The sequence below is a fragment of the Sturnus vulgaris genome, chromosome 1 (assembly GCF_052056855.1).
Source record: "Sturnus vulgaris isolate bStuVul1 chromosome 1, bStuVul1.hap1, whole genome shotgun sequence".
Classification (NCBI taxonomy): Eukaryota; Metazoa; Chordata; class Aves; order Passeriformes; family Sturnidae; genus Sturnus; species Sturnus vulgaris.
The window spans coordinates 27,944,032-28,065,927 of NC_142243.1; the positions used below are offsets into that span (position 1 = coordinate 27,944,032).

Below are 121,896 nucleotides of genomic sequence, written 5' to 3' on the forward strand. Positions count from 1 at the left end.
TCAGTATAATTTCAAGACTATTTTATGCCAGAATTTGTGAGGACTAACAAAGTTGGTCAAGGCCAAGAACATCTAAGAAGACAACAATTCATATTTCTGTAATGGCTTTGACCACTAATTTTTTTCGAGTTATTCTTATATGGACTCTTACCATAGGGAAAAAAAAAATAAAAAAACCAACAACAACCAAAAAAAGAGGAAAACCAAACAACCTCTGCTGCAATTATGGATTTAAAGGTTGTTGTATTCAGCCTTTGAATCCTGAAGCAGTCAAAAAATACTGTCAGTTAGTGATGGATGCCATTCTTTCATTCTAAAGGAATTTTAAAGAAAATTCAGAATACAGCTCTGCTGAAACCATGTTGCATGCCAGTAGTGATAGTGAACCTTCTCGTATAAGGTTCTATATCCTGTCTACTACCAGATGCAGCACAAGACTTTTCTGCTGACATGTTTTTCAGATTAAATGAATAATTATAGAGAGGGATTGTATGGAAAGTCAGGAGCTAGTTTAAATCCTACAGCTGCCATATATTTCTCCATGACCTGAATGCTGAAAATCTTCCATTCTCTCAGACAGAGATGCTGATATTTCTTTTTCTCTCTTTCTTTGAATATCATGTTTCCTTAGAGTATAAAACACTCACAGAAAACATTCCTTCTCCCCTATCATATACATCATTGTATCCTTGGTAGGATATATTATACACAGTTGTAAGATAAATAATCATATTCCAGTTCTTAAGTCAACATTGATAAACTGGAAAACTGTAGTTAACTCCCAAGAAAATCAATTTGAATGGATTATGAGAAAGGTTAAAATGACAACACAGTGACTTAGGCTAGTCCTTTTAGGTGGAAATGTGTTGTCTTTAATGTCTGTCACTACATCTCTTATCAGGTGCTGAAAAGATCTGTAAAATTAAAATATACATCTAGCACCATCTTCATTTATATTTAAAGTGTCAGCTCTAGAACTCTTTCTGGAACGAAGGGGATAAGGAGAGTAAAGAGAGAAAGGAAAGGAGGAGGACTTACTGAAAGTTAAAATATTTCATGCTAATGTCTGAGTACTTTCTGGAATTCATCCGGTTCCGAACAACTGCTCTCTGTTCAGTCCTGCCATTCTACTTCACTGTGGTCAGACTCTGAATCAATTCTTATACTCTTTTTGTCCATTGTCTGTTTTTCTTCCTTTCTCTGTGTAATTAAACATATGAAAGGCTCTTAGCTCCCTAGAATAGACTTAAAAGATAATTGACCTGATACACAAAATGGTAAGGATATTTTATGTATAACACAACTATCTTCACTTTGCCTGAACATTCAGCAGGATCTGGAGATGCTGCCAGCCTGCTTCTTCAAAGGACCAGGCCCATAAAATGCTCAGTAGTTTGTATTTATGCAGCAGAAGCTATATACTGAGCTAGCTAATCTACTGTATTACCCATGGAGGCATCCCAGCATCAGCTACGTTTGCTACCACTATTCCTGTTTAAAGGTGTCAGCCTAAATTCAAGCAGCTGTCAGCTACCTAGTGGGCTTGGCTCTTTTCTAGTAGTTAATTGTGCAGACACCATTGATTGGGAGTGTAGGCCAGTTGCATGGGTTCTGATTCGCAGGAAAACAAAGAGGGAGAAAGAGAGGAAAATAAACTCTTTCATTATATATAAGCCAGACATAACAAATATAACCTCAAAGTTATTTGTAAAATTAGCTAAGCATACATGTTTAATGTGCAGATAATTTTCCACATCTTGATCTTGCTATGGTCAAGATAAGCTGCAGAAACAGAAGTGAGATGTAAGCAGTTTCTTTTCAATCCTGTTTCTGAGTTCAGTTATTTTATTTTATAATGTTCTGAGGAGATAAAAATCTTTCCGAGAAAACTGAATTCATAAAGTTTGCTGGCCAGAGGGGAATATTAGTATTACCTTTGTAAAACACAAGCCACTTTATCCTGTTAACTCCATATGAATGGTGTGTTAATGTCTGATCACGGCCACCATTCCATAAACATCTAATAATTTTCAAAGTCAGAAAATGGAAAGAATAGAACGCAGACTGAAAAGAAATCTAGACTTGTTTTGGAAACTTTCTAAACAAATTTAAGTTCACAGCAAGATACAAAATACTTTCATAATTTTTACTGCTAATGTAGATGTGTGACACATATTCTCCTTTTCAATATCAGAGGTAAAGACTTTTAAATGGAAATAAGGGATCCCTCAGCGTCTTTACAGTAGTTGTAACCGTATAGCTTAACACACTAGCCATTTGGGGCTTTGCTTTCATTTCCTGGCATAGGTTTGAATGAAGGTTTAAGGTAGTGAAGTTTTAAGGATGTTGTTCTGTTAATATGCAAACTTTTCTGCATTTATTCTAAAAGCTGTACTATAGAAACAAGCTCTTTTTTTTTTTCTTGCACTGCCTACTGTAAATATGTACAGACATGTATGTGTCTATGTGCAAACTAAATCCTAATTTTAAAAGCTCAGTCAATAAGAATCACAACATTTCTTGCTTTCATAATGAAAAATATATCATACATATTTGACAAAAATTCACTGCAAAGCAGTGCATACCCCTTCAAAATCACTGACTCTGTGGGATGTCACTCTCCTCTCAGCAGTGACTGACTGAGTAGTCAAATACACCTGACATGCTTTGGGGACTTAAATCCAATAACACTGAAATGGATAAGGCAATGATCTGGATGGTGACTTGAAGAATGGTGGGTTTGTTAAATAGATCAAGCTCAGCAACAAGAGTCATCTAACTCTTCCTTCCCTCACTTTTACAAGTGCTGACTTCCTTAATTTTTTTCTGCAGTGACCCTTAGCATGTCCAGTTGTGATATCTCCATCAGGGCCTTAACCTGTAAAATTTTCCACTGCCGTCACCCACATATTTTCCACAGAAGGGTAGTTCTGATACAGATTTATCAATATCAGTATCTAGACATCAGTATCAGAGCATGGTGCCTGCTTCTAGAAAGATTCAGAGGACTTTTAGTAAACTGAAATTTTCTATCCTTAAAAGCTGACTAAGCCAAAAGAAAAAGGTGAGACAAGTTTAAAGGATCTGAGAATCTTATTCCTCCCCCATCCCTCTTCTTTTTAATTTCCCCTGGAGAGGAATATGACATTTGTTTTGGTACACACAGAATCTTTTTGAAAATCTGACTGATTGCATATTGAGCTTTGTGTGCAACCACTTTGATTTGAAAGAAACTGCATTTTCCAAAATAAAGCAAGGAGCGCTGAGAAGGGAGAGACACAGCTGTATGAAGCTCCATGTCCCAGCAGTGGGTGTGTCAGGTCCCCCCCACTCCTCCAGATGCTTGTTGCTTAGCTTCTGTGTTTTCAGCACAACTTCGGGGGAGTTTCTATCTTATGGTTTCTGACTCTGCCTAGCAACATTTTAAAGATTTTTTTTCTGTCTGGAATTTTGTCTGTGAATCATTTCAAAGACCGTATTTCTGGTGATACACGCTATCAGGCAGAATTAGCAAAATTTTTCCTGATGCAGGCAAACAATATTTGAGCTAGTTTGTGGCACCAGGAAGAACACCCACAAAGAAAGTGCCACCTTTTGCATTGTCTAAACTCTCCTTTTCAATCTACAGACAATTGGCACCTAGGCCTCTTGAGAATGGCATCCCACCTTTGTGGTGGGCACGGTGCCACCCGAGCAGATGGTCATGAGTGTTGGCATGCTGAGAATCAGTATGTGCATCACGTTTGAGTACAATAGGTCAGTTCCCATCCAAGTATGTGGGAATGAGAGTGTCTGTGCTGAGCTTCTGTGCCAATGGTTAAAGGAATATACCATCCTTCAGCTAGCTGAAGGAGAAGATTCATTTTTTCAAAATTAAGTCATGTTCTCTATAGCTATTTGGGATCAGCATTTCTGCTGCAGTTCTCTGATTGCTGGATCACTGAGACAAGGCAGAATGCATGTATGCATACATGCACCCAGATATCCCAGCCAGGGAGACACCTTCTTGTTTCAACAAAGATGTATTTTTGCCCTATTTGATACCCGTGCTGAATGGCTCATCTAGGTACAAAAGCCAGACCCATAGAAGCCAGCATATAATTTGAGCTCAATAGATGCCTAAGTGCACTAGAGTATTTGGCATGAAATTTGAAATGGAGCCCTTGAAGGGCCTTTCCCATTCTGGAACCAATGGAGTCTAATTTTGATTTAGTAATGAAAAAAAGCACCTTGCTGACATAACAAAATGGAATTGTTCATTTGTTCACTTGTTCATCACATTTAGAAAGTTACTGATAACAGTAGACATGTTTTCTTCACTCTCTTCTACCAAAATTGCAAAAATTCCGAACAAGTAGTATGGAGGCTCAGGGCATTTAGATTGAATTGTCTTATCACAACCTCTTTTAGTGTAAAATGTGGTAGGAAATAAGACTGCCATTGTCTGTCAATGGCTTCTCTAGCACAGGGCATATACTAAGAGCAAGCCAGGAGTATCTGCTTCTTTAGAGAGATGATGACCACTCAGACTTATTGATGTTCTTTGGCCTTATGCATTTGGACCTACATCACAAGATGTACTGCAATTTATCAAATTTCTTCCTTATGTCACTAAATTGTCTGTTTGTTCTTCCAAATGTCACTCTTATTGGAAATGTAGACAGTTTAGTCTACACTGAGTAGATATGCCTGTTGTCATCAATTTTAAGTAGACATATTGAAGAGATTTTTTTTTCTGGAGAGTGAGCAAAACCACCTATTTTTTTATCTAATGTGTAATCATTGTATGATATTTTAAAATCTGCTTTATGATGCCATCAGGAAGAATAATTATTGAACATTTTCACTATGCTACTAGTTCTTGAGAAAAAGAGAGACTGACTATAATGAATAAGTGAGCAATTGACATGGAAGAGCTAGAGTTAAATTTCAGACTTTACTTCACTTGAAATTATTTGAATTATTAAAAATAATCATTAACATTGTCAGCTGAAATCAAACAAAGGACTCAAGTCCACTTCCAATATCTGAACTCCTCGAATCTGTCCCCTGGAGGAAGTTCTGTTAATGAAAATTATCAAAATATTTTAGATTGGGAAGAAGTATATTTTAGATTAAAGCCAACGATAATCAGGTTTTACAACAGTACACCAATTACATCTTACATAGGTAAATCAGTCCTGCCCTTGGATCATCAAAATACTACCAAACTTTCATGGCACCATTCTCAAAGCTACCCTTGAGGGTTCAGTAGCTTACCTTAGTTGTTGTCGTCTTAATTTAGAAAATTTCCCCTATATTCCTCAAGTTACCAAGAATAGCTAGATAGGACACAGAATCACAGAATCACACAGGTTTGGAAGAGATCTGAAAGGCCATCTAGTCTAACCTTCAACCCAGCACCACTATAATCACCCTTAAACAATATCTAAAGTGTCCCATCCACACACTTGATGTCTTCCAGACGTAGTGACTCTAGCATCTCCCTGGGCAACTTATTCCAATGTCTAACCGCTCTTTCAGAGAATATTTTTTCTAAAATCTAATCTGTTCTTCCCCTGGTGCAAAATTTCCTCTCATTCGTTCACTTGAGACATGACAGAAGAGACCAACCCCCACCTGGCTACAGCCTCCTTTCACAGAGCTGTAGAGAGCAATGAGGTCACCCTGAGCCTCATTTTCTGCAGAATAAATAACCCCAGCTCCCTCAGCTCCTCCTCACACAAGAGGTTTTCTAGACCCTTCACCAGCCCCACTGCCTTTCTCTGCACACACTGCAGCACCTCACTGTCCTTTCTGAAGTGAGGCACCCAAAACTGGTCACAGAACTTGAGATGCAGCCTCACAAGTGCCGAATACAGAGGCACAACCACTTCCCTGATCCTCCTAGCTACACTGTTCCTGACACAGGACAAGATGCCACCGGACTTCTTGGCCACCTGGACACCCTGCTGGCTCGTATCTAACTGGCTCCCTACAACTGCTACCCATCCTACTGTGTCTGCTTAGAGTAATAGGAGCAGAGTTCCCATGTGGCCTCCCATACACCTCATAAGAAGGAAAAGAAGAATGCATTGGAACTTATCACCATTAACACCTATACTTATTCATGTCTATGGTCTAACAACTTGATTAATAAAAGCTGCATAGGGATTCACAGGAAAGGAGAAGACGTTTCTGAGTACATAATGCCTGCAGTCAATGACAGGGAACTAATTATATTAAAAAACCCAAGAAACAATCACATAAAGAAATAATTAACATTCCAACTACAACTACAGTTTATAACAATATTACATATAAAAATGTACATATAATTTATAATAATATATAGTGATATAATTTGATACAGTAAAATAGTAATATATTGTATACCACCACAAAATAATTAGAATGCTAACCCATGCTAGATGGTCTTGTAAAACTAACAAAATCACTAATTAAAAAAACTAACAAATTATTCAAATCATATTACAACACTGAAACATCAAATCATTCCTTGAGAAACTGAGAAGCCTTTTTGTGTGTTAATTATGCAATAGGCAGATTAACAAAATGAAAACTAAAAAGCTTTTACTATATCATTTACTTAAGTCTTTGTATTTCAGACTTTACACCAGTGAAGAGCTCAATCAGGAACTTATAGTTTTAGTAAGTTAGTAAGTTTTAGTCATGCAATAATTGTTTCATAATTTAAAAATAAAGAGTAAAAGTAGAGTTAGAGATACCACTACATTGTATCATATCAATTATTTGTTCCCAGTCTTTCAAAAAAATGACCAAGTCTTAATTTTTAAATAAATAAAATTATAATTTCAATTATATTTTTAAAAGTATCTGCACTGGTTTAATACGCAGCTTGAGTTGTTTTCTTCTCTTTTCTTTAATATATTGCCATGCCCTTGCAAATAATTGTCTTGTTACTTACAATAAGCCAATGGAGAAAGAGATGATTAGTTCTAGCATGTCTTCTTGGGACAGTAAGTGACACGCATCTCTGTTCCCTCCTATGTCTTGAGAAAGAAAAGGAGAAATTCAGAAAAAATTTAGAAAGAAAAGAAAAAAATTCATATGGCTGGACCTTCCTGTTACAAATTAGGACAGAGCCTGGAGAAATGGGAGAAATTATGACAGTCTCTCTATAGAGTCCTCAACAAGATTGTGGAGGAAAACATCTTGCTGAAGTAAAAAGAGTAACAATAATACATTAAATACCCTTTTGTAAAGCACTTTGAAAGCTACTAGAAAGGCAGACCTTACACCTAGAAGGCCATTGTGCAACAAAACTTATTTTACAGAATAACAAGGAACCTGAAGCTTTTGAGTTAGGAAGAAAAATTCTCAAATATGACCATGGTTCTTTCTCCCTAACTAGAAAGACAGATTCATCCTTGCATCAGTTTTCTGCTCATGGTTTTATTTTACTATTTTGCAAACAACCCCTGGATTGAATGAATCAGGCCTTTTCTGCTTTCATTGATGACTGAAAGAAAGCTAATAAAACCATTTTTAAGCTGAAAGTGTAAAACTTAAAATTTTAGTAATGATAAAGGGATTTTCTTTATTTCACAGACAAAACCGTTATTATTACTTCATGTATCAAACTAGGTAATACCATATCTGTTGTACATGTGCTGAAGAAACATGTAAATCAACTTCCTATGTTAAGCAGCACAGCAGTCATATGCTTAGTTTTCTGTGAGAATTATCTACCCTCCATTCTTCCACAGAAGTGGACACCCTTTCTGCTAGACAGTTCTCCAAAGACTTAGAACAGCTAGGACAGTGACAGAATAGTAGAATGCATTATCAGAAAACACAGCCAACTTCATTAATAAATTATTAAGTTAATTAGTATATTTGTGTCCCTGGCTAATTTCCTTTTTTATTTTTTTTTCTCATTAAAGGTAATATCACACAACCTTCAGTTAAATACATGACATTGTCATACTAGGTTGTGTAGTATGTGACCCTAGGGCTATCACATTATGCATGAACAGGCACCCATGAATGAAAGTGTCTGGGAGAAAGAAAAAAAGAGATTTAGATGTATTCCCACCGACCACTGCCAGTAACAAGATAACTGACATGATGCTTGCGCTGGTTTTTGGCTGCAGTAGAGTTAATTTTCTACATTACAGGTTTTATAATCAAGTATATCAAAGAGTCAGCATTTTTTTGTTTGTCATGCTTTTTTTACATTTTTCTGTTTCTGAAAATTCTAATTCTCTTTCAAAGTGTTTCTTGTAAGAGTAGCATCAAAAAAGGGATTGTGAAATTTGAATTTTTAAATCAGAAACGTTATTACAAAAAAATAGTCATTCATGATACATCTTATATACCCTGTATGACTTAGTTAAATCTGTGTAGGATTCCACAGTTAAGCACATTGTGCTGCAAACACATCTGACTGATGTAGAGATATCTTTATGTAGCTTAAAGAAATCTGGCTCAAACAGCAGGTAAACTAGAAAAATAAGTTCATCTAAACCTATCATAGGCTATGCCTCTCCCAGAAACACGACAAAATGTTATTCCAGTGCTCAGCTTTCTAGACTCACATGCATGCTCTACCACTGAAAGGGGGTAGATTTAGATTGGATTTCAGGAAGAAATTCTTTCCTGTGGGGGTAATGAGGCACCAGAATAAGTAGTCCAGAGAAGTTGTTGCCACCCCATCCCTGGAAATGTTCAGGGCCAGGCTAAACTGTGGCTCTAAGCAACCTGGTCCACTTGGGAAGGTGTCCCTACTCATGGAAATGGAGTTGGAACTAGATGATCTTTAAGGTTCCTTCTAACCTGAACTGTTCTATGATTTCATGATGCCCATCTCCCTGTGTCATTTTTGAAGAAATGCAGATGTGTTTGCAAGGTGCCTGGTTTACAAGGCATTATGCAAGCTCAGTAGGAAATCCAGACCTAGGCTCAAGGCTATGGCTCAAAGTTTAATTTCTGAAGCTTTCAAGAAAAATGACCAACTGAGTTACAGCAGCCCTCAGAATTGCCCATATGGCTAATAAAAAATTCCTGAAAAGTCTGTTTCTTTGTCATAGCACAACCTAACTTTTTGCTAACAGTCATGCCTATATGTCAGTGAAATTGTGTTTCAAATCCTTCGACAGCCTTTGAGAGGTTCAGGTGTAAAACTTCATCTCCAGAAGGAAGACTCCATGCACAGAAGATCCTTTAGCAGCTGTGCTACCTTGCTGGGGGCAGACAGCCTTTCAGTAGCTCTGTCTGGCTCTGCAAGGCAGAGGTGGTCCTTGGTAGTCTCTGATGGTGCCTATCTGAGCAGAAATCAAGGGTCTTTTCTCACAGTGTGGTCTCGTTTTTCTCTTTGTTTGTTGTTCACCTAGACCATTGAATGTAACAAGGCATAAATAGTCCAGTGAACACAGATCAAAATCCAGGTCTCACATACACTGTGCCTGGCATCCTTAATCAATAAGATAAAGATTTGCTGTCCCACTTATCTGTTTTCATTCTGGCCATCAGAGTTAGGCAGTGATGGAAAGTAGACTCTCTGACTCCCTCTTTTGAATTTAGGTATCTATGTTTTATCAGACAAAGTAGCCTTGTCTGTACAAATGTCATTAACTTTCCCCATTCATTGAGAACTAGGATTTCTGTATGTGCCAGTGATGCATACTAGCATCCCTGAAAACTGTCTGGCTTCTGGGGTCTTCTAGGAAAGCTGCTTGGTTCTCAGTGCAGACAAAAGCAAATCTAACTTCCAAGGCCAAGATCATTTATAGGGAAAGAGTGAGGAATGAAAATCCACTGGGAACTTGTAGTAAATCCTCCTACTTCTGTGAAAGTATGGTGGAATTTATTCAAGTGACCAAGTGTGTTTTGTTTTAAATGTATATACTTTATCTAAAGGAAAACATTCATTATCCAGCACTTTTACACTATGCTTTCTGTCTTTCTCATAAATACATTAACACTATTTTAAAGACTGGAATACAAAGACGTGAGGGTATTACACTGCACAATCTGCAGTATTGTGGGCCTGGTTTAGATCTCATCTGATCAGTATGTATTAGGAGTAACACTTTAGAGGTTCAAGAAGTCAAACCGACCTAAAACTGGTGCAAGGCCTCTGGTTGGAGATTTCTTACATATGAATTACAGTTGTGGTCCTCTGCCTGGTTTACAAAAGTGCTGTGCATTAAAGGAGAGGTCAAAAATGTATGCAGTTAGTGACTGCTGTATAAAGAGTTCAGTCATCAAGGTGAGAGCAACCTGACATTGTCTAATAACAAAGTTAAAATTTCCCTATATCTTAATGTCCTCTTCCTGAGCCCTTTGAAGAGAGTCATAATTTATCAGATCCAAGGTAATTAATAAATGAAAGCGAAGATGGAGAGTATGACCCAGGGCATGAGCCTCTTGCAACTATTCCCACTATTGTTCATGCCAGGCACCTCTAACCCCTCAGCTGGAGTCCCAAGAGCTGAGCTAGATACCTGACCTCTCAGAGACATTTACATGAAAAATTAGGAATCATCAAAACATATCCTTAACAAAATCATATAGTGAAGGGAAGCTTCCTAAGGAGCTGGGAATCTCCTATGTCTAGCTAATAGGAAATGTCAATCATGTCCCTTCTCTCTCCTCTGGAATTTTGATTTTCTGATCTGAGCTGTAAGCAGACAGATAATCCATTTCCACTTGGGACCCTCAGTCCCAAATGCCTCCTGAAGGAAGCTTTACCAATTGCTCTTTGTGCAGAACTCATTGTTTTATTTCAAAAATAAATCCAAAGGAGGAGCCACATGTAATAGCTCGGTGGTTAGAGGCACTCCCCGAGGAGAGTGACGGGGGACCCTGCTCTCTTCAGCCTGAGGGGCCATCAAATTAGCAGCTCCAGGAGCTGCTCCAGCCCCCCAGCCCGAGGGGTGTCTCCTTCCTCCTGCTCCCCTGAGCAGCATGAGGCTGGTGGAAAAACCATCACAGCTTCTGGGGCCAGCACTGAACAGCCAGGTCTGGCCGCAGCTAGGAAGTGGTGACTGGCCATGATTTGTACTGCAAATTTGTTTTGCCTCCCTCACAAGAAGAATTTATGCTCTGACACCATTGTCCAACTGTCCTACTCTCAAGGAAAAATCCCTGTAAATATATTTCCTATAGCAACCGTCAAACCTGATTCACACAATAGTATTGTGGAGAAAAATGCAAAAATGGTAGCAATCTCTCAAGATTCCTCATATCATTCTGTTTATGCACTGTATATTAACTCCTGCAAACAGTGATCTAACTACATTTCATCATATTCTCTAAATTCATTTGTTATGCATTATGTCACATCAAAGGTCACAGTAATTTTTTTTCCTACTCAAAAACAGTAGATTCTAATATCAAATATTTTTTTTCAAAGAAAAAGCAGATAATTAGTGGATAGGATAAGCAGAAGTTTTATCTCTAGAGAATTCACTCCTCACAGATCTCTAATTAAAGCAGAAGAAATTGCATGATGTGCATATGCTGTTAAGCGTTAGCAGAAGCAAACCTTGAAGAAGGCTGGTACAAAGTGATATAGGATATTTTACTTGCTTGTTTCTTAACACTTCACGCAGACAAGATCTCTACTTTTGCTTCAGCTACTAATCAGCTTGTCTGGTCACAGTATTTTTTTTGTTGTTGTTGTTGGCATTATTGGCAATTATTTGCATTGCTCTGGTACTTAGGAAACTTATTTACAAGTTGAAATTATGCTACTCCTGCCAAAAAAGCAGGCTCTTCTTCAGCAAGATTACAATTTAAGGGTACATCTATACTGTACAGGAGACTACTGCTCATGATAAAGCCATTCTATTTAAAGATATTTCAGATTTTTTCTTTCTATTCTGCAGCTAGCTCCATAAATATTATGGAGATGTAGCTGAAGTATGATAAGAGGCAACAGATACAGACATGGGGAAATACAAGGGGGAAAATGAGACTATATTTGTCACTAAGATTGATAGGGGTCAAAGCACATTCAGATCATAATTGCTGTCAGCTGTTCACTAAAATTTATGGTCCCAAAGAAGAGGGTTTTAAGGAGGGAATGAAAAGAGGATGATAAAGTAGCTGTGTATACAGTAACAGGAAGCTTTTCACCAGGATGAAGGGCACAGAGAGAGGAAGTTCAGAGGTGACTGAAGATAAAACCAATGAATAGTGAAGACTCAGGTGTGAATAGGAGGGATATCAAGGGTGGAGACAGGGTCTGGAGAAACCTAATGGTGAAGGCAAACAGTTCAGAACTTTCATGACAAATGTGGGAAAAGATGCAGAAAAAGGAAAAATTTGATCCTTTAAAGGATTGAAGAAAGAAGGTAAAGAAATTATTGTAACAGCATTTTACATGAGACCAGACTGCTGTAAAAGTTGGACTAAGACATCCTACAGTACTACATTGTTTGTAGTTATTAAATATCCACAAGATTTAGTTATATTAAGCCAGTGTCTGAAGCTACATCTAGAGACAGAAGAGTGAGATTGGCAACCCAAGAAGATAATTCATCTTCTACTCTAAGAGAGCTCATGTGAATCTCCTTTTGACTAATAGACACAATCAAAATCTTTCTAAACACATTTTCAAATAATTTGTTGAGTTACTTTTTTTTATACCATTTTTTTATGCACTGTCTCAGTTACATCCAGGCTTCCTGTCTCTTCCTGTTCTCTAAAGGTTATGAAGTTAATTTATCAAAGTGGTTTTAAACATGAAGTGGTAATGAATATTTACACACACTATGTCTGTCTTTGATGAGATAAAATGTGAGGATTTATTAAACAATTTTCCAATTAAAGATAGTCTACAAAGAACAAAAGATACATCATTGGGCAGAGTAAAGCAGCCCAAGTGGAGATGTTAAAAGCTTATGAATTTAATGAGTATTGACCTGTAATAATACAATACTTCTTAAAAATTCAGCAGTCTTTTCTCAGACACTATTAACTTTTGTTATACATTGCTACTTCTAGGATTCTTGGTAAATTTGTACCCCATGATGCAAATTCCTTAGGAGGCTTCTCTCCTAACATCTGTTGTAACCTGTGAATAGTTTTTCACATAAAAATGTACTTTCTTGCAAATCTGTAAGGTATAGTATGCCACAAGAGATGAGTAGAAAAATGGTATTACTTTACCTGTCTTTGAGATGGTGTTTTCTTTTGGTGGTTGTGGTCATTATGTACAGAGATGTCAAGAGCTGAACAAACAGTTTAACTTCCAAACAACTTGTTTTACTGGCCACACAAAATCTAGGGAAAAGTGCTGTTAAGTCCTACATTATGTCTGGTTTATATAGAGAAAAATTCTCATATACACAGAAATATATAGAACTCTTCGTTTCTCTCACTTGTAAGAAAACCTAAATAATGACACTATTCCTGAAAACCAGTGGGCAAATTCACAGAACCACTGTCAAGTTGAAGAGCTATTTCAATATTTTTCCTTTTGTTATTCCATGGGTCCTAAATATAAAGGGTCTGTCATTTCTCTACACTACTACATTATATTCAGTTCAGCTGCTGGTAGGAATAGAAGAAAAGAGAGTCTCTCTTTGAACTACAAATTACACAAACGTTCAAGAAAATATTTATGTTCCACAATTATCAGATTTACTTTGATCTAAAATATTTTTGTAACATTTATATAATGATGAAAAAAAATTGTCCTTTTCTTACAAATCCAGCAGTATTCTTATTACTAAGAGGGCTGCAAGTGCTAGCTCACATTCCTAAACTTTTGAAATAAACCCAACAAGTACAGTGAAAATTATTTATTTTTTAAACATCACTAACATCTTTATACAAGGGCCAAGAGACATCTGTATGTTTTAATGCTGGGGAGGGAGGGGAAAGACCCCACAGTTACTATTCAAATAAAATAAGCACTAAATATAATCAGACTAGATTCAGCTTCAGGTTCAGCTTACCTATAAGCACTTAAAATATCAAGGCATGTTACCTCATACAGGAGACTTCTTGCTGGTGGGTAATCGACCACCCACGTGTGAAGGAATAAGAATAGACATAGCTGAGGGGTTACTAGGCATTGACAACATATTGCACATTGCTGCTCAAACTCAACCCCCAGTGAAGCAGTATTATGGATTTTATACTTCAGTAACAACCTCGAGACATGCTGTGTCTTCTCAGAAGATGATATGGCATGTCAAAAAGGAAGATCAGCTGTGTTAAAATGGAGCAAGAATTTTCCTCAGCAAAATGAACACCATCCAATTAGAATTTTTCTAAAATCAGCCGTAGGGGTTTTTTTCCTCTTTGCTTTCACCTGCCTCATTTCAGTCAAAAAAGGCAAAATCTCAGTGTCAGCTTCGCACATACTGTCTGCAGCTGATGCAAATGAAACTAGTTATTAGCTTTGGATAAAGGAAATATATCTTGACAAATAAGGTTTTTTGTCAACTGCGTATAAAACCTTTGATATATATTCTCAGCTGAGCTTGAATCTAGATGCACTATTCTCCTTAAGCATATGTGGTAGAGCACAAAACGAGGTTAACATTTTAAGGGGTAATTTATAGTAAAATGAACAGTTGATATGATTTTATCTTCCAAAATATGAGGATTATATTGGAATTTTTACTTATTGTGGCCAAAAGGAGTAAAATTGTTTCCACTGTCCTTGTCAGCGAGAAGCCAGTTTCAGCCTATGTTTGTATTAAATTAGTTGTTAGTGCATAGATCCTAAAATTAATTGCTGCCTTTAGAAATTTCTTATTGGGCAGGATTGATTCTTGCTGTAGGTTGAATCAAACAAAATATACATTTACCCATGATTCAGTAACAGTTTGACATTTCAGACAGAACATGTCCAGTCTGGTGAAATCTCAGCTGGGGCTTAGAGCCTGGTCCATGATGATAGAGAATTTCGTGTCATGCAGCCCTCTGAAATCTGTTCCATGACAGCTATTCATTTCTTAGAGATAATTTCAGGTTACATCTATCATTGCAAGTTTTTTACAGTAAATCTAAGAGGCAGTTGGACCTCCAAATATTTCACTTCCCCTTTCTTTAATAAATTTAATTTGTTAATATATTTAAGAATTAATAAATGTAAGCATTATTTATATTATTAATTAAAGACAATTAATTAATGAAGTCATAAACAGGTATAATAGTAAAAGTGTGATTAATGCAGAACATAGCTACTGGAAAGTACTTTGTAATTGTTCATAAATATTAAACAAATGGGAATCATAACACATTTTAGAAAAAATATTGGCAGGTAAATTCAAGAGGGGATTGCCTGCAACTTTATTCACTCTTGGCATTTTGGAAATTGTCTCTACTAATTATGTCACAATCTTTCAGGTTCTCCATGGAGATCTTAGTTGGCAGCAGAAAGATAAATATGTACCAGACAATATTATTCTAAATTAAAACTGCTGTCATTGTAATTGAAGGAAATGTGAACATAGGCAAATTCAGCTCCCTGAAATTCAGAGCCATCACCTATTCAAGTCAATAGGTCAGCATTAATTTTAATTTAAGCTTCTATTGCAGTACATAATTAAATTTTAAAAATCAACAGATAAAAAGATTATATGGTTAAAGTTTTAAATCCAAAGAGATATATGCATCAGTCCAATCTCACACCATCCCTGCTGCCCCTCCCTACTCTATGTTTTTTCCAGAGACTGTACTCACTGCTGCTTTCAGTGCCATTACCCTGGCAACTGGATGGTCTTTGCACATCGTCCCACCCCAGACACATCTGCACCAGAATTCAGATCAGTCCCTAGCAATGGCTGACATGATACAACCCCAGCAGTTCCTGAACAGAAGCTGACATCCCACAGCACCTTGAGGGAACTTAAGAATAAACTCATTTCTACATTCAGGACTACCCTTTGCACTTACAGATTCACACACTCCTTCTGCTCTCACTTTGAGAGAAAAATGTAATAATCAGGTCAGTTAACCTTAAATTGATTGTTTGTGAGACTAGCTCTTGGAAAACATTACCTCTTCTAGTCATCACTATGTTGTTCAGGAAATCCAGCTCGTATCTAAAAAGAGTTCAAGGAGGCTAAATCCAGAAGTTGGTCGCAGTTGAATGGGATGAATGTTGGTTGGTGAACTTACATGCACAAAAGCGTGACTGAGGAGTTTGAGGGGTGGTGTTGATGTCCATTTCTTAACCCACAAGGATTCTTTGCCACAAGAACAGGAATAAGGCTCCAATCATCTCAATACAGCAATATTTGCCTCGGATTTCTAGTTCTGACACAGACCTTCAGTGGGAGCGTGGACAAATTTATGGACCAAACTCTGCCTTAGCAGCCTGTTTTTAGACCAGAGGCTAATTTTCCTTGCTTCTGAAGGAGTAAAACTTTCAAACTTATGCTATAGCTGTAAGACAGCCAAATTAGATAGACATCTCACATTTACTTTTCAGAGCAAAATAAATTAGCCAGAATGAAACTTGCAGATAGAATAATAGAATCATTTAGGTTGGGAAAGATCTCTGAGGTCATCGAATCTACTGACCCAACACTGCCACATCCACCACTAAACCACATCCTCAAGTGCCACATCTACACATCTTTTAAATACCTCCAGGGCTGGTGACTCAGCCACTTCCCTGGGAAGCCTGTTCCAATGTTGGAAAACAATTTAAGTGTTGCAGCTGGACTGATCCTAATTCCTTCTCTAGAGGTAACTCAGTATTGTCTACATAGTGCTTTATATTCACAAACATTGCTGCACAGGCTGTAGAACCAGCAGACCTACTATCCTGCTAACAGCTTATCTCTGGTTGGCTGATTGCTTGTTTCCAGCATATACAACACACATGTGTTTATATTGGTTCAGAGATGACCAATCCCCAGGCAGCAACAGTGCAGACAAATCCATGGAGTTCAATGGAAATATTGCTGTTTAGGTCAGCAAACACAGGGTCAGACTCTCTTACGTTCAAATGAACAATTAACAAGCAAAGAATAAACTGACACATGTTCCTGAAGGCTTCAAGAAGAATGAGGAAGCATCTCTTATAGCTCCACTATTAAAGGTTAAAAGCTTAGGACATCTGATTATAGGACTTGTAAGCCTTATTGATCTAGGACATACTTGCACTTTAAGCTATGAGAAATATTTTAATTGATCACCCCGATTAGCCAATGAAGTGTAGGGCTGAGCCAGCTGGGCACTAGGCACTGCCTAGGATGAAAATCAGAAGTTATCTCTAATTTAATTGGGTTTGGAGTCTTTTTCGCCCTGCATTTTACTTGCATACATTGTGTTTATCCCTATCTGCAAAAAGTCTTAGCTCCTCTGCAGACTAGCAGCTTGATCTCAACATTAGCCATTCCAAACTCAGACAAAGCAAAATCAATTTTGCTACCAACATTTGCCAAGATACAGAATATGTTTGTGTCAGCTTTTTGAGTTACCTTTTTTGCCCACATAGCCCTGTTTGCAACAGTGAGGGACTCAGCATTTTTTGTAAGGTAGGAGAGTTTTCTCACTTTGTGTTAGTACAATATCTTTGATGCAGATGTCTTCAAATGTTTCACAACCATGCAGTAACCTTGCTGCATATCATGGGGGGTTGTATATTTGTCTGTCTGGATAGCTACATTTACACACCTTATATATAATTCATATAGCACATACACACATGTGCACATATGTAAAATAATACAATTATTAGAACATATTTTGTATTATATGATTATACAACACTATATATGGTTGCCAGCTAGACATATGTAATTCCTCAAGGAAGTCATTGGAGTAAGACAATGGAGTGGTTGTAAAATAAATGAACATTTCTGAGTCAAAGATCCTGCATATACAAAATCATTGTATATACAATCATCATTGCCTCTACTCGTGAATGGATGAACTACAGCACACCTCAAATTCTCAAGATCATTCAACAAATCATGAGCACAATTGGGAGCAGGCAACCCTACCCATGAGATACAATTTCTTTTCAATGCTGTGTACTGAGAGATGGAAGACATTGGAGTACTGATGTACCAGTGGTACACAAAATAGAGTTTCTTTCTTCCCTGACTTCCTCATTTTTGGCAGAAGTAATTTTATTTTTGAACATTTATATTCTTCTTGTAATATAGTGCTTCAAAACAAGAGTGTCAAAAAGTTAAAGTGCAGGAAGATCAATGAAGCTTTTTAAATGGTTTCTAAAAATGTGATAAGTCTTTCTTCTACTTTCTTCTATAATAAGCACAACGTTTAGCAAAGTAGTTAAAGCAATTTTGGACTCCTGTAAATCTGACTTAGGCTGTTCTAGCATTAATATGGAGAGGAACATTGAAGAATTAGAGGCATTTTTGTTAGCAACTCTGTAGCTGATTTACTCTCAACCAAATAGCGTGTTCTATGGCACTCGAGGTATTTCTCTTTTGTCTGATTAAAACGTATTTAGGAAAATATATAATTAAAATAGTTGTAGCCCACGATTCATAATCAATATTTAGTAAGGTAGCTCAGAGATTTCTAAGGCTAAGTCAGGGATACATAACATTTTCTCAACAGAATGTCAGTGCCCACTAAAAGAAAAAAGTATTATCATAGGTTGGTGACTAGGCAATTGCCAATCCTCTGCATTATCTGCTCCTCACAATGTTAGTACCAAAGTTTTTCCAGCAACCATTTGGTCACTGCATGCACAGATATTCTTAAATGCAGTTAAATTAACACTAGTTGCAGTCCATGTCACATGGTCTCCATAACATCAAATCACTTAAGCAGTATGAATTGGTTAACATATTTTATAATTGAGGCACATTAATGACTATTAAGCATATTTTAACAAAATTAAAGAAAACCAACCCAACATGTTAGATTTAATAGGTAACTTGGAAAACTAAATGCCTTTTTCTGCTTGAAAATAGAGTCATCTGTTTTTTTGTTACTGTGTGAATATGAATATTCTGATGAAACCAGTGTAGCTGTTGCTTTCTGTTGCTCTCTGTTACTCAGTGTTTTCAGAGCTTGGGAACAGATGGTGCACCACCTGACTCTGCACACTCTAATGTAAGATTCATTGTGCTTCACAGGAAATCAAAGATCAAGCAACATTGCAGAAGGTGAAGCAGCACCTCAGCAACCAGCAACACAGTTTGATATAGTCAAGTGGTGGAGCAAGAAAGGAGAAAGAGAAAAGGAGAGAGATAGAGACATAATAGAAGAAAGAAAGACAGATTCTTGAGGTTTATTTTGCTTTCTTCTTGCGCCTTTCATTTTCTGCTCTTTTTTTCTTTATTTCCTTCTTTTTTTTTTCAATCTCAAGTCTATTCTTTGGAAAAGGATCATGTGATTGCAAATGAGAAACTTTAATACTTAGGCTTAGGCTATCTAATACTTATACTTAGGCTGTCAAAAGTTCAGACCTGCCAAGCAAGGTATGAATGCTTAGAAGCAAACGAGTTATTTGATTTGGTTGGTTGTTTCCATTTCACTGCAACAAATGCCTGTTTGCAACATTAAGAGCTTTAGAAATATTTTAAAGTTCATTCCAAATTTCAGAGGGTCTTATGGCTGTAAAGAATTATAAGTATTGGTTACCTGCCTCTCTTCACTTGCTACCCATTCTTCCCTCCCTTTGCCCTGGACTTAATCCTGAGGCATTCCTTTAAAGAAACCCAGAGTTCACAGACAAATTGTTACATGCCTAGGCTCTGTGACTCCAGCAAGGGGGGTTAAGCTCTGGATTGAAGGACGTTCCTTCAAAACACTTTCCATCCTTCAATCTTTCAGATGAAAGCTGGGAGCTCTTGCCTTGGACACTGCGTTGATGTCAAATGATACAATTTCAAGTTGAGTGTTACCCTGATGTACCTTGCACACATATTCAGAAACAAAAAACACTGCCTAGATCAGATGGCATTTCCAGGTACCCAGGACAGCACCAAGCAGAACACACAGCCTCTTACACTGCACTCATAAGAGGCAGGTAACTATCTGAAAAGATCTCATTACTCAAATACAGGAATTTGCACAACTCTGTATCTTTACAATATATATCCCATCCCAGCATCTAGGCCTGGCCTAAATCTAAGTCAATAAGAAAACTGCATTATGATCAATTTGAAGCGCACCTGTAGGGCTGTCTATTTGAAATATGCAAATAGTGAAGCAAAATATATAGCTGAACCCTTTATCACAGTGAAGAAAGTAAGGAAAATCAAGGATCACCTAAAAAAAAGGCGAGAGGAGCAAAGAAAACATTCACTCACTCCTCAAACCTATTTGTGTTTCCAGCTTGCATCTGGGTATCTAATCTTCAATGAACCAAAAGTGAGGTGGCCCTTGAGGATCGGATCAAGAAGACTAGCAGGTCAGAAAAATTATCAAAGCCATTGAGAAATACAAAAACTATGTTATTATTACAGAGCTCTGATGCTATAAATATCAGATCTAGGCATAAATATACAACAGCAGACTAGAGCATGACTGACTGCACTGCCTCTTTGGCTTATGCTGAGTCCTAAGAAAGCCAGGCTTGTAGCTGTCACTTAGAAAGTTTAGAGTCTATCTTGTTAGTTTTCACTTATAATCCTTCCTATAAGTTCTGAATCTTGTAAAGTCCTTGCTCTTCATCCTTGGCATAACCAAGGAAGGAGGTAAATATTAATTCTGTTTATGGAGGCTCAAGATAGATCTACCTAACACTTATGATGCCTGGATACTGGTAAGAAGAAGTGCAAAACCAAAAAAAAAAAAAAAAGGCAGATTGTCCCACAGGTAGAAAATGTATGTGAAACTCAGTCATTGCAGTACCAGATGAACAGAAGTTACACCAGTCTTAAAGACAGTGAAACATCACAGAAGACAAGGAGCTGAAGGCAGCACGTCATTCACTGCATCAGTGTTTCACGGTGCTGCGTAGACAGATGATAGGAGCAAATCTCACACTCCTCCTATAGCATTCACTTTTGAAACCACCTGATTGCCTCTACACATATGCTCTCCAGTGACATGTGCCAGCTTTACTGCATACTCTTCTTTCACATTTCTAACAGATCCTATATTCATAGGAATGATGCATAAAGTGATGTTTTTGCTCCAGCTAGAGCAGTGCAACAGGGAACTGAGCACAGCTGATGTGCTGCCAGTGTCAGTTCACTGCAGTGAGGCTGCATCTGAGAGGATTACAGTGATGTAGCTAGAGAGATCAGTTTAGTTATCCTACCTATTTTCTTTATATGAACAAGGTGGTACCTAGTCCCCTTGGTCAGGCACACAGTGAACAACAGCTTTGATGTTTAAGCCTCTGGATTTCTAAAGTATCTAATACAGGAGGGTGCAAACATAGTTGTGCTATCTGTAGCATAATAAGAAATTTCATTGGTTTCATTGGTTTAAAATGGCCCCTTTACCCCTAAGCATAATAATAAGAATAGAAGTTACATATTCTAGTTATCAGAGTTTTTTTGCTGAAATCTCGATATACAAGACAGCTTAAAATAAATCCTTATTTGCAGATGGATTATTCTTTGACATATAGAAACTGAAACAATATTTTTTTACAAACACAGCAGGCTTGAAACTCTGCATGTAGAATCAATGTGATATTACCTGCATACATTACCTTACTGTAAGCTTTATTTATTTTCTTCCTTTTTTTTTTTTTTTTTTTTTTTTTTTTTTTTTTTTTTTTTTTTTTTTACTTCAGGCAATTATAGTGTAAGCTTTGCAAGTAATGCTTCACAAATCACTGCCCATGTAGGGCTCTACATTGAAAAGTGATGTGGTTGGAATAATGATATTTCTTATTTCTACAAAGAAATAACAGGCAGGAAAAAATTTGGAATATCAATTGCATTAGGGAAGAGATGCCTAAATTTCTCCTAGTAAAATCCAAAGCAGCTGAAATACAAAATTCAGCAATCTCTTCAATCTAATCAATTTTTATATTCTTACAATATTTGCTCACATTAGTAACATAATTTGTTACTTCAGACGTCACTGCAGTAACTTAGTTTGACTCTTGCAGCTGAGCATGACAGAGAATGAGAAAAGATGCTTTAGCTTCAATTTATCCATTATATTTGAAGAAAGATACTTAACCTCTTACAACAAAAACATAAGGCTATTAACCAAAGAAGATAGTAAGTTTGAATAGAAAAGATCTAGCTATCAATATGATTACCATTGTTATTTATACTGTGTTCTACCCTACTCTGCAATTGCAATTTTTAAAATTCAGTACATATACCTTAATATTTTTCTTACTTAGATGACAGAGGCATTTGTGGACTGAGAGAGGAATCAGCTTTTCACCAATGAGGGGAATAAACTGTACTTCATATTTTTCCATAGTTTTTTTCAGTTCTCCACTTTATGTCATTTATGACTTCTAAGTCATACTCGAACACAAACTACAACAATCCTGTCTATTCCTCATCTCTCCCCTGGCCATACAGTTTCAATCCCTCCTTCTCACCTGTGCTGACATTTCTATGATATGACACTGAGCTAGTTCATGGAGCTGAGTCAGCAGAAGATTGGTTTTTTATAAAGCTGGGAAGAGAGGCAGAGCTGTGACTTTGACTGTACACCACTGTAAAATGAGACTCTGTGGGATGGAGCAAATACCTGCTCATACCAAAGCTCGAGTCCACTTGTGAGTTTTCAGTGATGCATTGTCCACATTGGTGTACAGCCTGGCCCTTCAGTAACAGATACAAAGGGGAATGGGTGGAGCACTTCTAGAAACTCCAAAGTGTTCATTTTTGGAGATATTCAAAAGTTGTCTGGATACAGTCCTGGGCAACTGGCTCCAGGAGGTCCCACTTGAGTGTGGGTTTTGACCCAAATTACCTCCACAGGTCTGTTCCAATCTCAGACATTCTGATTATGTAAAAATTATCCAGACTCTGATACTGTTTTTATGCAAATATAGTGCTCATAGCATCTTGTTTCATTCCAGCTATATATCTGAGGTCTATATGCATTCTGTTGGGATGTCTTATGAATCAGTACACACTCCTTAACCAGCGTCATTGAAGACCTAGGTAGAAGGCATCTTAAAGATTGTGTCATGAATCTTGAATCAACTTCGTAAAAAAACAGAATTTAGACAATTACTGTGTAAGCCAGAACTGTTCATAACCAAGCTCAGCTTTCAGAGGAAATTGATTTACTTTCTCCCCTTTTACCAGGAATGTATTTATTACCACTGCCAAGAAATTTGCACATATCAGCTTTGATATGAATACAGAGAGGACTGGGCTTTTCAGGAAGAAGCTGGGAAATTGTCACAAGCAAGGGTACATATTAAGCCCAGACTGGTCCTTCTACATCACCTTTCCTTGTACACATAGTACCTCTGAAGAATAGGGTTAATAGATTCCAACTTTTTAAAAATCCAAACTGTACATTGACAATAAGGTTAAAGCCATCAATATAACTAAAGTGGCTCTTTCTTGCCACAGATATATAGCAAATATTTACTCTAACCTTGGTGCTGGAGAACTGACTTTCTTTGGTTATACAGCTCTTTCTTAAGGTACCTCTGCACCATCAAAATAATGAAAAATTTACAAAGAGAGGACTCCAGAAGTTTTATTAAGAAATAGCATCTGATTCTCTTAATATAAATACATTACTTGCTCTCTTGAACAACACAGCTAAAAGTAAACATGAGTGAATCAAAAACCAGATCTGTGCTTCTCAGAGTCCTAAAAAATTATAATTTTTGGAATAGAGAAATTAAAATTGTTCTCAAAATGACTTCTCTGGGAACAAAAAAAAGGCAAACAAACAAAAAGTAAAAAGCATTATTGGACTCATGTCTACCTTCTTATTAAGTAATTTTCAGGACAATAGCTTGTTCAACCATAACAATGCCTTCTTTTTCTGTCATTATTACTTTTTTATTCCCAATGTTATTAAAAATACTGGAAACTCCTGAATTTTCATATTCCTTCACCTATAAGGACTTCCACTTGCACTCTTCCCTTCTAATATTTTATCCTCTCCATCTAGTCAGCTGTTGACTGCTTTCTTTGTTCCCTTTCCTTGGCCTACCCACCTGTCCTGCATGACTTCCAGAGATTTCCTATCTTCTTTCATACGTAACTCATCACCCACACCCTATTTGTCTTTCTCAGTCAAATATTATCTCGCTCCAAATATTTGTCTTTCACTCTGTCAAGACCAAATAGGCTTTCTGTTATCCTGGCCAAACTCAGACAGCAACAGTAACCACACACCATTACTCTCATTCAAAGGCTGGGCTGAGCCCTCTGGGTCTCCACCCCTGCTACATGTCACCATCCAGGCTGCCTCTTTTGTCCACACCATATCTGCTCCTGCCAGGTTTCATCAGCTCATTGTAGCCATCACTTCTTCCTTCCTAAAACATCAACCAAACAGAGGAACACAGCTTCAGGATGGTTTTTTCAGTCCCCCAAAGGACGGGGTGAGCAATGCTCTCTACCTCCTTGGAGAAAGCTGGGATCCTGAGCACTCCTGGTAACGCTGCCTTTGTGTTGATCTTCGTACTAAAATGCAAATGAGTGGAACCACGTTGCTAGATACTAGCATATCCATCATTCAAGGATCACATAGTCTCTATTGCTTGAACCAGGACTAGGACCAGCAGAATTTTAGAAGACTTTTCTGTGCATCCTATTTATTTATTCACGCATTTTGCAAACGTTACATTTTCTCTTGTACATTTTCTCTCCCAGGAAGATTTCTTCCTGGTAATTGAATGCAAAGGCTGACAGCCAGCAACAAGCAGACCAATGTTTCAGGAGTCTCTGGAATATACCTAATGTAGCTACATATGAATGTACACAGATGGGCCTCAAAACCAGAAGATGGGAAATGCAAAGGAGTTGCTAGTTTCCCTGACCCAGTATTTCCCTACAGCCAGCTTGAAAGTCCTGTCTTTGTGAAGGTGAGGAGCGTGAGGCTCTGAATTTATCCAAATAGAATTCATAGCAATCAGAATACCAAAAAAAGGTAAAGAAATTAATACCTCACCTCTTGGAGAAACAGGAACTTTTCAGGCTATAATCCAGATGTTAGATTCTTGTTCCAGCTTCTTCTCTTTCTACCACATTAACAGCTTTTGCAATTTTATATTACTCAAGAACAAAATTGTTCCAAAAGGCACTTCTGCTTCGTGATCTCCAAGGCACAGCAGTACTACAAGCCTGTATTCAGATTTCAGACAGACTGCTGAAATATAGAGAATGGATATTATAACACAAGCTTATAGGTCATGGCAACTTCTTGCTGATGTTACTGTTATTTCAAAAGTAATTTTCATGCTGTCCTTGAAAGTTAAAAACAGATCATATTAACAAAGACATTTTCCTGGAATCTTTAGGGCTGTGAAAATCGTGATTTGGGCCTTGACTTTTCTTATGTTGTCACTTTGTTCTCAGAGCAGAGACCTTGCCAACTTTGCTTCTTGGAGAATATTGAAGTAGAACAGCTGAACATCAGAAACAGCTCATGATGAGGTTGTCATTTGAGTTCAACAGCAGGGGCCCCACACTTGGTAACCATTACCACTGCCTAATCTACTGCCTGTTTTCTTAGTCAGTAGAGATTAGAGCAATGGTACTTCAGACATCTATTGGGAATAGAGCTAAAACGGAATCATGAAACTTATGTGTAAAAATAAGAATGTATAATATAAACAAGGTTACTTTGCTGAATGTTGGCCTAATAAAAATGCTGCTTGTTGCTATGCTGGAGTCCTACCTTTGGGAATTGACTGCAGACTCTAACAACGAAACATAGAGACTATGAGCTTTTGAGGCTTCTATAAATTTAGAAACTCATTGAGAACACTTGTCCACACAGGGGGAAGTTTTCTAAGTTACGTGCTTGGGATTAGGCTGTGTGATTGCCAACAATGTTAATGGGAGTTATTCTTGCCTCCGAAAATATCAGCCTAACTCTGTAATAAAGTAATTTCCTCCACTATTGGTCTAAGAGCTTTGTGCCAAATTTCTGACCTCAGTTACTTATTTGAAATCCAAGGTTGTTTTTTGGATTGTGTTGTAATGAATCAGTGCCTGCAGGCAAGAAAAGCAATTGCTCAATAAAATTCAGAGACTACAAGTACATCTAGGATTGATATAATCGGCTTCTAATACATATTTTTTTACCACTATACTCCACGAATAAACCACCAGTAGGGGACATTAAATGCATTATAAATAGAAAGCCTGTGAAATAACTTCACAGAATAAGAAAAGAAGTATCAGCTGAGAGAACTGCCAGAAGAATGAATCCAGTGATTAACCAAGGTTAGTTTCTGGCCTTCTCCTTGGGGCAGACAGTGCAATGTACAGGAGACTAAAATGACAAATGCTAGCTTTGCATTCCAGAAAGTCCAGTATCTCTTGAGACATTGTGGCTTACCACTGCATTGCAGTGCACTGAGCACTGGCCACCACAGCAATCCAAATGGGCTGTGGGAGGCTGTTTCTCTGGTTTAGAAAATGTTCACTGAGATGCAATAGCTCTGACAGACTAGGAAGAAAAGTTTTTGAGACCTAGGTAGAAGTAGGGACATGCTTCATGGGCAATAGCCCTACGTCAATATTTATCATTATTTCAGATTGGGGTGACAACTTGAAATAGAACTACTCACACAGTATAGTGCAAAAAAAATTCACAGTACTAAAGGTGAAGCAATTTGCTTCTGGTCATTTCAGCATCAAACTATTTAATTATACCAATTAGAAGTGAAGTTGGAAGATATTTTTCCTTCTATGAAACTATGAATCTAGTTTGAATATGTCAGGCCATGTAAAGTTGAATTACTTGAACAATTGTTTACAGAAAGCTAAGCCAGAAACTACTGTTTAATATTAAATTTATCTAAAAAGAAATGAATTTAAGTTAATGAATTAAATTCTTGTTACGAGATTATAAATTATCATACCATAATGATAGAAGTAGTTTTGTTTCTTTTCTGCCCTTTTTTTGTGTGCAAAATATGCATTTTTGAACAGAATAAGCATGGTAATTGAAAATAGTATGACTAGATCTACTTTAAATGCTATAAGCCCTTTGAGTTTACAAAGTGATAGGCATCTTGTCTATAGTGTAGAAAAGCGGAGAAAAGTATATTTAACTTTAAACACAAGAACAATGCAGCATCTATACTGCACCTGCATAATTTGCAATTTACTGTGGTCTCTAGCTGACTCTTTCCCATTAGTGGAAACTCAGTGGGCTACCACACACCTTGGTCTGATTATTTACACCAAAAGGACCTGTTGAAGTCAGACACTTCATTATTCCCAGTATATCAGTATTTATTTACAAAGAAAAAAGGGGACTATGCCTGTATCCCATGCCAACATGTAGTCAGAAGTATGCTGACTAAGGCAAATAGTTGAGAAGGAGAGTGGTTTACACCTTGTCAAGCATTCACACCACCCCACAACACATCTAGAATGTAAAGAAATTTTACAACCTTCTTCAGCTTGGCTTTGGGCTAACTACACTAGCATAGGTGTCCTTTTTTATCAGAAGCAATAAAGCAGATTGTTGCTGCTGCAGTTTGGCAGATGCTGAGAAAGGTCACCTGGTGTTCTTGCAAAGGTCAGGAAAAAAAATAAACTTGAAAAACACATTGTCTTAGTCACCACAACCAAAAAGCCCAAGTAAGTGCAACACAGCTATGAAAGGGAGGAGATGGATTTTAGCCAATGCAGCACTTACAATACTGCCACTAGGTCCATTGCAGTAGTGGATTATCACTATTTTTAAAGTGCTGCTACACTTGTGTTAATCTTTTGCAGCAGAGACGTATTCAAAAAAAGTTCATTTTTCCCAGAAAAGTGATTTTCAATCTTTCAGTGTATGCTTTACATTTCTCTAGTTCTGAACCTAGAAGATCAGATGAAGAAAAGCAGTGTGACTCAGACAAGGAGGCATCTATTCTGTGCCAAATATAAGAATATGTTAAAGGTGTTGTGTGGATTATAGACCAAATAGGAGAGATCCCTCTGGTGTTTACACTCACCGAGAATGGCAACAAGGTCCCATGTTTATTATCCTGTTCAGCAAAATGGCAATTAGAGAAAATTAGGGAATTGGCAAGAATTAGTTTAGTAGCAAGTTAGCAATACTAAATTTGTCTGCTGGGAAATTTGTCTTCTGTCAGCTTCCCAGCTAAAAACTGTGAAAATGCAAGTTGACTAGATTGAGTGAAGAACCACCAGCATTTCCAAAGGACAACGTTGCCTTATATCTGCTGATGAAAGCCTAGATCTTTGGTCTTCAGTCTTTTTACAGTATGTTATTTATGGTGTTCTCTCATGTCAGTCCTTTTATCTCATCAGATTTCACATGAATTATTCACTGAAGCTCTGGCTATATGATTTGATTGCTCTTCTAGAATGTATGTTAAATTTAGTTATGCTGCACTTTTCTTAGTGAAGCCTTATTACTGAAACTCACAGTTTAGCAGGATACAATCCCCTCTTCCCACCTTCCAACTGTGGGTTTTGTTGTGGGTTATTTCTTTTTTTTTTTCTTTTCTTTTTTAACAGAATCTCAACAACATAGTGCTAGACAGAGCCTCCATTTATACTCTGAGGCTTTATTTTCATCTAGGTTTTCACTTCTCAGAAAGGTCTTGAATGTCTTGAACTATGTTCTATTCAAGTGTATTTCTTGTAGGATGCCAGCTGCTTTCCTGGCACTAGGCATGAATATCACTGCTAAATTATGCTCTCTAACACTGTCTTTGACATCTTGAATGCAATGTTTTTAACCCTGACCCTCCTTCTGAATTGAAAGACATGTTGAGGATTATTACTGTTCTGGCCCATTCTTTCTCACTTCCACTTGTATTGTGTTAGATAACTGAACTAATTGCTGTGACTCAAAAATGCCACAACTTTGCATGTAGGGGCTTGCTATTTTCCTCCCAGACAACTGACAGCATGAATAATGTTGTGTCAGCAAGGTTTTAAAATAAGAATGATTTTAAAATATTCTAACTGTGAAACAAGAAGATTGTTTGGAAGATATCTTTTCTATTGTATGCCTAATGAAAATTTTATACTGACACATAAACCCTATGTATCTCTTACTGCTGAACTTACCAGGACTGAAAAATCTGAAAGTCATGGTCTGAAATGAAAGTGGTCAACAAATTCTTTTTTGTCTAGATACTGATTTAGTCAGGCGTCCTCACCTCTGCTTAACTCTGTTGTGCATACCCAAACTCTCTGTACAGGCATAGCCCTGAACTTCCCTTTCTGACCTGAGAAATGTTGGGAGCATGGCTTTTTACTTTCAACACTTTCAATGGGAGTGAAGGGGACAAGTCACAGACTATGACACAGAAAGGAAGTGAACTGTTCATATTAGTTGCATACATGTTTCAATATTTTATGAAGCTTGACCATGAAGGTCTAGACTACAAAGAAACCTATAATGCTCATATCAGGACTACCACCTGCATCTAACTTTCTTTGAAATTATTTAGTACAACTTTTGTTTATAATTCCAGTTTGAAATCAAGAACATCTACAACCCCAAGCATCAATGCCCTTCAATATCTAATTTCACAGTTTTCTTAACACATATCTCATGTTATTTATTATAGTCAGTGTCATCCCAACACCTTTGTCTGTTCTTGCTACATTTTAAATGGTTTAGCTGGCAAGCCATCAATCATAAATCATGAGACATATTTTAACTGCAACTAAGATCAGTTTAGAAATAAAACAAGTCTTCTATGGCCTAAATGTGTACATTACTCACATCTATAAGTGATAAATGCCTGTTCTGGAAAACTTTTTTTTTAGCTCTTTGGTATATATCTATAGAAAGAAACAAAATTTCCATTTCTTTATGGCCTGGAGCAACAATATTATTGATAAAACCAAGGCTTTTAATGTGAGGAAGCCTCTGCAGACATAAGTTTCAGTGTTCAGAAATACATCCGTTAAACACAAACTTTTTTCTCCAGTTATATTTCAGTCAGTAGGTAAATGGAGGAATGGTATAATCTTAGGAATAACTGCATTTCCTCCTCTGGAGACATAAAAAAGCTGGAATCATTCTTTTTATTTACTCAGTGCGTTTTAAAGTTTCCCTTCCTGTAAGATATCTTATACAGACTAGTTCTTCAGTTGTACTCTGACTAACTTCTGACACAATAAAAAAACAAAGATATTTTTAAAATATGAACCCATATGTGAATTGGCCATGTGTTTTTGTGTTTTTTCTCTACTTGGTGTTAAAGAACAATACGACAACAATAACAAACTCACAATAGAAAATTATGAAAAAAAAAATCAGCTTTATACTACAGAACAAATAAGTGTTTGGAAAAGATGGCAGTCATTTCCACAATGTAATTTTAATTCAAAAGAAAATAGATAATTTTTTATATTCCATCAGGTCTATTGTACTAGCCACATTAACCAGGTGATGTTCATTTCATTTTACAGGTAATTTATTGCAACTGCAACACTAACTCCAAGGCAGTTCACAAAAAATAATTTACCTTAAGTAAACACCATTTGCCACTAATGATGGGGCAAAACAAACTTGCAGAGCATTTATGAACAGTAACATCTCTCTCTTTCAATACACATTTGGAAACTAATCTCTGTTGTTTGCAGATGAATTAAGCATGGCTTGAAAAATCATTAAAGCCATCTGCTTTGATGAGAAAAAAACCTGCTGTGATCATTTTATTGCACTGACAGAGGCTAGGGACCATTTTACAATATTTTTTAGCATCATTTACCCTAAATTTGACATCCTGTCTAAAAAATGATCAGTATTATCAGATCATGTCATGCTTATTTAGAACTACATGTGCAGACAAAGCAGCTTATGCAGGTAACTCAAGGTATTTGTTTTGCTGGTCTCCAACAGATGGATAAGCCTGTTTTTCAACCATTAAAATCTGTAGTTACAACAAACTAAATGTTTATGGGTTCTGTAGAAAGCTTAATCTCCGCCCTAAATGATAGAAGCTAATAAGCATAAAAATATCATCAGTGTTTCAGTTGCAAATTAGTTCCTATGGTCCATTTAAACATAAAAAACAACAACAAAAAAAGTTTAGCTCCTATAATTTGATCAGATTTTCCTCTCAAGTAGCTTTCAGCAGTATTTTAGTGACTGGATCCCAGCACGACTGACCCCCCAGAAATACTGTACAAGATGTACAATTGCAGCAATCCTCTACCAACAGCAACACTTTCCTACTTCGTATTTAGCTTTTGTACAAATAACTGTACTGCACATATGGAAGTTGTTAGTAAAATTTGTGGCAATAAAGCCTCCTAACATTAAATGAGTCATATTATGGCACTTTTTTCAATTCCACGGAAAGGTGGTGGATGGACCACCTAGAAATGTGACTTATTGCATCAACATCCTAAACAGGATTGGTCACATGTGACCTGAGCTAGAAACCAGGGAAGAGGAACCAAGGAGCCATGTGAGGCAGTAGCTACTGCCTAGAACCACATAAAGAACTAATAGCATTCCCTTTTCCTGTACCTACTCATCTGAATCTTTTGGCACATAACAAACTCTCCAGTCCTGGGACCAGTCTAGAATAAACAGGTTCTGAGTATTCTTTTCTGTGTATTCATCATGGTTACGAGCCCTTAGGGAAGTATATAATCAACACAGCACAAAGCAGCAATAGGACTGATGGGTTTCAGTGTCTGCTGGTCATAAATTCCTTGATCCAGTCTAGAACCTCATCTGCTTTTTCATGACCAGATCACATCCTCCTGCAATAGATAAGTACTTCTGTGTACTATCTGCTTCCAGGTCAGATTGTTCAGGAGGAGCTTAATACAAAGTTTCATTCAGATGCATCTGCCTCTTTTTCGTTTATGACTCTCCAGTCCTCTCCATTCTAAGTCTTTTCTAGATATTCCCCTTAATCTCTATCCCTTTTCCAAAAACCCTAATTCTTCATATGGCTCTAGTTACAGAATTATCCCTTCCTTGTTTCCTTTACTTTCCCTCCACTTTGTTTCCTTCTCACTTTTCTTCTCACTTCGTAATGTCCAGAGAAGTACCCATATTTCTCTGTTCACCCTTTACTCGCCAGTCCTCTACCTTCCCCTTGTGGTTATATATGTACATGTGTCCTATGCATGTCAGCAAACACACTCCAAAAATCAGTCAACAGCTTAATAAAAGTTATTGAGTTTTCAGTTCTTCTTGAATGCTTAGGTGTTCTTCTCTCCTCTGTTGCCATTTGTGAAAAACCCTAGTCTTTGTAGCAGGTTGCATGAATAATTGTTTATGCTTAACAATAATATTTGGGGATATCAAATTACTGCAATTACTCCCATTTTGATGACAAAGAACTTGAGCATAAAAAAATGAAGGTTGTGACCATCCTTGTAAAGTAGGTCAGGTAAAAATCTCAATGAACAGACAGGTCTCTGGACACATAGCACTGAGGTCTGTTAATTTTCTCTAATGCATAAGACAAATATTTGACAACAAATCTTAAGTATAATTTCCCCTGTTAAACATTAAAGAAAAGTCACCTACCTGAAATCTTCCGTACCAACTTGAAAACATGTTATCTAGAAACTAATTCCACTGTTAGGTATGAAAACATACTTCATCATTGAGAACATCGTGAAACAAAAGGAGTTAAATTGACAAGGAACACATTAAACTCATGCTCATGTTTTTTAGGGTTAAGAATGGAGCCCATCTTTTCCCAGGTGGTTGCCCTGTAATTATCATCACTCTACCTCTCTTGTATGAGAAATGTATCTGCTGATACACATAGAGATCTTTGCAAGGTCCTAAAAGCAGAATCCAGCTGTATCTCTAATGGTGCAGAGGAACTAGAAAGAAATAGCTAGGAATTTCTTTGTGTAGAGGATCACGTGTAATGTTTGATGACTGCGTAAGAAAATATTTGACATCTATCTCATACACGCAACAGTAGCTGTTAAAGTCTATGCAGTATCAACTACACAATCACAACTCATTACCTTTTTCTCGTTATCTATTCAATGCTAATTCTAAGAATAAAGCATCATATTTGCATAAGAATATTATCTCAGTTACTCAACATTGTTTTTAAAGGCAGACTTGGAAGTTAAATAGTGATATTTTTAAAACAGTACAATGAATATTGTATGAAACAGTCACATAGCAGAGAGCTGAGTGAGATAATGCATGTACAGTATTTTTCTATCCCTAATAAATCATATTTGCAAGCATCTGTGATCAGGCTTCTATACTCCTTGAATGACAGAAGTGTGCAGTTGATCCCTGAACATCTTGACCTGCCTTTTAAGATCCACTCTTTTAATCAAGTAATGTGGCATGGATCTCATTGCTGTTATCAGCAAATGTTCTCACACAGCACTTTCCTTTTAAAAACTTCTTAGGTTGTGTCACAGACACGCTCACACACAAAAAACCCCCAAGTCTTTCAAAATTAACTCTGAGACAGAATGTTCTGCTGGGTTTGCATGGGAAAAACCTTGTCATTTCAAGACTATTCTACTGTTCATCTAGTAGTCTCTTTCTAATGAATTGATCCTTCCATTCCCTCCAAAAAAGCTGCTGAAAGAAAGACGAAAACTACTCTATAATGGAAGACCTACAACCATCTTACAGTAGAAATTAAGAATCGCAGTTTTGAAGGAGATAGCTGTTCCCTGTGTACAAGATGTTAAATATATAATATACATTATACATTAATAAACATACAGCATAGAAAGAATTTTACATGTATATTAATCTCATCACTTCCCTCATCTTCAAACAATTAGCTAATATATTTTCTTTTCTATTCTGTTATACTGAAGAATATAAATATTCTGTATCTAAACTTAGAGTCAGAGCCAACTTTTCCCAGCTGGTTAAGAGTTTAAGAAGCACTGCCAATACTTGCTGATTCACAAAGTCGTGTTACTCATTCTCTGTCTGTCTTCCATGTCTTCTCTACTCTTTTCTGTTTTTCTGATCCATATTGTACAAAAGATGCAATCTTTTCTTTGTTTGCATATTTGTTCTGCAAAAAATAGTGTTGATGGTTCTGATAATGACCACAGTATGATTTATCTTGAAATATTCTATATTCACATTTTGTTACAGTTAAGAAACTCGTTTTTTTCTGTCCACTCTCACATCTTCTATGTTCTAGACAAATGAGCTACTAAATGAAGGTTTTCTTCACTTATTTTGATAGAAACTCTCTTTATTTCCTAAGAACCATCCAACATTTTCCATCATCTCATTTCTTTGCTCTTCACTTTTCCCAACACTCAATGAGTGTTTGAGCTTTCTTTGTCCAAATATGCAAGTAGAGTTGCAACAAATTGCAGTTACAAACTAGAAAAAGTTAGAAATTACAACTCTAGGTTCCACAGTGAAGCTCAGTATTTGCAAAGTACATTACGTCACCACTATTTTTAGTGCAGCAGCAGTAAAAAACAGATTCCAGACCCGGCTTCACAAAGTACTGCATGAATATATAGTAAAGAAAAGCTCTTATTCAGAAATCTTTTTAGCTCAGATCAACCTACCATAGGTGTTGGTGGAAATAGTCCTACTAATTTTATTTACCTCCATGTTGATTTGAGCTTAATCTGTAACTTGCATTATAATGGTTGCAACTCACATACAATCTCCTGAAAATTCAGAAGACTTTTGTGAGCACTAAGACAAAACAAAACCAAAGCAGCAGAGAATATCTTCCCTGATTTTAGGCAACTAATTTAAGCATGTGCATTGTCAGTGCTGCTTCTAAAAGCCAAATCAGAAAGCAAGGATAGCACTACCTGTCGGCTGTGTGGCAAAACCTTGGTTTCTCTTCAATACCCATAATAAGAGGCATGCAGAAAGAAAGTGAGAATTATGCCTGTAGGAGGGATGGAAGAAGAGAATATGACATCTGGAATGGCATCTGGGATACAGGGCTCAGTACTGCATGGCAAGCCCTGTGAGGACATTCAGAGAATTCATAGAATTGTTTTGGTTGAAGAAGACCTCTGACATTGCAAAGCTCAAGTATTAACACAGCACTGCCAAGTCCACCACTAACCACATCCCCAAGTGCCACATTCACTTGTGTTTTTGAGCACCTGCAGCACCCAAGCAATTTCAGAAGTCTCTACTGGCTCAGCAAGAAGCATCACCTACTGTGGTCATGAGAAGCCACAAATTAACCACTTGCTGTTTGGAGCATCTACAACAACCAGTGCCTCAGTTCGGCTAGAACAGATGTTTCACTGCATCTCAGCAGAGCTGGCATCTGATGGCAGACTGGACATGGATTTATAAACGATTTCCTCATCTTATGGAAAAGCTCAGTAGATGAGAATAAATTATTTTTCTGACACACCTGATGAAAGTTACTATAGTTATCCCATCACTGAGAAGATGGCTTTTAAATCTACACATAATATTCTGTGTTCCATTTCTGGTTTCAGTTCTGTTAAATTCTCCATGAGTTTTCCAAATGTATTGATAGCAGTATCAATGATCTATGATAAAGCTTTAGTAATATTATAGTCATCTGATCTAGCCTACATATATGGCACAAAAAACCTAGGCACAAAAACCCTACACTCTTTTCTGTGCTTTTTCTGTCCGAATTTTTAAAAGTTAACTAGCTAGTAATTTCTTTGCAGTGAATTTTTACCTCAGGAAATTATAGAGGCATTACATTTCTGAGTGAAGTAACAAAAGAAAAAACTCTAGGAACAATTTTCTATTCAATGACTCAAATGATTGCAATTAACAGCTTTCACATTTTCATGACTTTAAGAAAGAATTTGACCTTCTTAACAAAGAATCAGAAACTGAGTACTCTTTCTCTTAATCACTCTCTGAAGCTGAGCTAATTTAATTCCTGGATGCCGCTGATTTCTTTGCTATAGCAGAAATTTGACCTTATAGCTTATAAAAATTGGTTTTTGGTATAAGTGCACTGGAGATGTTTTTATACAGTATTAATTGATGCTTATTGCAAGCTGGATGGCTGATCATTTAAAGCTGTGGTATCAGGAATGCCTTGCTTGTGGTCCTTTGCGACATGACAGCAAGTACAAAGACTATTTAAATCTCTTTGTGAAAACACACAAAAATCAATCCTCTTCCAGAAGGAGGTGCCCTCCAGCACAATCAATACAAACAGGTACAACAATATCTTATGGTGCTTGTCAGCTGCTTTAAACCTTTTTGCTCAGCAGAGCTCACAAAGTGCTGCTGCGTTTCATCTCTGCTGGATTGTGCCAAATGAAGATGCATTCCTAAATGAGTCGCAGGGGCAAATGCTGCCATCAGTTACCCCTGTGCAGATGGCTTTAAGTTCGGCAGGGTTGTACAAGACTGATCTCAACTTAGATCTCATCCACTAGAGTTAAAGAAGATGAATTTGTTTACTGCCTTGAAACTTTTCTTTCCTTTACTTTAGTTGTATTATTGGTTCTTAATGGAAATTTTTGCTCTACATTTTGAGTCTTGCACGCTGGAGAGGCCAGAATACAAAAGGAATCTGAGTCACGACAATCTACGGGTTCTTTCACCCTCCTTCTATTATTAATCAATGGTATTAGCTCTAATTGCAAGGCAACTCATAGAAACTAACTTCTTTGAGAGCTGTATGCCTTGATCAGGTGCACATCTACCAACTGCTTTAACTTTGCTTTGTGTCATTGGGGTTGCTGTGCATTTGTCACACTCCTAACACATGGCTGTGAAAATCCTAGGATTTCTGCAATGACTTTCTGGCAGTCAAGTATTTTCCCCAGAACGCTATGAACCCACGGCCTGATAAGTGGAACTATTTGGTTCCTAGTGCCTATCACCTAGTTCAATCAGTTTTATCTTCTGATACATATCCCTTGAAAATAAGCCCCACAAAAAGCAGAGTGATGAAGAGCTCTGGCTTAACATGATGTTGCTGAGTGTTAGACACAGTAAAATACTCCACCAGCCTAGGACAATATACCTGCACACACATTCAGTACAAAAAGACAGGCTTGTGCAGTTAAAAATTCAACAGTATTTTCCGCTTTTGTGCTGTATTTCTTTATGTAATGAGACATCAAACACCACAACTGAAACAAAATCCCATAAAATCTTGTCCAAACAAGCCCAGTCAAATCAAAATCCCTTTTATGGAAATTAACCTTCTGTGAGAAGAACAGAAAACTCAACCAAATAGGCAGCTGCACAACATTTTGAATTAGTACATTAGCCTTTCAGCCTCGGGAGAACAGAGTGTAAGTTCTGGCATTAGGCACAAAAGCAAACAAATTTTGAGGTCTCATATGAGTCATGCTCATGATGTACTTTTGATAGCTCATGTTCAAAGAAAGGTCACTGTGATTTGGATGGATGGCACAATAGACCTTTAGTTGCTGTTATTAGATAATTTAATAAAAGTAACAGTGAAAAACAAAGAACCATCCTCCTTCATTAACAAAGAATATGCAAATGAGACAGATCCTGGTTTGTGAGTCAGGGACTAGTAGTAGAAATGTTAGTTTTTCAGTATTGCTCCTTTATTCCTTTGACAATACAAAAGATCTTGGGCATAGATGAAATTGGAAGAGGATAGAAAAACCTCCTAGTAAGTCCAAAGAGTAGTTGATATACAAGCACTTTGATAGATCTTTTCTCTTACTGAGATTATAAAGCCTCCAAAATCTCCAATTTTATTCCATACTTTTCAGTTGAGAGGAGCTGCCATTATGGGCCCTGGTTAGCAGGAGATGCCTGTCCTGGCAGCATTCCTGCAGAAATCAGAGATTGGCCCTTGTTTTTTGAAGCTGCTGGGGTCCATCCATGCTGGCCACATCTTAAACATCACCTCCTAAGGTCACAGGAGCAGGCAATTCCCAAATGTCAGAAGTCAGGCAGATGAGGCAAAAGGCCAGCTAGGTTGAACAGGGATCTTCTCTAGGAAATAGGACAAAAAAGGAAGGTGTATGGCCAATGGAATCAAGGTCAAGTGACATGGGAAAAATAGAGAGATGCTGCTTTCTACTCTAGGAAGAAAATTCGTGTGGCCAAAGTTCAGCTGGAGTTCAAGCTGGCCAGAAATGTGGAGGACAATAAAAAGAGTTTTTTCAAATATATTGATGGCAACAGGCAGTGTAAAATTAACATCATCCCATTACAGGATGAGGATTGTTACCTCAAAAACAGAAACAGGGACAAGACAGAGATGTGTAATGCTTTCTTTGTGTTTGAAGTTGATTCATCCATGTTTCAGCAAGGAAGATGTATTTAATACTGCATAATATCCTTCTATAGACTTACAGTGGCCTTATTTTAGTGGACAATGATAGAATAGTTCATACCCTAAGACAATATTGTCTATACTCTACAATATTGCAGATACTTGCTTTTTGTAATATTTTTTCTGTCACAGTACTCCCAGTAAGATATGTTAACTTGTCTGAATATATCATTATGCCTGCCTTAGTTTCCTGAAAATGGGATTTTCACAATGAAAAAGCATGAAACACAGAAGAATATCCTAAGCAAATGGAAAAACGTGGGATAAAAAGAAAAAAGAATTTTTCTCATCTGAAGAGAAAAAGCAGATTGCAGTGTTCTGGTGCTGACAGAGATACATTAAAAAATAAGTAATAGTCTATTACTGCTAAAAAACAGAGGAAGAAAAACTCCTGGATTTGCATGGAGAAGATAGAAAACAACTGGATGCCACATCCCAGTTCTTTAATTTTTATCTCCATTTGTATTCATGCTGATTGGTTTGACCTTGCTCAATTCATACCCTCTATACAAATGTATAAAGAAGGGGCAGAGGCAGAATGAATGAGTCTTCTCATAGCAGGCAAACACAAAAAAATCCAATAAGCTATACAAGATTAGCTTTATCCATATGAAAATGAGGTGGAGCAGGGAAATTTTGGGCCCAGTCCTATTGAATTCAATAGACTTCTGAGTTCTTGTTTTAACTAAGCTGTACAGAAAAAGTCATAGAAGTACTGGAAAAGCTGGAGAACTTACCAAACCATTGATTGGAGCTCTGCTGCCAGAAAATGTTGACAAAAATCGATGCTTCTGATTGTGTTTGGCCTTTGAACTCTGTCCCTTCACAGTTCTGAGTTGCACCTCTGCAGAGAATGTTCATGCATTCAGGAAACTATACATCACTTACAGGTAAAAAAAAAGCAGAGGAACCTAAAGTCTAACTGTCTAGACCTCAAGGCAGACTCAGAGGAAACACCTGAACTGTGTACATTGAAACATTGTGACTAAATATTCTTCTCTTCAACTTATTTTGACAGAGCTGATTATATTTGCAATCCTAAACTCTCTGCTACCAGCTGTAATTATTATACTTAACCTTCAACTCACTATTATTCTTCTTTTTCTTGAAGTCTTCTGAAGACATTCTGTTTTATAGTTCTCAGTGGAAGGTGAACATTTTTCTATTGTTATGCAGAAACTTGCAAAAAATAAATGGATTATACATATGCCAGTCTTATGCCAGTAATGGAAATCTGTTAAATGTTCTTCCTCTCAGAACTGCTAATTTTCACAGTTATTTGAAACTAGACAAAGGAAAAACAAAAAGTTTTATATTTTTAAACTTTGAGTATATACCAGTGCAGTCCTTCCTATAGTCTTTTCTTAGAGATCTGACTATATTTCAAGGCCTGAGTATATTTTAAGTCCTCCTTGATCTACTTCCTTATCTTTTCTGCCCATTTAACCAAAAATTGGCCTGTGTGCTTCCTTTCCAGGGCAATTAGACTGGCTACTTTTATAGACGCTTATTAGAAGATTTTATGTACTGGTAAGAATTTAGTGAAGTTTTTTGTCTTAATTCTGACACACCAGAATAAATGCCTTATGGGGATCACACTAAGTTGTATCTTACAGCTTCAGGATGGCAGAATCATTAATGACATTTCTTAATAGAAGCACTTATATATTAATAATGTATACACTAATTACATGGCTATTATATAAAGTGCCTATAGAGTCTATGTACATGAATAGTATCCATGTAGTAAATCACAAAGCTATATGTCAACTGTAATTATCCATTCATTTTTAACTTCATTTTTCCTGCTCCATTGGGCAATGTCACATTCCAGCAATATGGAAAAGTTAATCTTCCTTTCTTTTCTTTTCTGATAAAATTTTCCTTCTTTTCTCACAAAACCTGAAGTTTAGGAAAAATAAGAACCACCAATTTCTGTCTTATAAAAGTCTGAAATAATTGACAACTTTTGTTGAAAGAAACAGTTTGAATATGTGCCTGTGCACACATATATTAGCTAACACATCTGTGCTACTTCTCTGTAGATGCTCTCTTTTGACCTCACTTTGAAATTCTTTGTCAGATCTTCAGACTTTCCATCTCAGTCATTGACTTTATGAGCAGAAAACTGAAGAAACCTGTGCCACTATTTAAAATTTTCTAAACACTTGAAGAATAGTTTTTTCTTTCTTCTTATTTTTTATTTTTTATTTTTTCTTTTTTAGCATATGAGGTTCGGGGGAAAAATTGCTTAGGACTGTTGCAATAAAAGCCTTTTTTATATGGGCAGGGGGAAAGCTGTAAAATATACTTCTGTCTCCAGAAAGAATAAGCATGGAAATAACAAGCAGCTCGGGCACAGTAATACAACCCCTTCATATCCATGTCAATAAAAAACCCTATACCACATTGCTCTATGATTATTCTATAATTATGACATAGCAACAACTGTATTCAGTAGAGTGGGTTACAGGCTTTAGCTTTAAATCTGGATTTTACATTTCAACAACAAGTATAAAGGAAGAGATTAGGAATTCTGATAGCTATTGAATTTTAAAGGGAGACCTTATTTTTCCTTCAAAAGTAGGGTCATGAGAAAAGGAAGCTACCCTATACCTGTCTAAACATTTAAAACCTGAGATATTGGAGAGGCTTGCTTTGCTTGGTGTCCTTTTTTGCTATGTATATAGGCCCTCCTAAGGGCCTTTTCTTTAACAATAATGTTACCATCCATGAACGGATTTGAATTTTTTTCTCTTATCAATATAGAGCTTCATTTTCTTACATGATGAGAGTTTCATTTTCGAACGTGATGATGTTTTCTTTAGCACGTCTCCTTGAAAAATCCAGTTGGGTCTTTTTTATAAGCAAGTTTGAGACCATTTCATGTAGTGAAAAATTAATTGGCTTGAGGTACTTACATGTCCTAGGTGTGCAGTCCAAGAGAAGCTGAACTCATCTACTGTCCCAGAATGAAAGGTCTCTTAGCAAGCCTTTCTAAGCTGATTTTTGTTTCTCATGAATTATAATTTACAGCTTGCAGTTGCCAATTTGCACCAAGACTGAAAGTTTTAATCTCCTTTCCTTATGATTAATGGTTTTAGGATTCTTTCCTTGCTCTTGTCTACAGGATACATCTATGACAGCCTGTCCTCCTAATGTATGGAACTACTGTCTGTCCCATTTAGAGCTTGTATAAGAATTCAGCTCACACTTGCAATGATATTTTAGACTGATACCATTTTGGGACAATGAGTCAGCAGGTCACACTTCTCTGGCTAAATCTTCTTATATAAATTTTTAGAAATACTGACTTCCCATTATAGTTTATGCACATGGTCACCCCTAAGTAACACAAATCAGCCAAATAAAAGTGCCTTTAGTCTTCCAAAAATATTACTAACTGAAGACATCACATACACAGTATTTCCAGAGTTTTTGTATTATTTTACATGAAAGATTCAGGTCTCTTGCTGTCTTTGTTATAAGCATCCCATCAAAATCGAAACCTTCCTGTCATGAGAAATCTGGTCTTGGATCCACACCTGCTTTCAGAGAATCACATGCTTTGCTCTGTTGATAAAATTGATATAAATGGATGAAGTCACCTAAGGTTTTAAGGAAGAGGCCAAGTCTGATAAAATTATGATACGTGCTGCTTAATGTTATCTGTGGAGGCTGGAACTTAGAGCATTATGGAATATGGAATTGATAAATTTAGAGGCAATATGAGAATAGAATGACATTTGTTAGCGTGTTTTTCTCTCTCTCCTTACTTTTGAAGGTTATAACTTCTTAGCTCTACTTCAACCCTTGATGTTATTATATAGCCTTAGTTTCCTATATGCAAAAGTGTCCCACAGAGAGCAAATATTATGGTGAAATGTGAGGTGTTAGTGGTAGGGATATAGAGTGAATATTACTCACTAACTGGTCAAATTTTATTCTTGTTTTTTTTTCCGTTTCTTCTTTGTTGAAAGACATACAGTTCCCAGCTAAACATAAGTGCAGCAATATTTCTCTTCTCCCATTAAAAATAACTCCAACCCCAATGTCAGCAGCTATGTAATCACGCACAAATGTTTGCAATTTAGTGTAAAAAATCCAAATAACTTGAGTTGTGTTACCTCCATTTTAGTTCAGTTCAAGGACCCAAACAAAATGCTGTACACAGACCTACCTTGTACCAATAGAAATTTGGGCCTTCATTTCAAATACTCATGTCCAGGTATACCTGAGTCATCTGTAGCCAAAGGTATATTCCTTTGTAGGTCTAGCCTTTCTGGCTACATCTGCAATGTACCTGATTTTTGCTAATACAGAGAATGGCTGGAAGCTTAGTGCAGCCCTAAAGACTTGTAAATGGTGACATGGTCTTTGTGACAAGCTGGGCAGGTAGCCTGGCCCTACAAATCCCAGATACCTTTGTAGAGACTAGTGCTGATCCACTGGGAGCAGAGACTCCAGCACAGAGTCTGCCAGCATTGGTCAAAAAAGTTACTTGCAAGGATTAGAGGTGTGTATAGAGCTCCATCAGAGGGCTTTATACAAAATGACTTGTCTACATCAGTAGAATTCAGAAGACATGTACTTTTGTTTCATTTCATGTTTTATTATTGGTGTCATGCTATGCCCCAGGTCTTGATCATTTGTATATCTTTCTGTAGAAAGCAACAAGTAAAAAAGTCCTGTGTATATACTATGCTAGACAGGCATACACATTACCAAATACAGGCTATAGTCGTTGTTAACATAAAGCTACATAGCTGATTTCAAGGAAACCAAGCTTGAGTTATACCAATCCACAATCTGCCCCATTTTTCTGAAAGGTATTCTTTTTTCTTTTGTGTTTGTGGCTTTTGTTGGGTTCTTTTTTAGTGCAGTGGGATGAAAAAGACATTACGTTTACAGCCCCAAACATTTTCAGCATATTCCACTATCTTGTTTGCTCTTTTAACAACTACTGAACACTGTGCAGACGATTTTACTAAATAATCAAGAATCCCTCCAAAGACAGAACCGATATTCCTGTTCTTGGGGATATGCTACCAAGGCCAACCACATCCCCAGTGCAGCTCTGAGCCTAACACATTTGGCCCACTGACCACAAAGTGCACTGCCTCCAATTACCTTTTCTCTCTTGCTCTTATCTCAGTGTACTGACTCTGCACTTATCTTAGTCCCTTCCTTTTATCTAAAACACTGCAATCTTCCAAGTCCCCTAATGCAGTCCATGGTTTGACTCCTGTTGTCCTTGTCTAATGTTATCATCCCTTTCTGTGTTTTACTTTCTCTCTTCCTTTTCCTGAAGCACTCCCACAAGCACTAGGGTCTTAAAAAATCACTGCTGTTTACAGAGTTTATTACTTTCCATCATTTCTTATGATTCTCCTGCAGCATGTCGTTCAAATAATTATCTTTGTGATTTACTGTATCGGTCATATAACCTCCTTCTTCCTGTACTAATCAGCTCTGGAATAGCTACTTGGTAGAGCCAGATTGCCCCTGACAGACTTTTTCCCATCTCTGTGCTTCCTCACTCAAGCATTCAGGGATCATGCTCTCTCTGGTCTTCTACATACACACAGAGCCCCTCGCCAGATCTTCCAGGGCAGGCTCACTCTGGCTGGCCAGGAAACAGCCTAAACTGCAGATTTCAGCAAATGTCTCAAGCTCTGAGGAGCTGGTGCCTCTACAAAAAATCTCTCACTGCCTCTGTTTAGGTGGCATAGCCATATGCCACTGCCCATGCAAGATTTTGACTGAAAGTCACCATAGAAAGCCTTTTGCAGTACATCTAAAATATTCAGCACTCTGTACACAAGCTTCTACTAAGTGCCACTGTACTGATGAGCAGACTGTTCACTAAAATATCATGAGAGACTGAAGAATTGGCTTAAACTATCTTCAGGTCGATCAGCTGGGTCCTATCACTGAAGGGAGGGGAAAAGAAAATGGTGAATTCTCCTCAACTCTTTCCTTTTCAGGACAACAGCAAGGAAATACCATAGCCTCTACTGAAAATTACACAGCAAAAATGCTATTTTGGACACCAATTCTCTACTTGCTTACTTGGAAAGTAATTGTGGAAAGTAATACATATAGACATTCCTTCTGAAACAAAGCCAGTCGTAGATATCAAAAACTACCAAACCACCTCACCCCCCCCAAATCCAGCCAGTGGCTGTAGTTACCTCTCTACCACACAACTAAAAAGCATTTATATGGACATACGTGCTTTGTAAGAGCAAAGACAAAGACACAGAGTTATGGCTTACCAGATCCAAATGCTTGATTGTTACCCTGCCTCAGGGTTACCTTCCTGTAACTCATTTAAAAGGTCGTTTAAAACGAACAAAATTTCAAGGTACACCGAGTATTTTTGAGGTCAGACCAATGAAACTATATAATAAGGACAATACAGCAGTATTAAAGACATGATACATTGCTAGAGTAAATACTACTATAGCTTTGGAGAACCTGATGTATGGATAACTTCTTGAAGTTTATTTACCCTTTTCTTTTGGTGATGTGTGTTATGGCATTTTCACACAAAAGAAGTTCTTTGGGAAAATGTCAACAAGACACTTCATAGACATTTTCAGACTATTACATAAGAAGATGGCACAGCTATTTCCTTCCCACAGAAATTAAATTGGTGTTCAGGGAGGAAACCAATATTTCAACCTCCTGAAGACTGAAGCAAACTTTACCTACTTACAATCATGAAAGCTGGGAGGTAAGGGACAGCACAGACAGATATGGGTAATCCTGCAGTTTTAAAGTGCTACTGCCCCCAGCTTTCCATCCTGCTCCTCTCCCAGAGATTACTGCTCTCATAGCAGGAGAAACAAAAGACAGTGCACTGTAGTTCCTTCTTCTGTAAGAGCACAGGGAGAGCAGGGCTCAGTGCTGTATTGCAGATGCTCCAATTCTCGGCCTGGTATCTTAGCAAAATGCGGTGGACTTTGAACTGGGGTTTCTGAGGCAGAGGCACCTGCCCTCAGCTGCTACCTCCTTTCCAAGTAGAGTAGCAAGTAGCCTCTGAAATAAAACCAAACCAAGAAAACCAGAAAACTGCCCCCTCCCTGCAAAAAAACACCCCAAAATAATCCAAAAAACCAAACAAAAAACCCAAAAAACAAACCAAAATAGCAAAATAAAAACAAACTAACAACTAACAAACTAACTAACAAAAAACAAAATAAAACTCCCCCAAAAATCCCCCAAACCCAAACAAAATCTCAAACACACAACAGAAAAATCCTCACATAAGCAGAGAACTGAGAAATTAATTTCCTAGGCTCTTATTGCTAGATCCTAGGCTCTTATGTTACTGGAATTTTCCAAAGTGATGATTCTTAGAGTATACGATACCATATTAATTAAGACTCCCAAAAAATCTTTGAAGGAGACTATTTAGAAAAGTACTATTAATGTGTGCACTGAATAGGGCTGTTTATGGGTGCTATTACCTGTAATACATGAACTGAAGCTAATGCTCTCCAGGAGCAAGTAGAGCCATTAACAACTCAAAGATTTCCTCATAATACCTTTTGCACACATTGATCTGTTTCCTGCTATTAAAAACCAACCAAACAAAAAAAAACCACAAAGAAGGCAAAAATATTTAATAGATTATATTGTCCTGTGAAGATGGACGTGAAGCCCAACCCAGTCAGATGTCAAGGGCAATAAAACTCGAAGCATTAATTCCTGGGGAATAGGCCCAGGTAGCAGAGAATCCCAAAGATGAAAAGATTCTGAGCAAAGGGCTCTTTGCAGGGAATTTCTGGAGAAAAGAAACATATGTATCCCAGTTTCTCCTAGTAACCTCACCAGACCACTGTCAGTACAACAAGCAGATTTGGTCTGAGAAGCAGATGAAATTTGCTCTTTCAGTGACTGTAATGTTAAGGTTTGCCCTGTCACTGGTGTGTAAGAAAGTTAGGCTGGTGTAACCTTGGAGAGAAAGGGGCGGGCTCTTTGCCATGGAAGTCATATCCCTAAAGAAAAACCTAACTTGCTAACTCTCTCAAATGTATTCTAAGGGAATCTGCCAAGTCCTTCACTAACTTCACCTGTGCTCCACTATTGGTGCAAGTGATCTGTGATGGCACATGAAACCTAAGCCCTTTCAGCTGTTCCAGGGCTGGGTCTTCCAGGGATGCCTCCCAGCTTTGCTTCACCCCAGCTCTACCCTGTCTGCCCCACTGCTCTGCCCAGCACAGAGACAGACGAGCAGAGACAAGCTCATTCTATTACAGCTCCTACTAAAAACAAGTGAAAGCTGCATATTCCCTGCACTTGTGGTACAGCTTGAAAACAAAACTAAAATACCCTTAAATCAACCAAATGAAAACCCAGCCCCCTTACCCCAGCCCCAAACATCCCACATTCAAATCCTGTAGGGTATTTAAATGCCCTCTGAAAATGTGTAAGTGTTCTTAGTAGGAATCAATCCCAAAATATACACAGACCATCCTCCTCCCTTCTGTCAGTAAAATGCAATGAGTGTATTTGTACTGTACAATGTACCGCTTTGGTAATCTGACTCCTGGCTCATATATACATACACTTGAATTGTACATACTCCTCACCTTTTTTTTAACCCATTCTCTTTTTTTTTTTCTTTTTTCGTTGCACTTTGAAGCAAGCCATTCCAGGCACTGGGGACAGACCATCCTCTCCTCTCCCAAAAGAATAACTTTTCTGCAGGGGGCCTCTCCAAATCAAATGGTTAGGAATCCAATACACAACAATCTTGCAGAAATCAGCTGCCAGATTTATTATTCTACCTGAAAACCCCCAAACAAACCAAAACAACAAAAAAAAAAAAACAAAAACCAAAAAAAACCCCAACCCCAAACAAACAAAAAAGTGGAATAAAAATAGACTTTAAATAAACCTCTTAGGTACATTTTAAAAAGGGTTAATCAGTTCAGTGAAAGACTTTTTTGTCTTCTGCTGAGAGATCATGTAATGTTGGTCTGACTGCTTGTTTTGTTCAGTGAGTCACTACCGTATACAGATATAAATATATTTTTTCTTCTTAAATATTACACATTCGATGCAATTTTTAATTTTTTTTCCTTTTTTTTTGTCCAACCCCCTTCCCAAATACCCACATCCTGCCACAGGCAAGAGGCGCTCTGTGCTGACATTAAAGAACCAAAACCAATCCAAGGACTTTTCATCAAAGCATGTTTCATTTGAACCTTATTTCAATGGGAACCACAATTTTTTAAACAATATTACTCAACATTTTCCCTTTCCTTTTTGCTAGTTCTGCAATTTTAGGCTTCTTTTTCTCAGTTGATTACCAAATATTTAAGTGCCATTGAGACCTATGGATGACAGAATTAGGTGGCATATTAAGGCATATATCATAAAATATGTTGTCTCATGGATCTAGGTAAATTAAATACCTGCCCAAATGCTTTTTATGCACCTGTGGTTTCTAGTGACCACTACTTCTTTACTTTTGATTAAATGTGTATTAAAATATTCATAACTTAAGTAGTGTCTTAACTGTCAAAGGATGGAAGATTAACCCACCACCTAGGACTGTCTTTGAAATCCATTCATTATGATGAAAATAATTCTTGGTTTTTTTATGTTTATGTATTTATTTTTCTCCCACATCTTGACAATCTAGGAAAATGAAGTACTTCATATAGTACCTATTTAAATTTCACTGGGCAAAATGAGATCCAATTCTTACCTCTCTCTCCATCCCTTCAGACTATGAATTATTGTATTTCAAAAAAGGTGCTCATAAATATTTTAAACTTCTGGGGTTTTGCCACTTTTTGTTTTTGTTTTACATACAGAATAGCACATGTTTGTATTCAAGGTAACCCCTGTCAAAAAATAAAACAATTTGAAAAAATAACAAAGCAACCAAAAAAACCCCCTCAAAATTTAAATTGTCTTCTGAGCATATCTGATCACATTTACATTTAGTGTCCAAAACAAGTTGATTGGTAACACCAGTGCCAGCACTACAACATCATACAGCAACTTCATGGTATTCTTTGACAGTTCATCTCTGTTCCACCAAAAATTACAAAAGGTTCTGCAGAGCTTTCCTTAGCAAGCTGAAGCTTACTAGTCATTTGTGGATGCGCATAAAAGCTGCTTATAGCACAGCTATGGCGTAAGCTATTTTCTAAGCAATAAATGGTTCAAGTCATCTATTTTGTCCTGAAATGCTACCTGTAGTTACAGCATTGCTTATAAATGGTCATAGTAAATTCAGCATCAAAGAGAATATTACAGAAAAAGACAGCAGCAGAAGCATTAGCATTATCTAGTATTTATATATGTTATCAACATAACACAGCAGTAAAAGGTTTAAATGCATATTAATGGGTACCGTGTCTAAAAATTACTAAAGTACCTATTTAGTGTATTGGATATTTTTCTCAAGGAGTGCTTGCTGTGTCTAAACAGCATAATTAGATATGTGACTTAGTACAGTTAATTCCTATTGATTAAATAACTTATTTATGTACCAAAGGAAATGGAAGGATACAAAATGTTTTCTCCCTCCTGATCATGATCCTGTATTTAATGCTGACATGATCGTCAGAAAGCCTACTCCATGTAATTACTACCCTCAAATGGATCTTGAAAAATCAACGCCATACCATATGGGCCATATATGTATAACAATATGGCACCAGATACAGAATGCAGCTTGCAGTCTGAAGTCAGGGATTTCACTGCTTGGTCACTGTACTTAGTCTGTCATTAAATAGCGCCTTTTTTTTTTTTTTTTTTTTTTTTTTTTTTTGAGGTCATACACAAAAGAAACAAAAACAAAAAGAAGAAATTAAAAAAAAAAAAACACCTTAGGAGAATTATCTGGTTGTTCTCAGAGGCAAGGTACAAGATCTGCCACTGGAAACTTCTAAATTAAATGCTGTGGTATATGATTTGCTTCTCTTTTATAACTGCAGAAAGATAATTAAGAATGGCAAGACAAATGCCCTAGGCATGCTGTGCTGATATCATCATCAAAAGTGGTTATTTTGCACAATGAGAATTAACTGTACTACGGATACCCAGAGAAAATGTACAATATCTTATGCTGATATGAAACAAAACAGACATGATATAGCTTTTTTTTGTACTTAAAACCTGTATGTTCCCTTCCCAAACTTAAGTAAAAAGCAAACCCACCCTTCTCCTCCTTTTACACAGAATAACATTTAGGTTCCAACCCTCCCCTTTCAAATAAAGTGCGCTGTCCATGGCAGACCATAGGAGTAATGCAACAGGAAAAGCCCCTTTTAGTGTACTATTTAAAAAACAAACTGAAGTCGATTCAGCTTTCCTCTGGGTCTTGGGAAAGAGGAGAAGCTTAAGGGGAGGGAGAAACACCCCTTCAGTGTCAGTGCTGTTAATAGACATAGCCTTCGTTGTAGGGGTGGGTGTTGCAGCAGCCTCCGTCCTGCATGTAGACCATGCTCTCATCGAAGTGGGACAGAGGCACAGTGTCCTCCTCATTGATGTGGCGCTCCATGTCAGTCTTCAGTAAGGGGCGCTGGTTGTCGGGAAAAGCCATGGAGAAAAGCGCTTCAGGGTCACAAACAAACTTGTAGACGTATCTTTCTCCAGCCACCTTAGGACAACAGAAGGGGGAAAAAAAAGGTGCAGCATAAGGCCTCGTGTTTTGCAACTCCAAGTTCAACAGTCTTGTAGAGAATTCACCTTTGTTACACAATTAATAATGTGACAGCAGAGCTGGTAAGGCAGTGACCTAGCAAAGACAAGTGGGACCTGCCAAAGCAGACTGTGCAGAATGCTCTTGATTTTGCCACACGTGACATCCTGTTGGAAGATGAACTAAGTATTCTACTTCTAAACATTTGTTTGCAATCGTTTCCTATACTTAACCACAAATGGAACTGTTCTTATTGGAAAATGTAAACAAATTGTCACTACAGTGGCAAAATAAAATTACACACTCTGTGTGCGAAGTGGAAAAAAGAATCACATTGCACGACAGAGACCTGGATTTCACTTTACACGGATTGATTCATACTTACATAAAAAAGCACTTTAGTTATAGTGCATGCTGATTGCACAGGGACAGCGTAAGCAAATACGTAGGCTAATATGTACTTAACAATTGCTCATGCAAAGCTGGGATTTGCTTATGGAGGGGCAAAGATCCTAAAGTTTTCCCTTAATCAGAAACAGCCTTAAATGTCTATGCTTCAATTTCCTAAAAGCTGGAGAATGATAAAAACAACACAGAATTGCTCTCTTATTACAAACAACAAACGGAAGTCAATGTAGTGTCTTCTCAGGTACCTTATTTTAAAAATTGTGCTTTAAAATATGCATTAGGTTGCATGCTCACAATTTATTATTTTTTTTTAAAAATAAAAATCATATTGTCTGCTTCTTGCAACTCTAGCTACCATAGCAATGAAGTGAGTTAGTGAACACATAAAAAGTGTTGCAAACTTAACAACTCTCCTCTTATAGGTGCAAAATAGTTTGAAGCACCTCTTTAATCTGTCAGTTTATTTATTCTACAAATAGAATTTGGTAGGGACTGTATCTGCAGCAGAATTTTTAAAAACAAATTAACGTCAGCAAGTCTGATAGACTAGAGGTTGCATTCAGAAATCAGGCTTTTGCATAACCTGCTATCATTGTTGATTTAAAAAAAAAAAAAAAGGAGGGAAAATATACATACATACTTTGCCATAAAGAAACCTGCTTTGCATCTACAACCTTCATTAGTTTTTAACATATACGAACTGGCCAGATAGAGTGATACCTGGACAAACTTGAAACATTGCTATGTCAGAAAAGTAAGCGTGCAAGCTAGCTTCCAAAACCTGTGTTAAACACATTCTTGTAGATAATAAAGCAGTAGTTTAGAATGCAGCAAGCTAGCTGTCAAAAGTCCTTGTAAACTTTCCATGTTAAATGGATGTGTGGGTGGGTTGGGGCAGCATTATCAGCCTTCTGGTATTTCTATCCCCACCTTTTCAACTTGCTTCACTCTGCTACTTTTTTTTTGCCCGTGCTGCCTTTGAAGTGTGCTGGCAGCAGAGTTGCCTATGCTGCTGAGCTGTAACCTGCAACAGGGAACTCCTCTGCCTGAAGCACCAGTCAGCAAAACCAAGTGCTGCTGCTTCTCCCTGATCGGACCCAGTTTCCAATCCACTTTCCAAAGACTCAGCACAGTTACATGACACACAAAAATGCATGAGGTGCTGAGCTACTGAAGAACTGTTAAGCCAATACTAGCCCAGATTGTTGTCCAAGTTGACTACTGGTAGTGAAAAAGAAGTGCACTACAGCAATCCCATAATCTAAGAAAGAGAACTTGTAAGACTTCACAAAGCCTATTAGAAAAGTTGCCCAGTAACTTGAGCTGAGATCACTGTTAGATCACTGTTTCCATTCATGGAATTGACATATGACAAGATTAAACATGCTCATTATCACTGGTCACAAGACCAATGTGAAAAGACATGAAATAAGTTTTGCAGTCCAAGGTATTTATTACAATCTTTGATCACCCTTGGCAATTTTGTAGATACAGCAGACTGGTCTCTACTATTGATTTCTCAGTCAATCTACTAGGTACTACACAGCAAGATTTACAAATCAGCAAGCCACAATAGGAGGATGGATTGAATACTGTCAGCAAGACTAGCCTGTAATATATAAATTCTTGTTAAATATTTCTTCTAAATCAGTCCATTAAATTCCACTCAAAACCAGTATTACTACACCACCAGTGGTAAAAATATTAAAGTACTTGGTATGTTATTAGGTATAATTATTCTCCCCTATCTTGCACTTACTAAAGTACCCAAGCACTGGGCAGCTAATTTAGATCTGCAAAACATTAATCATACTGTACTCTACCGTTTGCCTTTCCCAGCTGCCAGGAAGCTCTTTTGGATATTTTTGAATATTCCTTCTTTCCTTATAATCATGAAATGCATTGTGTGAACTAAAACCACAGACATTTTTTACATATTAAAAAAAAAAATCTTAATGCATATGCTGGACCTAGTAAGTCCAAAAGCTTGGTGTTTGCCTAAGCAGATGAAAAAACTACCTGAGCCATGCAATTACAAGTACTCCTTGTAAACTGACCGATGGATTAACAAGCCAGACTCTGGTGAAATGTAATACAAAATTAGCTACTCACCTTTTGCATGATTCCCTTTTCATAATAGTAGCGAAGCGATCGGCTAAGTTTATCATAGTTCATAGCTGGCCTGTTTTTCTGAATCCCCCAGCGACGTGCCACCTGCCACAAAAATGGATGAGCAATGATTTGTTAAATGCATTTAACAAGCAGATCTTATCATCAGATACTTTAGTAGGGGATGCAGAAGAGAAAACCCTGCAGGTGCAACAAATAGGAAAAAGTTGCCATGACCTGAACTTCCCATGAATTCTGCTATGAATTTTAATTGGATGTACATCATCATTAAACTTGAAACAGACTTATTGGACTATGTGGTGGAGGGTTAGGGTTTTTCTTTGCTTTTTGATAAAGAAAACCAATGAAAAAATGAAGCCATACAAAGAGATGACAGACAAAAATATTTAGTAAGTTCCACCTGAAAACTTTCACGAAACTTTTCTTCAGTTTGATACTATAGATAATTATACCGTGTCTGCCTTTTCCTTGCTGTCTGAAAAAAAGAGTTGTTTTAAACACACATGCATACACATTTAGGTCATGAACTAATACAGACTGTACTTGGAATGACAGCAATGTTGCAATTATTAGGAGATACGAGTCAAAAGACAACTCCCAGTCTTAAACATTACCTCAGCAAAAAAAAAAAATATATCTGAGGAGGCAGAATAATTGCTTGGAAGAACTATATGGTGGTATGAAAACTGGAACAGAAATATCATAGTTTCAGTCGTATCATTTCCCTTAAAAATAACAATAAAAAGTGAATTACAAGTAACTCATGAAACTATTCCATAGAGAACAATATGCCTTCTTCTCTGACTTATGTTTTCTACTTGACTTTATGCTTCCTGTTTTATTGCTAAAGATAGTTTTGGACAAAGCGACCCTTTGTTTAAAGAGCTTAACTTCTTATTCCTCGCCTGAAATTTAATCGGCTATTGGTGACATTTCAATTACTGTCTGTAAAAATGACTATAATATCACCAGAGGGGAAAAAAAGGCAGAGCTGATGAACTCTTTAAAGCACATTTTATAAAAATGATTGAGAGGTGCATATGCACAGAGCTCTGGAAAAACGACAAGAGTAGCCAAGCAGCTTCTCTGCAGACTGCTCTGCAAAACTTCCCGTAGGTGTCTGGAGCTTTTTGATGCAAGCCACGACAACATGCAGCACTGAGCAAAATCCATGATTTCAGTGTCCACCTGGAAAATAATTTCTAAAATTTCTTTTGAAAGCATTATTTCCTTTCAGTGATGCAGCTTTTCAGGCTTATGTAAATTATCATGGCTCTGCTAACTTCAGCTATATTTTAGCTGTACTGAAATACACCTCCAATCATGTAAATTTATTACAGCTGCAGATCTGGCCTAGATGCCTTTGATTCACTTATTCATTTTTGTAACACATGACCACATGACTCCTTTTTTATTCCTTCCAAGGTTTTTTTTTTCGCATTAATCGGAGTCTTAAAAGTCCCCAACATAACAGGCTTGCAAAATAAATAAATACACAGCAAAGATAAACAACAAGTAACGGTAAAGAATATGTTACATTGTGTGGTATTTTGACACTCCTAGACAAGCAATCAGGTCCAGTTCCCATCCCTGAATGCATAGCATATACCTAGCTCTGCTCTGTGGAAGAGATTCAGGCTTCTACCCTTCTACCCTACCTTCCTGCTGAAGGTTGCTGTCCCTGTGACAAGCCTGGACAAATGGACCTATGCCCAATTCTCAGGCTCCACAGTTCACAGTTACTTACTTTCTGAATGAACTATGGCACTCCAGGAGCTGATACATATTCATTTTTGTTGTCACTCTTTCTACGAGGGCATAAACCTCCAGTAAGGAATGGATGGAAAGGTCATGTCACTGACATCCTAACCTGCCACAGCAGAACCAACTAGCTCTTTGATTTCCCTTCAATTTACACTTGGCAACCAACAGATTTGTGCAACTTCCCATAGGCTATTCTTATTTTAATTGCCTGTTTCTGTCAGATTCATGACATCCATATGAAAACAACTTAGACTCCTTTGTACTCCTAGGAACACACAGAGTGAGGCAAGCTTTAAGCCTCCTCCAGATCTTGGATGCAATGCTGCTCAAAAACACAAAGCCACTTCTACACAGCCAGACATGCAGATGATCTCTTTAAGTTAAATTAGAATATCTAGTTCTTTAGGGAATTACACAATAAGGAAACCTTAGGGGGTTGTTATTTTCCTTTCCTTAGCTAATAAAATCTATAAAGTTTTTGCACCATCTGCTGGAAACCATTTCTCAATAAAACTCTTCAATCTTGAAAAAAATTGGACATACCTTCAAGACAAGACAAAGCTAAAAGAGTAAAAAGGATGAGAACTAGGGTAGGGGAGGAAATAATGTACATCATCCACCAAAACCAAACCAAAGACATTCCAAAGTTCTGTTCTGGGGCAGGTTACACAGCTAAGGAATCCATGTAGCCTGCTAAGGCTGCAGACTTGCCAGCAAAGTTTCAGTATCACACTGACTAAGACTGTTCTGAGTTCAAATCCCCAGATCCACAATGTCAGGACCTGCCACAGTGACTATCACTAGAGCAGGGGGTGCTCAGAAAAAGGAGAGCCAGCACTGGGGTCCTTGCAGCAACCTGCTCCTCAGCCAGACCATGTGGGAAGGAAAGGGAACGCCTGACACCATCCCCAGCTACTCCAGCTGGATCTCCATAGAGCTGTTAGCAGACCATGTAAGTAATGTGCAAGAAAGCTTTCAGACTGCTGATGACAGTAGATTGGTTGGCAAACAGCAGAAATAGCTAAATAGCTGGTGGAATGCACAAACAGCCATACACCCCCGAGTCTTCCCACTCAGCTCTAACTCAGAGGGGATCCTGTCAGAAAATTTGCTGTGGTCTCCTCTATTAGAAGACCCTATTCAAGGGGCAAAAAAGTAAAGCAGAATGATACCGCCTTTTGACAACCCTAATTAAATCCTCCATATCAGTGAATTTCACAACAAAATTCACATATACCTGATCTTCCAACAGTTTCCATGATAGTTTAGAGTGCAGGCTTAGGTTACATAACATTACCTAGTCCAAAACAGTTTACGTAATAAAACATTCAATTTATTCCTGTTTATCACACAAGTGAACTAAGCCACGCTTCAGCAAATGTTCATAAGTAATTTTATCTACCCCATGAGTCCTTCATGGTTCAGAAGAGCCATGCATGTGCATGAGCCATTTGCAAGCCTAGGATCTAAGCCTGTACTAAACAATCTAACGATTCAATCTAATGAATCTAATATTTGGTGTTGAAAGACTAGTAAGGGACAAGTTTTCAAAGGATTTTGGAATGCAGTTCCATCCACAAAATGATTCTGAAAAATATGGACCCCACAATCAATAAGAACTATTTACTAACTCTAGTACTTGCAACACTTTTATTATTTTATGGGACTAGGAGTCAAATCTATGCTTCATCATATCTCTGTCCTAACTGAAGAACTTCCCTTGCCAGTCCTTTCTGTCACCCTTCTACAGCACTACTGAAGCAAAATATTGGAGGAAAATAAGGCCTAAGTCCAAAGGAGCACAGTTAAATTTGCAGGATGGGGCAGTGGATGGGAGGGCGTGTCTAACTCACCTCCTCTGGCTCAATCAGCTTGAACTCCATGCCTCGGCCAGTCCATGCTATGAAGTGAGAGTTGGATGGGTCGTCAAGAAGAGCTACCAAGAACTGCCAGAGCTGGAGCGAGCCTCGCCGTTGATACGTGGGTCCTTCGCGGTACATGCCCGGCTCCTGCTTGACATCACCTGCACACATCACAACAGCAACAATGTCACAGGAGCAATGCCCTGGAGCACCATCACTCCTCGGTCAGATAAGCCGGCAAAGCAATCATTAGGAGTAACAAAACAGAGGGAAGAATCAGCCACCCTCAAATGCAACATTGCCCTGTTTGCTGGGGACTTACAATAACATATTAATACAATAAAAAGCACTTAATTTCATTCACGATTTATGGAAGTCTCACTAAGCCTCTCCCCGTGTAGTTTTGATAAATGCAAATCTCTTGCAAACCATTTTATAATATCCTCTCTGAAAGAACATAAACTATTTTTGAAGCAACCCTGATAGAACCCTGTTTGTGTACTATACTTTGCACAGGTCCCAGTGTTGGTAAAGTAATGTAGGCTTCACAAAGCTGTAAAACCCTATGGAGTGAAACTTCTCTTGCATGCAAATGCTTCTAAGGAAAAGTTGACAAAGTATTTGACTTGGACTTAAACAGCATGCGCTTTATGTATAGGCATGTAAATCCTGCAGATACGTGAGTTCCTCTGTGGCATACTGGACTTGCATATGAGCAAAAAATTACTTTTATTCATATCTACATATTAAATTAGTATTCCCTCTGAAAAACATTAAGTTAATTTTTCTAAAATTTTAAGTCTAGAAAAACCTTTTAAAAAATATCAATAACATTCTACTAGCTGCTTCACAAATTGCCAATGAGAAAACTATCCTACTACATCCATACTGTCTTTGTTGTTTTAAATCAAATTTACACTGAACAACTCATACAAACAACAACAGCTGAAAGGTCTGATGCTGAAGCAGACAGTATTTTTCTCTCCACACAAGGATTGTGATCTTAGATATACTGGTAAAATTCCTCATTTCAATTATCAGAACAGGAAAAGCCTCCAATAAACAGTGTGACTTGTTTAATAAGGGAAGTCAGGAATTTACATTCTACCACAACATTAGGATGCTCTGACAGCCATTACAGAATGGCTCTGTGTAGTGAAAGGCAGAATAATAATATTAAAAATGGAGCACTTCCTTTTGTAATCAGGAAAGAAAATTGACTCAATAGCTGTAGAAAACAAATAAATCAACACAAGGCTTTTTGGTTTATGCGAGGTTCAAGTTCCAGTCCTGAAAGTCCTCCTTTTTCAAGGACAGGTTTTTTTCTTGTAATGATAGCTGAGCAATGTGCAAATATCAAGTGCAGTATTACACAGGATCAAATTCTTTCCTTGTGCTGATCTTTGATTTCAAATGAAGCAGCTGAGAATCTACTTCTGAAACATCAAGACTAGTCCTGGGCTCATCCAACTTTTACTTTACTGGCCATAATATGATGACACATCTACTGTTTTTCCCTCAAAACATGCTGCAAGCATAAACACACCTATTTGCATGATGAGATCAATCTTCTAGACTACAAGGTGTTCTCTCAATAGGCAGTCATCGAAACTAGCAGCAGAATGCTTGCTTTTCAGGCACAAAAATACCTCTCAACATTTATTTCTTTTACTGTATTTGTATTTCTTATTCATTTTCATTCCCTTTGCCATATAAAACCAAAATTAACCAAAAGGTTTTTCAAGGAAGACATAGATAAATGCTACTGTTAACGAGTTTCAACTTCTTGTAGTACAGGGTCTGATCCCATTCCCATAAATGTACATATAAATCTGACACTGCTACTCAGATCAGCTCCACAATCATTTGTGGAGAACAAAAAAAAAAAATACTTGACATGATGTGCTTTAAAAAAAACATTTTAAAAAGCTCAAATAAGCTCACATTACAGAGCCAAGATATTAAGCAGACTTTCAATACAACACTCTTTCTGTGACTGTATCAATACCGTGACAATGCAATACTGGATTGAGCAATCTTCAGTTAGATCTAACATTGTCTAAAATTCTTTATTTCTTACCAACATAAAAATACATGTGATACTCTGAAGAATGTGAAATTCCCCGGGTTACTTTAACTTCAGAGTTTCAAATTTTTCAGCAAATACAACAAATGCTGCTAAACATGCAATAGTTTTGTAATCAATGAGTGTCAGGACAAAACAAACAAAATAAAGTAGGAGAAAACCACCAATTCTCCAGCCCTACTTTTAGCTGTGGTCAGAGATTTGTTTACAAGTTTATCAGGAAATATCTAATCTTTCCTGCTGAAATAAATTAAGCCAGACACACACACACCAACACAAAAGCTACACCAACACTACACTAGCATGCATACACTAACCACAATGCCATTCTAGCAAATTTAAGTAATTGGTTTCTAAATTACTTCCCAAAGTTGCAGACTAACAGAGTCACTGGCAAGAAATAGTGTCCATCTACTTTGCTTATAATGAAATAAATCTGAAATCAACTGAGTTACACCAGGAAACTGATTTTACGTCAGAGTAACTGAGGATAATTTGGAACATCCATTTTAATTGACCTCAGAATTCCTCTTTTAAAAAATCTGCTGTAATTGGTAGTGTTGTGAACAGAGCATTGATTTGTTATCAATCCCACTGATAAATAAACCACTACTACATTCAACCTAGTGCAAATACATTGGCACAAACACAAAAATGCCCTATATACTCACTTCCCACTATTCATCACTTCGTAGACAGCAAGACAAGAGGCTTAATCCTCAGTAAAACCAAAGCTGCTGCTTTCCCCACTGTTTTGTTAATTATAAGTACAGCTTTCATTAAATCTCAAACAACAAGCAGTATGTGATCATCAGTGCAATGGAAATCCTCTTATTACTTCTCAACAGTACAGGAACTGAGCTCCTCTGCCACAAGTCTGGATGCAGCATCTTTTGCTGGCAAAAGTCGAATGACATCCTATTGAAGAGGAGACTTTGGTTTCAAGAGACAAAGGTCAGCTTTGGTTGGACGCACCACAAATGGTGTGTTAAGGAATCCTAAATTGGAATGTTACTGGGCTTTTTTGATCAGCAACAGAGAAAAGTCCCTCATCTCTTTCTTTTTCATCTCTCTACACAGGAAAAAGACAGATGTGTCATACATACCGTCAAACTTCTCTGGAACAACGCAAGTGTCATCATAAAACTGCCTAGGTCCCTTCTCATACATACAGCCTGTAAGTTAAAAAGAGAGAGATATTTATATAAAAGATGCATGGAGAAAAAAGAGATCGCAGGCTTAATGCCAGAGGGAACACTAAGTTATACAGGAATCAGATAAATATCCCACATCCTTTACACACCGCCCAATCCCAACATTTTGGCCTAAGTACAAGGGTGTTTAATTAACATATGCATTCCCAAGAGACTGTTAATCTCCACCTGGTAAAATGAAAAAGCACCCATTTTTCTCTATGATTTATTACAAAATGTTTGCTCATTTCCTGTTTGAACTAGCATGGCTTTGACATTTAACCATTAGTTCTTACAGGTCTTCCTGCAAGACTAAAGAAGTATCACTCAGTATTTCCTCCTCCTACCCACACAAGTCACCCTCACACACTGCTCTTGATGTTCCTTCCAATTAAGATCATTTTGTAAAATTTTATTTCATCATTAAAAGACACTATCTGTAACTCAGCAGTCTTTCTAGCACGTCTTTCTGTACACATTCCTACTGTTTCCTATTATGCTCATGTTTTGCTTAACCAGAACTGTACTGCATATCAGTATCAGTCTCGCCAGTGCTTCTGAGTGAGACAAAACATCTCCTCCTCTCCTGCCGCCCTCTGACCCTCCTTTTGACTGCCTAAGTATTACAGAAGGCTTTTTGCCGTAAGGTTACAGTGCTCAGTTGGGCTGGTTTCCCACTGTGAAGCTGAGGAGGAGGCCCTTCTCAAAATCCTTTTTTCCAATATATTGTTTCCCGGTTCCACAGGCCCAGCCTACATTCATGTATTAAAAAAAAAATTTTGTTTAATGTGCCCAGATAACCAAACAATTCAAACTGCTTTGTGTGACTGCCCTGTCCTGCCACTTATTTACTACCCTATCTTTGTGCCATAAAGTTATCTATTAACTTTGTTCCATATCTTTACTGAAAATATTGAATAGCAACACTCCTGAAATAAATTCCTACAGAACTATAATCCATTCAGAGATGATTGCCCGGTGACAGCCGCTTTGAGATCTGTCAGTTGGCCAGGTCTTAATGTATTTAATGTGTACTCTATTGATATTGCTTCGTGCTAACTTCTTAATCAGAATGTAATGCAGAGGCAAATTGAATGCCATAAAAAGTCTAACTATACAATACAAGCATCTTTATCAATCAAACTTTTATCTTCAGCAAAGAACAGAATCAGATTTGACATGACCTTTATTCTGTAAAATCATGTTGATTGATTTCCAAATACAGAAAACAAATATTTAGCAAACATCACTGCTTTTTTTACATTATTCATGAAAATTTTGCCACCTCCAACTCCTTACAAGAGCATAACATAGCTAAGATGGGTTTTCCCCTATGTGTGCTGTGTTTAAAACTCATGATCTTTTGCCCTTCTCTCTGCAGTTTGTTTATATTTTTCCTGATGTTTCTTACCTCACTTATCACCTCCCTTCAATACTTCATATAATTTCATATAATAAGACTTAGAAATTTCCATCTCCTGTTTCACCTTCCTTGTTAAACACTACCTTTTTTTTTCTGTCTTTATTTCAACTCAGAAGCAAACAGGATTTTAGCCAGATGTGTTATCTTTTTGATTCTGTCTTTACATTAGCAAATGAAGTCTTCCTGGAAGACTTTGATTCACACATCTATCTGGATTCTCATCAATCTCAAAACCAGATTCCATCATGTTTCTGAAATTTGCCCACTGGAAGAAAAACAAATCCTAAAGAAACAAGCAGAAAATAATATATTCTTAAGACAGACAAACTAGAACAGTACAGTGGAGGCTATAACCTCTCTTTCAGCCATCTTAGTTCTGGTTGGACTTCTCCTTAGTACATATAAAGTGCTTTCACTCAGAATTCTTAATTTTGACAATCATGTAAGCTCTGTCCTACTGAAATCATGGGGAATTTTGGTATATCTCAATTTGGGCATAAAGTACATCAAAACATTGCAAAAATAATAACCAAAGGAAAAAAAACCAAAACCTTTACTGAAAAGTATAAAATGGATTACTTAACACAGTTAACTGAGCCTGTCATGCCAACAGCCTGGAAAGTATCACTTGAGCAGAATAGGTGAAAGAGACAAATTTTTAAGTGTCTCTTCCTTTCAACTGCTAGAGGCCTTGAAAAGCAGAATGAGTTAAGTTTATAATATAATTGCTTCTATCCTGATCAACCCATGGCACTAAAAGAAACTACAAAAAATCAGTGCATCAGAAACTCAACACTGAAAAGGGAAAGAAGGATGATGCAAGTATTCCCAGCAGCAGAATTAAACCAGTGAACCCCAAATACCCCCAGAGTTTCAAACTTTTTTGCATTTCTCTCATACAAAAGTGATACATAATAGAAAACTTAACTTCTGTTCTGTTTGGGTGAGCCAGGAAGCCTTCTTGCCTCATGTAAATGGAATGGCAGCTAGGCACTTCTGAAAGGAGAAGATGACAATGCTAGTCAAAAGACTGTCTGGAATTAAAAGTGTGCAAGTTATCAATGGGACAGGCTGCAAGCAGAAGAGCAACAGAAAAGGATGCAAGTTACAGTGAGAGGGAACCTGTCAACACACAGCATTTCAGAGCAGCACATATGCATTTCAGAGCAGCAAGCATGGCCAAGGAGAAAGACATGATGTGAGTCTCACAGATCCTATCGACGATAGGCACTTGAACTCCAAACCTCTTGTAATCAACTTTGCTAAAAGCTGACTCCCATGGCAATTACACTTTGGACCATTCACAAAATAATCAGCACCAGTGACCATGAATATTTTAAACCCTGTGCTTGTGTATCTATCTTTGTGACTAGTTCAACCCAAAGTTTTTAACTGAAAAGACTGTCAGTGACACTGGAGACTTATAAACTCTACATTTACACAAGGAATATCAAAGTGAATTTAGAGTAGGATAATGTTTTTAGAGTCTGGTTAAGGACTTGAAGGGTTAATGAAATTTTCTGCACTTGCTAAGCATTTTATCTAGAAATGTAGATCTATCTATATCACTCTCCACTTGAATGTGTTTAAAATAAAAATTACTCCTTTCCAAAAAAAATACTGTGCATAATATAAGTAATACTGATATTTATTTGCTATTCTCCACCTCTACTCAAATCTGCAGGAAGAAAGAGAAAAGCCAAATAGAACTAATGAAAAACGTGTTCTTTAAATGTCTTTCTTTTTCTTCCCCATGTCTTGCACTGTCCCCAAGTAGTCACATCCTGTGCACAGAGACTTGCAAACAGAAACACACCGTAAATGTTTGCCCTTCTAGACCATGTTTAACCTACTTCTTGGATATCAAAAGTCTTGCTTAACAAAGTCTATTTGATCTTGCGATGAACTCCTACCCTAAGGTATGCAATCTGTTACCAGTAACTTGTAACTCTTTAAGAGATGCAAACAGAGGTCGAAAGAGCAGACATTATTTTCCCAACACTGCCTACAGACTCTTTCAGTCTGTGATTCCAAATTTCACTGTTCACTGACTAGTGATGAGTATCAAAGATTTGGCAGGATAAGAAAATGAGGTTTTACACTGACTTCACAAACAAGTGAAACACAGGGCAGTAATAGTAAGTTTCCTCTAACAGTCCATGGTCCCTCTTGCACATCTGTGCCAAACTCTTCATTACCTCCTCTCTCGGTAAAACACTCAGTGCCTGCCTTCTCAGGCCTAGAGAATCTCTAATGTCTCAGGCAGCTACTCTGAGCAGCCACAGGAATCAGTGACTCAATGATCACCAGAGTCAAGCATAGCTCTGCAGACTAGAAGTCAAGGCTACAAGCACTGCTTCACCTGCAAGGAATCATTCATGTTACCAAGTAGATTGAATTCTAAGGAGAATGGAAAAATCTACGTAAAAAAGAGGAAACTGTAGAACTGAAACAGATGCTATTTTCTATTTTAGGTAAAACTTCTCTACTATTGGCAGCAAAGCCCTTTTTGACTCATGAACTCCACTCTTGCAAAGTGACAGAACAGAGTATACTGAATAAAGAATTATGCATGCATCCACAAAGCTGTCTTCTTAGCCAAGTCAGGGTTTCATCTCCCATGCTCCTAAGTCAATTCTAATTAACATCTGGAGTCTCTTTAAGGCAAGCATTGTTTGTACCAACATTACTTAATCTTCTGGTTAGCTTGTGCTTAAACAGTCCACAGAGGACCAAAAAAATACAGTAAGGAAGAGTTTATTTCTCGTAAAGTAACTAGAGTCTTGTTATCCTAAAGTGCTATCAGTTAATTTATGACTATCAGAGTGGGTCAGACTCTAATCAAATTGTAGAAACATTTCCAAAGTGATTATTCAATCAAATGACTAACATGGTTAATTAGGAGCCATAAACATTGCTCTGAAGTTCATCAAAGTAATGACTTGCCCAGAAAAATTACTGCTAATTAAATTGCCTGCTGCTTTCATTTCTACCTTATCTAATAAAAAGTCCAACCAATGAAATTTAGTATTGCAGTTTTAAATTGTACTAAATGCTTGACTAAGACCCAGAAGTATTTTTACATGCTAAGCGGAGCTACTTCAAAAGAAAACATTTTAGTGTAGAAATTACAGAGCAATTATATGTTTTCTTCTCCCTAAACCATTGTTTCAAGACAACAAATAAGACAGAAGCAGGCATAAAATACTTCCAGGGCAAGATCCAAGTGTTTGAGATGACTGATTTATCATCTTTTGCAAGTTTCAGTCTTTGAAGAAAAATGTGCCTGGACATAGACACACAACAAGCTTATTTCAGCATGTCAATGAAGTAATTCACATTGTAAAGTTACATCAGCTCAAGAACAGCAGAACCTCTTTCCAAAAACAAAAAACAAAAAAACCCAAAAAAAACTAGCTAAAAATATGGAAATGTAAAAAAATTGCTTATCATTTATTACCAGTTTGGAATACTTAGGGGTCATTCTTCATTGCTCTTCTTATTACCAGAAACATAGCAGTCATCTTTAAACAATGAGTATGGTCTTATATCATAGATCATGAACCCTTCTTTTCTCAATAGGTGCTGTTTTAAAAAGTACACGTAATCTAGACACTGCAAAAATGCCTTCTCATCTAGGACCAGCACAGAGAAAAATAATGGAAATAAGCTCTGTTATGCCTTCATCAAAATACATCCAAGCAGAAAAAGCCCAAACAGACTTTCTCAAGAGAAGAAAAATCTGCTATTGAACTTAGCAGGCACAGATTCTAAGTTTCATTATCAAGTAAGATGGTTAAGTGATCCCTTGGTAAGGAAGTTCATATTAATTATCATGTCAGAATTTAAGAAGTTAGGTTGTCTCAGCCCTGTATAACTCAGAGCAGGTAAAGAATCCTTAAATCCTATTTTCTGATTGTTTTTCAGAGATAAGGATGAGATTTCATTCCCACAATCCCATCTTGCACAGAAAAAAACCAGAATTTCAGCCTGTGTCCCTAGTCATAATAGACACAGGGAAGATGGAGCTTCTGCAAGCAAAGGGATGAAATGACAAGATTGTCTATGGGATGAAATGACTGACTGTCTTCTGAATGAAGCAGAGCAAAGCAGGAACTGGAAACCTGAACCAGGATTTATTCTTGAGCCGTTCCTGTTTCTGACCTTACACAGCCTCCCTAACTAAAGGGCAGGTTGTTATGTTACACTCTAACTCTGAATTGCTTTTCAGTTCACTTTATCAACATCAGCTGAAGATCTGGAGGCCCAGGGAACACGCCATGAGCTCGTGACAAAGCACAGTGTGATGCAGAGGCATTGCATGGCAAGTGTGCATGGGCAGAGGGAAAGATGTGGAGAATGAGCCTTAGAAGGCACAGGCCATCTGAAAGAGGGTGGGAGAAGAAGGGAACTCCCTGCCAGGAGCCTCACCCTCCATGTGGCAGCTGCACTAGTCAGGGAGCCTGTTGACAAGTCACTCAAATTCACCAAACACTCAACTCATAGTGAAACATCCCTACTTCCCTACAGATTTAAAACTAAGTGATGACAATAAGACTGGAACCTTCTTACTGTTTTCCTGCCTACTTTTCCACTTACACTTTATTACCGAGTAAGTCATATTAGAAGCAGATTCCATAAGGAACTGTTCCAAAAAGGAGCTGTTCCCCAAAACTTTGAAGGGGCTTCACTGGCAATCTTGCAACTTCACTTATACCGTGTCCTTCTAAATTTTCCTTTGGTCCGAAAAGTAATTCTGTGAATTTTGGCCCCTATTTCAGTAATTCAGTTTGTGTGTCTATACAGACTTAAACGTGCCACTTTGTCTTCCCATAGACAAGAAATGCAGCACCTGCAGACTCCCTCCCTTTGTGCTACTGGGTAAAAAAGGCATGCACAAGTCCCTCAGGTAGCTGGGACAATCCTGGTGTCATCCCATGTGTCAGCCTGACTCTGACTCCCTGACACCACTTCCCTTCGGTGCCTTTCAGAGCTTCCCTTGCACAGTGCAAACATTTCTCTGCAGGATGAGCAGGTGGTTGGTGTACTGGGAGAGATTTTTACCAAGTGCAGAGACAAAAGTAACCTTTTCAAAATAAAATGTTCAAACTAGAACACATCATACTTTTGGCATTAAACTTAAAACGTCACAATATTACTGCAAATAACTTTTCTGTTCATGGATTTCCAAGAGCACTGACAAACTGTTTACAAAGGAGCACTTCATCTACCACTGAAACACATTCAGCCTCCTGGTGGAAAGCAGCTGTTTACAACACCATGGAGAAGTTCTGACCAGCTCAAGGATGAAGATAATAATGAAACCACCAGAAAACAGGACGTTTTTAGGTAAGAAAATCAGTTCTTCAAACAAAACCACAACAAATCGCTCAGGCAGCACCAGGGGTCACTAAGAAAAATGCATAATTTGTGTTTTGCAGGGAGTAGTAACAAATTACTCATTTGGTTTTTTTAAACCTGCAGAACACATTTAGATTCAAATTCGTATCTCCCCAAAAGGAGATATTCAGGTAGAAATACTGAAACTATTACAAACTCCTTATACAGGAATTGCTTGAGCATATTTCATCACTCAAATGCTGGTGGATCAATTTTTAGTTCAACTATCTTTAAAAGCTTTATCCCCTACAAGCTATGTAATGAACAGAGTCCTATAAGTTGGTAAATTCCTTGCAATGCAAAAGTCAGCATTATTTTTTCAGTATCAGATTCAGCATGAAAAAATGTAGGTGCACTGAAATTATATGGGTGAAAATTCTCTAAAAATCAATTTTAAAATTAAGTTATATTTTCCCAAATCATTATGCAATTTAGAAACATTCAGAATGGAAGGTTTTATTCATTTGCTCTGTCACCAGCCTTTGTGCCAGCAATCTAGGAAAAAAACCAAACTTACGAGTATGTGCACTCATAAATAAACATACACTTCCTTCTAAAAATAGCTAATTAAAATAGTTAAACTCTAATTTCTTACACCTCGCTTCACAAAAACTTGTCAGAAAATCAGGTTTGGCCTCACCAGCTCATGTCAAAGTGGAAATATTATACACATATAGAAAAAAACCTTAAGCAAACATCTTCCTTTCCACAACTTTGGTTTTTAGATCTATGACAACATCCAATGCATTTTGTGAGACCAGATGTCAACAGCCTGTCTAGGCGATGTGTAACTTTTTGTACAGCAGAACAGGAAAACAAAGGCTCATACATTCAGCTCTGAATTGAAATTCCACATGGAGCTGATCTTTTGAGCACACTTTAAAATCATGTATTTGCTTTTATTAACCTCAGTAACTGTAAAATGTATCTTAAACATTGCTCTCCTTTGAATTCAACAAAAGGCAGCAGTATTTTCTCTCTCCCTCGCTCCTTTTGTTGGTAATCTTACTGCAAAAATGTCTGTGTTGCTTTTTCTCCCCCGCCCCATTCCCTGCCTGTAAAATCGAAGTTGGACAAACACTGCACGGCTGAAGTGACATATTTGAATGGAATTCAGACCAACCAGTTCCTGTTTATGTTTCTGATTTGAGAATGTAGCCTTCTCATTCACTATACATTAGAAACACACCAAGGCCATAAACGGTGTCAGGTTGCAGGCAGGCAGGGCCAAGCAGCATTAATCATTACTTTAAGGCAACTGGCAAAAGCAGCAGCTGAGGGAACACTACACCCTTCAGCTCCGCATAAATGGACATTCCAGGGTTTGGCGTGTGTGGGTTGGCTTTTTTTTTTTTTTTTTTCCCTTCAGCATCCATTTCATGAATGAAACTTCAGGCTGCACAGAGTCCATTCATATAAAAGCTATGCTCACAGGGCTCAGTCTCTCGGGATCAATTGGTCTTGGGCAAGGCTGATGTGATTGGTTTAAGGCAGGCTTCAGCCTTCCATTACTGATTTAAAATGCAGCCTGTGTCCATTTGACCTGCCTTAATGCACAAAGAGTAAATCCAGACTGCGCTCTCAATCCTCAAATCAAATCATTAGCCAGTGCCACTTACTGTAACTGTAGATTTAGAGGATATTTATCCATTTCTTTGAAAAACAGGGACTGCAGGACAATTTTTCAGATCGTATTGTCTGCCTTGAAAACAAAAATACATACATGGTCTCCTGCCCATATACTCACATTAACTTGGTATTCAGGTTTTCCTTTGTTCACAAAGACAACACTGCAAAATGAACTAATTTCTAACTACAGATTTATTTCAGACAGAAATAGTGAACAGAGGAAATCAGGTAGATTGACAGCAAGTGAAAAGTTAAGTATCTGCCTTTCATAACAATCTTCTGAAGTCCAAGTTTCCCAAGTTTCCCTGTCAGATACCCTTATTTTCTGTTGCCATACCGTCTGACAGCAGATTTGTGTTTTAAGAGCAAGTACAAAGTCCAGTGCAGCTTAACTATTGAACAAAATTCATACTCATTCACTGAAGCAACACAGCAAAGACAAGCTCCCAAAACACACGGATAAAATATTTTAAACCACAAGGAAAACTGCAAAACCAAAATAGAGGAGGGGAGAGTTCTTAAACCTCCTAACTCAAGAGCAAAACCCTGTCCCTTCTCCTCTCCTGCCTTTATGCCATCTGGATATTCATTGAGAACAATTATATTTCTGTGTATAAGAATTTCTTTAAGACCATAAGGAGATGCAGTTTTGAGATGTGGGTACTAAAGCACCGTATCCAGGAAAAGGATGGAGTCAGTTCTGTTTCACAAAGCATTTTATAAAAATGCATTCAAAAGTACTGCAAGTATTTGCATCCTGATAAAAAAAAGGGAAAAAGAGAAAAGAAAAAAGAAAAAGGAAACTTGGAGAGAATTTGAGGAAAAGACTAAGCAGCTGCAAGAATTTTGAAGCAAGTTACAAGATCTGAATGTGTCACACTGACGGAGCATACTCACAATCCATCTACAGTGATTTAGAGGTGCAACATTAATACCAAGAAATTTTTAGAAAGAGGTGTAGCTGTGAACAAAGGAATGCAACTGATCAAAGAGAAAATTTAGGCTTATGATCAAGAAATATTTCTAAATTGTGAAATAATCTCCCAAGGGAAAAATAGTAGTAATAATACTTAGCACTCACACAGAATTTTATACTTTCAGAGCACGGTACAAAAATTAGACAATATAATCAAAAACAGTAGTGGAAGCACCATGACTTGTGTCACTTTAAATGCTGCACTAGAGAATAACCTGGAAAAAGCCAACCAGCACTGTCACCGATTGGCTTTTTCTCTTCACACTAGCATCTCCAAACATCTAAATTTCGCCTTCAGAGGTACAAGAGAATAACAACCAACTGTTTAAAAAAGAAATGGAGGGGGGAGCGGGGGGGGGGCAGGGGGTGGGAATCAACCTGCAAATAAATATAACCTGAAAAAAAAATTTTTTTTCCCCCTTGAAATTTCAATTCAACACTTTCTCTTATGCTATTCTGCAGATTTCCAAATTTAAGAATACGTTGGCTGACGCCTAGGGAAGAATGTGTTACTAGGGGTCTTTTTCCACATGAATATCCACTGACTTGCTTTTCAAAAAACACCTCATCAGGTATTTGAGAGGACTCTTCCATTTTATTCTGTTTCCTGTCATTAGGTAAATACATTTATAACGTGGATGGCAGAATGCTAACAACATTCTATACCTGTAAGAGCAAACTTAGGAGGTTAATAAGGGTCATCATTAACAACTTCCTGCACAAGCTTTATATAAATCCTTTGCTGCAAATATGATACAGCCTTTTGCTTCAGCACTCTTGCCTTGAGTGCATAGGTCAAAACTCTTTGTGGGAAGGAGAGCCATGATGCAAACAGCTTAGCAGGTGGAGCCCCTGCTTTATTTGTTACAGGGGCTGGAAGTTGTCTATGTATTGAGGGAGAAGTTTTCAAGAAAAGAAGGTATAATATAGCTGAATGGTCAGCTTTAAGCCCCAGTAAAGCCCATTCCAGCTCCAACAAGGCTTTCCAAAGTAGCCACATTGCTTCTGCCAGATTTTTGGTACTAGGTATTTTTATATTGCCTACACTGAGATCCTTATCTGATATTCCTGTAATTCTTCATCTAGAAATATGAAGAAAGTCCCTAGGAGCTAGGATATGAATATATGTAGTATATAATGTTCTTTTAAAAATCACCCAGTTCTAACTGGGTATCCAAAACAAACAGGTTTATGTATCTGATTTGTCTCTCGACCTCCACTAATTTCTCTTAACAGAGGGGCAGTTCCTCATCCATTCTCACTTGCCAACACAAGGTATTCAGGAATTCAGGCTTCAGGAATTAAAGGGATGAGCAACTCAGAAAGAAAGACATGGAGGCTAATAATTCTGTCTGGAGAGTTCATTCTTTAAGTGATGTGACTAGTGTCTCGGAAGTGACAGGGAGAGAATCCAAATTTTCCTAAGGTCCGTTCAAGCGTATTAATTGTGAGGCTACCCTGAAATGAAACTGTGAGAACAGCCCTGCTAATGCCTGTAACACATTCAGAAAATACTGAATCTATCTGAATTTCAACAGAAAAATTCCTGGCAATCAGTAAGTATTATATGCAAGCAACAGTTCCTCCTCTATTCATCTCCACTACCACTGTTTGACAAATTTCAGTTTCCAAAGACATCGTCACAAAAATTTCTCAAACAAAATACCTATTTTAATTGGGCAAAACCAAATACAAGATTAAAACTTAATAATTTAAGATGTGATTTTAAAACTTGATTTTTAGTATTAATTGGTACACACTCAGCTAGAGTCATACCTTAGTGTATTTGCAAATACATTACATCATGTAGAAAGTTAAGCCTGTGAAGACCCCGCTCAAAAACAAAGGACAAAAGAGACAAGCTATATCAAGTTTGGCCTTTTTGTTTAAGTACCTGAATACATTACTGAATTTTAGAAGTGCTAACTGTACAGGAACACCCACTATTAGGCCTTGTAAACAAAGGTATTAGGAAGCCTTTAGGAGTATATTAATTAATTATGCAAAACCTAAAAGCTCTGTATGTCCCGACTGCACTTCCATGACTAAAGTTGCTAGATTTACCATCAAGTACTAAATAAATCTCACTGTCAGATGTATTGAAAAATGAATGTCAGATGAAAAAAAAAATCCATGGCAGAAAATGTCTGATTGAACATGTACGATGCACTGTGACTTCCAGAAGCATGGATGGATAAGGAAGAGCCTCTACTCTGTTGACATTTTTCTTTTTCCATTATCTCAAACATCTCCATTATCTCTATTCTGCAGTAGAAATTGCATACCTGCAATTACAATTACAACTAATTGATCTGCCATTTCCCATGTCATAATTAATGTCATGTTTTAATAGAGTTGTAATCATTCTATAATAATGCTTTTCATTCACCAGCTTCCCACAAAGTATAAAAGAATAGTGCACAAAAGCAATGAACTTTTATGAGCCCCTTTCAAAAACATCCCAAAAGGAACATCTCAGTGCATTACAATGAACTTTTTAAATATGTTTCTATATTCTTATCTGAGCTGCAATAAAATACAATGAAAAAAAAGACTTTTTACTCTGGCATTCCTCCTTCCCTGAACATCCATAGGTGAAAAATGAAATCAATGATTCAGTGACAAATACATTATGTTTCCTAAGGGGTTATTTAATGTACTCTTAGCAAGGATGGAAAATGATGGTTTCTAGAGAACAGATGGTAACAAGACAAAATATCAACAGACCACAGTTGTTGACTGCAATTTATGGAGTGTACAGATGTGTCAACTTAAATGCAGTGATTCTGAGGCCAATAAAAGTACTTCCTGATACCAACAGATTAATTTTTCATGACCATTGGTTACACAGCTATTACATTTTTAAAAACTAATCATTCATCTACAAAAGAAGCAACAATTTTGCTTGAAGATAATTATTATAAAGTGGAATGTTGTTCTTGCTGGCAAAAAATAAACAGGCATGACAGAACTGGATACAAGTTTGTATATCTTCATTTCAGAATAAAATTTCCTACTTTCTTCCATACAGAATATTCCAAAGAAAGATGAATGATAGCAGCCAATCCAGATTTAAAGTAACAGTATGCAATAAGAAGTATTTGACTTCCGAGGCAAATAAGAAGTATTTTTACAAAATTTTTTGACCTTTAATTTAGCAGGATGAATAATGGTGCTTGTGAAGGTTGCAAGGGACTGGCAGTGCCTGAAGCTGCAGTCCCTCATTTATTATCCACTGCCACATGAACTACACAGTCTCTCCCATATGCTCTAGGACTAGAGTTACACAACTCCACAAAGCCACAGATCTCAGAACCTTCATCAATGAATGGGTTGAGCTCTGGATCTAATCCTTGTAATTCAATTTCATTTTCATCTTGTCTTATATTTCAGCTTGGAGAAATATTTCACCCCTAGTCTCTTCCCTGTTAAAGGCTAACTCAAATTTTCCTAAGGATTGGTTCTTTGCTTGTTAAGAATAAAAAAGGAAAAAGCAGCTCTACTTTACAAATTCCCCCATTCTAATATCAAGATCAACTCTATAACAAGCACTTCACATTAATGAAACCACAAAATACCCCACCAAATAGACAGTGTTAAGTTAGCTACAGAAAGAAAATTTAAAAACAGTTCTACACTATATCAAATTGCAAGATAGTTTTTCATGATCTAAAATTTCAAAGGCCACTTCAACTCAGCTGTCATACAGTCTTTGGAAAATAAACTGCAAAAGCATCTAGCCAGAGATTGAACCAGAAGGAAAGGCCTGGGAGTACCGCAGCACCAAGAAGAACGAGGAGTGAGACTGAAGTCAGACAGAGCCATCCATTCCCCCTGCCCAAGCCAGCATAGATGTGTATGAAGCAATGTGCCCTCCTCCAGAAGCATAACTGAGATATGCTGAAATCCCTCCCTTTCAACAGTGTGGCACACACAAAGCAGGACCGAGGCAGACGCTGTTACACTAAAACTGAAAAACATTTTGATTGCATTATCTTGGCTCCATATCTATCAACTGCATAACCCCACCTAGAGCACTCATCATGTTTTAATCTCAGCTTCTTTTCATACCACCTTTCCAGCTTTCTTCTTTGTAGCTTCCTTCGCCTTGTTATTTGGTACTCATTACTAAATTTCTTTGACTTCTTAATTCTCATTATTTTCCCAAGTGTAATCTAAATATTATGTTGAAATTTTGTCAAACATTTACAGTGTTATTCCCTCGATTTATTTTTCTATCCTTTCCATTGCTGATCTTTCCTATTTTGATCAGAAGTTATTGAGAGCAGACTGCCACCACCTCCTCCGTTTTGTACTGTCTGTAGAGCAATAAGGTTCCATTCCAGTTGTCCCATAAGCACAATCATAATAGACATTATTAATAGCAACAGCGTATTCTCTACATCAGCAACCTGGCATCTCAGATTATGTACCTCCACAAAACACAGCAGTATGCACAAACTGAGAAGCTGACACCAATTTGGCCGATTCTTCTCCCTCATCGGTTTTATAGCTGTATAAACCCCACTTCAGTGGAGTTACTCCTGATTTAAAGTAATGCAAGCAAGAGGAGAAAGAGTCCTCTATTTCTAGCAGGCAAATGGAAGAACTCATAAAATGGAGCACACAAATTCAGAGGTCAAAGATGAGATAGTACAGAACAAGTTCCCTCTTAACAAAGCAAATTCGCACCCATGACTTTCTTCCTCGACTTCTTTAACGTGCACTTTCTGGACAGAGCCTTCTAGCAAATTAAACCCTTTAAAGAGCAGGAAATGGTGATAAGAGTCCCACTGTATTATGTAGCAATCAGTACTTTGTAAGCTGTCTCAGACATAATCTGTGAGATATAAGTGTCAAAAAAGCAAGTTTCAATTCATACAATCTAAGCATCAATAGCACTGGCTTGGACTCACATATTGTTTTGCACTGCAGAACTAAAGGAGAATCTCACCTACCTGAATCATATGCAAAATCCCTAGGTTCCTGTTTAATCATCAGAGGAGGGGGGAAATTTTGACTGGCTGCGCTGCCAACCATAGCATTGTGTTCATAAACTGGATCGTGGTACTCCTGCTTAAAACCTTGAGGCGGGAAAGGGATGTTTGGTTCAGACATCTGGCGCTGATATATTGGACGTCCTTCCCTTGGCATTGCAGGCAAAGGTGGGAAAGAATTGCAAGGTTCAGAGAGCTGGCGGCGAAATCTAGAACACAAATTATAGAGGTCATGTAAAGGACTTGAGCTACATTCCATTCCCCAATGATCTTCAGGTCATTATTACTGGCTGTATCACTTTCTCAATAACAAACATTTTGCTTATGATTATGCCAAGCACTCCTATCAGGATCACTGGCATTGTACAACAGCGGCAAGCAAAGAAACAAAAATCCCACCTATTAATACCAGCTCTAAGACCTGTCTCCACCACATCCTCTTTGCTTTCAATATCTTCCCTCAGCAGAAGAGGCAAACAGGAAATGCACCAGCTTCAAAACAGTAGAAAAACTGACAATCTGCCACAGTGACATGAAGGAGGCGTAGATAGAGTTCTCTGCCCTTTCACAAATGTTAGCAACATCTTGCTTGTACTCTAATTTACTCTTAACCATCTTACTGTTACACGGAAACCATTCTGACCACAATAAACACATTTTGAATAGATCATTGTCTGCTCTAACATTTGGAAACATTCCAGGGTAAAAGTCCACTGTTCTGTCCTCTCAGGGGTAGTGTCATGAGAGATCGACTCGCAAGGATGGCACTGCATTCCAACTGTAACAGGAAGGGAATGTCAGCATCCCAATGAAAGGAGGGGGTACAAATTTTTGCTACAACAATTAATTACTTTCCTGCCTTACCTCTTCCCCTAAGTCATTTCTACATGAAAGTTGTCATCTGTACAAGCCACACTGCCATCTGCTATTCCCAAATGCTCTTCAGTAGGCATAACATAAGAGAATTTAGTTTTAAGTTAATCTTGATTTACATGCAATGCTACTCTCAAGAACCTATGCTTGTTTTTTCTTCCATAAAACGTATCTACCTGAACTAAAAGGCCTAATATAATTACTTGGACATCTGCAGGTTCAGAAGCATACAGAAGAATATCAGGATGCTCTTTTCCCACTGGGCTCTGATGAACTGCATGATGTCTTCCTGTTACCTCCTGCAGATTACCACAGTAGTAACCACCACAGTAGTATTATTGTGTCCACACTAAACAACAGCAGATGCAATGGTCTTGCAACAAACTGCTTACTAATCCTGTTATCACTTATTATAACAAGACACATTAAAAAAAAAAGTAAGTTGTGCCTTTCTTTGGAAGCTTCTTGCTGCCACACACACAAAAAATTGAAGACCTAATCATTCCTGAGCTTCCTGTACTTTGGATCTGAACCAACTTTGGTTCACACATACAAAAGACTTTTTTTGGAGAAAACTATGTGAGTGAAGCACAATTTGAAGAAGGGGTTTGATTGCACAAGCAATAAAATCCTTGACTATCAACTCATAGGTGGTACACATTTCTAAAACAATTTAAACTCTACTACCATCTGTCATAATACTGCTGTAACTTGTTCTGACAAATATTTACAATCATAGCTTAATTATAAATACTTGGAAACTACAGAGATAAAAACTATTACAATGGAGACAAAATTAATTTTTCTAATGCTGCTGTAAATACTATAATTTTTGCAGTAGAAAGAGTACTGCGCTGTAACACTGGGTTTTGCAATTCCACCTACACCTGCAGAAAATAAACTTAGAAACTCAAATGTATTATGAAACAGTTAGGCTGACTGGCACTGCATTCATTTCCTTTTTTCCCTTTTTTCATTAGCCAAAAAAAGAAGCAGAAATTATCATTAAGAACTGTCAAGGAGTGAATCAGAAAATTGCAACTTGAAGATAAAATAAGAAACAGGCTCACTCACAAAGCCTCAAAGGAAGTTAATAATACTTGTTGTACTGGAAGCTTTGTATGGAATCAAGCCATTTGTTTATACAAGTGGATTTGTTTCCTGTTGGTACTTGTTAGTACCACTTATCTTTCATATACTCATGCCCTGTAAGAAGATGTATGGGCTGTATGTATTAGATACTAATGCTATCCTATGCCACCAATGCGTGTTCCAAAAAAAATTGCGCCTTGAGTTATAGATTCATATATGAACTCACATAGGCAGGTCATTTGTTTAAATTCTATTTTCTGAATACACTAATTTCTGAATACACCTAGTAGTATCTCACCTTATAAATCAGGAAAATTTGAATTTCACAAAAATATGAAGTACATGTTTGCTTCATACATAGGATTCAAAATAAATAAGAAAATGTGGAAAAATATCTTCATATCTTCCACTACAATTCCACCTTTCTTTAAAAATGGAGAAAAATGAGGTGGGTTTCTTGCTTTTTTTTTTTTTTTTTGTTTGAGTCAGCTATTTTCGACTTTACTAGAACACATGATATTCTATAATAGAAGGGAAGTATTAGTGCAAAATGCCCTAAAAAATATCTGTGGGGGAAGGAGGGAAGGAGAAATCATGTAAACAGCCTACAAAGCTTGCACAGAGCAAAAGTTATGGGTACAGAAATTATACTGGGACGTATGCAAATCTCTATAAATACTCAAGTTAGGGCTGACATACAGGTTCAGTGCTCTCTTTACAAGTTGCTATATAACAAAAGATGTTTTTAATCTGAAAAATCTTACTACTGTTCTCTGCACATAAGACATTTAACTTCAGCCGATTTCAGACTCCTGGCAGCTTGACTCTGGTGTATGTACAGAAACACATTTATTCACCATCCTGTAATCTAAACCACTGCCTGGCTTCACTGGGGGCCTTTGTGGTTAGACCACAGTCCATGGCTGGGGAGGAGATGGGGACTATGGCAGGTGAAGGGGCCGATTCAGTGTTTCTTGACGGCCAGAAAGGCTTGTAGAGAACCTTGGTGGTATTTAAAGCTATCTCAGCAGGGCATGAAACAGCAATATTAACGTTAGCAACTTCCTGCAGAAGTGATCTGCACAAATCCCTGGAGATAACAGCCCTTATTAGTGCACAAGCATGCAAATCACACTCCCAACAACTGTTTTTCTTTTCAGGTCTTTCTTAATTTGATAATGATTAAGAGGTAAAATAAGTTTCTGAACATACATCTCTTTACACACCATTGGAATTTTAAATGTTCAAGAGCAATCAAAACTCAGCATACAAAAACAGGTTCATGCAATAAAGGTTAGGGTAAATAGAATTCCATAAACAAGTGTTTGGACTGAAAAAACAGGGAAATCCACTGAGCATATCTGTTTCAAAACTGAGCTAAGAAAGCTATTTGTCTGGGGATTTCTAACATATCAAAACAAAACAGGGTGACTTAAGGACAGTTTAAGCTTTAATTCTAGTCTCCAACTCTTGTGGCTTTTACTCAGACTAATGTTATTTAAGCACAGTTTATGTTGGCATCTTTTTTAGAAATGCTACATTACAAAAGGGCTTGGAAAAATGATCCACCCTTCTAAAGAATATTCTGAAGCAGGAACACTGTAACATGGCCACTTATCCCTTAGATAGATGAACTGCTTAGTGAGAGGCCAGATATTTATAGTTAGGAACACGCTTGCTAGAGACTTCATCACCTTGAATGGCTTTCTAGCCTCAAGTGAATCACAGAATTATAGAATAGCCCAGGTTGGAAGGGACCTTGAAAGACCATTGGGTCCAACCTTTCGTGGGAAAGAGAGCCTAGATGAGATTATCCAGCACACTGTAATCACCCTCACAAGACAGAACCAACATGTAATTTAAATTCTGTCACTGCCAATATGAACTCATACACTAGTGCACCAAGCCTGTTGCCAGCCTTTCATAAGCACACACATTTCTGACGCTGTCAACATTGCCGGCTTCCACTTTCATCCCCCAGCCTAAAAGGGAATAGCTGTGGGCAGGAAGCCAGTAGTACCCTGTCTAAGAGTGTGGTAGCCACAACCAAAACACCTCCTGTGCTCTGTGTTTTACCTGTGATCCATAGGGAAGCTGTTGTCTTGAATGGACTGGGATGGAGGGAGGTGGGCAGGGAAAACGCGGTCAGGTTTAGGAGTCTGCGCGGAGTTTGGGGAGGCATGGTGCAGCGGAGACACAGGAGTGCTGGATGGCGTCGGTGGGTTGGAGGGCCTCATTCCCACTTGTGGTTTCTGATCATAGGCACTATTAGTAAGGCAAGGGAAAAGCAAGGCAGGTTATTTTTTGCAAAGAAAGAAGAAAAACCAAAACCATAGCATCTACATCCAGAAAAAAAATCACCACAAGTGCCCCATCTAGAAGCTTTTGATTATAGTTAACTTATTAACCAGTTTGGAGCAGAAGAATTCTCAACTTTACACTAAGAAGAGCAATGAAGAAGTCATGTTAGAGGCAAGTGATTCAGCACAACGTTTTCTTCTCTGAGGCACAGAAATGTATTTTTAAAGGACTCAGTCTTACAGTCACATTCTAACAGGAGGTATACAAAATACATAAAAGTAAAAGCACCTGGACTAGAGCACAAAGAGCTGACAGTGCCTGTCAAGGCTCTTTTTCTTTTGCACAAACCACAAAGTGAGACAGTAAAACAATACAGCCAGAGGGAAGGGATCTGACCCAGAAAAACAATGGTATGCTGGCTTAGCTACCCATACTAGGATGTCAGCAGCCTCTCCCGAAAGGTCTTTTTTACCCATCTCTCTCTCTCTCTCAAAATTAAACTGCTGGTCCTACAAATACATAGATGCTATTTTCAAGAGTGTCTCAAATCAGGAAAGGACTTGAGAACACTTTGATCATCACTGTTTCTAACCAGAAAAATGCAGACATTAGGAATATAGTAAGCACAAGCTTGCCTACTTTCCTATGTCAGGTCCCTTAGTACCCATCAAATCCATCAATGGATTCATTTGAGTTTTGAAGTAAAAAATCACTCCTTATAACTAGCAAAGGTACCAATATTTTCCTTTTCCCCCCCATTCATATAATAAAAAAGTTAAATGTTTTAATGTTTTAAGTGCTAACAGTTTTTGTAATACATTAATGAGAATCAAAGCTAGATGAAAGATTCTAAAATAGACTGAAACATCAATAAGAAATCCTTCACTGCTGACACTAAAGGAAGGAGTGGCATATAAATACAACCAAAAGAAAGTCAATAAGGAATGAAGAGGTATCAAGCCCCTCCACCACTCACAAATAAATAAAGCTTTTATTAACTATGCCTATAAAAGAAGACAACTTGCTTTTGAGTAAGTACCAAAGATGCAGGCACTAATGAAACAGTTTTAAAAGGTAATCACCCAGGAATATACACATACAACATCTGCAGAATTTGTCAAATACCTAATGTGTTGCTCAGACCTGCCAATCCCTTGCCTGTTACACAGATCTCTCTTTCCTAATGTGCATAATGCATTTTGAAAGTACTTTCAATACAGCTCACAGAAAACAAGATACTCCTTTCTATTTCACGCTTGTACTCTGGGTTTTTAAACTCTGGCTAGCTCCCATGGAGGAGGAAAGGAGGATGTGCATTTTGATGAAAAACACTGCTTAAAAATTATTATGTAAGTGTTTGATACAACTGTAAACAAATCCATCAGTGTTCATCAGCTAAACGCATTATCTCATCAGTCTGTTATCTGCTGAAGAGGTAACTTTTATAAAATCTCTATTATGGTTTTATTACTCTTTAGTCAGTCCTCATTTAAACCAGCAGTTCTGACTGCAAACATGCTCCTAATTGCTTTACCTGACATTGTACAGGCACTTTTCCCCATAACTGAACTTGAATGGTTGCTCTTGACTGCAAGCGGAGCCAAGTTCCGAACATGGGCTATGGGGTTCCTTCTTGATTTTCACAGGGAGACCATGAAAAGCCACTGAAAAGAGAAGGAGAATGCAATTAAAGCCCAAGCACAGTATCAACAATTAGCTTTCCCAAGTAAGCTCAACACTGTTAATTAAACACAAGATTAATTAAACCATTGTAATAATAAAAACAATATAGGAAATAAACATTTCAAATATTATTTGAGTGTCAACTGAAAAATAGACACCAGAGATCCTTCACATTGGCTATTATCACTTCTATTGTTTAATAGAATGATGGCCAGCATCCCATCTCATTAGCAGGAAAATAACAGCCCACTTATATTTGGCTTAACTACTGTAAATGTTGTCAGAGGCAAAATACTTCCCAGGCACCAAATGTTTCTAAGTAATATCAGAGGTAGCTTTTAGCTATAAATGCAACAGTGGTCTACTTCAAAGAGTACCACACAAACGACTCCAAAATAAATTTGAGATACATCAGCCTGAAGTATACGATCAGTAATGATTTTGTCCCACAGAATGCTTGAAAATTTGCAGCGAAACCCTTGAAACTGGATGATCACATGCACTTTTAATTATAAATAACATTAAAAAAAAAATCAGAAGGAATGGCTGAAGTAATTTTTCTTAAAAATAAGCAAGATAAAATCCTGGCCTGACCAAACTCAATAGCAAATGTGATACAGACACAAACTGAAAAGCAAATAAAAAGGTTATACTTTTTAAAAGCTAAAAAACCCCCAGAGGGGGTGCGACAGAAATGCAGCATTAATTAGAAGTGCTAGTTGGTCTGTATTAAGAGAAAGGCCAAAGGTAAACGCAAGGTTAACCAGCAAATTAGTTTACACCAGACAACGTTCCTTACTTCATATCCAATCTTAACGAAAATTAAAGCAGAAGAAAATTCATGTTGATCTGATATTGACAAACTTAAGTAAGTGGCTAGGAGGATAAAGGACTAAAAGACAGGTATGTAACAGCTTGAAAACATATCTGTCAAGTTTTAAATAAAATTAGGTTGTTAATACATTTTTGAACTCCAAGATGCCTAGAATGCAGAGATAATTTTATCACTGATTTTTGATGTTGTCGCCAAAACACCATAGTATGAACATCATATTCCAGCCTGACATAGTCACTTGTATCTCTGTAAAAATCCACGTACATGCAGCAGTTCCTATTAGGAAATCTCAGCAAAAAGTCAGGCTATCATTATATACCATCAAGTAGCATCTTCCCCCTTCTCTTGCACCAGAACTTGAGAAAGATGATTTGTTATAGACTTCCTATTTTCTGATACCAATGCATCCACATACACACACTCGTGTTCAGTGGGGAGATGAATGCTGTCTAAGAAGTGAGCATCAGAACCACTAAACTCTGGCATCTGTGAGTAAGGTCTGGATTCCAGACTTTTGCCATGGGTTTTCTCATGGTTGGGCAATGTTCACAGAACTCTTTCACAAACAGATCCTCTTGTACCCTATTACATGACAGCTTCTATTACTGCCTTTCAGTTGAGTCATCTGCAACATAACACTATTCTATTTTGCCACGTATTTTCACAAAACTCACAAGAGTTAGCAGAAAACTGCTATTCAGGTATTATATTTGGTGGATAATAGTCAGTTATGTGGAAAGATTAGAAAGGAGAACCAGACAATAAAACATAAAGAAATGCATATGCACAGCAAAAACAACTTAGGAATCAGAGATGGAAAATGTGAACATGACAAGAAGAAAATAATTCTTCCTGAATAAAACTGTCTGAACTTGCACTAAAAAGAAGTCCACATGGACTTCTTGAAAAGCGATTCTCGGATTTAATAATATGGCAAAATGCAGCCCAGTCAGCTTTCCAAAGTAATCGCAAAGCAGGCTGATATCCAGTAGTTTGTTTCAGGATGTTTCTAGTGAACTTTTACTGCTGACTCTCTTTTGTATGTCTTGGTCAAATAATGCATGCCACACATTTAATGCATATGATGGGCCCTGCAACTCTGGAACGCTGGCTCAGAAGCTAAGGTAGGCAATCTCTTTAACTTGAATCAAAAAATTAAAACACAACTGAAACAAGATTCTTTTTTAAAGCCAGTATCACATATTTGCACAAAGGCCACATGCTGCTCTATTTTTTATTTTTATTTTTTTTAATTTTTACTTTGCTACTTCCTTGGAGTTAATCTGTTATGAAAAATTACTTCCCTTATTTATTTTTAAATAACGGGAGTACAGAGACTCCCACACTACAGCCCTGTGCGGAGAACTGGCTGGGTATTTCATCACAGTGCTGAGAGCCTGAACGTCTGCTAACAGGCAGTTTTCCAGCTCACTGGCACAGGCACAAGTGAAAGCAGCACATTCATTTTGTGCAATTTGCTTTACCTTCCCACATGGAGTTGGTGCATGTAAAAGGCTGTTAAGTACTAAATTATTCCTTATCAAATCACCATCATCTGGAGTCATGATCAACACTAATTAAATTACTTTCACTGAACACGGCTCCAGCCTGCTGCCTCAACTGCGAGGTACATTTTATTTTGCTTACTGTACAGTCCTAGCAAGGTACAGGGCACAGTGCTAGAAGGCATCTGCGCTGTAGTTTTAATTAAAGTTTACCTCACTTTCCTCCCAGCTTTATAAGCTAGGGTAAAGTGTATCAAATCAAGTAGGTTAACACCTTCACTTCATTTAGAGAAAGCATTACAGACCAAAGTGATTTTATATTAGATCTTTATCTTAACTACAGCCAGAAAGATAATGTAGCTGTAAAATTTAAAGCCTTCCTCAGGCAGTCTCCTGACACAGTCACCATGCTAAGCTTTATCTGTAACTCCTTAAGCATACACTTTTAGAGGTAGAAAGGAAAAAAGGCTGATAAAAATACTGCATTTTTGGGGGCCTTTCTTGAAGGCTACTTGCCCTTTCAGACCATATCTTAAGTGTGGCTGAAGATGACAGATTTATTTTAATAATAAAATTTCAAACATCCAAGGCAGTTTTCGTATCATCACTGAAAACCTCCACCCATCACTTCTGATTTTAGTGTGACACTCATTTTATAGTGCACCTATTAAAAGAGAATTTAAACATACACTCTTTTGCTAAACTGGATTTTATATTATGTTCTCAATCCTCTTTCTTTTGAGGAGAGCAGGGTTGCTTATTTATACAATCTAATTTTAGTGCAGCACACCAGCTACTAACACATTCATATTAACAAAACGACATTTTAAACAACCAGTTCCTCACCACTTCTTTCTTCCTGATGGTAAATTCATTTTACTTAACCCCAGAACAAGAGTCTCAACCCTATTAAAGTAAGGGGCTCTCTGCCTTAATAATGATCTTATTAAAAAGTGACCAAGGGCCAAGATTTCATCCCGAGTGATTACTTACAGATAACTACCTCTGAACTTGAAAGGCAAACAATCTTACAACGTGTATTTAGATGGATGGCTTCAACACCTCATCTCAACTACCACGCAAAGCCAGGCTTATCAGTATCAGAAACAGACCCTTGCCCCACAGACCCTGTCTGGAGCAACTCCAAAGCCAACACACAGATATAAAGCAAGCAGGACTGCTACCATCTGTAGCAAATTGATGAAGGTATAGTACATTACTGTACGCATATTCTCTGTGCATAAATATATCTATTTATATCTGCAGAGTAAAAGGGCTTGCATATTATATATAATGCGCTGTTGTACAGACCTAGATTTTATGCAAAGCAATAGTGATTTCACCACAAAGTAAACTCAATGCAATGTGCAAAAACACACAGGTGAAAACTGCCATCCGTCCTTCAGAAGTACTGTTCTCCTTTGCTATCTGTCAACAGCCTAATCCCTGAACATTTTGTTCATAACAACACCCAAAGAATGAAGAACCACACCACTGAAATGAAGAAGAATTTTATTGAGAACCCTGAAATCAAAGTAGGAATTGGTTTGCCTCAGAGGAGTCTGATACGTACACTTCCTAGCCTGAGAAACAGGAAGTGTACCACCTCTGTACAGACAGAACTGAATCTACTTCTTATGAGAAAGCCCTGAAATGCACTGCATTAAGCAATGGCTTAAAATATTTTTCAATTCAAGAGATGATTATTCAAGGTGAAGAAGAAATGAAGAATATGTTATATGAAATGGCAAGTAATTTCTCCTTTGAACAAAAAGTAACATTTTAACTTTCAAACTTCGGATTCCTGCCCAGAACACAGGATAAAATCTTATTTCTGAGGAAGAATGGTTTTAAACATACTTTTTAAAGCCACGAAATATAACTGGTAATTCAATGATGCTGGCTAATCGCAGGCAACGTTGACTCCACTGACCAAAGAGACAAAGATGTCCTATCCCATACTTGTGGGTCAAGAGCATTTACTATATGGCATAAAATCAATTGACAGCAGTTGATTTTATACCACACTTGCTCCTGCTAGTGAACTTGGATGTCTCCTAAGTAATACTACATTCACATGAATTACATTTGAGGACTCTTGAGTACCTGAAGAAAAAAAGAAGTCAGTCATGGCCTAAACATGCTGTTTCTAAGCTGCTTTTAAAATGTATGCTCTCAAATCATTCCCAAAGCACGATTCTGTAAATAAACTCACTAATTTTTATCATCAATTGAGGCCAAATTTTTAGTATGAAATGTAAGTTTTGAGAGATTTCTTGAACACAGTTGAATATAGGGGACTTGACTCAGCCGCAGGAATGAAGAGACAGAAGATGTAAAATACTTCAGCTAATACCACTGCAACTCCAGGTACTAGAGTAACTGAGGTGATCCAAGATAATACTTGGTAAAATTTCAAATGCAAGAAGAAAAGGCCCCTGTACTGATAAAGCCAACACTGTCACACTTTATCTCTCGATACATACAGCAATGCAGCAGGCACTTCAGATACATCAGTCTCTCCAAGATTCTTTTCCAGTACATTTACCTCTGCCAACCCTCCCCTTCCCCCAACACACAAAAATCCATTACTAAAGGGTCTAATCTCAGCTATCAGCACAGAGTGCCTTTTATGGAGCCATTAAACCATTTCTCTTGTTTACAGTGCCTGAAGAAAGATGTGAATTATGTCTGTGACAAAACAGGCGATAACATTTCTAAACTGCTATCAAAATGCAAACTGAAATACACTTAAGGACAGGGACCCTAATTCATGTTTTTGCCATTTTCCTCGCTCACTATAACTTAACAGCACTCACCTGATGATTCAAACAAATTATTTATGCTATAAGTACAACAGGTAGGCATTAGTAAAAAAAAAAAATCTGCTTTTAAACAGTTTATTGAACAGTTCGTCAAAGAGCGTAAAATGCTAGTTATGTCTTAGGTGATAGCAATAACCTAGGTGTTCTTATCAGAAAACATTTTTTTAAAATCCAAGCACAACACTGGGTTCACAAGTCCTGAAATGTCTTATTTTTGCAACGGTCTCCTCAACATTTGAATCATACATTCCATATAGGCATTTGCATATGTGATGCAATGAGCTATGAAACTAAATACTTTCTCTATAGCTTTCTAGGTGGAAATGCCAGGCTTTCTATATGTTTTCCAAGGAGGTTTCAAAAATGTGCATTTAACACTTGAAACAACAGCCTTCTGCGTTCTAGAAGGCATTTATTGATTATTTATTTCTAGATTATTATGGTTTGAGCTTTAGACCTTTGTAGACAGTTGCACTCTGCATTTCAACAATCATTTAATAAGCATCAGATTAAAGACATCAGGATTGCAAAGCCGGGTGCTCTTTCAATTTCACTGTACTATATATTTTGATGAGAAGTTTTATTGGTATCACTGAGATGCTCAGGAGTTATCAGAAGCAGGTTCTTGACATAGCTGACCATTCATTCATACTCTAGAGGTTTCTGTGCTGCAGCTGGATGTGGTACACAGCCTCGTATACTAACAAAACCTGAAATAAAAACATCAGGTGGGAGAGGCGACAGATGAAGAGAGCTGGGACAGTAAAAGCTGGTAATCAAGTATTTCCAGCTAAACTGTTCCCAATGATTTTGAATTATTTAAGTCTCATATACACTGCTACAGCTGAAGACAGAAGTGACTGCAAGCAAGGATGACTGAGGCAAGATCTGCAGTTGTTTTCACCCTGTGTGAGCTGTTGCAAAAAAACGTTGTTTTTTTTTTTCTTCTGACCACTGCAACAGCTGCAGAAATGAGCAAGACTTGAAGGCTGTGGACTGATTTTAAAGTGGCTTAACAGATTGCATCTACACAGACTCCACCAGGTTCTTCAACCATTTATCTATCAAAGTCACTTCTATCAGATCTTAGCTGAGCTCCAGTCAACTGGATTTCATTTAGGTCCTGCTCTCTGCCAGATATTGGAAGAAGTTGGTGACAAATTAGATATTGACACACAGATATGTATCATCACAGTGGTTTCAGAGACTATCCTGGAAGTTTATAGAAAAAGCTGAACAGAGACAAGAGACCAGAACTTTCACTACCTTACAAATGAAAGCTGCTAGCAAGAGAAGGGAAGGCAGGCATGGGAGGAATCTATGCATTCCTGTCAAGTATCTTTTTGAAGAAACACATGATCTTGACATTATTCTCCATTTTACAGTTGCATTTAGAAAGCTAGAACTCCTTCAAGATCCAGAATTTGGACCTAAAGACAGCTGGGGTCCAGCTAGACTCACCAAGTAGTGACTGTTCACCTGCACCAATCTGCATGTGTGTTTGGATGTTTGTGTGTGCACGCAGAGTCAAATGAAAGTAAGCACACTGAATGTGCAAGCATGCCTCTGCAATGATACATTACATACGGTCAAAAGATGTGTAAGACTGTAATAAAGAGCAGAAAGCTTCTTCCTCTTCAAATGGATATGCACAACTGGGGAGAAAATGGGTAAGCAGCCTGCAGAAGAAAGTAACAACTCATAAATGTGTGAAAAAGCATTCAATAAAAAGCTAGTTCTTTCTTATGCAGTAGCCTGACTCTAAGTCCAGAAAAGGAAATCTCTGGACAGTCCTTAACAGAGATAATGCTCTGCCACCCCTTGTCTCAGTGCTCTTTCCCAGAAAGTGGGACTTCATGACTGGGCAGTACTTGGCAAAGCCGTTATATATGATTCCATCAATTCAGTCTTTGCCTTGGCTTCAGATCAGATCCTTCCAGCCCCTACTAGCTCAAAAGATAGAAACAGCATGGGACCTCATTTTTTGGAAGCTAGTTCTGAACGATGAGCCCAAGCACCAGCTTTCAAAGCCAACTGGCAAGAATAGAATACGTGGGCAAGATGGATCTATTTGAGAACCTTGTTTAACAAAAAGAAAATACCAGCTTTGAAGTAATCTGTCACCTTTACTGGAAAATATGCAACTACAAATGCACTTTAATAACAGTTAGAACTCATGCTACAAAATGAAGCAAATTGCTTATTTTCTCTTCCAAGCTAAAGCTTACAATACTGTGCATGTCAATTAATGGCCTACTTGAATTGCATGAACTATGCAATAGTATAGTCTTTACAATCCTTAGGGGGTGGGAAAGAACTGGGGGGAGGGAGGTAAAGAATAAAAGCCCAAAATTGTGAGATTTTTTTTTTCCTCAAAGCCTGTATGGAATGTTCTCAGATTACATGGTATGAGAATAGAAAAAAATACTGATTTTGACTTTGGAAAAAGTAGCAAGCAGGTGAAAATGAACTGCAGCAAAAGCCGGAATTTATTTTTGTTTACTACCAAGGAGTTGCAAGATGGAAAATAACAGCTCATTTTCCTACAATTAATATTGAGAAATTCTGGACATTAAGATCTACAGTAATGCATCCATCTTAGCCAGCAGTGTTTGCTAAAATAACTTGCTCTTGCTTTGGAGTGAGAGGGTTTTTTTCTTTCCTAATTTTTTAAGCAAAAAGCATTAAGATTAATAACTAAAAGACAAAAAAAAATGCATTGATTAAACTCAATTTTAAATTAATTGAGTCACCTGTTCAACTCTAGATTATGTTAATTCTAAATATTCACCATAATTTTCCATATTCTGACTATGATCTGGCATTAACATGAAGGCTTTGAGATCAGCACCTGAGGCCAAAAGGGTGTTGAAATAGAAAACAAAGAGTTCACTGCACTCATAGTGCACCCATAGTGCTCAAGTTTGCATCAGTATCCATCAGGCAGGTTTATACAAGGGCATTTATAGACAGGGAAGAGGTGACCAACAAAAACATCACTAAAATGCAGGCATATCCCTGCCATTTCCCTGCAGGACAGCTTATTTGACAATTAAACACGATGGTTCTGACCTTGTTCAGCAAAGAAATTCTTCTAGAAGCTTCTTCACAAAAGAAAGTAAGTGCCATTCTTTAACTGGAATTTTCTAAAGCTTGTGTGCCAAGACGCTAAAAAATTTTGCCAGTATAGCTATTTCTGGGCAGCTAAGCCAAGACCCCCTTGCCATGACAGATGTAGCCTCCCCTGAGAGGTGGAGGGGTTCCCAGTTAGTGTGGGAGAGGAAGAACAGTATTAGAGGTTGTACCCATCCAGCTTAATAATTGGTTCACTGCTAGAAATCCTCACTTTTAGTGCAAGATATCCCTGATTTGTTTGTCTGTGCAGTTGCAATTTCTGAAATACTCATTAGTTACTGAGGGTACACCTGCAGCCTTCTGACACTGGAAGTGCTGAAGACACCACTGAGATAATTCAGATATTTGTAGCCACTTGGCTTCTCATTTAAAAGTACCACGTCAGTTGAAAATTGCATAGTATATTCACTGAATCTATTCAGTGTAACAAAAATTTAAAAGCCCACCCAAAAGGGTAAGCCACCCAACTGGGGGGTAGAGGGAGTAAATTTCAGTAAATATCAACAAAAGATAACCTACTTACTAAATGCAAAGCTAGAACAATTCCAAGGAAAACTTTTCTAAAGGCTTCTAGTAAATACCTAGGTAAGGCATTATAGGTCCTTTATCATAATCTGGCAGTGTATTTGGGCAGCTGCTACCTGGCTGAACTGCCACACGGTATTAGAAGACTGTCTCTACTCTTCTACCCCCAAGCATGGAACATTTTGGCACAATTTTGGTTAATTGATCTCTCTTTGCCTCTATCCCCAAAAGACTTCCACTTTCCCATTCAGAATTGTCTAGAAGGTGTTTTCAGGCAGCAGGAGCTGCAGATACCAGTACAGTTTCTTAGCCTCCAAAAGAAGCAATCTCACAAAAATGCTGTCACAGACACTGTTTTATTCCGATTTATGTCCCCTTCCTGCAGTGCTCTCCTTCCTTTCCAGACAATTTACCTGTCCAGCTGTAGGACACTCACAGCTGCAGGCAGTCAAGTGGAAAGTGCTGCCAGAGGGTCTCTGCCTCCTAGCAGGTACCTCCAGGACAAAAGTGAACCTGCTGACAAATACCATGGGCACTGGGTAACTGCGAATAATACAAGGAAATTTGCAGAACATTGGTGGGAGGGAGAAGGGAAGGATTAAGCTGGAGCAGTGAACTGGCTCGCTTTGATGTCAGAGGAGAGCAGGTGAGGCAGGACGAGGAGTTTTCCCTGCCCCCAAAATAAACAGAGGCTTAGGGCTCTCTGGAGCAGGAAGTGGTAGCTTAATAAAATTAAACCAGCTGGGTTCTGTAGCAATTGAACTAAAACACGAGGATAGCTGAAGATGATTATTGGGGAGAGAAGAAAAAAATTCCAAAGAATTTTTAATCCCTCTATACTGGATCTTCAACCTCCACGACCGCACAGAGAAACAGGGCTGCTCTTCACCTGCATTTGCTTTGCTAAAATCCTGGGAGGAGATCAGGGGCATTTGTCCCTGCAGTTACTGATAATGTATCTGGCTCCAAAGGCTCCCAGGCACGGTACAAAAAGAGGCAATCCACCTTTAGAGCTTCTGCTAAAGAGGAAGTTCTTAATGTAAAATCAAGCCTGGGAGAAAACTTAAATTGTATTCCTACCTGGGAATTATCAATAAAGTTAAATGCAAAGAGAAGAGCTGGCCACTATATCAGGGTCTGTGTACTTTTCTGAGGACAGGATTTCCATTTGCAGCAATTTTCAAAATTTAATTTAAATTGTGAGAGGTAATGGCTAAGCACTGCGTAACTTCCATTACTAAAATATCCAATAATATCCCAGCATTTTACACATACACACACAAGCACACTTTCCACTTCAGGTAACTCTGCAGTTTGACAGTTTCAGGTCTGGATTTAAATAGGTTTTGTAGAAACAAAATTATGAAGAAAACTCTGGAAACCATAACAAGCATTTTTCTCAAACGTAACAATAAACTCTAAAATGAACCATTTTGTGTTTTCTATTTATTTTTTTAAAGGTATCATCAACTTGATATTTAGGAAAGATGCCCACAGCAAAAAGCAAACAGGAACTGATTCTGCCTCATTTCCCCTCTTACTGAGAAGTTTCGAGTTACATCAATATAATTATTATCTTTGCTGTTCTTTTCTGATGTATTCATGTAAAGAGCTAACAGCCATCTATAAATGAGAGGGCCACTGATCTTGTTCTTGCAGCTGGACAAAATGTGAAAAAAAAAATGGATTTAATTGCTGGTTCTGCCATAATCCAAATAACCCGTGTCAGAAGGTTGATTCTAGTTTGAAGTAGCTCAGCCTCAGGACCCTACCCTCAGAGACCCATAACCAGTGTGTCAGTTCATGTCCCTATAAAAACAGGAACATCCTCATAAGAAAAGAGCATCCTAATAAAAGATTATCCTTAACGATAATCATGCCTGTCAGATAGTTACTCAAGTATGTGCAAAAGCAAGAAAAAACAATAAATTATGAAATGGACTCCACACTGAGTGCTCTCAAGCATGAATTAAACAACTAATTTAAAGGATTATTTACCATTTGTTTTTGTTTTAACAGCTCTCAATGATAGGCACTAAAAAGGAACAAAACTGCATTTTGAGATTATTTTTAATTCAATTTTGCCTTTAACAATAAGTATATTATTATTGTACAACTGTATTGTATAATTGTATATTATACAATACGTACATATAACACAAGTATTATTATTGTACAATTAGTATTGTATAGTTGTATATTATAAAATACACAATTATACAATAAGTATATATAACACAAGTATACACTAACTCAGGGTAGCTAATGAGATGTTTGTTTACTTCATGTGGAGAAAGAGACTGTCACCACTCTAAATACATGTGTCCTCCATGCTTCACTGTTCAATTTTCACAAATGCTCACCAGTAACAACTCCAACAGATCGCTTTTACAGATCATTCAGGCAAGGCTGAAATCGAATTCTCTAGCTCACTACCAAAAACTACTGCAAAACCTGCAGTCTCCAGTGGAAAAGGTGCGGACCATTGAAATAAGTCAACAGTAAAATTCAGCTCGCAATTTTTATCACTGATTCAACAGGGAAACAAAGAAGCCATTGTCAGAAGTGGTTACGTCTGGGAACATAAAGTCAAGACTATATTTAAGTAGGCCGATTTTCAAAGACTCTTAGCAAAGTGCTTTCTGGAGCCAGTGGAAGTTTGACCACCTGCAACCAGGTGCTAGTTCTCAGGACAGATATTTAAGGCTTCTGCTCCTACTTAAAGCATTCCTCATGTATATGAGACTCGCAACTGAAAGTACATTACCAATACACTTGCTGATGTTTTCTGAAGCCAAGCATTCCTAAAGTTTTATGATTATTTTATACGTGCATACAATCTGTAAGACTGAATTACACGTTTTATTTCCTGTATGCATGTGTGCATATATAAGCACACATACACTGTCTATACAGACTCGTATTAATCCAGCTCCCAAATTCTAATCCCAAATGCTTGAAACTTTTTGTCTTTACAGAATACTGGCACTTTAAAAAGTCCCTGCTGTCTCCATTTCTCTTATTGCTTTGGTCATGTGAAATTTTAACAGATGGTTAGTAAGGAAACATTGCATTCAGTTTCGGCATGAAGACAGAGTATTAAAAAAGAATTAAACTGTTTATCTTTTCTAGGTATACATTATAAGCAGAAAGGAAACAACCTTTGAGCAAAGAGGATCGAATTAGCAAGACTGGGAATTGTTTTTGCACATGTAATTTTTCAAATGTCCTTGATGACGACTCATAATATATAAATTCAAAGACAAAAAACCTGGCCAGTCAGTAACCTTCCTATTCAGTGACTGCAGGACTCGGCAGTAAATGTCACTGCTAGAAAATATTTCACTACATTAACTTACTGGCAACCACATTTGCTGAATAAGTTCATAAACAGCCACAGGAAAAAAGACAACCAGAAATAAAGCTGCTAATGATTCACTCTTTTCTAACATGCATAATCCTCAGCTTACAGAAGAAATAGATATGTAAGAATAAAGATATCCTTTACCAAGACAGTTCACTTCTCCATTCACCCCATCAAGGTCATACTAGAATCCAGGAACTGGTAAGAGTAATGTCTTTAAGACTAAGAGAATGAAGAATAAGTGAAATGAAAAGAAAATAATCCTTCTCAAGGAAAAGATGAGCACAAGCCTTGACAAAATAATCAGTTTTCCATTTACAAGTTTAAACTAGGCTTAGACCATTCCTATAAAAAAAAGCACTGATTACTTCTAAAACTCAACAAAATTAATAAATATAATCATTTATGCATATTTATCAGCTTATAAATGACTTCACTGTAATTACTTCCTAGTACTGAAATGCACAGGACCAAAACAAAAGGACTTAGAACCTCAAAAAAGGGCTATTTTTCCTGTCTGTTTACAGAGGGCTACCTCTGTCCTACATGACACAAATGTGTCACAGACTCCTCAGTGCTTAACTGATGTCTTGAGGAGTTTCACTCTCTCCTTTTTTTAACTGCTATATCCCTTGAAAACTTCACAGCACTCTGTAGGAGAGCCTGATTTCTATCTCCAGTTGCTGAGGCAGCAGGCAGAAAGATAAAAAAATTAGACAGACTGCAAATACATTTTACATAAAGAAGCCTATGTAATATATAGAAGTGGATGAACTCAGCTTGCAGACTTCTTCCTTATTTTACACCATTCCAGAGCTTATAGATTTTCAAATCAGTATTTACATGGCTCTTGAAACATAAAATTCATTTTGTGAAAACACTGCGTGGAAAGGAGTTTTAGGAAAATAAGGGTTTTGTATTGAAATAGAATCATAGAGACCCTTCGGTCTGCCTTGCTTGGTTTCAGTGTGAAAATACAGCTAAAAGAAGTTTATGCACACTTTAACACGACAGAAATTGAAAAAATATTCTAACATATATATTATACTCCTGATGAAATTAACAACTCTCTGGTTTAAAACAGAAACAATGGTAGCATTAAGAAAATACTGCTCTGACCACAAGTTACAATGTGAGGATCGCTTGTATTTCCACAGATGAGACCTACACAGAAGGAAGGAGGGGAAGCTTCCTCAGAGAGGAAATAGAAGGTTTTTTCAAAACTGAGAATTCAACGTTTTGAATAAAATATGTTTAATGTTTTTGTTTTCATGTAAACAGACCTTAGGAAGTGATCTGACAGCCTTAAGAAATTACCATTTGAAAGAAAAAAGGTCTACATGCTTCATCTTTGATCTACAAGACAGATTTATCACAGGACAGGATGACTGAAGTTTATTCATTAGCTGATAACCTTCACATGCAACCCAAGCCTTTAATCTGCAATAAAGCAGCAAACAAGGATGGGGCTCTAAGGAAAGGAAACTAACTCAGCTTGGCTGAGCCACATGGTTGTGGAAGGGCAGTGGGGAGACAGAGGCACAAACCCCACAAGAAGAGCCCTGTCCAGCTGCCTGGGCTCCCCCATGCCCCCCACTGCTGGAGACCAGGTTCGGATTGGTCCTGTGCAGTTAAACCAGGCTGCATGAGGTGTCTGCTGTCTCTGCAGATGCCCAGAGCTACCTTTCCATAAGCAATAAAATTCACATCACAGCCTGCTGGGCACTCTGAAAGAAAGCTTCCGCTTTAGAAGTTTTAAAAATCAAAAGCTATGTTCTTGATGGGGGTCTTCTAATTTGTTTCACAGTGGTATTGCCACCACCAGTATTTATGCAATCTGTGAGACACTACCACTCCTGCAAGCCAGGAGAATCTTATATCTTTCCACCTTCAAAGCTGGAAATTTAGTATAAAAATACAAGCAGAAAAGCAAATAAACAGAAATTGCTTATTAAAATCAAAGCAAGCCCACAAAATCTCCACTATTAAGATCACAAGCTAAAGGTTTTACAGTCAATACTCTCCCTCATGGTGAAACTTTTTCAAAATCAAATCTTGCAATTACAGTCACAACTATACGGCAGATTTAAATACTTCCAAAAATCTTCTAGAGGAAAAACATAAAAAACAAAACCCTTATTAGCACAGGCTAATGCCCATCAATGAGCCACAAAATGAGTTTTCTGAAAGACACCAAATCCTAATTTCTTTGGAATGTGAATTTAAAAAAAAAAAAAAAAAAGGAAAAGAAAAAAGAAAGTTAACAGGTGGTAACAGTTTCAGTCCTGCTTTAAACAAAGGAAACAAGTGCTCAGGGATACAATGAAAGAAGCAAGGCTATCTAAGGCAACTATGAAGGGAGATAAGGTGGTCAGCATCGACTCCTCAGCATGACCTCTCCAGCTCTTACAACAGCAATTGCACTGGACTGTCTTTGTAAAATGCTTTTGAGATGCCCAGATAAGTGATCATTAAGAAAGCTGTGTATCCCGCAGCAGAGTGACACATGCATTTCTGTGCCTACTTCAAACCAGAAACAAAGATGTTAAGCAACATGCCCAAGGTCATGCAAAGCTAAAGGCAGGAACAAACCACAGAGTCCCGACTCTCACAGCCTTTAAGAAAGAATCCATCACAGGGCATGCACTAAAAGAAGTAAGCAAATGTCTCTGTATTTGACAACATCTGACCTATGGAAGGAAGTAGTTACAAGACAAGTGGCAAGAAACAAAACACAGCTGCAGCAGAAAGCCCTACCAGAGAATAGCTCAGCACCAGGAATAAGTAGCACCACCTTGCAGGATATTTGTCAGACTGCCTGCTGCAGCACCACACTTGCAGAGCTACACTCAAAGAAAAGGTTATTCCAGACACATAGACTCAACATAAAGGCAAAATAAAATTTAAAAAAATAAAAATCTCAAAAAAGCAACCTGAAAAGATGCTGGTGTGTGCAACTTGCCACACGCAGACAACCAAAACACTACCAACTGTAATTTCTAGAACATTGTGCACTACCAAGACATTACTACCAGCTGCCTATGAAGTGAATCATCACATTTTAAAAATGACTTTTTTTTTAGTCAACTAAAATCTTTTCTAGAAGCAAAATTAAACTATTCTGCATCAAAACAAAAAACAATTCCAGTAAATATACCATTTTGACTTCAGTAGACCTGTCACAACTCCTAGTATTCTGGTGTTTTCTACTTTAATTGTGTGGGGTTTCTTCTCCAAAATGTGTCAAAATAAGGGAAAATTAACCTCTATCAATTTCTCACCACGTCTTGCTATACTAAAGCAAGCAGAAAATGCTCTTCTAATTCTGAAATTCACTTTTGAAATTTAAATCACAGAAAGAAAGAGAAAGAAAATAAAACAAACAAAGCATTTTTTTTATCTGGTAATGCAAAAAAAAATCATTATTTTGCATGCTGCAAATATAGAAATAAATATTAAAACTTTTCCTCATTTAAACTGCATTTGGAATATCCTACACCATTAGTTAAAATGACAGAAGAATACAGCTACCTGAAGCCTATGTAAAGAATCTCTCTTTAACAGGCTTTTAAAGATTGAAGCCAGAGCATCTAAAAAGCACATCCCTGAATAATTTAAGATTGCTGGCATCTACATTGAAAGCACCCCTTTACTAAACCTGGAGGAACAAAAAAAAAAAAAAAAAGAGGTAAGAGAAAGAATAAAGGTCATGAAAGATCAGTGACAAAATCACTACAAAAAAAAAAGTATTTTTCCTATCCTAAAGTTTAATCAGACATGGGGAGGCATGGATTTTTACAGCCAGCAAGAGATGTGGGCTAACAGCAACATTTACCCCTTGGCAGTGTTAAGTTAAGGCTGTGATGATGTCGGAAACAATACAGGAACAAAATAAACGAGAAGGAAGGAAACTGATCAAGAAGGTGAAGCACAAGACTAATCCTCATTATTAGAAACTCCATAACAAATAAAAGCCAAAATCTAGAATTTATAAGTAATTTTAAATACATAACTGACATTTCAGGCCAAAAGAAAAAAAAAAAAAAAGAAAAAGAAAAATCTGAAAAAGTAGATCCATGCAAATACCTGTTATTAAAAAAATAAACCATGATTATACTATTAAGACACCAGGCAATCTAGTTTGGTGCAGAGTAAATCCCCATTTATAACCAACTGTACCTAGGTCGCATTACAATTCAGTGTTTTGTTGACAATACCAAGTTTTCCTTGCCAACTACATCTTTTAAACATCAGCAAATCCTACCTACTTCCTCTTGTGTCTGTCACAGAAACCATCCAAACAATGGGAGCAAGTAATCTTCACCTCAACAGCTATTGACTTGGAGCAAACTGAACACTTTATTCATTTTTGCTCCTGGAGTGGAAAGTCCTTGCTGTTCTACAGTATCTGAAAGCCCTGCCACTGATTACAACCAGTTCAGGATCTGGCTCCTCCTCAGTATATGAAAATGGACTTGAAACAATAGGAAACCTTATCTGAGGAAGTTAACACAGGTCACCCTTCTCCAAATGTGAATACTGACTTTATATGGAAGGAAAAACAGCTTAATTAGGTTTTATGAATTGGAAAACAGTTAGGAAAAAGTGTCACATACAGAACGTTGTTTAAAAAAAAACCACCCCAATACATTCACCTTTTTAGAGGAAACAGATTTTTTACATCTCTGCTTTACACCACTTTTCATGTTATTGTTAAAGAATAGTCATTAGGAAGTTACTTGAATGTTCAGCAAACAAGTGAACTTCATTATAGAGAGATTCAAAAAGAGGCAAAACTAACCTGCCTAAAACAGAATTTTTGAGTAAAAGCATATAGAAGTGATCCTTCACTCCTTCTGGGGAATTTTAATTTCTTGCAAGAATGGAAATGAAAAAGTAAGAAAATTACACTATTTAATATGCAATGCAATATTTTTCCAGTACAACTTCAAACAAAAAAAATATTTTTATACATATTTTTTTCTCTTAGAACTCAAGAATTTCGGTGCTCACAGAAAGGCACAAGACATCAAACTGTGTTTTGTTTTTCCAATTTCAGCCAAGAAGCTAGTTGTTATCTACTTTAAATTCCACTCACTCTAAACAAAATTACAAAAAGGTTCTTTGTGACAGGTATGCCAAGTTAAAAAATATTTAATAAAAAGCTAAGAGAAGATGGGGCTTTGACGACAAAAAAGTAAGGTTTCTAAGTGCAGGCATTACTAAGATTCTTATGGTAGAAAGGGCCTCTTTCCAGAAGAAATAAAGGAGTAACAAAATAGATTTTACTTTTTAAACAGGTAAACTGAAGCTTAAAGCTTGACATGCTGGATCCTTAACTAATAGAAATATGCCTAATTCCAATAACGTCAATAATACCACATGAAGTTATGCTAGCTGTTGATCTCACTCATAATATCTAAAGCCCACACCTAACTATAAATACACGTATTATGTTTGCTTTTCAAAAACTGATTGAAGTTTAATAGCAACTCATAATTGAAATATTCATGGTCTCAAGCTAGCTTTGAAGTTAAATCCCTGAGTGGATAAAGTGGACTGTATATCTAATCTAAACTAAATGTTTCCCCTAGTTACTAATACCAGTGCAGTTTCACTAGTTAAAATCATTATTACAGAAAATAAACGCAAGAGCCACAGCACTTTAAGGGGCATTTAATCCTGATCAGTGCTAGGACATAGCAGATGATCTTGGCAGTATCAGTTCCTCCACTACCTTCCACATCTTGCTTCAAGAGCTGACTTCTCCAAATCACCAAGCTAGTAATTTCTAGGCGAGAAAATTTTAACCACATTGTTCCAGAACTGCCACTGTTACCGAAGCTTCTTAACTCTCCTTTTAATGTTTCAGTTTAACATTATAACTTTCAATTTAACAGCACAAATCTGTCTTGGCTTTAAAGCCCCTTTCTCAAGCAATGAAGCTAGAAATAAAATGTCATTATTTTTTGTACCTGGACCGCAGATTGTAACAGTTTCACAGGAACACTCCCGTTTTCTTTACACACTCTGCACGTCACATACACACTCCTATCTATACACAGCTCCAAAAACGAAATTTCTGTCGCAAAGCACAGCTTAGTTTAGATGCCTTTGAACTAAAGTGGCTGTGACCCCCTTCATCGGTTTACACTTCTGTTCTTCCTCATTTTTGGCTCAGTGAAATGTACTAAACACTAAATCTATGAAAGCTTGTCCATTCTCTCCCAAGTAAAAAATAAAAATTAAAATTAAAATAAATAAAACAAAATAAATTTAGGTAGATTTTTTTTTAAAAAGAAGTCGAGTGCTTCTGCCAGACTGCTGCCAGTAACGGGCTCAGTACTGCACAGTTATAGACTATATAGAGCAAGTCATTATAATAAAGTTTGAAGGCAGGCTTGGATACTAGAGAAAACAGTCACAATTGTGCTACTTCTGCAACAGTAATTTCCCCATGGCTTTGGTTATGTTGATCTTCATTCCTGTTTTGCAGAGCCCACAGCTACATACATTATATTCAAGCATATGTCTGAAACTCCATAACCTTTGCCAGAGTAACTCTCCAGGAAGCGCTCCTGACCTTTACTTAAGATAAAGAAACCAACTGAAATGAAGAAATAAATGTTCCTTTGATAATACTTCGTAAGCTGTGGCTAAGGAACTTTGAAACACAACAGCATTAATAAAATAGCCATATTAGGAGGATTTCTTTATCACTAAAAGTAGTGGCCAGCTTCAATGGGGCTTTTCATTCACAGTCCACAAATTATTTTCCAAGAATCATTGACTTGTTGTATAACGATAATTGTGGGTTAATAGAAGCCCCAGTTGAACTTTGTACTCTTAAACAAAGGTATATGCATGAATGACTATATTTGGAAGCAGATCCATATGTAAAGTAACATATCTGATTTTCAATTTATGGATGGTTTTGTCTTTCATATTTCAATTTAATTTTAAAGAAAGGTCTTTGAAGACAGAAGTAAAAAAAAACCAACCTCTGTTATAAAAGGCAATTTTCAAAGTTTAAAAGTGACCATGATTTTGTTGGTTAACATATGTACAAGAACTTTGAGAGAAAAACTAATCTGAATTGTTGCTGTGCATGGATACTATCCTGCACAGCAACAGTTCCAGGGGATTAAAAAAAGAGTGTAGGCTTTTTTTTTGCCTTACAAAATGCTGTTATGAATACTCTCAATAAATTCTACTTAAAACACCTTTTTAATAACTAGAAAAAAATAATCTAAAAGATTTATAGGAAAATTCAGTAAGTGTGAATTTGTTTTTTGGGTTAAAGACTATTTTAATGCAATTCTTCCTAATCTCTCTATATTAATCTTAATATTTCAGTACATGAATGCCGTGTTTAACAGCTATCTGGTTTAGTAAACTGCAGTAATTCACTCCAATAGGATAAACTATTTAGTTATTTAGCAAAATGGAAAAGCTACCATGTGCTCTGCTACAATCAGCAGACACTGTTTAGAAGAAGCCTCTAATGACAGGGAAAAGCCTTGCCATGAAGAAGAAAACTGCATAAAGAAGCTCCAAGAAGTCTGTGACTGTTAGATGTTCCTCATGCTATGTCCTTGCAATCACTCAATTCCAGACAACAGCGGGTACAGAAAAAGGGAGCCAGCATTTAACAGAATAGGAGCATTTTAATAGGGAAAGGCCAGACTTAAGGGGTACAGGCTGATAAAAATAAGTTTAGGCTCTTGTTAATAAAGCAGAAAACAATGCGAAGCACCCAGCTTAACATAACTCCTGTTTGCACCAATTAACTCAAAGGAAAATATTATTTGAGCAAGAAAATGCCACATGCTAAGACAACTTAAAAATGCTTCAGTTGTGGCTGCATTTGATTGTTTATATGGAGAATTTTATTTATTTATTAGTTCACAAAATGTGTTGAGCAGCCTGACTTCTGCTCAGCAGAGATGCATCCTATGTCCCACAGAATCTGACACGTACTGGCTAAAAAGCTCCTCTGCACACTCTACAGACAAAGAAACTCCTTCCACCTCCACAACCTAAGTTTCTCCATGCTTCCCTGGGGCTGTGGGTGGAAATCACAGGAAAGGGCCCAGTGCTCAAGGTTCTACCTTCAGCCCAAACAAGTTATTTTGGCTGCACATCAAAATGCCACTTGCTTTATCTACTCATCACACTGATGTCACTGATCAGCAAAAGGAACTATCACATGACCACAGATGACAAAATAAATAACAAATATGAAGACACAGATATAAATATACAAATATACATATTTTAAGAAAGTGATGATTTGTTGTATACTTACAACTTTCAGCCTGATAGTCTGGCACAAACTGCTCGTCATTGTCAGGTACCTGAGCTGAAGAAAGGAAAACAAAAACAAAACAAAAAACAAGAAACAAGAATTAAAAGAAGCCATTAAAGCGTAAATAAAGACTCTTGTGCTTAATTTAAAGCACAGTCAAATTTTAAATTGTAATTTTTTGTTTCTTCATTGTTGAGTATGAAAATCAGGCAAGCGCATCATTTTAATATCAGATGAACCCTGGGGTGAAGCTGTGTGGTGCAGGGTGAGTCCACAGAAGCCCCAGCACAGGGCAATGGGAATGGGAGGACATGGGGGCTCACTGGCCCTGCCTCACTCCCTGTACCAGGGTCTGGACCTACCATACCCCTGGCAAAACTCATTAGTGCCCATTTTCAAAATATCTGCACATTAGTCCACATAAACCAAATCTCGCTGATTAAAACTAATTCTTCTTTAACCTGAAACTACCACACCTTCAGCTTACTTAGAAGTGATTCCAATTGTTCGTGGCAGTCAGCCAATACAGTAGGGATTTTCTGTTATTGTTTTAAATATTCAAAAATAACTATATTACCAGACCACAGAATTCCTGGTTTCATGACAACATTTCAGACATCGAAAAAGATTTACTTAAAGTAAAAATCACAATTAATATCCATTTGCCTTTTGTAAGATTGTCTTTGCTTTTAGGAAACTTCCATCACAAACCTGAGCTATTAAATACAATCATTTCACGGTCTGCTGATAGATAATTTTGCTCCTCTGGTACCACATTTCCTTTCCGTTGTATATCTAAGACATTAGCCATCTCTCAAACTGCGTGGTAAACTCATTTAAACCATTTAAGCTGAAATAGCACTAAACGTTTATTATAGATGAATACATTCAAATAACTGCAGAACATTACACAGAGAAACGGCGTCCTCGGAGCATGACTGCTTCTGGTACATGGCGAGAGAGATTCAGCTTATCTTCTCTAACTTTGTCATCTTTTCCTCAGCATACACGCTAACTGGAATCGCCACAGCAAAGTTGCATAAAATTATTGTTTAAAAATACTTTCCCCAGTTCTTGTCCAAAGACAAGCAAATAATTCACATGATCTTAATTAAAAGTTAACATCTGCCGTGATCTGGTTACCGAACAAGATTTGAAAGGTAAATGCTGCTTATATAATCACTTATCAAAACTGTGACTATCAAATGTTCTCAAATACATTGAATGATAAAATGTGACTTTAATGCCCTTCAGAACATTTTCTAGTATAGGAAGTGCATATTCCCCATTATATATGTGCAATTTCTACTAGTTTTAATATAATTTGTTTGAATTAAAAATATACATTTAATTAAAATTACTCACAATTATTTTGAATGTGCACTACAGTGCTCTTCATGGACCAGATCTCCACTCCTTTACTCAGGAAATATTTCTAATGACTTAACTGGAAGTTTTTTTTCCTGGGTAAAGAGTTCAGAATCAGGCTCATAATACTGAAAAATTATTTGCTCTGAGTTTTAAAATAAATTTCAAATCCTACTGTCTTAACTGCAGCAAATACCCCTTAAAACAAATGACTTTGGAAATGTATAAATGCAGATTTGAAAAGAAGTATGAGTTGGATAAATACACTAAGTGTAATTAGCCTTACTTTGATAAAAAAAGCATAGCCACTATTGCTTTGTTGTTTGGGTTTCTAATTAAAAAAAATACCGAACAAAATCAAACCTGACAGTAACCCATCCTTTTAGAATAAACAAGTACCTCTGAGGACATATTGGCTCCTCAAAGTTTGAAGCTGTATAAAACACTACTGAAAAATATTTTCAGTCTGTTGATGCATCCAATTTCTCTTTCTTCCAGAGAAACCACAAAAGTTTTACCAAGAATGAACTCAGGGACAGGGTGAGCCCAAATACTAACACTCCGCAATTTCTGACATTTCAGAAATTGACTACACGTGAATGTTCGGCATTTCCCTTACAAAAATGCCAACTATTTGACTGTCACAGAAAAATCTGATTATGAAATCAAGGTCTTCTGCTTAAAAATCAGTTCCTAAGATTTCTTATACTTCCACTTGTTTTGGAAGCATCTGCGAGCACATTCAGAGTTAACGTAATTGAGTCAAGTAACTTCTTGTTTAGAAGATACATCCCACACATTTTTCTTAAGTCACTTATCATTTTCAAACGCAGCAAGGAGGCTAGCAGAATTCATTTTTTTAACATGCACCTGCATTTTATATTTACATGTATATGTAGAAATATATATATAAATTTGTGAATCTAGGATATCTTTAAAAGCCTAAAAGAAAACAAAACCCCCTTCTGTTTAAATAAAGAGGCTACATTTAGTGGTTGCAGAACAGGGATAGAAATCTCATATAACTTTCCAGAGAGCATCCTCTGTGCACTGGACACCTTCACCAGTGCTTCATTCTGCTTTTATCAGTTTAATTTGACTTAGTCCAGAAAAAAATCTGTTGTAGAGATTTATGTATATATCAGTAAGGAAGGTCCTTTTTTTTTCCAGCCATAGAGTAAGAAAAAAATAAACTATATCTGGTTGAAGTGTCATGGAAACCACTACATTACTGCCATTACCCCTGATTTGCTCTTGTTTACGGAATAAACAAGAATAATGTACTTCATTCATGGATCCCCAAAATTTATGAGGGCATATTTAATAGAGACAGAGCACATCGCTTTATCAGTACTCTAGAAACAGGTGGAGACTATGCTGTCAAAATTTAGTTTAAATGCAATATTAACATAGCCTTAAAAGCCTCTGTAGAGAAAGGAACACAGCAAGTAAAGAAGTGTTTAAAACCCTGCTAAATATAAACAAAACAAATAACAGCATCCAAAACATTCAAACAAGGAACATGCATTTCCAACTGGATTGTAAATTTAGCAGCATCAGTACCTTACAAATGAGCCCACAAGACTATACAGAGAAATTAAAAGGACCTGCTAACTGGTGGAAAGGAGAACTTAAATTGTTTCTTCACTTAATCTGGTATTATTCTTAGACAAGCAGAACTGAAACTTGCACATGATCATACTGCTGAAATGCAAGCACTCATTGTCATAGAGACTCCTTCCACCAGCATCTCGCTGTGAGATGCTGTATCATTGGGATACATCATCCCATTACTCAAGCAGAAGAGGGCTTTTGTACCTGGATTTTGGATAACTACAGGTAGATTTTGCAGCAAATTAAATAGACAGGTAAAGACACTTTGACATGAATATCTGAAAGGAAAATGTAACTTGCAGTGTCACAACTGTCTACACATTTATATACATAGGCCATTCATTTCCTCTTTTATTCACAAATACTGCAACTTAGCAAAGCTGCCATAAAAGCTTCTGTTAACATACAAAAGACACAATGCATAAATCACCAAAACCTTTTTTTTTTAACTTTGCCATTCAGAGGGAAATTGAAAAAAGATATCTGAAATGATCCCCCATCTGAATGAGAACATTTCCTTGAGCTACTTAATTATGGAGGTTTGAGAAGGCAAGTATATTCCGAAAGACTAATAAAAGGTTTTGAAGGATATTAAGCACGTGGCTTTTACTGCTTATAGCAGAAGCAGCTACATTAGTTCATTCCACATTCAGAGCCATCAAGTCTCAGACTCCTGAAGCAGACAACATCTGCAGCATAAACTATCCAAGTCAGCCTAGAATATTACCAAAAGTTGGGGTTTTTTTTCTTCTGACTATAGCTATAATGTCTCAAGAGGATTTAGAAAGCATGCAGAAACGTTAATGATGATCTTGAAGATGTTATCAGTTTAGGTTTTACAGTTTCACTACCTACTGAGCTATGCAAACATTCACAGCACAAAAATACTTAATACTTGTTTGTAGTTTTTAGAGCTTTAAACACTCTTTGAAAGGCTGAACTGACGGCTCATTTTGCAAAGGGAAAGAATTTGGTGGAAAAAAAAAGTTTAGAACTCGGGCCAGTTAGCTTGCTTTCATTGCAAGTAAACAAAAAGTCCCCATTAACAAGCATCCAGGACAAAAGGAGTTAATATTTAATTAAAACCAGCTCTATCCACTGTAACAATGACCTGGAGCCAAACAAGGCAGAAGATGTATGAGTCATTCTTTCTGCCAGTGAATGAGACAGCTGATCTCCGAAGCAATTCCTCAAGACAAGCAGTCAGAACTGGAGTTCTGCCTCCATTCACAAAAACACAGTCCAGCATGAACCATGTGGCCCCAACCACAAGCTTTTCATGTCACACCCTTCCAGAAAGCTACAGCAAAGTAAACTTGAACTTTAGGCATAAACACAGTGATTTCACTGCTTTGTCTCAAGATGCAGCACAGACCTGCTGAGGAACGTTAAATAAATGAAAAGTTAAGCAAACTATAAAGGGCTTAAACTTAACTCTTCCTTCTCCCACTCACAAACTGCTTCCAAAAGCTCAGCTGCACTCCAGAGAAAGGTGTTCCTATTAAAAAAACCCTGGAAACTGTCCAGAAAAACAAGAAGCTGAAAATGCTTCACTTAAAACTTTATTTTGGGTAGCAGAACACTTCCTGCGGTACTGTGTGCTCTGACCTCATGCTTCACTTTTAGAGCTAAGAGCAATTAGTTTTAAAATATCCATCATTTATTCAAAGTGGCAAAAGAAATTGAAATTGACAGGAAATTCTATATGAGAAGTAGTATTTTGGCCTCAGCTAAAATAAGATTTCGGGCCTCAACAGTAATGGATCTATTGAGTTTTCTTTGATTCATTGTCATTTCTGAATATCTGAAAGATTGGCTAAATTGTAAGTATTCCTACAAGAGTTGGGGTGGGGGGGTGTTGGTTGGTGGCTGTTCTTTTTCCACAGGAACAACTGTTTCTAACAAAGAAGAAGCATTAGGAAGGCAAAACAGTGATAAATTTCAAGATGGTAAAAAATATTATTTCCCATAAGAGCTGGATTTGCTGTCAAAACAACCTCAAACCCTTTTTACATAACGTGAGATGCTCTGACTAATAAACTTAAATGCACTTCAAAACTAGCTCCAGATCTCAAAATTCTTCCTTATGTGAATAATCCCTAGGAATATGAAGATGGGTTCACAGAATCTGTTCTTCATTTGCTGTTATACTAAAATGTGAAAAAAAATTAGCTTTAAAAGGAGTACTCACATTTAATATTTCGCCTCATGGCTAGCAAACCCCTCTATGCTTTTGAAAAGTATGATTTTGAGCAAAATCATTTACTTTTCTAGCAAACAAGTAAAACGTGAAAAAGTTTATTATTACACAAGACTTTCAGACTTGTGGATTTTTGATGGTTTTTTTTTATTTTTTTAAATAACATCGCTTTCCCTCCCATTTTACCTAATCTAACCTTTTAAATCTAACTAATCTTTTTTTTATGCAGATATTTATGATCATGATTTGTGAGTATTAGAAAATCAAATCTATCAGATCACTAGAGTCCACAAAAAAAAAAAAAAAAAAAAAGAAGAAGATATTCTCTACACTACAAACTGAAAGTGTTTTCACTGCTTTTAAGAGTGTTTGTTCCTGTTAGGCAGATTTCAGTCATGGAGGTATTAAATTACTATTTCTTGACTCCTATTGCTCCTATAAAATGTGGATAGTTCTTGAATGTGGCTACGTGCCATCTGCCTTACACTGGCTAAATTTTACAACTTTTTGGCAGAAAAAAAGCTAGTTAGCCAATTAAACAAAGCCACTCTAACTAGACTAATATTTAAAGATCCAGTACTCTCTTTTATTAAAAGCAATTCTTCAAGACCTAGAAACTATTCCGTTTCACACCTCCTCATTCAAGAAATAAACTACAAGTCAACACTCACTTAGAAATCACTGCAACACTGGTGGGACCTTCACATTAGGAGAACAGAGGGAAGAAAGTTATTTCCTCAAGCTCATTCCAAAGCTGGCCGATAATTATTTGAGAGGAATGACTTACTTTCAGATACTAAGAAGCGGCTTCTGAATACCAGTAGCCTGAAGAAGCCATCCACTCAATTTAGCTGAGTTGAGGTAGAGGCACGATCCCGTTACCTGTAGCTGTTATTCCAAACCACTTTTTGTTTACTTAATCTTTTTGTATGTTTTTCAAATCACACAAAGAATGTTGTTTGTGGGGTTTTTTTAGTATATTACTATTTGAGAAGCTTATTATCTATTGCTCTGAGAAATAGATCTAATGCATAAATTTATTATTTGTCTTTGCTTGGGATACCTTTTATGTATCTGGAACAAGCTGTAGGAGAAATTAGTATCTAAATAATATTTTTTCAAAATTTGAGGGTTTTTTTGTTAATCTACTATTCCCCAAAACCAAATGATTTCTCGACAGAAAGGAGACACTCACTCACTAACAATTTGTTCTCTCTTCATTTTGTTCCACCATAAGTAGGAAGAGCTACCACGACAAGATAACATTAGATTAATATTTTAACCACCTTTTTCAAATAATTGCTACCTGACAGAACCAATCTGATTCCAAATATATGGAATCGATAAAGTCATTTTATAGTATTATCATGCCAAAATGTTGCCACTGAGTCATTTAAATATAACATAAAAGATAAAATCCAAGTAATATTTGTCTTGGTTAGCAAGAGGCAACTTTAACTATTTCAAGGTTGAAAAAATTATTAAAGGCTTCCCATTTTCAATTTCTAGCATGGGAAAACTGTTATACTCTACCTTCTGTCTTACCTAACAGTTGACACAAGGCAACCTTATTCAGAGTAAGTTTTACATCAAAATAATTCAGGGTCTTTCTTACATACATAATTCTATACAGAGTAAGAAGCAAAACTCATTTCCATAAAAATCTACTATGGAGGTAGTGGAATACATTTGTAAGCTCTCTGTAAGTAGTATTCAGCTTGTTAATTATGTAGTAATAAAATATTAAACAGGTTACTGAATTGTTTACATTTGGATTAATACTTTAATGCAAGTGAGCCTCCCACCATTTCCAAGAGGAAAATAATACATTTCTTTTCTGTTTACTTGTTTACCACCAACTTGTCACAGGTGACACTAACTGTAAAAATCTTCAGGCTAAAGTACGTGATGCAGTAAGGACAGCTTCACGAAAAGCAAAACAAAGAAAAATCCATAAGGATTATTTTTGTGTGTCATAAAATGCAACTCACTTTCTTCTCCTAACTAATAAGTAGGTTTTTGACCTGGTTACTCCCCAGTGGGGATCTGAACTAGTGGGAGAAACCTGGTCAGCTGCCACTGCTTTTCTTGAAAAGGGTCAAGATGTTTTAAAATTTCATGGTCATTTCCCTGGCTCCAGAGCATTAAGAAAAGAAATATGTAAACAGTACTGATGCTGCCAAATTGGCAGACTTCTAGCCTAGGAAGGTCCAGAAGAACATAAATGGACACATCTAGCAATGGGTAAACAAGTCTGATTTCAAAATCTGTTTCCTGGCTAAACTCATCCATATAGACATTTGAGCAGAGCTACAATGTCCTCACACACTGGTATTTTATAAAGACTAACAGAAGTTGTTAAGTTGCGGTTTTTTCATAAAACTTTGGCATCAAGATAATAGCTCAATATTTAGTGTTGTCACCTTAACTTTTTATTTCAGTTTTAGTTTAGCCTTCAGAAAACTGTGCAAAGTTTGAGGCTCATGAAACAGCTCAAACCATGGCATGGCCCGAAACAGAGATTTCTTAAAGTATTTCTAGAGCATTGAAAAACCTGCAATATTAAGTTGCAATATACTGTGGACAAATAGCATTACTTTGCTTTATTACTTTCTGCTAGGTAAAAAGTAACGGGTTTTTTTCCATTTTTCAATATTTCACAGATTATTTTATCTGCCTTTATAAAGGTTATTCAACCCAGCTGACATGGGACTAGACACCTTCTCTCTCAAAACCTATCTAAATTTATTCAGTAAAATACACTCTGATACAGAGGTAAAAAGACTCTCAAACAAGCTATTCAAATCTAAAATAAGCAGTGCCTTCAGAATAAAAACTGCTATTACATTAATTTACCTATGGAAATTATCAAGTTAGTTTTAAATTCTGCATTATTTTTCAAACTTCCATTATTATCTGCACATGCATTATGAATCTGCCTGTATTTATTTTGACTTAAGATTGAAAAAATTTAATCATTTTTCAGAAACAAAACCATCCACACTAGTGAAAAAATCAAACTGAAAGTTAACCTTTGAATTAAAAATTAGTATCTTTTGAATAGCATTTTAACATGTTTCTGATTTGCTAACATGAATGAGATGATACAATATAAAGAGTTCCTTAGGAAAATTACCACAGGGAGAGAGCTACAGTTGCATCTGACCATTATACTACAAAAAAGATCTTAGTACAGGACATACTGTTTTCAATTATTAGGAAAGAATTGTATTAGTTCATAAAAATATATCCTCTCTTCCATTAATTTCAGGAGGGGTTTTTGATTATGAACAGAATAATCCCATATTAAAACTAATACTAACAGAATAAAAATGTCATCAAAATAAACAATACCTCACAACTAACTTACAGATAAAGAAACTACACAAAAAGCTGTTAAAACAGAATCAGGGCATAAGCAAGTAGTCATCAGCAATATTCCCCTTTCTATGAACACCAACAGCAAGAATTTCACCTCAACATCTCTCCTTTAAAACAAAAACAAAACAAAAAACAGAACAACAACAACAAAAAAACCCCACAGAACATCTCTTCTATAAACAGCTGTGCCTAGTTCTATACAAGAAAAAAAATTAAACATATGTGAATACTCACATTCATTTAAATCAGGATGAATCTGGAGAGATTATTTTAACTTGCATCAAATTTATGTCTATTTCAGATGCAGAAGTTTACATTTAAAATTGACCAGAAATATTAAGAACAGATAATGCACAAAAATCTTTAAGCTTCAAATAAATAGTACTGCAAATATCAAAGAGAAAAAAAAAAACAGAAAATGTTGCTGAAAACAAATAGACTTGAACAAGCAAAAAGATACCTTGCAACTTGTTAAAGTTCTCCTCATGCAGCAGCACATTTTTGTTACTGTTAAATGAATCTCTCAACTATTCGAAATTCAGATTTGTACATTATTGTTCTTAAACCCTTCACTAGAATGTGCTCTGCGAGATTATTTGAAATACTTAAAAGAACATGCATGTGTAAAACAGACCGATGTTAGTTTTCGAATCACCCGGTACACAAACTCACGACTACAAACACAAAGACAAAAATAACATGCAAAATATTTAAAGGTTTCTGGAAAAAAAAAATAAAAAAGAAAGAAAGAAAAAGTACTGGTTAAGTATTTCATACACACCTAATGTTCTGTGTTGTGAACAAGGTGGAAAGAAGACACTTGCACTTAAATCTTGAAGCATCCCGTCCCGATGAACCCAGAGAAACTAATTTCTGCCATCAGAAAAGTACTCCACCAGAACACCAAATAATTATATGTGCTGCTGAAAAGGAAACAGCAAGCCCAGTTCTGGCTGTATGTAGTCTCTCGAGGTACAATAATATAAACCTGATCAATTGCAATTAAAATCTGAACAGAGGCTTAGAACTTGAAGTCTTGGTGCATTAGTTCTTGCCAAAAGCAGATGTGATTGTGAGCTGGAAGCAATTTCTCCTGGTAATTTGTGATGACACTGGGTAGAGCAGCCCCAGAGTCCCCAAAGACAAACTCATCAGAGGCTCTAATGTATGCATGACACATGAGGTGGCTCTTTTAGAGCTCAATTAATTGGGCTGAACATTAAGACAGCAAGTTCAGGACTTTTTTTTCCCTCTCCAGAGTTGTTTTTCCTCTTTTTACAAGCAGTTTTTTCCCTTACCTTCTGCAAGCCATGTCTCCTGTAATTGGCTCAGATCTTGAAAGAGTTCTGTAAAAAGATAAAGACATGGATAAAATCTTATCTCTTCACAAGATTAAAACATGTTCAAAAATATATTTTTCCTTAAGAACAACATACATTAATTCTGTTTTGGCAGTCAAATGTACAGAAAAAGCAGGCATTCTGAGGCACCAGTTACTGATTTTTCTACACCTATTAATAAAAACACAAGCACTTACTTACAAACAATAACCAGAATCTTAACAGAGCTCTGTAGTATAAAAGGCTCATTCAGCAACACACAGAAAAGTTAAAAATAATAATATTTCTTACAGGTGAACTATTTCTTCTTATACAACTCAGGCCTCCTCCTGTAATATCTGCCCCAGATAAAGCTTGCTTGGACTTCCACAGTTCTGCCTGAGCAATAACTGAGTATTTTAATAGCAGGGTCATAACTATCATATAAAAATTCTGAAGCCATGACCTGAGATGCTGCAATAGCAAAGAGAAATGGGAAATCTTTTGTACTTCCCCTTATGTTTTACTTCGTATGACATGAGAATCACCACTATTTCCTCTCAGCTGTATTCACTGTACTTCTTTAAAGCTAAAACCACCTTCTTCATGGACTGAATTTTGCAGCAGCTTTTCTTTCACAATTCACTGAAATCAATTACTTATAATGGGTGTAAATCAGAGCAGCATTTGGCTTACTTGCAAGCCTCAGAAAATTCTGTTTGTTAAGACTAAGTAGGATATTTGAACTAACAAATGGTTTATTTTCAATTTACTGTATTTTGAGAGAGACTTCCTCTTTTATGAATGCTGACAGATAACTATTTACATATACTTAAATGGCAGAGGCTATTCATTTATCCTGCGGACTGATACCCCACATGCACACTGGGAAATGATTTAACTGAAAATCAAAAAGTTGCTTTCTTTTCCAGGCAAGTATGGATTTTGAAAAGTGTGTCAGTGTGTACTTACCCTGATAAGATTTACACAGGGGTAAGTTATAGGCCTCTACATATCTTCCTGTATGTCTTATGTACTTTCAGAGCTGTAGGCGTAGCATAATACAGACCTTGTAACCTAAAGAAGTGTTAACAGCTATTACCAGCCTACAGTTCTCATGCTACAATCCTGACTGGCTACTGATGAGACTAAGTTACAAATCTTTGGCCCTCCAAAACTTTCTCCACTCTAGGCTCCCTTAACTGAAATTCCCTGGATTTTTAACCCCGTGAGTGTCATACAACAAGAGAAACAGGCCAGCAGGCACCAGAAGCCTGACTATATAGTAAAGCTGGAAAAAATCAAAACTCCACACCCACATTCTCTCACTCCTGCTACCATCAGTGAAGACATACCAGGGAAAAGGATGTTAAAAGATGGAAGGGATGCAGAATGCCCTAAATCTGAAGAGGCCTGATGGTGGAAAAGCCAGGTGCCATGACTTGTGTCAGATGCCGCAAAGGCTTGTCCTCAGTGCATGACATCCGTGCACCACATGTGCACAAAATGCAACAGGGTAAGTCAAGGAAAGACTTTCTATTTTATAAATTTATTGCCTTTGCCAGCTTGTTTTGCACTAGTAAATGTAGTTTTCTTGTCTTGTTTTTTCAGATTGATCTAGATACATTTATCTCCAAAATAAATAGCTCTCAAAAAGCTTCTCTGCATTAGTAAGAAGGGGGGGGAGGGGGGGGAGGAACAACAAGCCCTCACCTTCTGAATCATGAGCCAGGTCTCTGTTAATGAATTTTCTTTTCCTGACATTTGTCGGTCTCTCATTACAGTTTCTCCCACGCGGATTCTATAAACAGGAAAGATCAGTTACTTTAGAAATCTGAGGTTTGAGATTTGGTTGGGTTTGTTTTGGGCCTTTTTGTATTTAATCAGGAATATGCAAAGTTGGCATAAATTCTTTACGTTTTCAAACAGGGACTTCTTGCAAGCCTTCAATTTCTAACAAAAGATATTGCTGAGCACCTAACATCCTCCAAAAGATTACTATGTCTAAACGCAACACATTTCTATCTATCTATGTAGACATCTATTTGTACAATACATATATAATGTGCTCAAGCAGCAACACAATACCAATCGTATTTTTAGCATCTAAAGGATACAAACCTACACAATAGCCCATAAATCCCCATAGCATAAGCTACGCAGGAGAACCCAGATATGAAATTATAATAGACTGCTTTGTTTCCCTGTGTTACTTATAAAATTGTTTGCAAAGTCCTGAAAGACAAAAAGAAAAAACAAAAACAGAGAGGAAAGAAAAAGGTTAATATTTGCCTCAACTTCATTCTTTTGAACGTTGCAGGCAAACGCAGCCAGAAACTTTGAATGCAGCTGCTGCTGCTCTCGCCTCCCTCATCCGCTAATCATGTGCATGATTTTTTAATCATCCCAAAACTGTCTTTAAAAGAACACGATGCTTTATTGCAATAACTAAGAAGATAGGCTCATCTTGCAAGCAAAGCTCCCAGATGAAGAGTTGCCCCTACAGCCGTAACAAAGCAGAGACTGTGTCTGTAAAACTCCCCCACAGAAATAAGTCGGAGTCAAGTTTATAAACACCAACTTTGAACTGATCACTCACATTGGTGACCATGTAAGGCACTTGCTGGTCATAAAATCCATCCATTCTGCAGCTCTTCCACGAGTCTTAGCTCAGTGTTTTTATTTACTGGGCATTTGATCTGGAGATTTCCTCGGGATCTGGACTCCAATCAGCCTAGAGGGGAATACAAGATGGCTTTTAGATTTTAAAAAAAAAAAAAAAAAAAAAAAAAAAAAGGCAGCATGAATGAACTGCTTGCATTTGCATACCTAATTAACCTCAAAGAGTCCCATTCATAAAAACAACCCTCCCTTCTCTGCCTTCACCTGGGTTACACGCTCCAGCCAGCCAAACGCGGAGCAGAAGCAGTGCGCGGCGGCGGCGGGCGAGAGGCAGGGCTTTATTTACACTGCGCGCCGCGCCCGCGGGCGATCCGCGCCGGCCACGGCCGCGGCTCTCGGAGCGTGTGCTCAACTCGAAATGGCGAACGCGGGGCTCGCCGCGCACCTCACGGCGGCGGCGGCGGCGCCCGGCGGCCACGCACTCCCCCTCGCACACACAGACACACACAGACACACACAGACACACGCACGGCCCCCCCGCCCCGCGCACCAGCCACCTTCTCCCACAGGATCGCTCCCGCAGCCGCGCCGCCGCCGCGCAATCCTGCGGGGCGGCGGGCAAAGTTGCGGGGGAAGACCCACCTGAAGGCCACGCGCGGCGATCGGCTGCAAAAAATTCCCTCCAAATTTAATAAAAACATTAATTATTCCCCGGCACTTCCCCCTTGGAAGCCGCGAGCGCCACTGACAGAGCTCAATCCCGTGGTTTTTCCTCTCCTCCTCCTCCAGGGGCCCCCGAGCCGCGCCGGCGGATCCCCGCCGCCCATTGGCTCCCCGCGCCCCCCGCCGGATCGCCGGATCGCCGCCCGCCCGCCCGGCCCCGGCCCCGGCCCCGGCCCCGGCTCCGGCTCCACCGCCCCGCCCGGCCCGGGCCGGCCCCGCGGGGGGCGACTCCGCCGCTGCCCGACCCGAGCCGCCGCCGCCCGGGGAGAGCGGCGGGAGTCGGCACTCGGGTCCCCGCCGGGATCCCGGGATCTGCGTCCCCCTACGCCCCCGCCGGGTGGCAAGGCAACCCCTTCCATTCACAAAAAAGAAAATTTATTTAAAGAAAAAGTTTCGCCTCGCTGACTCCGCAAAGCAAAACACACCCCCCGCGCACACGCGCGCCCTTTCTGGCGGCAGAGCTGCCCCGCAAAGCGCCGCGGGCGCCCGGAGGTGAGCGCGGCGAGACGCACTCCGTACCGTTCTGCCCGGAGCTGGGGCATCCCAGGGCTCATGCTTGCTCTAGGTTTGGTTCTTTTGTTGGGCGTTTGTGGGGTGGGTTTGCTTTTTTGTTGTTCTTTTTTCTTTTTTTTTTTTTCTTTTTTTTTCCGTTGAATCATAGAAAGCAATTTTTATTTCTACGAGGATTACATAATTTCTCGGTTTTGTGGGCAGAATTTGGCAGCACCCATACACCAGATCTAGTGGAATTTTTGGTGTACTGGTGCCAGGACCTACCAAGTTCAGGAGTTCTGAGGACTTCCCTAAGAAAGCAAGCTTTCTGTTCTTTGGACAGAGTGGCTGGACACAGGAAGGCTGTGTCCAAAAACTCTTGCCTTTTTGAACTGCCAAGATGCACCAAAGCAGATTGTGTGGTTTCGTAACAGCTATATTTATCCTCTCTTTGAGCAGTAAATGCCAGGTATCAGCAATCAGGTGGTAAATTTACGTATTCATTATGTTCTCTTGCTGTGAGATACGAAGTTTCAGATCTGATGTAGTTAAGCATTTAACAAGTAAAGCCCCAAAGCCAGCAAGTCCAGCTTCTCAGCCCTTTCTGACGACTCACTTTATAGCTAATGTTGTAAAGCCAACTAAAGAAACCTGCTTTCTATAATTTCCCTGTGGTGGTTTTAACAGAATTTAACAGAAGTTTACATCTTCTCTACTAATATGTTTCATAAACTAGAATTTTTTAATTACATTCTTTTCTGGAGCATATTACTATCTGCCACAACACTTTGATTGTCCTCCTTTCTGATCTCACTATCCATACTCACTTGTCCATTCGAGCTGAGGAAGAGGGAAGTACCATGTTCCCACCATTCCTGTCCTTCCCATACGGCCTTCTCAGGGAAAACATCTACCACCAGCAACTCATTTTTTGTGTTCTTGCTCCTTCTGTTTTTGCACACCCATTCCAGCATACCTGCAAGTACAAGAGAGTAATGTTATTCTAAATGTAAAAACCTATCATGATTTTATTCTGTTCCTGACCATTGCTGTTCCTGTAAACCACTTTTGCGATAAAATAATTGGTAATTCTACCCCCCACCATGGGCAGCTCTCACTACACCAGATTGCTCAAAGCTGCATCCAGCCTGGCCTTGAACGCTGCCAGGGATGGGGCATTCACAGCTTCTCTAACAAGAAGCCATCATTTTCTTATTTATACCCATACTAACACTGGAGCAGCTGCTGAGCTTATGGGAAGGCTGCAGCTACACATATGACCCTGGGAAGCAAGTGGCCAACCCCTGGACCAGCAGAGCTGATGAAGCTACTTTCTCCAGCTGACCACCCCACTCCACTGGATGGATATCTTAGGCCACTCATCAAACAGCTCCCAGAGCACTAGACTTTACCACATATTCTTCTAAAGCATATTCAGTAACGGATTTTCTTATCTTTAAACAGTGCACTAAAAATTGTTGATGTGTCAGTCAGCCAAGGTAATTAAACCAACATCAAGTGAAGTTTCCAAAGTTACCTCAGAGCCTCATATGAAATTCATATGCCTATGAAATTCACCCAGCTGGGTCCCACCTTACTACTACATCACAACCTGCACCTAACAAAGTCTGGCACAGCACCGTGGCCACCTTCCATACACATACCACCACCCCCCTGCATGTGCACAGGCGTGGCATCCCGCTTTACTGAGCTGCAGGAGGTTGACACTGCAAACAGCCGAGCTCTTTGTGGTCCTGGCTGGGCTGTAACTCCGAGAGAAGCTGTGCAATAAATGCATCCTGGCAGGAGAAGCACTGTATTGCTTGCTGTTCCTCCTCATGCCACACATCTCTTCCTTCCCTCCTCCCTCTCTCTGGCCCTGCTACACATGCTAGGGAGGAAAGGAAGACTAAAGCTGTTTTGAAGCCCTCTTTATCCCCGTCTTTGTTCATCCACTGTGCTGAGTGGTACTCAGAAAAACTTCATTAACTATTAAGAGGAAGATGCTGTAGATGTAGTTCTGTGTGCTGAATTGCAATTTTCTATCACCATCAGTCATAACTGCCTCATATGTTAACTGGTGAAGGCGTAGTAATTACTTGTAATTTTACGTTTGTTCAAAATTCTTGCAACTTTTGCGTTTTTAATAAAGTTTTGATATTTTAACTACTCTTTTTAGAAAGAGTAGTTAAAACATAGTTACTGTTAATAGTACTGTGGTATTAAATATCTTTTCTTTTTAAAATCATCCTTTTAGAAACTGAAAAATTAACTTCAAGATCACTTCCATTTTTAGTTGATAAGATGAAAATGTTTTTTACCAAATTGAAAATATCAAAAAAAATGAGCTGAATTTATTTTTCTGTGAAAAATTATTTTAAAGTCAACTTTTCTAATAATGCTGTTTTAGAAATAAGATGCTAGTTCTCTTTTACAAACAGACATGTTCAAATACATGTTTGATGTTACATAGACATGTTCAAGTACACTATAAAGCTTCACTACATAGTGGAAATTATATATAATTTCATTTCTTAATGGCAATATATACTTCACATATTTATTTGAAAAAGGACAATGAAATATGTATTTTCTGTTCAATTTGACAGACTATGGAGCTACAAATAATTGCTGCGATGTGAAAAGTAAAAGTAAATCCAGACAAAGACAAGATTCCATAAATACTGGTTTCTTCTGGAAAATGTGAAAAGAGTTTAAGCACATTTTCAGATTGAGAAATAAACCAACATAATCCAGTATAATAAAATCTAAGTTCAAGATTTAAAAAAAGAATAAAAAATAAAGATTATGAATTTATTTGATAACAAGATAGAGAAATACACTCAAAAATACTTTGTGATGAAAAAATAAATCTTTTGGACACCTTCATAAAATTATGCTTATACCAAAGAAAATCCTTTAGAAAAAGGATAGTTGCAATTGAAGCATAATATGCAGGTGCATTTCAAAACGAAGTTAAAATACCTTAATAGTTTTTTGAAATTGTTTTGCTTTATCCATTCCTTCCAGGCATTTCCCCAGTAAACGTTGATGTCATGGATGTGCCTGAGAGACAACAAAAAGGATGCCCTCCATCCAACAACTGTTGAGCAGCAACTTCTAAAACACAGTCTGCAGAGGACTCATTAAAATAACAACTGTGTATGTGACTGACTACAGCAAATCCATGAAAACCTAATGAGATTTCTGTCTGGTAAATTAACCCTTGACCACATTTTAACCTCTTGATGCTGACTCTTTAAGAAGATGAACAGTGCTTATTTTATCATGATGCTAGTGTCATATAACAAAATAATATATAACAGCAAAATTAAAAAGAAAAAAACAGAAATTAATAGGGCAGATATTTGCCCAACATTATGGCTTTTTGTAAAGCCTTTATTTCAAATGCAGCTTCAAGGACTAAACCTTGAATCAGGAAAAAGGAAAGTATCAGTAGGAAAAAAAAGAATGGTTATTATATTCATGTGAGAAAATATGAGATGTGGGATTAAAAGTATGTGCAAACACTATCTTCAATGAAAAAAAGGAAAGAAAACAACAGAGTAAACCCTGTTTGACTGTATGAATTAACAGCACATTTCATATATCTTTGTCATTTAGACCTAGTATTACAAACCTAGAAGCCTCCATAACCAACTGCATTTCAACGCCTGTTCATCTGATAATGCAATGCAGGGCAATTTTCAGAAAACATTTACACACTAGAAAATTATACTACACAAGAAAACTAAAATTAAAATATTTCATAAGGAGTGCAAGAAATTAAAAGACAAATCTTTTATTGCAACATGTGGCAACCATATCCTGGGTCTAGGAAGAAGTGTGACAAGGAGATTCTTCCTCTCTACTCTCTTCTTGGGGGACCTCACCTGGAATGCTGCATCCAGCTCTGAGGCCCCCAAAATAAAAAAAGATATAGACTTGTTGGAGAGGACCACTAAGTTGAGCATGGGATTTGAGAACCTGTCATATGGAGACAGACTGAGAGACTTGGGGTTGTTCCACCTGAAGAAGAAAAGGCTCCAGGGAAAGAGACCTTCTATCATCTTCATCATAAAGAAGCCTATGAGAGAGATGGAGAGGGAGTTTCTACAAGGGCACTCAGTGACAGAACAAGGTGGGAACAGTTTTAAACTGAAAGAGGGCTGCTTTAGATTAGATTTTAGGAAGAAATTGTTTACTATGAGGGTGATGAGGCACTAGAACAGGTTTTGCAGAAAAGTGATGGATATCCTATCCCTGGAAGTGTCCAAGACAAGACTGGATGGAACTCTGAGTAACCTGGTCCAGTGGAAGGTGTCCCTGTCTATGGCAGGGAGGTTGGAACTAGATGACCTCTAAGGCCTTGTCCAGCCAAACCATTCTATGATTCTATGAAAGATGAAAAGTTAAATTTAATAATATTTTCAGCCTTCATCATAGCCAAGACTTCAAAGTATAAAAGCTTTAGAAAGGAGAAAGCTTGGCAATTCACTTAGAGCACTGGCCCACTTGTTGAAGCAGAGTAACCTCAGTATTGTTCTGGATCTCCTAGTGGTCTTCTGGGTAATTCCTACACAGGCAACCTTTGTCATCCCACTGGGGTTTTTGTGCCTATAAAGTGAGATATTGAGCATTGAGTTCTTAACTTGAGAAGTACTGCTGACAATAGCCTATTACTATTGATTGTGGAGATACTGGCTGCATCTAGCTCCTTGGATTGTCCTAATCTAGTTTCTTCTGAACCTTTGAGGAGCAAAAATGCTCCTCATATGTATTAATTTCAACGACAATTACTACACAACAGGAGTGAATCACCTAGAACTGTGAATCCATGATCAGGACAAATTCTCATCTCTCTGTGCCAACACAACCAAAGCATCAGTCCTGTGATGCAAAATACTAGAGAACAACTCAACTTTTTGACTGAGTTGTATAAATCATCTTAATCCCATCACAACAATACTAATTTTCTTACCAACTGACAAAATCAAAATAAAATAAAATTTATACTAGCCCAGGACCCAATAAAGCAATGTATGAGTCACTGAAAGAACAGATCAAGTTAAAAACATGTAAATGTAAATTGCAATAGGTTCTTGCAGGGTCAGTGGAGTTTCCAGATTTCTCTCCTTGCAATTAAATTAATGAAATAGCCAGCCATGATAAAGTGATAATGAAGCAGCCTAGAAGTCACTTGAATATCAGGCCAGTAAAAGAATTTGTGCATAATCTCACAAATGGCTTTAATTTGCATGTCCTCCTGTACAGATACCAAGAGAGAATCGTGCAAACACTTCATAATCCTTCACATACTTTATTGTGAGATTTCTGCCCCACTGTAGTTCATAGAGGTTGTAGAAAACCTCAAATCTCTTGATACAGTTCTAGTCTAAGGCAAACATGAAGCAAAGAACAGGAAGAGAAATGCTTACAGATTGTGTTTACTAAGTCTGCTGGAAAAATCTCTCGTTTAGAAGTTGTTCAGTGCACATTAAATGGTTTGGGTCATCCTTAAGCCCTTCTGAAACCCAGAAGACACAAAGATGACACAATGTGCCCTTTCAGAATTACAGACTCTCACTCAAGATCACTATTGGACATGTTCAGAGCTTGAGCACAGATATTAACATAGCAGCAAGGGGTCTGTAGGAAAAAGCAATGCCATTTATTAAATGAGTGGCTAAAATGACAAAAAAAGACCCAAACAAGCTTGTGGAGTCAAAGAAGGGCCTTAAGCCTATTTCCTTTTTTTAAGCAACTGCATCAACTGGGTTAGTAAAAATATGACCTCTCTCCACAATTTTTCCTTTATGAATTTTGATAGTTACAGCAGTAAACAAAACTATTACTATTAGCAGGCAATGGCTATATTGATACTATACCATATATATGTACACTTGAAATCATAAACATGCATAACCATTAGGAGCTAGCCATCCACTTCCACCTGTGTGCCTTCCAGATGTCTGTGTACAACACCTGAGTATTCCAAGACAAGCAACAGAAGGCTCAAAAAAAGGGACAAAATCTAAACACAGCTGCATGCACATAAAATGACAAGATACTGAAAAGCAGATGTTGAATACTAATAGAAAGAAAAAAATTAAAAGGCAGAGAATAATATTTCTTAGAGTTCTTTAAGTAGCAAAGACCTAGTAAAGATGATAAAAAGACCTAAATAAACCAAGACATTAGTTGAAAAGCACATTGTTAATGTTGTTTCAGAGGCAAGCCCTGCCCCAATCTCCAGTTAACTTGGAAGTGGCTTTGCTATGAGGAGGCTGAGCATGTGTTGCCCTTGGTGTTCAGGTGAGGAATTAATTTTTTGTGCCCATTTGCAGTAGGGCATATATTTTGTTATAGGATAGATAACGTAGGAGAAACAGACTATGATAACTTCTGTGAAGATAGTGAGATCATATGCATTATGTTCTCACTTTTGCCATATTTAATATGTTCTCTATTTTTAGTTGCTGAGAATGACTTTGTTGTACCTGTGAAGGTGCTGAATAAAGATGGTGGTCTCTGCCCTAGAGAGCAGAGGTGTTTGTTCATTAAAACAGATATGAAAATGTGTTCTCCCTCCCACCCAAACCCAGTATCCTTGAGAGGCAGAGGCAACAAAATACACAGTAACTGTGTATCACTTCTATCTGTGCCTAGCAGATGGATTTTAAATTAGAAGTTTTAAAGCAGCATTTGAAAGAACACAATATATGAGGTTCTTGAGCTTTCCGTGAGAACTTTTCCCATCCAAAGCAAAAAGTAAGTAGAAAATGCAAGGCACTGCAGGCTGTCGTTACTGCTTTTATGGCTCTTACAGCTATTAGAGAGCAACCAATCTCACACTCGGGTTAAACTGTACTGCAAAGAGCCAAAGATGGGGTGCATCTATGAAAGGTGGCTGGGGAGAGCATGGAAACTGGGAGGGGATAGCAATGCAGACAAGGAGCTAGTCCTTGGCAGCAGTACATGGCACAGGCTGACAGAGATGCCAAATTAGAAAATTAAGTTCAGATACAAGAAAACTGTAGGTAGACAGTGACTGGGAAAAGCCAATGCTTTCAAGGTTTAAATTGTGGACTAAAAAGCTATGTTGAGTCATGTGGTAAGTAAATTCTTCCCTGGGAGGAAATACAAAGTAGGAGAAAAATTAAACAAGAATGGAGACTAAAATTATATGTACAGATGTAATAGGATGTACAAGAACTATGGATCAGAGTCCCACCAGACAAATTGTGCAAGTCTTCACAGAAATAATAAGTGCCACAAAGGAGATATCATTTGAACCCTTAGAGTTATAAAACACAGAACATTTACAAGCAGGAAGCTATCTTTTCATTTGGTGAATTTAATGTGCTTAAAAACTTGTATTTGCACCTCCCAAAATCTGCTCACAAGATAGGAAAGAATAATTATATCTGTTTTTCAAAAAAGGAAAATTAGGCTCTTGCGAGTATGCCAAGGATCAATAATAAGGACAAATGTTGCATGCTGGGAGGATTTCAGTAATATTCCAGGACTTCATTTCTTCTTTGACCTAGCTATTTTGGGTCACCAAACTCAGCTCTGATGTTAGAGGCTTCTTCCACATAGAGTGCGCAAGGTTACCATTATTCACAATTTTGCAATTCATTAGTTTTCAGTATTTGAAAAAGAGGGGAGAAGGGAAGAACATGCAATCTTTGAATGTTAGGATTTTCATTTTTGAAAGTATTATGTTTTAATAAGGCATTAAGTTACTGGTTCTTATTGGATTTTATTTTGTCATAAAGATATTTTTTCTATTTTGAAGAATAAATAATATTTTTAACTGTCCCACATTCAATCAATCAATCAATCAATCAATCAATCAATCAATCAAACAAAAAAAGAACTGAAAGCAGAAGTTGGAATTCAAGCCCTGATACATGTGACGAGGGCCAAATGGGGCAA

The 121,896-nt window shown here is 37.5% G+C and overlaps 1 protein-coding gene and 1 long non-coding RNA gene across 10 annotated transcripts; one reads left to right on the forward strand and one right to left on the reverse strand.

Annotated features, from left to right (window-relative positions):
• Positions 1 to 47,015: 47,015 nt before the first annotated feature.
• Positions 47,016 to 114,047, reverse strand: ETV1 (ETS variant transcription factor 1). 8 transcript variants are annotated; one of them, XM_088162397.1, is made up of 13 exons: positions 113,983 to 114,046; positions 112,718 to 112,852; positions 111,832 to 111,919; positions 110,098 to 110,145; positions 100,237 to 100,290; positions 79,591 to 79,720; positions 77,832 to 78,020; positions 73,752 to 73,999; positions 61,716 to 61,784; positions 59,279 to 59,347; positions 56,078 to 56,247; positions 52,443 to 52,544; positions 47,016 to 49,880 (listed from the first exon to the last, which is right to left on the reverse strand). In XM_088162397.1, the coding sequence occupies exons 2-13, from the start codon at positions 112,760 to 112,762 to the stop codon at positions 49,659 to 49,661; spliced, it is 1,434 nt and encodes a 477-aa protein (XP_088018523.1). In that variant the 5' UTR covers positions 112,763 to 112,852; positions 113,983 to 114,046; the 3' UTR covers positions 47,016 to 49,658. The 8 variants fall into 8 exon arrangements, with proteins under 8 accessions (XP_088018523.1, XP_014749902.1, XP_014749903.1 ...); XM_014894416.2 differs by lacking the exon at positions 113,983 to 114,046 and adding an exon at positions 113,383 to 113,568; XM_014894417.2 differs by lacking the exon at positions 113,983 to 114,046 and adding an exon at positions 112,948 to 113,159.
• On the forward strand, positions 113,749 to 120,496 carry LOC148225125 (uncharacterized). 2 transcript variants are annotated; one of them, XR_015802746.1, is made up of 2 exons: positions 113,749 to 113,955; positions 116,986 to 120,496. It is a non-coding gene; the product is annotated as an uncharacterized LOC148225125 (long non-coding RNA). The 2 variants fall into 2 exon arrangements; XR_015802747.1 differs by having other exon boundaries at positions 113,949 to 114,028.
• Positions 120,497 to 121,896: the final 1,400 nt, after the last annotated feature.

Coding starts and splice junctions, on each gene's coding strand:
- ETV1 (XM_088162397.1), bottom strand. CDS start 112,762: ATGGATGGATTTTATGACCAGCAAGTGCCTTACATGGTCACCAAT. Junction 78,021..79,590: donor AAGTGCCTGTACAATGTCAG/GTAAAGCAATTA, acceptor CCTTACTAATAG/TGCCTATGATCAGAAACCAC. Junction 49,881..52,442: donor AAAAGGGAATCATGCAAAAG/GTGAGTAGCTAA, acceptor TGTTGTCCTAAG/GTGGCTGGAGAAAGATACGT.